Raw genomic sequence first — 136,628 nt, 5'->3', positions numbered from 1 at the left:
CCACCTCTGAAATGATGACAAAAACCCTCAACCACTGCTTTTATAGACATCGATTTAATTTCCCCTTCCCAAGCCAGCTACCACCCAGCAATTGTAACCAAACGCCTGCCTGGGGCTACAGCAAGGCCTGAAAGCTCACTGAAGGCCAGTGATGGCTTTCTCAAGAGGAGCCCCTGCACTGAGGGACAGGCAGTGTCCCTCACGTCGCTGCAAGAAACCTTACCCTGTGGACGGGCAGCAGGGTTGGCACTCAGAGCCTAGACATGGAGCTTGGCCTGGGGACTTCAAGAAGGACAGGGTCACAGAGCCCCATGGAAATCCTTTGCTTCTAAAAATCCCAGAGCTAGCAGGGAGCATTGGGGGATGATCTCGTCACACACACATGCTGTTCTCAAACTCTTCTCCTAGGCGGCTGCTGCTGGCCTCTGTCAGGGATGAGATACTGGCCTAGGTGGACTTTGACAGAAACACCAGTCCCTGGATTTCCAGGTTTCTACAGCAGGATACAGGGCAGCTTCTGGCTGCTCTGATTTGCAGCTCCAGCCCAACCTGTGCCTGCAAGGCTTTAGAGTCCACAAAACACCTCAGGGCCAGCTACACCCCATTGCATGGGAAAAAAGCAAGAGCCAGCCATGACCCGAGTGTCTGAAGAGCTCCATGAAGCTCTGAAGCTCCAGTGCTTCAGAGCTCCAGACTAGGTGCTGCTCCTGGTACCCAGACTCACTCTCTGGCTACATGCAACATCTCCTGAGCCATGTATAAGCTTACCAACCCCCACCACTGCCCCAAAGATGCAAGGGCTGTACTAATCCTCCCTCATTAATCTGCAGCAGCTTCTGTGGCTCTCTCGTCTCCACTGTGTGGAAAGCTGAATATCAGCGCATCTGCACAGCAGCAGATTTTACAGCCAGCTCCTGCCTCCGTTATTCCTTGCTCACTGCCGTGAGTTGCACAGGCCCCGGCTGCTCAGCCCCACGCCTGACCCCTCTCTGCACAGCAGAAGTCTGCACTGGTATTGCTGCCCAGACACTTCTGCGGGCACAGAGGCAGAGATGGTATTTGCAGTTACACCCACTTATGTCTTTGTGCTGTGTGAAAAACTAGCACTCCCTGCTCATCTAGTTTTTGGCTAAAAAGATCTTGAATTTGATTACATCCTAAGACACATCTGGTTTTAGCAGTGCAGACTGGATACTTGAAAAACCACAAAGAAAAGGTGTTTGGGTTAAGAATGCTCTTGTGATTAAAAAAATATTGAAAGTCCTCAAGTGTTTGTTTAAAGAAAATTATTTTCATTTAAATGCTGGCACAACTTCAACAATTTGATTTTAATTTTGAAGTGTTGAAAATGCCCTCAGATAATTTCTGTAGCATTCCAGAACCCAAAAGCTATCGTACAAAGCAAGTCACTTAAGAAATCAAGTTAACTGCAGAGCTAAAATTCATTTCCTGTTTTCTAAGAAAACAAAAAAAGGGCCCAATGCTCTTAAGTCTTTCTGAGAAAGATCTTCTCACGATCAGTTTTCAACCAGGCAAGCACGGTTTGCCTTTTTCCCCCCAAACAAAACAAGTTTGCCCTTTGAGAAAGCTTCCAAGAACCTCACAAGCCATACTAATACAAATAATTTACTAGACTTTGGTACCAAGTACACTGCTTTAAGCACCTGAAAGCAGTCTAAAATAATTTGATTATTATGATTATAAAGATGCTCAATGATGCATATTTTACAGTATTTGTGTTCTGAGTTTCATCAAAGCAGTGGTCTGATCATTTTATATTAGGATTTGATCTTGCCTTTAGGATTTAGGTGAGACTTACGCACCAGCACTGAGTTTCTGTGTCATCACTGTCTCTGACGTCCTGGCTTAACTGAAACCTCAAGAGATGTTCAAAATCAGAAAGCTTTGCTGGTTTGGGTCGAAGTTTTACTTAGTTTTCGCTGAAACCAACCTATTGGCCCAAATTCTCTCAAATTCAGGCCTAGGTTTACTGAAGCTTCAGTTCATTTAACTTGGCTCGAGTATGCACAGTTTGTTCTTCAAAGAATCCAAGGGAAATTGGGTCTTTAGCTCACCTCAGATGAGTTAACAACCCCCAGCTAGACAAGTCTCAGTAGGTTTCCTTCGCAGAGGTTTTGCTAGCAGCACCACTTGTAACATGATGTGCCTCGATCTAGCAAGATGAGATGTTGCAACTAGCTGCAATCACTGCTGTTGCCTCATATTGGTTTCAAGGGAGCAGATTCTGTAAAACATTTTGCTAGGAAAGCTGGTTTCCATTTAAAAAGGAGGGGAAAAAAAAGACAAAAAAAAAAAGACAAATATGCCTCTGAGCAGGCTTTTGAATGCTCTCCTTTGTTAACTAACACAGTTAACAGGCCTGAATATGACAACGAGCTTCACATCAATAGCCTGCCTCAAAGGGAAAACACAAGTAAAGCAGCTCGTGATACATCAGCTCAAACAATGATGTGAGTATACCCGACAGAGCACAAGCCGCTGTCGAGTTGGTTTACGGAAAGGAAGAAAGTAATAAGAAGGCAAGTATTAAGAGTGTTCCCCTCTGCCACGACATCCCTTCCCTTGTGATCGCTTAGCTTTATTTGACCTTTGTGTTCACAGAGCACTGGGGCACGATGTGTTTCACCACTTTGCCTTTTCTAAAGCCTATGGTGATCTCGGAGGAAAGTATATCCCAGCACCCGGCTAGCACTGTCACTGAGAACGCAAACTGTCTGTCTACAAAGAGAGGCTTCATCCCAATGTCTTTGAACTCAGTGGCAACCACCGACTCACAAAATCCCCAAATCCTGTGCGATGCTGGTAGCAGCCACTTTGACATGGCACATGGGTACTGCCTGAACCAGCCAGCAGCTCTACGCTTGGTACACGCAGCTAAGCACAGCCGTGAGAGCGGCCAGTGGGGATTTTGCACAAACTACATCTTGGAAACCATCACAGATGATGCAGCAGGTCACGATTTCCACCATGGTCTGAACCATGCTGTGGTGGAGGCTCTGCCCACACCTGTCCTAGAGGACAGAGAGAGACCTCCTCCTACCAAGGACATGGCCAAGACACCGGGTGTCCAATACGCACTGAATGAGTTACAAACTCCAATATGAATAGGTAAACTTTTGTAGAATTAAAATAAACCCAGTTATGGGTATGGACTCAGGCATTTCCTAGGTGTGCTTGAGGGTACAGGAGGTGGGTGCCACAAACACCCCATAGTACCAAATCAGTGTTTCTCTGCTGAGGTCCATCTGACTCATGGTCACAGCTCAACCTCTGCATTATTTCTTCGCATTTGAGGAGGAAAACATGGAGCTAACTTTAGTATAAATACCAATGAAAATAATTTAGCCTTCTGCTATTGTCAAGGCTGAACAACCTCCAAGAAAGCAAACTTTGGTAGAACTTTTCTATCTCAAAGAGCTCTACAAACCTCACAGTAACAGTCTGGTGGTTTTTTTTTTTTCCCAAGTGACCAGCAATTGCATGCCTCAGCTGCTTGATGCTTACCCTGAGACAACATAAGGTGGCCTTATTTTGTGGAAGAGAGTTCATCCCTTGACAAATAAGGCCATTTTAGGTATTGGTAAAAGGCACATAAAAATGATACCCACAAAATCCCTATTTAGAAAATGCAGTCAACAATTTTTATCTTTTAATCTCACTATCATTCTCCAGATTTAGCATCTATCCCAATTTTCATTTGTCCACAGTTGCTTTCATTGGGTTTATCATAATCTTCACATTATTAACCTACACTCACTCTTCACTGGCATATCTGCTTGGAAGCAGCTGAGAAATTAGCTATAAGTTAATTCATTGTTGAATCTGGTCTGGGGAAGGGGTAGAGAGGGCTGTTTTGTTGGTTTTGGTAGTTTTTCCTCTTCTGTGCCTAGCACATGTGGTAAGGCAACAGCAATAAATCAGAACAAAGGAAATAAAGTACTAAGGCTTTAGGGAACATGTGTTTTAGAAGAAAAACTTGGCTCTCCACTAAAAGCAGTATTGCCTTATAACGGATGTTTAAAAATTCAGATGTAGAAAGAAACAGACAAAATTATATAAATACAGTGACTTACAGGTCTGTGCAACTTTCAAACAGTCCTGCAAGCCAGTCCATTTTCCCAGCTCTTCCTGGACCTGGCCAGACAGACCCCGGGCTCCAAAACAGCAAGAGCAAAGCAGCAGTGGCACATGTCATCTCTAAGTAATGCTGCAACACATTAAGTTGCAGACAAAGGATTAAAGAATTAAAACCAACCCAGGCAATTGACATATTGTTTTCCAGGATCAGGGCTCTCCAGCTGCTGTTGACAGCCCTATTGCAAATCAATGTCAGCTAGAAACATGCTGCTGGAGGAGTTAATTTGTCTTCCCTGGAATCTGTACACCCCTCTTACTGTAGTGGTATGGCAGCAGTTTCACACAGCAAGAAGGGACTCTACTGAGATTCCGTTCCCAGCCTTGGGCTGGCAGAAATTGCTCAACAGAAATAATAATTACTTTGGAGCAGATTTTCCAAGATATTTAGGAGCCTAGACATGAAGAGAGGTGCCTGGTGAGGTTTTCCAAGGTCTCGAAGTGGGTCAGGCTCTTCAGACTCAATCCCTGAGATGGGACTTACTCAGTGCCTCTCTGCACCTTCAGGCACCTAAATACCTCTGCAGAGACTTTTAGATTTCATGTCACTTCCCCTCCTCTCATGGGCTGCTCATGGGACTCCCAGCCAGGCTGGTGGCCAAAGGTCACCACTGGACTGACCAGTGCTAAGGGCAAGAAAGCAATCCCGGCTGCTGGCAGGACCAAGAAGTCCCAAGAGGATGAAAGGGTTCTTGTTTGTCTGTCCTGTGCCTTTTAACTTTTTAGGGTAAATGGTCTCTATTTCATTTAATGCAATAACTTTGCTGCCAGTCATCTGCCCATACACTTTAGGCCAAGTAGTCTAACATTAGTTAGTCTAACATTAGTTAGATACTTAGCCTGGAGAAGAGGAGGCTGAGGGGAGACCTTATTGCTCTCCACAACTACCTAAAAGGAGGTTGTAGCAAGGTGGGTGTCGGTCTCTCTTCCCAAGTAAAAAGTGATAGAACGATAGGAAATGGCCTCAAGTTGCACCAGGGGAGGTTTAGATTGGATATTAGGAAAAATTTCTTCACTAGGTTATCAAGCATTGGAACAGGCTGCCCAGGGAAGTGGTTGAGTCACCATCCCTACAGTATTTAAAAGATGTGTAAACATGGCACTTAGGCACATGGTTTAGTGGTGGACTTGGCTACAGTTGGGCTCGATGATCTTAAAGGTCTTTTCCAACCTAAATGATTCTATGATTAAATGTGCCCTACATACACTTTGCTTGTGATGTTGGTCTGCCTTTCTGGAGGAGCGACAAATGTTCCTTAGCTGCCTCCCAAGATAAGGACCAGAAGACCAACCACCTCAAGTGTATGTGTACTAATGCACACAGACTGGGCAACAAGCAGGAGGAACTGGAGCTCCGCACCCAGTCAGAAAGTTATGATGTCATAGGAATAACTGAAACATGGTGGGACAACTCACATGACTGGAGGATCGTGATGGATGGCTATAGGCTGTTTCATAAAGACAGGCAGGGAAGAAGAGGAGGAGTCGCCACGCTCTATGTTAAGGAGAACCTTGAATGTATAGAAGTCAACTGGAAGCCCTATCGAATGCCTCTGGGTCAGGATCAGAGGGGTCATCTCCAAGGGGGATCTTACATTAGGCATCTGCTACCGACCTCCAAACCAAGACGATAAGGCCAACGAAGCAATATTTGGGTCACTTAAGCAAGCTTCGGGTCAACAGAATCTGGTTCTTATGAGTAACTTCAACTACTCAGACATTTGTTGGAAGAAAAATACAGCAGCTCACATGTCATCCATCAAGTTCCTGGAATGCCTAGAGGACTGCTTCCTCATACAAATGTTAGATGTGCCAACCAGGAATGAGGCACCGCTGGACTTGCTACTCACAAACCAAGAAAACCTGCTTCGTCATATCTCAGTTAGTGATTGCCTTTGGCTGCCGTGATCACAATATTGTGGAGTTTGGGATCCTGCTGAGCATGCTGAAGGTTAGTACTAAGACAAAGTGTTTAGATTTTAGAAGAGCAAACTTCAGCTCGCTCAGAGCTCAGTTGGGAGGGATTGCATGGGAATTTTCCATGGAGGATAAAGGAGATAGTGAGTGCTGGGAGTTTTTCAAGAACACTCTCCTGGAAGCACAAAAACAGTTCATGCCCTTTAAAGGTAAGGGAAGTAGGTGGAGCAAGAGACCCCCTTGGCTTAAATGCAAGCTTCTGAGTCTGCTCAAAACCAAAAGAGAAGCGTACCACAGATGGAAAAGCAGACAAATACCCATTGAGAACTACAAGGGCATTGCCAGGGCGTGCAGAGATGCAGTTAGACAAGCAAAAGCTCAGCTCGAATTGAAATTGGCCAGAGATATCAAAAACTACAAGAAAGGGTTCTTCAGGTACGTAAACAACAAGTAGAAACAGAAGGAAAATATTAGCCCACTGTTAAACAGGAAAGGTGAATTAGTCACCAACAACGCTGAAAAGGCAGAGGTTCTCAACACTTTCTTCACCTCTGTCTTTACCAGCACTGTTGGGCCCCAGGCCTTGGGAACAAAAATCCAGGTTGATGCAAACACAGACCCACTGTCAGTGAAGGAAGAGAAGCTATTACAGAAGCTTGACCCCTACAAATCCATGGGCCCTGAAAATATCCCCTCAAGGGTGTTAAGAGAGCTGGCTGACGTTGTTGTGAGGCCACTCTCCATAATCTTTGAGAAGTTGTGGTGATCGGGGGACATCCCAGAAGACTGGAAGAAGGTTAGTGTCACCCCCATCTACAAGAAGGGCTTAAAGGAGGATCCAGGAAATTATAGGCCCATCAGTTTTACTTCAATCCCTGGGAAAGTTATGGAACGAATCCTCCTTGGGGGCTATCACAAGTCAAATGAAGTATGTGATTGGGAAAAGCCAGCACGGATTCACCAAGGGCAAATTGTGCTTGACAAACCTGATCGCCTTCTACGATAAATTAACCTGCTCGGTTGATGTGGGGCGAGTGGTGTACATTGTCTACCTGGATTTCTTCAAGGCTTTTGATACAGTTTCCCACAGCCTCCTCCTAGAGAAACGGATGCATTACGGTCTAGACAAGTGGTCTGTGTGGTGGGTGGGGAACGGGCTGACTGGCCGCACCCAGAGGGTGGTCGTAAATAGCTCCTTTTCAAACTGGCAACCTGTCACAAGTAGGGTCCACCTGGGATCGATATTGGGCCCAACGCTGTTTAATATCTTCATAAGTGATCTGGATGATGGGATCAAGTGTACCCTGAAGTTTGCCAATGATACCAAATTGAGTGGGGAAGTGGACACTTCAGAAGGGAGAGCCACCCTGCAGGAAGACCTGGATAGGCTGGAAGCGTGGGCTAACATGAACCTTATGAAGTTCAACAAAAACAAATGTAAGGTCTTGCACCTGGGAAAACATAATCCAAGAGTGCAGCACAGGCTGGTATCTACCTGGCTGGGGACCAGCTCTGTGGAAAGGGACCTGGGGGTCCTGGTGGATTACAAGCTCAACATGAGCGAACAGTGTGCTGCTGCGGCAAAGAAAGCCAATAGGATGCTGGGTTGCATCAACAAGGGCATCACCAGCAGAGATAAAGTCGTCATTATCCCACTCTACTCACTGCTTGTCAGGCCACACCTGGAATACTGTGTTCAGTTTTGGTCCCCGCAAAATAGATGTGGACAGGCTGGAGAGGGTCCAGAGAAGGGCCACAAAGATGATCAAAGGACTGGGAAGCCTGCCATATGAGGAAAGGCTGAGAGAACTGGGTTTGCTCAGCCTTGAGAAAAAGCGGCTTAGGGGAGATATCACCATGTTCCAGTGTTTAAAAGATGGCTACAAAGAAGATGGAGACTCCCTTTTTACAAGGAGTCACATGGAAAAGACAAGGGGTAATGGGCACAAGTTACTCCCAGGATGGTTCTGATTGGACACAAGAGGAAAATTTTTCACAATGAGAACAATCAGCCATTAGAATAATCTCCCCAGGGAAGTGGTGGATTCCCCAACATTGGACACTTTTAAGATTCAGCTGGAAAGGGTGCTGGGCCATCTTGCCTAGACAGTGCTTTTGCCAAGAAAGGTTGGACCAGATAATCCTTGAGGTCCCTTCCAACCTGGTATTCTACGATTTCCAAATTTTCCCCTTTTCTCATGCTTTATCAGTTCCAAGCTTAAATAAAAACAAAACCCAGATGCCAAGAACTGAGTAGTGACTAAGGTGGGGCCTGTGAAAAGGAATAGAGAGAGAAGACACTAGAAATGGAATCAAGGAAGTGTGGCTTGGGGGTGATTAATGAGCTTACATCTATGATGAGTCCTTACTATAAACAGCAGGTAGAGAAGCAGAGCCAGAAGCAGAAGGCGCTCAGGAGCAAAGAAGGTGGAGCCGTGCCTCCGGCATCAGCGGCAGCCTGGCTGGCTGATGGATGCTGATGGGAAAAAGAGGTCCAGGGTTAGCACCGTCCCTCCTAAGAGAGGCTTTGATTGGGGTGCACAGCAGGATGCATGAAATGGGTAGGAAACAGCATACATCCTTGCAGGAATCTGGGAAACGAGAGGGAGCAAAAATACTATTCCCTTTGCTAGCAGCAAAACAGAAGAATCCTGGCAAAAGGGTCTTAAGGTGCAGCAAGAAAGTACCTGTGCTTTTACTCTCCTTCCCTGGGATTTTTCTCTATCAGCAGAGACGCTTGGCACCCACACTGTGGTTTGTAGCCACCTGGCGCGCAGGGTAGCCCCAGTGGAAGAGGTATCGCGGCACGTGCAGGCAGGTCACAGGCTCAGCCCATGGCGAGAGGGTGCTCCTCAGGGCAGGCTGCCCCTCTCTGCAGGATGACAAGGGAAGAAAGTCATTTCAGTCACAGCACTTCTCCCCATCTGCCACTTTGGAAAACCTACAAGGAAACACCGGGAGCATGCAGTGCTGGCTGCTCAAAGCTGAGGAGCGCCGTTACTGCCAGGTTGTAAAGTTAAAATGGGACACACGGAAAAGGGAGCCCGCAGACACCAGCACTCTGAAATCATACCAACCTCCCACGGCCGAAGCCGCCCCTGGCTGTGGCATCAGGCAGTCTCTCACAATCCTGGAGATCTCTGGTGCCAAAGGGGAGCCTGAGGCTTGCTCCCTCTGAGAGATCAGGTGGGCAATCAGGCAGCAGTACCAAGCGCAAGCTGCTGGGAAGTCCTGCCAGCAGGACAAGGAGATTCACTACCACCAGCAGACCTCAAACCAGGCTGGTATTTTACCAAACGTGGCCATTTATCACCCAGTTTTGGAAGGGCACATCAGGGAAACTTATTCACATCCTGCAGCGATCAACTCCAGGAGCAGACAGGATGGATACCTATCTTGTGGAAAATGCCTGTGAAAGGCATGCATCCTGCAAGCTGCGGGCTCCACCGGGTCACATAAGCAAACTCAAAGGGAGCTTCCCCACAGAGATGAGCTCTCCAGGCTTCAGTAAATGAAATCAAAGAAAAATTGGATCGGGGTAGAAAGAGAAGGACCTTGGGCAGGTTGAGGGACCAATGATCACAGAAAACGCAGAGCAGTTTGGAGCACCTGTCCTGCAGTATTCAATAGGATCCCAGCATTGCCCATTTGTAAGAATAAATGTGTGAGTGAGGCCTCTGAAATCCTGTTGCTAGTTTAAAAAACCAGAAGAACCCAAGCAAACAGAAAACTCAATGAATTTTGGGTTCTTTATTCATTGCTTTCCGGTACCTGAGCCTGTGGAGTATATTCAGCTCACATTTTCAATCTTTTCTTCATCATTACAAAAGAAAAAAGTATGCTTTTTAATATTACATTGGAATGAAAACTGAAATGTCCTCCTTGGTCTCTATTTCAGGATCCATGCCTCTGAGGAAAGCTCAGAGTACTGTCAATTTGTGAGAAAACAGAGAATAGGCAAAACTGGAATTCCAGAGGTGGATAATCACGGGTAAACTCAATGCAGACTTTTTTTTTTTTTAAAATAAACTAGTCAAGACTGAATTATTGTTAAAACAAGATGTCAATTTCAAACAGTGAAAAAAAGCTGTATAAACCAATCTACTCAGAATCTTTAAAGAAAAAGGCTGGGTTACTCAAACGCAGCACGCTCTATGAATAGCTCCAGCCCACTCCAGTTTAATTTTCTCCCTTTAAATGCAGAAAAAGTTTCCACTGCTCGTAGCAGCCCGCACTAAGTTAGACATCAGGATGGCCCTCCAATACAGCAAATGTCCGTACTTGCTGCTGAAAGGAAAACACGCCCCAGGAAACATTTACAGGAGATCGCTTCATGACAGAAATGTGTGTGGTTGTACCCAGGCTCTGTCACCGGGAAGACTGCAGCTGGAATACCCCTGCTGCTGTGCTTGCTCTAGATCGCTATCTAGCAACAAAACACTCTTTGAAGTTTGCATCAAGAAACATACACACGAGAAAGCTGTAAAAGCTGTGCTTCGTGTAACACATGCATTTCTCATATGGCAATGACACGTGTATCCAGAAAACAGTCAAGCCATAGTTTTGGCTGCTGCCAAGCACCAAAGCCCCATTGTGAGTGCAGCCAGGGACCACCTCACCCTTGAGGGGCTAATGGGGGGATACCCACAACGCCACCCAACACATACCCAAATATATGAGCATCACAACAAATTCTCTTCCTTGTGCCATACTCCAGCCACAGTGCCCAGTCTCCTGCACCACATCTGACAAACTGGGTCAGGGTAATCTCCAGCAATCCAGCTAAGCTAACTTTCTGCCTGCTCTGCATTTTTTTGCAGCAGTGCAGAGCAGATGCAATGGGGGTCAGGATCTGGCCCCCCACATGCATCATTTTAAAGATTATCATTCAGCAGAAACTATTGTAAGGAAGAAAAAATGCTAAGCCCAGAGCCTGAGTTATTTCTCTGACCCTGAATGCTTTAAAACATAATATTTTATTTGGCTGGTTATAGAAAACATGTGGCAGAGCCTTCATTTTTTTGGAAGGTTTGTCCTGCAACACAAAAAGAAAAGAGAAATAACTGAACTTTTATTCTGCCTCTCTCTGCTATGCACATCCCTGCACCCACACAAGCTGCTCTCACTTGAATTTTAAGTTCTGAATACATTTGATAACTCTGGTTACTCTGCAGAAATACCAACAAGGTCCCAATCAAAGATTAACACCATAATTTACAGGGTGGGGGCAAACAGGAACGTGCCTCCATGAAAAGTTTATACTCCAAGAAAAATGGGAAGGTTCAAGATCATAGAATCATAGAATCATACAGGTTGGAAAAGACCTCTAAGATCATCGTGTCCAACCGTCAACCCAACACACCATGCCCACTACACCATGTCCCTAAGGGCCTCATCTACACGTCTTTTAAATACCTCCAGGGATGGTGACTCCACCACTTTCCTGGGCAGCCTGTTCCAAGGCCTGACCACTCTTTCAGTAAAGAAATTTCTCCTAATGTTCAATCTAAACCTCCCTTGGCGCAACTTGAGGCCATTTCCTCTTGTCCTATCGCTTGTTACTTGGCAGAAGAGACCAACCCCCACCTCACTACAACCTCCTTTCAGGTAGTTGTAGAGCGCGATGAGGTCTCCCCTCAGCCTCCTCTTCTCCAGACTAAACAACCCCAGTTCCCTCAGCCGCTCCTCATAAGGCTTGTGCTCCAGGCCCTTCACCAGCTTCGTTGCCCTCCTCTGGACACGCTCCAGCACCTCCATGTCCTTCTTGTAGTGAGGGGCCCAAAACTGAACACAGTATTCGAGGTGCGGCCTCACCAGTGCCCAGTACAGGGGCACGATCACCTCCCTACTCCTGCTGGCCACACTATTTCTGATACAGGCTAGGATGCCGTTGGCCTTCTTGGCCACCTGAGCACACTGCTGGCTCAGGTTCAGCCGGCTGTCAATCAGCACCCCCAGGTCCTTTTCCTCTGGGCAGCTTTCCAGCCACTCTTCCCCAAGCCTGTAGCGTTGCCTGGGGTTGTTGTGGCCGAAGTGCAGGACCCGGCACTTGGCCTTGTTGAACCTCATACAGTTGGCCTCGGCCCATCGATCCAGCCTGTCCAGGTCCCTCTGCAGAGCCTCCCTACCCTCGAGCAGATCAACACTCCCACCCAGCTTGGTGTTGTCTGCAAACTTACTGAGGGAGCACTCGATCCCCTCGTCCAGATCATTGATAAAGATATTGAACAAGACCGGCCCCAGTACTGAGCCCTGGGGAACACCGCTCGTGACCGGCCACCAACTGGATTTAACTCCGTTGACCACAACTCTCTGGGCTCGGCCGTCCAGCCAGTTTTTTACCCAGCGAAGCGTGCACCTGTCTAGGCCTTCTCTAGGAGAATGCTGTGGGAGACAGTGTCAAAGGCTTTACTGAAGTCCAGGTAGACCACATCCACTGCCTTTCCCTCATCCACGAGGCGGGTCACCTGGTCATAGAAGGAGATCAGGTTGGTCAAGCAGGACCTGCCTTCCATGAACCCGTGCTGGCTAGGCCTGATCCCCTGGTTGTCCCAGACATGGCTCGTGAGCACCCTCAAAACAACCGCTCCATGATCTTCCCTGGCACCGAGGTCAGGCTGACCGGCCTGTAGTTCCCCGGATCCTCCTTCCGGCCCTTCTTATAGATCAGCGTCACATTGGCGAGCCTCCAGTCGTCCGGGACCTCCCCAGTTAACCAGGACTGCTGGTAAATGATGGAGAGTGGCTCAGCAAGCTCCTCCGCCAGCTCCCTCAGTACCCTTGGGTGGATCCCATCCGGCCCCATAGACTTGTAAACGTCCAGGTGGCGTAGCAGGTCATTAACTTCATCCTCTTGAATTATGGGGGGTTTATCCTGCTCGTCGTCCTTGTCTTCCAGCTCAGGGGGCTGAGTACCCTGAGGATAACCGCTCTGACTACTAAAGACTGAGGCAAAGAAGGCGTTGAGTACCTCAGCCTTTTCCTCGTCCTTGGTGGCAACGTTCCCCCCCGCATCCAATAGAGGATGGAGATTCTCCTTGGCTCTCCTTTTGTCATTAACATACTTATAAAAGCATTTTTTGTTGTCTCTCACGACAGTGGCCAGGTTGAGTTCTAGCCGGGCTTTTGCCTTTCCAATTTCCTCTCTGCACGACCTAACGCAATCCCTGTACTCTTCCTGAGTTGCCTGCCCCTTCTTCCAAAGGTGATAAACTCTCCTTTTTATCCTGAGTCCCAGCCAGAGCTCCCCATTCAGCCAGGCCGGTCGCCTTCCCCGCCCGTTCTTCTTGCGGCACATGGGGACAGCCCGCTCCTGCGCCTTTAAGACCTCCTTCTTGAAGAACGTCCAGCCTTCCTGGACCCCTTTGCCCTTCAGGACTGTCTCCCAAGGGACCCTCTCGACCAGTGTCCTGAGCAGGCCAAAGTCTGCCCTCCTGAAGTCCATGGTAGCGGTTTTGCTGGCCCCCCTCCTTACTTCACCAAGTATCGAGAATTCTACCATTTCATGGTCGCTAAGCCCAAGTCGGCCTCCGACCACCACATCTCCCACCAGTCCTTCTCTGTTCGTGAACAGCAGGTCAAGCGAGGCATCTCCCCTGGTGGGCTCGCTTACCAGCTACGTCAGGAAGTTATCCTCCACACACTCCAGGAACCTCCTCGACTGTTTCCTCTCTGCCGTGTGGTATTTCCAGCAGACGTCCGGAAAGTTGAAGTCCCCCACGAGAACAAGGGCTAGCAACTGGGAGACTTCTGCCAGCCTCTGGTAGAATATTTCGTCTGCCTCCTCATCCTGGCTAGGTGGTCTATAACAGAGTCCCAGCAGGATATCTGCCTTGTTGGTCTTCCCCCTCATCCTTACCCACAAGCACTCGACCTCGTCATCACTACCATCAAGCTCTAGACAGTCGAAGCACTCCCTAACATACAGGGCTACTCCACCGCCTCTCCTTCCTCGCTTGTCCCTTCTGAAGAGCTTATAGCCATCCATTGCAGCACTCCAATCGTGCGATGATCAGTTATTAAAAAGGAGATGAAAAGCAGCAAGTTCAGAACAGACTTGAACAGCAAAAAACATTCACCTGAGTCCAACTGTATTTAGCAGCAGCAAGAAAATTTGTTCAGTGCTCAACAGTCTTAGACACCTTACCTGAGTACAAGACTGAGAAACTAGCTTACAGCACCACTTTGGGGGGGAAAAGCTTTGTCTCCCAGAAACTCTGCACATGCTAATGAGCTCAAGCAGCATTTACAGGAGAGTTGAAAGGTGAGAGACATTATATCACAGAGGAGGAGCACAGCATCAGGGTTGCTGGCAAACCTGTCAGCTGTTATGGCTGCATCCAACCCTCTCCTAAACCTTTCTTAAGGACATAGTACAAAATGAAGGGTTCTCCTCCAAGTACAGCTAGAAGAGCTTCAAGCTGGCTTCAAGACAGCAGGGCAAGTGCAAGGCCACTGCAGCAACATGATGGGAGGCTCAGACACTGGTCCTTCCGTGCAGAAAGGCTGATGCTGTGCCACTGCAGACAAAGGGTGCACACACATTACACCCTATTGGCTCATCTCCAGCTGAGGGATTGCATCAAGCAGCTGTAAGAGGTAACCTTTCCATCTGTTCCTGTAGACAAAATGACATAGTAAAGGTATTTCTTGACATCTCAAAGCAGGCAGATGGTCATGATGGTTGAGACAGCGACAGCTATTGCCCTACTTCCTTCTCCAGGGGTAAATCCCACAACTATTCCCTAAGGCATCTCTTCAACTGAGCCACCACAGGACTCACCTCCTCCTTTTCCCCTATTGACTGACCAGCTGGCCCAACCTCCCTTTGCCTATAAGTAAGGGGCAAGCCCACTGTTTAAGGCACCTGTGCTCTGTAGTCAGCAAATCAGTTGCCATTCTTAGTGGTTTTGCTAATCAGGCAATCAGTAACGCCCCCCAAGCTCGGTGCCTGTGACCCAGCTGCGGGCCCACTGCCGTTCAGCAGCTGGCACTTGGCACAGCAGCTGTGTGTGACTCAGGCTAGCAGGAGCCTTTGGAGATGCCTTCCCCTGATTTATATCTGCAAGCGATTCTTTGTGTTCGGACCGTATTGTTGGCGTGCCAGCTACACTGTAAAAATCTGGAGTTAATAAACTCCACTTTCAGATCACGGCAGCTCTTTCCAGGGCGCAGCTCTGTAGCGCTGGCAATGCTTGCTCCTGCCCCATCAGCTAGCACAGCTGCTGATGCATTTCACATTGGAAAAACCCTGTGATAGTGTACCCGAACAACCCCAGGGAAAGCCCAGGTTCCTGGTGTCTAATAGCCTGCCTCCCTCTTGCTCCACATCCTTCTCCCTTTCGGCGTGGAGTTCAGAGCCTGTGGTCCTGCAGCCCTACCCCTAACAGTGAGAAAAGCATCCTGGCACCTGCAAGTTGAGCTCCCCTGAAAAAAGAGGAGATTTCAAAAAAGAAAAAAAAGAAAGACAAAAAAAGACAAAAGATGGATGTGGCCAGATGTCAAAACCCCTCGAATCCAAGGGAATCTGAAAAATGTACCTTAACTCTAGTAAGGGAAATGTTACTGTCCTGAGCAACATCTTCCTGCAGCAAAGCAGGCCCCTCTGGGAGAGCTGTTCAGCCACGCCAGCTCTGGCCCCAGCGAGGAAACCTGTCTTGGGGCATCTTTTTGCGTAGGCCTAAATCTGTTTCAGATCTGGCCTTTAACCTCTGTGTCTCACGTCTGCAGCTGCAAGATGGAGCAATTCTTCTTTTCCTCGACTTCCCTGCAAGAAAGCAAAAGGAAAGGTGAGCTTTGCCCTCTGGACACATTTTGCAAAGCCACAGAGGACAGAAAGGAAAGAGGCTTTAAGGAGATGGAGCTACATTGAGGGTAACTTCTTCCCCCTACCTGGCACTTACCTGTCTCCTTTCCAATGCACTGCCGTGCATTCGTGGCCCCACTGGTGACACCGTGCTGTCTTTCTTGCAGGGCTCACTCCTATGGCCCTTGGGGCAGCTGGGACTTTCCTTGCAACATCATGGGCTCACGGCAGCCCAGTCCTGCTTTGCTCCAGAGCGAGTTGCATTGGAAACTGCTCGAGGAAAGGCTGTTATTTTGCAAAGCACTGAGTTCATTGATGGAGCCATATAAATAACAGGACCATCTCTGCCACCTGGGCTACACTCTAGTAAACAGCTGCTGCATCTCTCTCCAGAACCAGTGACATTTTAAAGTGGGTAAAGTGACTCATGCATTATACTGCAGCCTTTCTTCCAGGCCAGATTTGTGGCTTGTTTGTGGATTATCAGCCAAAAAGGGTGGAAGCAACTTTCACTTCTCAGCATCCCCATGGGATAGGTACGCTTCAGAGCTGGCTACATTTCAGCAGAATGATTCATTTACTCTAAGCCATATTTTCGACTTGTATAAGCTGGATCGACATCAATGGAGCTACACCAGTTTACATCAGCCCAAGAACGTGGCTCTGTATTTTCATGGCACAGAGTTCAGTCCTGGAAGGTTTTGAGCAGCCTTTCAACGGTGCAGGCTGGATGCCCCTGTGGGCATTGAGCCCTGCCTGGGAGGAGTGGGATGTGGGGAGGCTGGTTTGCTTTGTGTTACTCTGGAGAAGAAACGGGGCAGTACTAGTTGCTGTGAATGACACGAGTACCAGAGGTAACGTCCAGCAAACAAACCAAAACACTTCAGGACTGAAACTGGGAGAGTTGGGGCTGGAGGAGAGCTGCAACAGGCCCAAGGGACCCCCCGATGTGGGCAGTCAGGAGAGCAGGATCGGACCTCATCACCTCCACGGGACAGACACAGGTTGTCAACAGCTTTTCATACCAAGAACTGAAAGGATTAAAGCACTTCCATTCAGACACCCAGTAGAAAATCAGCAAACACAGAATGACCGTGTGCTAGTACAACCAATACTCCAATGCCGGTTCTGCTCACAGTGCTGAGCAGTGGGTCCTGTGCGGTGCTGGATGCTCGAGGTGAAGGGATGTATGCAGCCCCCACCCTGTTCATGCCATACTAATTAAGGCTAATGAGGCCTTAGAGCCATCCTCTTTCCCCAGCCTTTCGCAGAGATTTACTCCTGGGCAAATCCCTATTCCAAAAACTCACTGACAAACATCTCAAACCCGAGGTACACGCATTAAGAAGCTTGGAAACCAGTGTGAGAATTAGGCAGAGCCACAGAGTGATGCTGTATGTTAAATATTGTGGTTGTCTACAGGAACATTCACCCAGAGATAGCAGCACTCTTTGCAAAACAGGGCTGAGCGTAAGTAACCCCATCTTACACAAGCAGAATGCAAGCCACAGAGATTAAAGGCTGCTGCTGTTAAAATAAAAACAAGACCTGCAAATACCATAGGCACCTTAAGCAAGATTTTGGCAGAATTTGGGCACCTTGGTTGAAAACTGCAATCTGGGAACTCTGTACTCCCGTTCAGCTGCTGCCTAGCCCTGGAGGTGCCTGAACTTGCCTGCTGCCTCCTGGTTCAGCTCTCAGCCTCCGTAGGTGGCTGTTAACCCACTCCCAAGCATGTCCAGAGCTGCTCTGGTCCAAACATCTCCACTCCAGCTCACACCTGACTGCCGCCAGGGTCTGGCATCGCTGCCCGGGACTGGCAGTGCCGTCCCCATCCCTGGCAGGGACCAGCCTGAGAGCTGCAGCAGGATGCAGGTGAAACACGGTGGTGAGCACTACCACCCCCCAAGAAATGCCTTTTGCTGCAGCAGCCAAAGGGGTGAAGCTCTCAGTGGAGTACCCAACCCCACATCCTGCCCTATGCAGCTCCTATCCCGTCCACTACCTGCCCCATGGGGCATGGAAAGCTCCCCGACAGGCCCCCCCACCCCCCGTGCCTGGCCACCCTGCAGGGAGCAAGACACAGCGAGCCCCAGGGCAGGGCGAGAGGGAGAGGGAACAGAGCCTGCACTGGTGGGGAAGGCACCCAGCAGGGGATTGGCTGCCCCCAGGCAGTTCCCACGCAGCAAGCCGGGCCTTGCCCTTCACCCCGGGCGCATGGCTCGGCTCACGCGCCGCAGCAGCCTTGGCGCCTGGCGGGGGACGCCAGGCGTTCAGCGGCTACGAGGCCTTTCTTGGATCGAGGCCGAAGCATTCTGCAGCAGACCACACAGCATGGCAGAGCCTTCAGTTACCACAAAGCCATCCACAGCTGTGAGTATATACAGCAAGAGCCATGTTTCCCTCCTTCGCAGAGGCTTTGCAGTGTCACAGTGTCCTGGACGATGGTAGCAGCCATTGTCCAGCCACCTCCATATCCCAGGAGGATGCCAGGGCAACATAGGCTGGGCTCGGCTGTGTCTTTTGCCACTTTTTCAGCATAACCAAGGCTTGAGGCAGAGCTTTGTTTCAGAAATTGTACCCCTATTTCTCCTCCTCTCCTCCTGTTGTAGGAACAGGGTGGTTTCAGACAAGTAACAAAACATAGTAAGTGCCTGTGGTAAATAAGTGCTGAACCCCAGCTCCCCCCCCCTAGTAATCCTCTGCAGTTTTCTCAAACACAATCAACAGCCTGGCCTACGGCTTATTTACCCACTTCCAGTCTGACAACTAACGATGCATTAATCACTGTCAGACCGTGATCTTTTGTTTCTGCTCCTCTGCAGGCATCTGTCAGAATCACAAACGATTAATTATCACACCAGCCTGGATGCAGAAACATCAACCCTCTCCGCAGACGCACTTTTTGTCAGATGCTTTGTGGCCCCTTCAGCAACCGCTGCCATGTGCAGAAAAATTCACCCGTTCTTCTACTCTTTCGTTCATCCCTCCTATATTTATAGCTCTGGGTCTGGATATCTGCTCCCTCTTGCCCAAGCATCGGTCCTTTTTCAGCCTCACAAGCAGCACTAAAAGAGAGGACCACCAAAATCCTTCCCTGCAGCATTGGCCCATTGCAGGCACCCTGGTTCCCTCTTTGTTAACCATGTTGAGAAGGTGCCTCCTCTCTCCTTCAAATACACTTTTCTATGGTTCAGTTCTAACCTTCCTGGCACACAGCACTCTAGAGCATGCAGTATTTAGAAGTATGAAACATCCTGGACAAAATTAAGCCGTCCTCCATCCAAAGCCTGTGGGATGATGAACAAACCCAGGAGCAGTCTCTGGGAGGCATCTAAGCTCCACCACGGCAGATGAAGCAGCTGCATCGCTTCTTCAAAAGAGCCTGCTTTTTGTTTGCATCCTGGAGCCTGGACCCTGGACCCAGCTGTCCACAGGGAACTGACACTGCCAGAAGATGGAGGGATACCGAGGGTTCATCTGCACGTGGTAGCTGTAAGTGTTTATGCACACTGGTGCAGCACGAAATGCCTCTGGAGCTGACGCAGTTTGTGCCACAGTAAAGCTGTGTTCCCCACAACACAGGCACAGCTGTTTCCAAAGGTGAAAGGAAATAAGCTGTCTCTATCTAAAACATTTAAAGTAAGAATAAATAAAAAATAGATCGTTTTTACTCAAATGCAGACTACTTCCATGAACAGGGGTACTGGACCTGCATGCAATGCCCAGAGCATTCTCTGCAGCAACAGCCAGGAAAGTCTGTTTGACCACCCTTTACTGCTGAGCACTGCCTGAGGAATTCTCTTTTCTTCCTCCCATGAGCGTTTCTGTGCGTGATTCAGCAGCTGTCTACAAAAAGCAATTGGGAAGATGAATGAGTTCACTAGGACAGAGGGAAGAACCAGGAGAGAGCATCTTTCTGGGTGAGTGGGGACATTTCAGTAGATGCTTGGATTACACAAGTCTTCTCTCCATTTAACATGTCCCAGGTGCTGGAGTTGCTTCAGTTCTTGTTCCCCTCTCTATAGTAAAGGCCTGAGAAGCAGGAATAGACAAAACCAAGCAGTAAACAAAATCAAGTATTTGTATATGGCACAGCAGTTTCATTCTAATAGCCTGTCACTGATACAACTTATGTTGAAAATGTAACTTGATATAAGAATATCTTTTCCTATTGGGAGATTTAGCTTATATCTCCTTCCCAGAAACAAATCTAAAGCAGGAAGAGTTCTTGCTCCCAAAACTGGAATTCTCTGAGTGTTACACTGCCAGAGATTTAAATATTCAATTTATATTAAGAAATTGCCTCCTGTAAAGAAACTCCAGAATTTCCTATAATCCCAGCATTGCAATAGATCTCCACATCTGCTGGTCTTCAAACACTTCTCCAGCCAGAGCTTCCCAGCTTGCTGTGCTGCTCATAAACCTCCGAGAAACTGGCTGAGTCTTCTTAGAGCTTTACCTCTCATATATTTCTGAATTTGAATTGATTTGACTGGTTCCAGCTGCTGGCTGACACAGCGGAAAGGACAAATCTAGACCAACCCACACTTCTCCCTCCCCTGGCAAATCTATTTGTGGCCCTGCGCAGTGCTGGAAATAAATTGCTTTTCTTGGAGAGACCCACTGGCAAGCGTTGGGCTCTCTACAGAGGGCACAGCAGCCTCAAAGAGAGTAATTTTAACTTGGATTTCAAAGTCCTCACCAAGGGGTTTTAGAGAGCTCCTGGGAGTGGTGGTGAGGGGGGAAGAAAAGGGAGGTAAAAAATAAGATTTGTCTCCCCTCCTCAGGCTTGGAAAGCAGTCCTTCAGGGTCTGCCTGCTCCCTTTCATCACATTTCTTCTCGTAGCTGGAAGATTGCAGCCTCACTCGTGTAGCACTGAGAATATTTTTAAATGACTCATTAATGTTTGCATACATATGCCAGATGCTTTCTTTCTTAATAAACAAACAAACAGAAACCTCAAACACACTCTGAGAGACGGAACATTTTTCCTACAGTGAAGGCCAGAGTGGTTGCTTGTGCAGGACAGTGGAAGAAGGTTCCCCCCACTCCCCAAAATCCCACTTTATGAACATTTCTCCTCCCTTCCCCTGCCACACAGGTCATCTGGACTTTGGGGAAGGGTGGAGGTGCTGAGAAACATCACAGTTGCTTATTTCCTCCTGCAGCACCTAAGAGGAGGGGATTTTGGAGGGCAACAGCTGAACATAGCTGATGGGACCCTGCATTAATACAGCTTTTGATGAGTGTTCATCAGAGCATCTGCCTGTGCAGGAACCCCCCAGCTGAAAGAGGCAGTGCCTGAGGTCACCACAGAGAGTTTTTCAATAATTTATGGCTGAGGCTTCCTAAGCTACTTAGGTGCTTATGTTCATTTTGTCCCAAACACTTTTTCTTCCAATATTTCACTTAACTCACTGGGAAATTAAGCACTATGATTTCCCAATCCTGGCACTCTTCAACTTTGCTATGCAGTTCCCATGTTCTTTACATCATGAAAATGGCAGTGTTACACAAGGGATGCATGAGATAAATGGTAGGTGCGCACAAATGGGTCATAAGAGAGTCGGGAGTCAAAAAGTTCATATCCAAAATTGCAGGGAAGGTGATACCAATGAGAAGTGGTCTCTGTGTTTGCTCCGCAAACTTTACTCCCATGCAGCAGCTCTCACATGCGAAGGAAATGCCCACTGCTCCATGTACACACATCATCTTTCTTGTGGAGAACTGTTCATACACGCTGAACTGATTCCACATCAGCAATCACCATACAATTTTAAATAAAAAAAGTGAAGTGTATATTCCTTTTATGTCTTGTGCAAAGGCATCAGCTACTGAAAGCAAGCGGGATTCAGGCGAAGGCTCCGTGAGATGTGACTAGAATATGTTTCTTCTGAAGTCCTCTAATCAGAAGCAGTAATGTATTCCCTCTTGTCCCCTAAGACTTGGAAATCACATTTTAGCGCCTGCCACAGGACTGTCAGGATCAGCATTTCAAGTAGCAATTCAGCCTTTATCAACATTCAACAGCATTGTAAGTCAGGAATAATTAATGTAATATTAACATAGAGTTATCAAGAAAGGTAAGACTGTAAGTGTTCAACATCAGATTCATGTAGTATTTGCTGTAATAATGCAATCAGCATGAAGTCATTTAACATAAATGTCAGCTTCAGCGGGATGTCTCAGGGCAGTCAAGGCAGTTCAGAGGTGTGCCCCACTCTGTACGTACCACCCTCAAGTTCTCCAGAGGTCTTTAGTGGGCTCCTTAGAGGGTCATCTTGGAAAGTCGCTTCATGTATCCGTGTCAAAACGAAAGCCAAAGAAATATTTCTGTAAAACCCCCAAACACTTTGCCATGATATATACCAGATGTATATATCACCGCTCACAAGCTACACGGTACAGATAGATAGATCATACATACAGGACATATAGAACTGACAGATGAGAGCCTGTAGGAATGATAGATAAGTGTCTACAGAGCCATATTTTTGTATTTATACACACATACATATGTGAAAGAACACATAAAATCAAATTCATACATGCATTCAATAAAACAGGGCAATATATTGTGGCTTTTACAGAAACTCTTTTTTGACTTTCAGTGGACATATCAGACAGTGTAATGTGTACTGTGCTTAGCTACAGCAATATACATATATATAAAAAAATACATAAATTGATATAAATTCAGTCCAACGTTTTGCCTAACAGAGGAAGACAGCTAAGCTACGTTTCTTAACATCTGGAAAGGATTTACTGTCTTTCAGGACAACCAGGTATCAGGTCAGCAGTTTTGGGGCCCGATTGCTGCATTTCTGTTCCCTCTATCTCCAGTGCTACTCCAGTAGCACAGCTGAAAGGAAAAGGAGCCTGGCTGAGGGGTTTGGCTGAGCAGGGTTGCAGGAAATGTCTAGGGGGATTTTCAAACACGCCAAGGTTGCTACCTTACACTGCCATTAGCAGGAGTGAGGTGCCCAGACATGCTGGAAAATCCCTGTAGCTACTTAAGTCTCACTTGTAACAGTATGGCACATGCAACAGAGTGCCTGGAGCCAGGATCCCACTGAATTTCAGTGGAACTGGGACACCTGAATCCAGTAAGTTTCAGCAAAATCTTGCACCAGCGAGCACTCGCAGTGCTGCAGGACTGGAGCATATGCCCTGGGTTGTATCCATGTCGCAGCCCGGTTGCTCCCATTGAGCTCACTTTTCCTCTAGCTGCCACAATTTCTCTGAAACTGGGGTACAAAGAACAGGGAACAATGAACGTGCACATAGAAGCAACAAACCTTTGCTCAGCAAGATAAGCCCCAAAGGCCAGATTCTGCACCATCCATCACAGAGCTGACGTAAGCAGCGTGCAGGGGAGCAGGTGAAGGATCACGACTGACTCAGGAGAGAAGACACCTCTAACACTATCCTAACAGCCTGAAGCAGTGGTGACAGCATCTACTATAATCTCCTTGCTACGTATGGGGCTTTAACTGTGTCAAACATTGAATGAACATCACATCTGTCTTTAAAACAAAGAAGAGCTTTTCCTACAAGTAAAATAATGTTAACAATCCACTGCTTGGAATTATGTCTAGATATGCAGTTCCAACATACTGCTTTCTTCTGGGGCACCTGCAAAAAAGTTTCATTACAACGGAGACACTTCTGCGTGAGAAGGTCCCTCACTGCAGGGATGGGAGCAGGCAAGCCAGCCTGCTACAGCTTAAGACTGCACGCTCCCGCTGAATCCAAGTCCCACCACTTCTTAGTGAGTGCCATGCTTGTTTGACTGTGTACAGACCAAGTGCTATAGAAAAATGTAAATATTTTTACGGCCTGGCTTGCTTAAAAGCCTAGGAAGATGGCTGGCTAAGTGGAAAGGAATGCTGTGCACACACAGCAGAACAAATTTAATGAAAGACAGAACCCAGAGGTATTCTTTAACCCAGAGACAGAGTGCTGTGCATTGTTAAACAACAGTTGTTTAGTACACCACAAAGACAGCATTAAAGTCTAGATTACACAATTAATAATGAACTCTCCAATACAAAGTACTATCACCATCAGCATGACTTCACCCTCCTCATGCACAGAATACAGGCTGGCTTTACAGAGCTATTCACTCGTCTTGTCTTGCTTTTGAGAAACCGGCCAAGTGCCCAGTTCACTCCATACTGGTGGAGGGTTATGGTGGAAACAGAGCTAGGCTCCTCTCGGAGGCGTGCAGGGGAAGGACAAGGGGCAAATATGCACAAGATGGAAGATGGGAAAATCCACTTAGATATTAGAAGTATTTTCACCATGAGAGTGGTCAAACATTGGAGTGGGGTGCAGAGAAGTGGTGGGACCCCTGTTCTTGGAGATATTCAAACATCAACTAAACACTGCCCTGAGCAATTTGATCCAGTTGGACCTGTGTTGAGCAGGGGTTGGAGTAGGGACATGCAGAGATTCCTACCAGCCTCTGTTATCCTGTCATTCTTTGGTTAACCCAACAGGGCACTTTTGAACAAGATATTTGTTACTATTTCTTTTCTTGCCTGCCTCCTGTATCAGTATATCCACATCGACTGGGTGTCGCAGATACTAGATCTGCTGTACTGGCTGACCGAGTCTCCAGCCGAGTGACACCTAGGAAATACATGACTAGATCTAGGAATTGGCTTGAACTGGGGTACAAGTCACTCTAAAGACCAGCTTCATCTTGCCAAATCTAGAAGACCACAAAATAGACAGCAATTTGGTGCTTACAAAGCAAAGACCAGGAGACAGTGACAGTTCAGATCCCTGGCACAGAAGCTGGTGGGCTACAGAAAAGGAAGCTCCTCTGCGGCCACTGTTAGGGTTGCTTTTGCCAGCACCGAGCCAAGGGAGTCACACCAACTCTGATGGATCACTTCTGCTTGCCCTGCACACCCTTTCCAGACAAGATACCCCTCCTGCATGCCTCTAACAGCTGAGTCCTGAAGGGGACATGGGAGGAAATATGGTGGGTTTAGCAGCAAGAAGTCAGCTTTCTGCCTACCCTCCCAGCCCCAGGCAGCTGCATACATTGAAGAGCAGCAGTTTGATGTCAGGGTGTAAAACAGCTCAGCAGCGCTGCCCAGAAATCACCAGTTACGGCCCAATGTGCCCAGCCTGGTCATGCAGGGTGCTCCTGCTAACCTCCACTCACCTGGGGAACATGAGGGCTTGAATACTTATTTAACAACCAAAAAACCATCCTTCACAAGACAAAGTCAATGAAAATCCTGAGCTGACGTCCCCAAGCTGTCACCACTGAGAGTCTCCAGTAACTGCAGGTTACACGTCTCAAAGTCGCCTCTCTCAGCACAACTCTTAATAAAGACCCTCCCTGGTGAGAAGTGTAGCCCCCAGCTGCAGTGAGCAGAAGAATCATTGCTTGCCAACAACACACTTCAGCAGCAAGATCACAGGCAGCCAGCACCACCATCAGATGACAAAAAAATCAAAGGCAGCCTTACCCTGCTCTGTCTTTCAACACGATGTTCAAATCAGCTCTGAAAGTCGTAACTTACGTTTATATTATACCTCCTTGTCTTTTCAGATGTTACTGCCCCAGCTAGGCACAGCCTCTGGCATGGGGATCACCCGTTCAACTCCCGTGGCTACATCTGAGAGCACTGTACACTGGGATGCAGCTTTAGTGAGGCCAAGAAAGCTATGTGAGGTATAAAAACTTTTGGAAGAGAGCCTAGATGCAACACCGAAGAAGAGGTAAGAGAGGTAAGCCCCGCACAAAGCTTGGCAGTATCCTAATACATTTAATGTCTTCAGATACGTTTATTTAATTGTATCTTTTCACATCATCAGTGCTTAAGAAGTTCAAGTTTAACCTGGGGGAAAAAAGACTCATGTGGATAGATAAAAGCCCATCTAAAATATTAGAGCAATTTTTACAGCTAAACATTAAAACTATTTCAAGTTGTTTCTTCAAATATAGATACTATAATTATGTTAAATGTAAGATTATTTCTCACCATTTAATAAGTCCCTGGTCTTGTCTGCATGCTTGAAAAAAAAGCAAGTAGACAAGGTTTAGCTGAGCCAGGATGAAAGCACAAACATCTTGAGGCCCGTGCCAGCTTAATTTAAATTGCAGGGTACAAGGTCTCCAGCCACAGGGGGACAGCAGCCCAGCTGCTTGCCTTGACACCTGCAGCCGCTGGGAAACCCATCCCCAGGCTTTAAGTACAAAACTGTGCTGCTGGAGCGAGTCCTCAGGACATTTTCCCCTTGACTCTGGGGCTCATGTTGATTTGTTGCTCCCTGACAAACAGCCCCATCCTTCAAACCTGGGAGACAGCCCATCTTAACCCTCAAGGTGCCCTGCTGTCTTTTCCCCTTGCTCCTCCAGCAGCCCCTTCTCCCCTGCACCTGAAACCTTCCCTGCCCTGGCACCAGGGGAAGCTGATCCTTTTCCCTTTGTTACCATCAGCAGTCTCTTTGCTCGCTGACTAGGGATTTGCATTTGTCTGGCTCCTAGGTGCTTTTTGGGCATCTGTACATGTGTCTGAATTAAAAGAGGCTTCTGAAAGCTGAATGCTGCTGCAGCAACCAGCCAGCGACCTGTGAAGGGGCCCATGGTCGTGTAGTTGCACGACTGGGGACCGTTTCCCTTGGACTTTTTACGTGGCCTCACTCCCCTTTTCCTGCTGTTTCTGGCTTCTGTTACAGTGGTACGTGAACAATGCACCCTGTGTGCATGTTTCCCATTTAGCGCACAGGCTTGTAAAACATTTTTAGTATGTGATTTACAAGGGTTCTGGCTTGGACTGAAATCGTTCCCCTCAGAAGCTGAGCAAGGGTGGACTGGCTGTTTATGGAGGGCAAGGTGGGAGCTGACAGGCAGGACGAAGGCTCTCGGGTCACTGGCAGACCCAGCATCCACCACTGCAACCTATGAGAAGTGATAAGGAAACGGCACCATTCCTCCCTCAGCCGGCATTAGCCCCAGAAAAGCATCCCCATTTCCAGAAGTGACATCTTTTGGAGATAAGCAATATCAAAAGCAACCAAAAGCCACTGTAGTATTTGAGCCAAATCTGTTTGTGACCTTTTCTTCCCCCAGAAAATTGCAAAAAAGACTAGAAATATAGAAGTGGAAAAAACAATGGCATTTTAGTTAAGTAGTTGGGAAAAAAACCTGCCTGATGATTTTATAATAGGAATATATTTTAAAAGAGAATTGTCGTGAAAAGCAACATTTAATTTAGAAGCATCAGGCAGTCCAGTTTGTTATCATTCAAGGTCCCTAAGTGATCTTTCCAAATGCTCAAGTTAACATTAGACACAATATCCTATTCAAATTCCAAATTCTTACTCAACTCCAATAAAGTTTCAATTGGAAAAGATAATATAAACTTCCTGCCCTAAAAAACTGCTACCACATGCAATTAAAGCAGTAGGGGAACGAGGCAGCACTGTACTATGCATCTGATCAGCAGATGCAACGTTCAAGTCTCCCTCACGGTGATATGCATTATGAAATGGAAGACTGCTATGACTTGATTTTATATACATATATTACAAGATGATCTAATCTCCACTTCAAGTGCTGACAAAACGTACTTAATCACATCTTTGAGGATTCTTTACAGATTTGTTGCTACAGCGTAAGTGCAGAGAAATGTTTCGGAGCTCTCTAGAAAGCCTAGCTAAGATGATTTCTTCGCAGGTTGAAGCACACAAGACAAGTGCAGAAATCTGAAAGGCTCCCCAGATACTGCTTTGTAAAGGGTCATTGGGGGAGGCGTCTTAAAATAATATAAATGTATAGGGTTTTTTCCCCTTCAGAAACACCTTGTCCCTGCTAGCAGCAGCTCAAGGATCCTGAGTTTGATCCCTGTTTTGAACCACTTTATACCCAAATTCCACCAGCGGCTAAAGTAAGTCAGCACTAAGTGATGCTTAAACGGCATTTAGGCAGCACCTGACAGCACAGGTCTCGTGGCACCCGGTGGGATGCACCTGCTGGGCTCTCCCCCAGGAGACACACATGATCATGGCCATGGGATTGTGGTTCCTGCCTGCTTCCCTGCTCCCAGTCACGCTGGGACCAGAGCGATGACTTGCATTGACTTTGCCAGCATTAACGGAGGGAGGCGGTTGCTCTGCACAAGCAGCAGCAGTGCCGGGGCCAAATCCTGCCCTGCTCCCAGGAGCAGGGGAAGCCCTAGGCAGGAGACAAGCTGCTGAGCCTGCTCTGAGGTCTCAAATCACCTCTTAGGGCCATTTCTTTCATTAGGACAGTTTAGTGACTATAATCCCTCCATGCATGAAGCCTACACCTCCCTCTGCTACCCAGAAATGTTGCATTTCTCGGCTGCACCTATCTGCGGTGACTAAACTCATGGAAGGCTCCTCAAGACACTTAGGAAAGAAAAAAGGTCATCCAGCTGTTACCTGAATTCTTTGAGCTCTGAAGGTAGAAAGGATTTGGGTGGAAGCTGTGGGACTGCATGATTCTGAGCTTGAAGTCGCATCAGACAGGACATTCTCAGCACTGCAAATGTGCTTTGGCACACCAAAGGTGTACAGAGAGATACCAGAAATAGCTTGGAGGTCTCACTTTGCATTTTTTTTGCATAAAGGTTTTCCTTTAGTTCAGCCATTTCATGTCTCTCATGTCAATTTGCTGAAGCAGCTTTTTCTTTTTTTTTTATTTCCCAATACCAATTCCTGGGAACCACAAAGGGTGAGGCAGCCCACAGCTTTCAAAAGAATGACATTTCTCTTGGCATATTGATTACCAATACTGCCACTGCGCTCCACATGCAAAAACAGATTTCGGAGAATGCCAGGACTCTTAAATAAAACACTATAGCTCAGTAGACTTATATTTTCTAGCTACACTTGAAAAAATCCATGCAAAAGTTCTTCCTTATTCCCCTCCTGCTTTTCTCTTCTCCAGAGCCAAATGTCAACATTAGAATTTAAAACCTCCATAAAACATGTTACCATGTGTTTTGCTGCTCTCTTAAATGAGCGTTTCAACCATATACTGGCAGTAGCCTAAATATTCAGTGATGGCTTTATAAAAGGATAGGGAAAAAGCCTTCTTTCTCTCATCTCTACGTAAATATTTTTGCTTAGAACCAGCCAACACCTTGAACAAGAGATGATGGCACATAAAGTGATGTAAATAAGTGTAGCTCATATCAATTAACCATAGGAGCAGAGAGAAGAAATGAGAGAGCATGTGTGTGTGTGTATGTGCACAGGTAATAATACAGTAAAAAATTTCATTGCAGAAGTGAAGTCTAGTAACCTAGCATCCAGAGGTGTCTGAAGTGAGGTCGCCTGTACAAACATTATTTGCCCTCCCTGCACATTTATCTTATGCCTTGCATTTCACAATCACATGCCGCTTTTTTCCATCCCAGATAATTCAATGTTTTGCAGAGGTGGCACTACCTGAAAGTTATTCAACATTTGATCCTCATCACTCAGTTTGCTGGCTCGTGCCTTACATACTGTACATGGTTCCAGCACTTCTCTGAACACAGAACTATTCATTTTCCATATAGCCCTCAGTCAGTTGCCTATCCTATGGATCCTGACTGCTTGCCAGCTTTAATGACTGTAACCATGCAACTCCTTGGTGAAACAAAGGAATGGTACTACTTCTTATTTAGGAGATGTGGAAGTGGCCATAGAGACGGACAGAAGTGTCCTTTTATTTCAGTGCCTAATTTGGGATTTTTAGGGACTGACTCTTCAGAGGCAACTGCATCCAGTAATGCTACCTCCCCAGCATCTTCCTGCCCGTTACCACAGCATACGGAGGAGCTGCAGGGACAGCAGATTGCACTTGCATTCCAGGCTCTGCCTTGCCTGTCAGTTCATTAATGGATGAAATTCAAAATGCTAATCCCAATCCACAAAGCCACCACTGCACTGGGGTCAATTAACTCTGCAGCTGCTTTGCCACTGTGACACGCTTGGAAAATATTTGCCAGTCCCTGCCACAGATTTCCTGGGAGCAGGAGAATAAGCTCCTTTGCCTTCAGACTTGACTTCAGCTGAACCGGATTGCCTTTAGAAAGCCCTGGAAGAGCTGGCTCATCTCCAAATGCTACTGAAATCAGGAGTCCCATTTTTTTCCCCATGAATTTTGAGTCATGCCCCAACATGGCTCTACATTTTCCCTTTGCCATAAAGTCAAATTTCTTACTAAGGCATTTTAGGTAGGAGTTCAGTTAGGAGGGAGCAGGCTGTGCTGTTCCCGAGTTGGCAGGAAACAACAGTCCCTAGACATTAACATGATGGACATGTCGACACGGAGAAACGTATGGTACCAATTAAGACAGTATCAACAATTATGCAGAACACAGTTGAGTGGATTAATTTGTTGCCTAGAGTAAAGGCTGCCAGTACGAAGCTGGCTGTCAAGAGACACACTTTCATCTTGTGTGCTGCCTTGTGCCAAATACAATGAAGCCCATGTGCACTAAGGATGATCGCTGGGTTTTCTTTTTCCACTAGCAATCTTGAAGCAGGGAAGGAGCAACCAATTAATGTCTCTACATGCTGCCTCCTTTCTTCTCTGTAAAAAAAACCAACCAACCTAAAAACACACTTGAAAAATCCCCAAACGACCATTATTCCCAAAACACTAAAGTAAGAACTACAAAGTAACTGGGAAAGGATAGCTCTTTTCTTGCTCAGAAAGGTTTTTTTTTTGCTGAGGAGCTGATGTGATAACTCATTTGTCAAACACACTTTTTCCCAGTTCTCTAAGCAGAGAGAAGAAAAATGGTTAAGTCATGTGTGTGACTTTTTTTCAACTTGCTATTTTTACGCTGACCAGAAGGATACTTACACACTCTCCATCTCTTGCTTCCCACCCGTTCTTTGCCAAGGAAGATGCAGGATTACCTCTGGCAAATTGTGGCTAAGTTCTCCTGCCTTGCCAAGTACCTTCCAGAGGCTTGGTAAAATACCTTAACTGTAGAGGGGCTGTAAGAACAAGCAGCTGATTGTCTCTAAAAACCATATGTTTGCAAAATGCTACATACGTCTATGGCTGTCAGAGTATTAAACAGCAAAGAAAACACTAGGACTTGTAAATGATCACTTGCTGCATTAATAAGCAGCAGCATTTGAATTCCTGCTAAAGCTTTGTACCAGCTGTGCTTTGTCCCAAAATCCAATTAAAAAAAAAATCTGCTTATGCTTGTTCCTACAATATGAAGAATATTGAACTACCCTTCATAAACTCTGCTGTTGCTTACAGAGCATATGGTCCCACATCAGGCTCTCATTTCTCCATATTTAGCCTTGTAAACAACAGCATGCCTACCTGAGATATAAATTACCTTGAGGCTTGGAGTAATGCCATCCTGAGTAAGGAAACTATTCATAACACTGCACTCCTTAATTTAATGCAGGCAAAAGTCCCCTGCCCACTTACAACACAGCACACGCTGATCACAGTTGTTGATGGAGAAATCCAGTTTTAATCCAACATTCCCAGTAAACACATTGTTCTCTGAGCAGCAGAGCCATGAAATCTGGTTTATGTCCTATATGCCTTACTCCCCCAGCCATTACATTTGTAGAATATTTGCAGTTTGGCAATATTCCCATCACAAAACCTTCCAGCTCCTTCCTACTATCTTTATTCCTACTAAAAGTAGGTAGGTAAAGAAGCTAGAAGCTGCAGGGTCCCAGAAACTATCTCCTTCTCAGACCAGACATAGGGCTGCCCTTCCTTAGGGACCACACTCCTATGGGCCTCTCCTATATGACACTGATTTTCAAGAAAAAATATTTTTCAGACCTTTCCCCCTTGGCCAAATGTGATCAAAACTGGTCAACTCTTACCAAAGCTTTTTAGGGTAAAGAACAGATAGACAGTATAAGAGATCAAACTAACACAAATTATATCTGCCACGTGTAAGTGCAATTCATATCTGTGCTCTTATCTACTACGTTTAAGTGCAAAGGGGCATCCAGCAAACTGTTCACCAGGTACCGAGTATGAAGTCTGAGAGTGTTTCTGTCTAATTAGCAATTATTTGCTGATATTGCACACATAACACAGGATGAAGCATTTCATGCTTCCCACCAGTGTCTCAACCACTGCACTAAAGAATGGGAAGGAATCTTTGAAGCTACTTCCAACACCTCCACCGAACTCTAACATATTTCTGGGCCCAAGTGCTTTGCCCTATTTTTCTAACTTAGGGCTCATTTTTCTTCATTTCAAGAGCCCTGTGCCCAGGATTGTTTTCTTCCCTGTGCTCAGGGATTTGCATAGACCCAACATTCTCCAAACGAAAAGATAAAATCTCAACAGGCACTTCCTGGAAAGTTATTTCTGCAGCCATAATCCTCTGCCCACTGCCAGGCACACCATCTTCCTGGTAAATACCAGCTGGATCTGTGCTGGATAGGTGACTTTCCCACTGTGTGGAGAGGAGAGAGGCAGTTCTCAAAGCACATAGGCGCAGACTCCCCCTTTGATGGCTTCCCCCTGGAAAGGAGCTCCTCGGAGCGCACAGCAGCTCCTCGTGTCCATATAGTTCCCCCAAAGCACACAGATGCCTCCTGCTCTCTGGCCCATGGCCACAGCTCCCAAGCTGTACTGCCCCAAGGCTCCTTCTTATCTGCTATTTCCAGATGCCTCTGACACAGCCTAAGGGGCAGAGGGGACTAGCAGTAATGCCAGGGAGAACTGAGGAAGGTCAAAACAGGGCAGGAAAAATTGTATCCATTCAGATGTGCCCAAATACGATTTTTTTTTTTTCAATTAAACTTCAAAACATCTACATCATTAAGAATTTTGATGAGGAAAAAAAATGTATTTTCTTTTTCCTCCTGCTGGCAACTGCAATAAAAACATTTGCTCCTAAACATCTTGTCACTACCACCTTTTTTCCTTTTCTACTATTTTCTTTCTCTTTTACTATTTTGGAGCTTTCCCAATGTGAAATGTCTTCAGAAATGACAAGATAATAAAAACATCCACAAAACAATAAAAAAGATGAGATAGGAAAAATAACTGCAAGACTTCATTTAGCCTTTTAGACTTAGTAGCACAAGAAAAGGAGGAGAAAAATAGTAAACTTAAAATTCTGAAATACGTACATTATCACCTCCCTTAAAAAACCTCTCGAGTTTTTCTTTGAAAAAGTATTTCTGAATACATGGAGATGGGCACTTTCTGAAAGAAGAGTCAGGTTTTGGTGAAGCCTTATTTTTCTGCAGGAAACATTTCACTGGAGAAAAAAAAAAGCCAGCTCATTGTAATGAAAGTTTAGTCATCACCATCGCATGATCGGTGATTAAGAGGAGCATGATGCCATGTAGACTGCCTCCCTACCAATTTAGGGTAGACAAAAGCTTCAGGAGGCCTTGGGTGATGGGAGAAGATACAGGACAGTGTGTGATGTCACAGCAAGGACAGTTATTCTTCAGCACTGCTGGAACGGGCATAAGCTTCCCACCCTCCCACAAGGAAGAGGAGGGTAGAGCCCACGTGGAGCCTATGCCATTTGGGGGAGTGGGAATATGAGACAGCAAAACAATCCAGCTCCAGCCTGCTCTTAAAGAAATGACTTAGCCATACAAATATACTAAAATATTAAACATTGTTTAGGTATTGAAAAAGTACTTGAAAATTAAATGTTTTCTTCACAAGGACTAGAGAGTGTACGCTCAAAAGCAATGGCAATCCTCCTGCAAAGCTGACTCAAGGGCACCTCCCGAGATGTTTCACCCTAGTCTGCTCTGAGAATTTCCTTAAGATGGGAGACTGCTGGACAGGCCCCTCATGATACCCTCTCTCGGCTACTACGTTCAAGATGACGTGACAGAAGGTTTGCACAGAAGGCTGGGAAGATCTGCTGGTTCTCCTCTACTAGCAATGAGACTAACAGGATTTCCTCCTGACAGCAAAACCACCTTTTCTTCCCCAAAGACACGGAGCTCACTGGAGGAAATGCAAAGCTACGTTGCATCCGCAGCTACACATATCAAGAGGGAAACCACCTCTCCGTACAGAAGTCTTTCCGTATGGCAAACAGCAGCAAGCCCAGGCTGGGTCCTGAGAACAGTTATCTCCCATGTCCTCCCCTCAGGGAGCACTCGCATCCTCAGACTGTTTCCCAAGTCAAAATCTGCAAATACATGGCGCTCTCTAGTGTCTTTGCTCTGCTCGGGAGAAACACAAGTATCCCAAGGCGCTGACATCATTCCAGACAGCATGGTATAAACATCCAGGAGGAGGGATGCCCAAGGCCTGCTATTAATTAGGATGAGTTTGCCAGCGTATCTGTTTGATTGAACCTTCTGGTGGAAGCCACTCCAACTATCTCGCTGTGGCCCCCACCAGCAGCGCAATGCCTCCCAGAACAGTCATTTAAACGAAAACAGGTTTTTAAGCCACACTCCTGATGGAGAGAACTATTCCAGGAAAGTTTCTGATCCTGAATTAGGTCCCTGCAGAATGTGAGTGTGTTCCTGTCAGCTCCCAAATTGGCCGTCAGCGATGTGTAACATAGGTTGTAGTTTCAGGGTGCAAGCTCAGAGGAGAAATCCTCATGGAGAAGCTGGGTCAGAGATGGCACCAGGGAGGGCTTGGCAAGCCACAGCACGAGTGGTATAAGGGCAGGCACAGGGCAGGCTGAGGATTCCTTCGGGACCCGCAGGTACCATTAGCTGTGCAGAACAGCTTAACTCCTGCCAAGCAGCACGGATGGGAGCAGCCCCGATAGAAACACCAGTTTTTCCCTTATGTCTTGCCTCTTCCCATCACTGCTTCACTGGGGGAGGAGGCAAGGGCAGAGCACATTTCTAGCTGTCGAAGGCTAGCACAATCCAAAATGGCAACTGTTTCGATTTGCTCTTAAAATGGCTTGCTGGTCCCTTTATTACTACATTTTCTACTCTGTTACGGTGCCTCTCTTTCTCCTGTGCTTCTCTGAGGCTGACAATTCATGACAGAAATACAGCACATCCCACAGACTCATAGCCTCAGGTCCAACTGTGTGTGCCTAAATGACAAGATCGATGTGGCAATCTGCTGCAGAACATACGAGATTCCCCCTCTCTCCCTCTTTCTCTCTCTCTCTCTCTCTCTCCCCCCTTTAATATACATTTCACATTAAATAAGCATCTAAAGGGAGGAGGCTCCTCTAGTGCCTAGGAGAACATATTTTCTTCAAGCTTGCAATGCTGGTTGGTGACGGGGGGAAATACGCTTGTACCGTGTAATTGATTTGATGTATGCCATGTTTCGGCGGGATAAACACCACCCCCTGGACTCCCTGCATTCCAGCATCTCCAGCCTAAGCTCCTTGTTAAAGCGTGTTGGGAGTCCAAAGACACTGAGTAGTTTTGACGTGAAGATAAATGCTCTTATCTTCAGCTTCCAATGTTGCTTCTCTGAATAAGCACTCTTGACAGTTTTCCCTGTTTAAACTGCTTCTCAGCTGGGGGTGGGAATAGGGGGAAACTGTTTTAACCCACCTTATTTCAGCAAACTTCTCTGCTGGCAGAATAAGCCAGGCTTGTCACCAAACCAGATGACTTCCATTGGGACACATCACCACAATTCACAGGGAATAAGTTAAGGCCCCATGTAGGCAACACACTTAAGCACCTGAATAAACCTGCAGCTTAAGCTTATCTGTTGCTTTATGGGCTTAGCATGTCCCAGATGGACATGCATCTCCAGAACCTCAAATACAATTGCAACACACCAGCAAAACTACGCATCCAAATAGTACCATGCTGTTGAGGAACTTTATTATTTTACAGCCAGGCAAATGCTAAAACATAAATAAGTATCTTCCAGGAGGCCAGTGCAAGAACCAGGAAGAAAACTTGGTCCTCCAAGTCCTCCACCTCTTGCTGTAGCAAGCTGTCCCTCGGCTCGGCCTCTCATCCCAGAATATGGGAGTGAAAATCCTGCTTTGCGCTTTCTACCTCCCCTCACTGGAAGGCCGACTACAGACCACAAACCTGACCATTAAGGCACAGCTCAGCTGGAGCCCAGGCAAAGCCCCACTGATTTGAATGAATCTAGGATTTCACTTCCTGCTTCTCTATGCGGGGATTAAATAAATATTCTCCTGCTAGGAAAACGCCACACATGCCTGCCTGAGTTCAATGGGATCTTTAAAGTAAAGATACAGAAAAGTTGCAATAATTTCCAGTGGTATGGCAGGGGGTGAGTTTCAGGGCCAAAACAGTATTTCAGGCACTATAAATCCAGTTCATGTGTCTTTAATACAATGGAACAGACTTTGACAGGAAAAATGAAAAAGATATATCAAAGAAAAAAATCCAGGAGAATAAATTGCCAGAAGAAATAATATAAAATGCCTTAAGTATATCAGGAGTGAGATGCCTAGAGAAACAGTAGGTCTCTGACAGACCCAGCAAGTAGAGGTAGCAATCAAATAGGGAGGTTGCAACCAAGCCAAACAGTGTCTTTGCAATCAGTATTCACACTGGAGTATGACTGGGGTTAGAAAAAAGCAGAAGAAACAGCTATTCTGGAGGTCACTGTCTATGCTGAGACACTACGCAACATACAGGAATAAAGTAAATAAATAAGAGGAGCACTGGAAAAACTCAAGATATCCCATTGAAATGAATCAGCTGGACTGACAGCAGCTTTCTAAATGCACTGGCCAACAAAATAACCGAGCTCCTGAAAGAATATGGAATTCATCTTCACACAGCTGTCACTGCAAAGGGACCCAAATTATATCTGCCCTTTAGAAGAGGGCCAAGATCATTGTGGGATGAGCCCAACAACTATAAAATGCCCAACTTAAGAAAACAGCTGAGAAAAATCATGTAGCCTGAAGTGAAAACCCCTCAGGCAAAATGCAGCAGCAGATTTTTTAAGTCAGTGAAGTTACTCTGAATTTCTAGTGGAGGAATCCAGTTTTGATACTTGCCAGAGCATTCTGTAAGAGCCTTTGATCTCTGGCAATGAAATATTCAGCTGCAAAAATCAACAAGCCTACATCTAAACCCAGTTCCCAGAGTGGTAAGAGCGAAGAATCACAGGATTGTCTAAAACAAACAATATTTTTGAATAATTTCTGCTAAAAGTATCAGACAGGAAATAAACTGCTTTATTGGACTGAGTTGAAAAGCCACCTAGACTATGTATGTGCTGGTATTTCAGGATGAAGTTTTCAACTTCCTATAAATGCAATCTCATCCCCTCTTCACCCCACAAAATGCTAATCACAAAACAGCCCAAATTTAATCCCATGTGTGGAAGACAGTATGCTTCTTGTCCTGCACACTAACCCCTAAACTACATTGCCACAAGAGTGAACACCCTTTAGATCCGCTGGTTACATTGACTATTAGTGATGCAGAATAGACAGAAATAGTAACCGCAGCTGGTGACCAAAGGCTCATTCAGGCTCCAACTGTATAAATTACAACCTCTTACTGAGGAAGCTCAGGGATATACTCAAAAAACAAACTGTGAAGCATGCTGTAGATAACAGTTGAAAGAAACCAGACAAAAATCTGGCTCCCACCAACCAAACTTCTCTTGCTCTCAGCAGGATAAGAATTTTACATTAGAACAAACAGTTGCTCCTACTTTGGCTTGGTGTATGACAGATATAAAATAAAGCACCTCCTGAAAGATACCTGGAAAAAAAGACAAGACTTAGATGTCTTACAGATGTTATATATATCAGTCTTGAGTTTTAGAGACATCCTAATATGTCAGAAACTGTCAACTCTACATACTATTTGAGAAACTATATTTCTATCAATTTAATAGCTGCAGAGATGAGAACTCTTCATACTTCAGTCTCATCCTATTTGCACAAATCAAAGAAGCGGAGTCTTACTGGATCCTCACTACAATCTACAACAAGGACAATAAAGTACATCAGAATTAGAAGTTACAGATATACCCACCTCCATGCTGGCATCATTCCTTTACAATCCAGGACACTGTGCCAATCTGCATAGCTGACTATCTGGAAAACACTGTATTTCTATGGCACTTACAATTTTGCTGTCCTCTGTTTGGAGAGATTGTCAAGTCAAACTGTAAGATCAAATGGGGAGAGAGTGTGAATTTCCTATGCAACCTTTGTATAGGATTGTGTTTAGCTGCTGAAAAGAGCGATGCTCCAAATGACCATGTATAGAAGCATTTGGGGATCACAAGCAATGGAGACATGCACCTTAATAGAAGTTGGTAACCTGCCAAATTTACTAGCTTTCTCTCAAGACTGTAGACATTTCAGCCTGTCTATAGATATGGTGGAAACACTAAGCAGAACGCTGTTTTTCTGGTTTCAAGCTTAGAAAAACAAGTGTTGAGTAATTTCTGCATTAAACTGTTTAATAGTCAACTTTTATTTCCCTCTCTTTTCTTACAAGTTACATAACCAGAGAGAAAAATTTACCAACTTTCTCAGGGAGCAAAATCTTAAGCAACTGCTTTGTCTCTTGTGTTTTAACCACCACGTTGCTCAGACTTCATGTTCAGGCCACCGACACATAACATTTACCAGAAAATTTCCCTGGGGCTACAAAGAATTATCCAGTGAGAACAAACTCCATCCAAAAAGCAAAAATAAAACCACTGATTTTGATTCCTGGCTTCTCACCACAAGCTTGAGGAAGTCCTCACCACTTGCACAAAGAACAGAATAAGTACCCTTTGAAAGTGGCTTGGCAATGTTGGTATGGAGACACTGCTATGAGGTGGGTTTTTTCAAGTCCACACCCAAACAAACAGGCAGACTGAAGTGAAAAGAATTGCTTGAGTTACCCATGGGTTTTTTTGCTGACATCTAGTCTAAATTATTTCTATGTGTATGTCTCAGAGTGCTCTCTATTATCAGCATCCATAAGTACCACAGCTGGATCAGGACTGTGCATCTACAACACCCCCTGGCATGGCATAAAGAGGGAAAGCTTGGGGATTGATTTGACATGACGTGCTACAGTCTAGGACTTTTTATCTACATAACATTTACCAGTGATGTGGCTTGTATTCAGTTGCAGGTCACAGGCATGCCTGAGCAGCGCACTAATTGCTGGAGGATGTTGCACTCACAACACAAGCCGGTTACTATTGGGAGCACTCCTGCATGACTTCAACCTTGGTCCACCAGGAAGGAAACCACTCTGAGCCCCCTGGTAGTGTGCGTAAGGGATTACTGTAAAAGCACAAAGATTGATGCCAGGTAAGGAATGCCTCCAGCATACATTAACACAGAGGCATACCATGTACAGCACTGCCAGCTGTGCCATGCTGAGCACCACGTACTTGTGCTGTCTCAGGTGTCTTCTGCAAGCAAGTATCAAGCTGCAACTGCATGGCATATTAGTTCCTTTATTCCAGCACTACTTGACTGTAACCCATTCCCATAACTAAAATGAATAATACTGGGAGGACAACATGGAACTGTGTTTGTGATCAATGAGCTTTCTAAAGTCAGCAGTGATTTTAAAGGCCTCAGTGCCTTGGTAAAACCCAAGAATAACTTCTATTTCAGAAGGTGGAGGCACTCTGAAAACCAACTCTTTTTAATGCATCTCTACTTGGGAGCCCCCAAAGCATTTTCCATATGCTGGGCAAATATTTGCTTGTGCAACAGTGTATTAGAGTCTCCAGAAAGCAGTATGTGAAATTAATCAGCCCAAAAGCCTAAATATCAGCCAGCACTTACGAACCGAATAGCACTTAAATTTGATGAAAGTTCTGACTGAAAATTCAGGTGTAGTTAGCAAAGGATTTTTAAATTACAATTTCTCTGAAGTGTCCTGGACTAGAAAGGCACTTACATATAGGCAAAAAGGGCCAGGGGTGGGGGAAAGGGGCAAAACCCAAGTAAATAAATCTCTTTGATGAAAAATTCTACTTCAACTAAAGTCTACATCTTGACTAATGTCAAAGCGAGAGGAGTTGAGGCTCAAAGGGAGCAGGCTGAAGCCTCTGCTGCTACCCAGACTCTTGCGGTCACTATCCCTTCATGCAGCATTCCTACATGAAAAGTGTTTCTCAGCCTAGACTCAGCAGAGCTCTTAAGCACATGCTGAACCCAGTCAAATCAAGACTGGACAAGAAACAAGCTCTCATTCTATTAGGAGTTATAAAGCTCACTGCAGAAGTGCCTAGTGATGTTATATGGCTTGTTTCATGTGAAAGGTTAAAGCTCTTCCTTACGTGAAAAAAAAAACCACGTCTTCAATCCACTTCAGTAGGGTGCCTAGTGCTGTCAGGACCCTGATCGCACACAGGACTTAAAGTATGGCTGCACTAGTTGTCTACTCTTAGCAAAAATAAGCCAGCCCCAAAGAATTACAGCTTTTTACCCATTGCACTGGAAACTCTAGTTAATGAGCTTTCTCCCCCAAATAATGTGACATTCTGAAGTTTAGTTTAACTTGGCACTTCTCGTTTTTGCTTTGAAAGGCATACAGCAAAAAGCTGCTCTAAAATAGTTGTCCAGCAGAAGCTCACTCTTGCAGAGTAAAGAAACATCGAGAACTGAATGGAAATAACAGAAGGACAAGTTACTCAGTTGATTGACTCCACCCTTCACCAGGATGAGATTTTGGGACATAATGGCTGAAATAAAGTACTGTCAGTCCAGGCTCTGGGGCTGAAATTCTCCCTCCTGGCACTGCAGTATGCACCCTTTGCATGAGGCAGCCTTAAGGCAGCTTTGTGTACCTCTAATCTACAGCTGCCAGATCCTAGGCCCAGTCACCCATGCAAGCTGGGGAAATCTGTAAGCTCTTCTATGCTATGTCTGCTGGCAACAGACGCTCCTGCAAGCAAGGGTCAGCAGGATTCAGGAATAATCTCAACACATCACCTTCTGCCAGGACAGACTGCTGAGAAGGGACTGTCTAGCAATCTTTTTTCCAGTCGCTCTTAAACTAGGATTCCTTGAGGCAAGGCTGAATGTCAAGTTGGAGGTACGGACAGTTTTAACACTAATTTGCAAACTCAACATCAGATCTGGGTTAGCTGCTTAAATGCCCTCCACATCTGATAAACAGACTTTTATAATAAACAATCTTTATGAGGACTGCTTGCATTCACCTCCAGGGTTCTTTGGTCTTACACCTTTGTAGAAAACTCATCTCCTTTATACTATAACACACTCAGAAATCCACTTTCAGCACAGGAGCAAATACTGACTTATACTCCCTCTGTCTCAAGTAGCTGCTTGCCTTTTTATAAACAAATTCACCTGCAGTGACTATAAAGCAGTAACAAGTCTCCTAGGGAATGTTACGTTATGTATGCACATGATACATGCTAGTGTGTTTTAGGAAAGTGATACGGGGTTTGGAGATTAGGGGATAATAAAATGAAGAGAAATAACTTCTCATCTAATTCTTCAAAGGAAAAGACCACTCAGAAGAAAATGTGGCTAGATTCCATCCTTATAGGAATTTCCTTCCATTCTGCATTTGGCATCAAATTCTTTCTGATTTCTCTACTCAGGCATATTTTCCTTCGGGGAAAATACATTACAGTTAGAACACTGCCCATGATTTCATAATATGTATTTATGAAGTTAATCATACTCGTGTATCTGGGCTGGTAAATTCCTAATTATCCTTGCAGGGCAGCAATATCAATCCTGAGCCCCAGTACAGTGGGTTGCCATGTTTAATGTTCAAGAAAATAACATGTTCTTTAGGCATGATCAATGAGGGCTGTCTGGTACCGCAGTGGGCAACTTGCAATGTACACCAAAACTCTTCTAGTGCATTCATCTCCCAAATCTTTTCCCCTCTCTGCCTGTTAGATTTCCTCTCAAGGAAATCAGGGGAGACATACTGTGATAAACATCCAGCATAAACAGACACTGATCCGTTCAGTTAGATTTGTTTTACTTACAGAAGAGCGTATGAGGGAACATACAATACAGAAATGAAAAGGTAGCTGCGGAAAGCAGCAGTTAAGTAGCTGCACGTCCATGGCAGGTAGGATGAGAAGTAAATGACTAACTGAAGAAAGCGTGACTTAGGCTAGATATTAGGACTGCATTTCATAATGATACAGACAGGATAGGTCTGCCCAGGCACGCCGAGTAGTCTCTGTCATTGGAGAGGTGTGGTTTGGACATGGTTCGCCTGGCTTTGGGACAGGAGGATGAAGTCCCTCTTCAGGGCCTCGTTGATTTACATGGAGGATTTTAGAGAAGTCACAGATGTGCCAGGTTACATCAGACAAGACCTAATGGATATTCATGATTTTTTTTAAAAGCAAAAGCGACCAGCTGAGTAGAAATCGACTAGCCAAGTAGAAACTGACTTTGTTCATTTCTACCTTCCGTTTTAATCACTTCTTACTGATCATGATGGCAAAGTACATAATTTGTCACACTGTAGCACAAAGCCTACAGCACCTCAGCACAGGTCTTCCCTCCCAACTAAATCGCTGCAACTCAGGGATGCTACAGAGGCAAAAAATCTGGCCCAAGCTAAATTCAAATTAAAGAAGAAAGAAATTACAACACAGTGGCACTTCACAGCAGACTCTAGCTTTTCTCACTGATACCTCTGGTTGTCCTTTAAACATGTATAAACACAGTATTTGCCTCTTGATGCGGATGCTGCAGTTTAAAACCAATGCTTCACCTGCAGAGTCCAGCACTCGGTGCATTTCTAGTCAGAGCTGCTGCAGCAGCTTCTAATGTTTTAAAATACTGTTGTAATAAACAACAATATTTCAATTCAATATTTCATAATTCAATGAAATTCAATATTTCATAAAGGCAAGCAAGACATTGTAGACAGAGTCTGAGGGGAAAATTTGCTCTTGAGTCCTGTAATAAAGCATTTCAGGGAGAGAGAGGACAAGCAAATAAGCTGGATTTGATCCTTCAATCCTGCCTCCTCCACCATGAATGGGAACAGTGTAGCATGCAGGAAAGGAATTCCTTGATTTTAAGCAACATCTTTATAGTAAAAATCCCTTTAGACTTTCTCCAATCTTAAGCACCACTTCATAGATTCTGGTTACATGAAAAACCCCATCCTCAAATGACAAATAGAAATTTTACATTTCAAAGACAGCAGACTAGAGAGTTCAAAATGATCATTCATACTACGACAGCTACTAGTATCACAGCTGAGACTGAGGTATGATGGCACAAGTAGCCAACATGTACCCACAAATAAGAAGGCCTTGCCTTAAATAATTGAAAATGTAATAAAGAAAGAATTAAGCACTCTTTGGAACTTCAGAGAGTCACTACACTCTTTCTTCTTTCTACTTGATGAGAGCTTGAGCCAAGTTTGCTTTGTCTGGAAACACAGCAAAGAGCCTAAAGCTAACAGCATATGGAACAAAAACAAATATGGAGCCAAATCTGCATCCCAACAGAGAGATACTGTAGATTGCAGTAGTGTTGCACTAACATCCCCAAAAGCATAACCCATGATGTTTGAAGCTAAAGGCCCTGAACCAGACGTCTGCTTCTACGCCTTAATCTTACGTAGTGAGACTTGTGGGATTTGCAGTCATTCTCACAATCCTTTACCCTCACAAGGAGGAAGCGTCAGCCTGGACATGAGGAACGGATAAAGGAAACAGAGATGCTGACCTGACAACACAACATGTACCTTTACATTCTGCAAAGCTTCAAAGCAGAGGGAGAGTTTGCTCTTGTTTACAAATCCAAATTTAGGCACCCAAATGTACATCAGAGAATCCAAATATCTGACCTCAATTTAGGGCGCTGCTGCCGCTCCCACTTAAGTTGCATTGACGTTTTGACATACTCACACTTTCAAAATTAGGCATTTATGTAACTGTCCAAATAGGAATTTGGAAACTAAAAATAAAAAACCTAACCATGTGATTAGTTTCTTAACTAAACAACAGTCCTCTCTGCCTTATGGCTTTTTTTTTTTTCCCTAAATGATCAAATTACTAATGTTATCCTCCATCATTCAGTCAGGGTTTGGGCTTGAACTAATCGCAAAGGATGTACAAAACAGCTATTACAGGGAACTGTCAGCAGCATGCAATAGCAAAATAAATCCTGCCTTTGCATGGGTTTATGATCACGCTGATGCATGCCACCTTGGAGTGGATATTTTTAAATACTGTGCCATCTTTGGCTTCTGCAATAAAAGGAGAGTGCACTGGCACTGTCAGGGCCCACATCCCAGGAAGCATTTTGCAAGAGTTATACAGACTGCAGGTAAAGCATCTGGTGTGATGTCCAGGAAACACAAACAGCCCGACCATCTGGGGGAGCTCAGATCCATAAAACAAACTCTGGGAGAGCTTAGATCTCTGTAAAGTGTTCAGTTTTCAAACTGGGCACCTTGATTTAGCAAAACAACTAGACTCCACCAGTGGTCAGTAGAGAAGGACAGACATGCAGCAAGTGCATTACTTCTTCCCATGAACAGCCTTCTGGGGGAACCCATCATAGAGGTGAAGCCTCTCTAACTAGTTTGGATTGTACAAGTAATATTTAGACAGTTAAAATTACCACAGGAAAGATCATCTCACCTACCCATGCAAGCAAAGATGAGACCAAGGCTGAAGCCATCAGATCCTCTGCCATAAAGATCCTCCCACAGACTTCCCTGCAAGCTGCAAAGGTCTGCAAAGCAACTCAGAGCCAAAGCAGGATTCTCAGTGTGCACTTCTGCACAAAGAGAACCCTGCAGCTATTCCAACCACATACCAGACAAAACATGATTTGCTGAGAATTACTGAGAGCCCTCACCACGTCCCTGAGTATTTCCCGAAAGAACAAGTCTCCAGTCCTGCCTAGACTCACAGGTGTGACTGGGGCAGAATTTAGCCTCAACAAGGTCCAGAAGCAAAGGAAGAACATCACTTTGCTGACAAAGCTTGTCATCAGACAAGCAAAAAAAGTACCCAGTCTGCGTGTAGTAGTATCACAGAATCATAGAATGGTTTGGGTTGGAAGGAACCTTTGAAGGTCATCTAGTCCAACCCCCCTGCAAGGAGCAGGGACATCTTCAACTAGATGAGGTTGCTCAAAGCCCCATCCAGCCTGACCTTGAATGTTTCCAGGGATGGGGCATCTACCACCTCTCTGGGCAACCTGTTCCAGTGTTTCACCACCCTGTTACAACACGGTGTTCAATAGCTATTTGAAAGCCACCTTTTGAAAGTAGGGGGCCTCTCTGCACTGGCCAGGTCATGCAGAGTCTCCTTTAAGGGCATGTCAAGGATCTTCACAGAAGTGAGAATCTGGCTCGAAATCCATCCATTCAACAGTAACCTCCTTGTGTAGCACAAAAATCTTGAGTACTTTTGCAACACAAATGGTAAAACGTGTTTCATAGACATAGTAGCTTTGAGAGTTTTCCAACATGCTTGACAAAACTACAAATCAAAGTAAAACAAGCTAGGGAGCGGTTCTACTAAATGCCAAGTACAGCAAGAAGAAAATCAATCCACAGGAGCAAGTAATAGCCTTTTTTTTTTTGTTGCTCTCTTTATGCGTAAGACTAAAATAGCCAAGATATATTTAATGCATGGAATGACTGCAGCGATATGTAATCCTTGAAACAGGGGCCTGGGATAAGTCTCATCAGCAACAATAATTGTTTACCAGACACAAATATCCTGTAGGTGTTAAATGAACACCAGGGACTAGTGTACAAGTGACACAGAAAAAAGATTGTCCTGGGGTATTGCAAGCCAGGAGCACAGCTGTGAAATTGTTCTGGCAGACACTGTTACAGCTAATAACATGATCCTTTCAAACACACACATTAGAGTCTTCATGGCATTTGTAATTTGTTAAAACTCCCAATCCGTCACTTCATTCTGAGGACATGAGGTGAAAGTGAGCCTGTACTCCGCTTGCCTGCACACACCTTTGCTCACCAGCACTTTTTACATGTTTTACAGCGCTTCTGCTAAAACACTGGGCAAGTATTAAAGGGCAAGCAAAAAGAAGAGTGATTTCTGTTGCTTGCACTTATGGCTACATACGGGACAGCAGCACAGACATGCCAGGGAAAATAGCATTTGTAAGATTCCACACCAGCACATTCAGAAATACAGCAATTGCAATTCAGGTGCAAAGATAAACCACTGGCACCATTTAAATGAACTCTGTGTTTCTGAAATGCCAACTGTAAAAAACTGCTGATATTTAATTTCGTTAGATATACTGCATCTGGTGTTTATGGCTTAGTGCTGCTGCCAGAGAGCCCCAGGAGCTTTGGTCTGGGAGCCAAGCCAGTGTCTACCAACTTAGTTGGACTACTGTGGATACACAAAGATCCAATATTCCTCTGATTTAAAGCTTTCAGGCAGATTTTCAGAGACTTTTGTTTTATTTATAGCTAGCATGTGTGGAGAGAAATAAAACAGTCATTTAATATGCTGCGCAATTATGGGCTTATTTCTTCCAGTTTCACATTTCAGTAGCTTATTTTGAAGCACAGAAAATTGAAAATCTGCTTATTTCTACCTTAACCATTCATGCGTGGATAGATATAAAGAAATTCAGTAATGGAATGCCTTTCCATTAAAAAAGGAAGAGACCAAATACAGTTTCATCACAAAAGCTGGACACTTACACTATTTATACAGATGGTCATCGTAACTGTTACAGTCACGTAACAGTTAAATGTTTTTCCTTCTTCCACTCCTTATGGCACAGATTTATATCCTTCTGTTACAGGAAACTGACTTGTCAATGAAGATGCCCTGGTGTTCTGATCCTTGAAGTTTTAAGATTCTCTTCTGCTTGAAACTGGAGTAGGTGCTCTCCAATCCTCCCTACAGAAAATTAGAAGAATTCTGTTCATTAAATTGACAAAAAAAATGCATGCCTCAGTCTAAAGAAAACTAAACAGAACTAGTAAAACCAAAGAGTATACATTCCATCTTCAGAGAATATTTTAAGCATCTGCGTAGACAAAAACATTAAGCAAAAGTGTGCACAATTTTATTTCACAGGGACGTGTAAGATGCTTGGCCATCTGCTGAAAATGTAAGGCTGCCAAATATCACAGATTCACACCTTGAGTCTGGAAATTGAGTTCACATGGCAAATCCGTGCATTTCTTGCGGTGTCTGCATTCCACCAGCCTTTCCTTTACCTGCTACTCAGTTTTACACTTCACTGACTGCTAAGCTGGATTGCTTCACCGTTTTTGAATGAGCAGAGCCCAATTTTGCAAAGTCCCACTGACTGCCACAGAGCTGCTGGCAGGATACCTGACTGTATGCTTGACAGGTTTTCAGAATTGGGGAACATAAGAAAATCAGAGTATTTGGGAGATCAGGGCCCTCGCTCAAAGCCACAGGCATCAGGAAAAGGAATAACATTGTGCAGTTCAGGGAAAATTCTTCCATTCTGAAAAAGTAATCAAAAGGAAAATCCTTAAAGGCTGAACTTTTACAGGCCACTAGCTTATACTATGAAAAAAACTGAGACTTCCATGAATATCTGACTTAATCAAAACCCTGCCATACTTTTAATTCATATAAACCTGTTCCTTGTGTCTAATTAGCTGAGAATATGAGACTAGCATTCTCCTAATTTCAAGGGTGTTAACCTGATCAGGACAGAGACAACAACAGTAAAACAAGGTTTCAGACAATCTTTTTGGACATCTTGCACAGATTCATCATCTTGCCACTGTCTATAGCGGAGAACTTTATGGCGAGATACACGAGATAGTGCAAAAGTCACCATTATAGTTGCTGAGCCTGGCAGGAAATAAATTTCTAGCACCTACTAGCAATTGGCAAGATGACAAATATAGATTGCACTTTTTAAAATTCAGAAACCTATCTAACATTAATGCTGTTTTTCATAGGGTTTCCTCAAATATAAAAGTGATCTTTAAACTCTTCTATTATTTATTAGTTAGTTAGCCAATTAGCAGGCATCTACTCACAGATTTTTATCATTGAAACTGTGGTATACCTCTAGTGCCTTCACAGCTCAGAGCTTTGGGGTCCACGTTAACACAACGTGTATGTCTATGACTGCAGCTTGTACTGCTTTACCCCCAAACAGGCTACCTAGCACAGGCATCACAGTCACTATGCTGATTGTGAGGGAAGCCTCACAGTGAGATAGAGTCAGCTCAAAAAAGCTGCAAAATACTCTGACTTTTTACCTTTACTAAATCATTTGCTTGTAGAGCTGTCTCGCCAGCAAGCCCGAGTTACCTAGTTCGAAGGCAAACCAGGTAGCATCGCTGAACTGTGGTCACTGCTGTACAGACACATCATGTATGACAAAAGCTACATTACCTCTTTTTTCTTTTACCTTATGTTTTGATACTTTGTAAGGAGTATTTTTCACTGGATAACTTACCTGCTCATGTCCAGGATGTGCTGAATTACGTGCCTTTTTCTGTAGGTTTCAACACACACTGCAAACAGCATTTCACAAGATTCAACTTTTCTTGTTCTGTCTTTATCTATAACATAGGGATAACCCTCACCTGTGTTGAAAACTTCATTTTCTAGGAGCACTTACACAGCAAAGCCTGCTGCCCTGCCTGCCTCTAAGGGGACAAGCACAGCATCCCTTGAAATTCTGGGATATCTTTAATTCCTTCTCCCTTCCCATCTGCTGCCATTATTTAAAAACCATTTCCTCTTCGTTTCTTCTGAAGGTCCTGAAGGTTTTTTTGTTAATGCAGATTGCTGCTGACATACCCATGTTCGGAGAAGTTCTTTGAAAAGTATCTGTTGTCAATACCACACCATTCATCAGCTCAAAAGTCAAATGGATTTCTCAGAACTCCTGCTTGTTTAGCCATCTTTCTCTGTAGCTCTCCCAGTGGGACAGAATGAAATTAAATTTAAACTAGGCTTTAAATTATTTAGTCAGAGATAATTGCTTTTGGAAAGTCATACTAGAGAATGATCACCCAGGGAAGTAGCTAAATATGATTGGGGGAGGGGGGGGGAGGGGACGACAGAAGAAGGGAATCCACTTGTCATATTAGGTACAGTAAAATCACAAACGTTATCAGTTCCCATAAACGGCACAAGCTGCTCTTTCATTCTGGTTGCGCAGAAAATAATTTCCTGCGCACTTAAGAATGGCATCCTTTCTACTCTGAAGGAATCAGGCCCTAAGGGGGCTGAAAAACCTGGTGAACAGATTACCTCATTTTTAGGGGGACGACATTTTCCAAATAAAAAAAAAACAAGCAGAACTTGTTTTTACATTATTAACTTTTCATAATGACATGAGGGCCTCTTAAAAGGGACAAAAGCTAACTACCATAAAAAGGCTGCGTTGATCTCACTGTTGCTTTTAACTCAACAGTGACACAGACAGGTTTCCTTGAGGAAAAGAGATTCACATATAGCTAAACTAGAAAATATATCATAAGACAAGGATCATTCATATTCACCTTAAGTAATAAAATAGCTCTGTCAATATCCATCCTTACTTTACTCCCCCCTCTCTCTAGCCATCATCAAGCACCATCATTCTCCTGGATTTATCCTGATAGAAGCAGAGCAGTCCTGCAATTGCTTTCCTTGGACCAGTATTTCATAATTACCTTTTCAGAAAAACCCAAACCCTCCCCTAACAGACTAGAAAAAAATCCACTCCGACTGATTGGAAAGGAACCAAAATGATGTAGGAGCTGAGGTAAGATGCTCAAGGCTGGCACACACCAGCACCTCTGAGGCAAAAGGATGCTGTTTTGGGCAACTCTTGAACGCTGGGCTTACTGCTGACTGTGCCGTGAATGGCTCAGGGTGACCATCATGCTGGGCACTGCTTTTTTAGTTTTCCAGGGATTACGAACAGTCCTGATCAGGAAGGAAAGGACCATGATTGCAGTGACCATGACAAGCAAAAATGTTCTCCTCCATGCACGCACATATACGTGACAGAAGTAAGCGGGAACGCACCTCTATGTGTGTGTAAGCACAGACCGAGGCAGCAGTGACCGCTCTCACACGAACAGCGCAAATAAACATGCTTTTACATCACACCAGCAATCATAAATTTCTGGGCTTCGTATCTCTCCCAGAAAGCTCCATTATAACACCGAAGCACCGCTCTCCTCTCCCCAGCGCCGGGAGAGGCCTCATCCCGCACCTCGCCCCGGCCCCCCTGAGGCAGCCAACGGCTTGGCCCGCGGCTGGCGGGAAACCGGGGGCGGCGGCGCCCCCGCCCCCCTACCGCGCCTGCGCTCCCCCGCCACGTCGCCACAGCAACGGCGGGCCGCGGCGCCGCAGCATGTCGCTGCCCGAGCCCCTGAGGAGGCGGCTGGGCTCCTTCAGCCGCACTGTCTTCACCGACGGTCACCGCACCGGCCCGCAGTACCCGGGCGACCGCGCAGGTAAGGCGCAGCGGCTCGCCGGGCGGCGTGCCAGCAACAAAAATGGCGGCGGTGGCGGCTGGGGCGGGGGGAGCTTCCCGAGCATGAAGATGGCGGCGCCGCCAACCGTCACCTGGCCGCCGTTGGGGCGGGGCCTCGCGCTGGCGGTCGTGTCCGCCCGCCCCGGGGAAGGGCCGTGTCCCCTCCCCAGCGGGGCGTCCTCGGCTGGCTCCCCGCTCCCACCCCCCCGCCATCCGCGGCAGGAAGGCTGAGGTGCCCCGCTAGACCGCCGTCGCTCTCCCCCGGCTCAAGGGGAAGAACCCGGGAGAACGCCTCAGAGTAGCCCAGGCGACACGGGTGCCAGGCCAGCGCTGAAAAGCAGAAATGCCTTTTAGATGAGGTCTGGTTTCGCTGTCAGTCATGCTGCTGCTCTGTCGCCCTACACCTCACATGCTGCAGTGTTGCAGGCCTAAGGCAGGCCTCCTTTGCGCTTAAAAGGTTAAGCGGGGAACAGTCTGATTTAAAAGCGGGTATGGAGAACACTCTCTAGCTGCCTTTACAACTTAGTAAGCAAGTTTGCATAAGATATTGCAGGTAAAATTCGTTACTCTGCCTGTGCCAAAATAAAAAAGTATAAATCATTTATGGAGAACACAGGACAAATAAAAGAACTGAGCTGTTGTTTTAAGCTCACTAGTCCCGCACAGTTAGGGCACCAGATGCTTAAAGCATGAAAAGGTGTACCAAGCTAGAGTTAGGCAGCAAAAACTCAAACTTGCCATATACCAGCTTTCTCTTACTTCTTCCAAGTCTATCTTAAGGACTGATAACTGTTCCTTCATCATGTTACCAGCGAAACCTGCAGGCTAACATGCCCTTTTCTCATACCTTTGGAGTGACAGTAGCCATGAAAATAAACAGTCTGTCTACATGGAAAGGTTATATTGATAGAAGTTAGCATGTGAATTTCAACTTATAAATCCGTTCCAAGCTGATAAAATTAATCAAAAAGTCATTCATATTTCAAGATAGGAGTTCTCATTTTCTTTGTGTAGTTATGCCAGTGTAGTTACACTGCTAACACTTACTAATTCCTCATTTCATTTATCAAACAACACTGAAATATTTTCTTAACTCCAGGAATAGCTTCTATTTTTAGCAATTTCTTTTCCATTTCCCATCATGAAAACTCTTATGTGAATATCCAACTCATTGAAACCAATTGCAAATGTACCATTAACTCTTTGGAGATCAGGATTTCAAAAATTAAGTTTACACTTAATCTATACATCTATATCTCAGTGAGTTGCCCTAGCATCAAAGAATTGGCCATTGCAATACTGCCTGGCATTTCCATGAATTTTAGCAATCCCAGAAAATACATATTAGCTCAATTTAGAGATAGAAAGATGAATTAGAATTGGCTTATATTGCTAAACATTCATCCAAAACACAGTTTTAAACCTTGAACACTAGTATTTGTAACTTCTGCTATGTTAATGAAACCTTTAACATATCTAAAACATTCTGATCATCACAATGGGAATTAGAGCTGTTGGCTTCTCTGTTTTAAGTAATACGGCCATGAACCATTAAATTTTCATCCAATACATGTAGGGCAGAAAGATAGTTACTTGTACTTGCATGGTCGTGGGTTTTTTGAAAGATAAAACAGTGGTTTAGAATTGTATCTTGGTGCCCTCTAAAGTCCTCCTGGTATTTAAGAGCTTCATTCGTTAGGACAGCTGGGACAATTTTAGGTAGATAGTGAAACTGTTCTTGAGGTGCCTATAGATTTTCATTCCTTTACAGATGTAAGAAAGTGTTGATACTTAAAAATGAGATTATTTAAAAAAAAAAAAATTGGTTGTCTTGCACTTCTATTTCAGTATAACAGATCCCTGACCCTCATACCCTACCCTTAAGGTCTGTCCCAGTTTTGTTCCCAAATCCTCCTCCCTTCCCACCTAGTCTAGTAGTTACCGTGAATACTCCTGCAACTGGCATAGAGACTTCTGGAACAGACTGTACCAGGCTGCATGTGGCTGGACTGGAAACAGAGATGCCAGACTGAGATGGAACAGAGACAGGTATGAGAATGGTTGGAAGATATGGAAAGAGAAGGCAATGTCAGAAGAGGTGCTTCTGAGGCTGGAAGTGAGACAATGTGACTGTTTAGACTAATTTTCAATCGAATGTCACCATGGTGACAGACAGGGGCACAGTTCTTGAATACAAATTGGCAGGTCACAATGAATACTTTCTAAACTCGCTTAGGTAGTACCAAGTGAAGATGTGCCTGCAAGCTTCAGCTGGGGAAACCATAAGAAAGGAGACTGTTGGTAATTGAAGTAAAATGGATGCAATATCACTTAATTAGAATATGGCAATAAAACTTCACCCATCAAAAAAGAATGATTCCTTTAGAATGCCCTTTTAAATTTTTCCTTATTTTAAGTCTAATCTTGTGAAATCTATTATTAAATCCTAAATATAGAATTTACAGCCTGCATGTTAGAGTTCAATACTTGCTTTCCTCTATATTGTATGAACACATTTTGTTCTCTCCAGACTGTTTTATTTTGACACATATTTGAAATTGTTAGCTCTTAAGAACTAGAAGAATTACTGGCTTCTTGCAACATTGCTTCCATCCAAATGTATGTTTAAATAAAGATTGAAAATGAAGAGTGGGCAGTGCAAACCTGCTCTCTAGCAGCAAGTACTTACCCAGGATCATCTACAAAATAACGATAATCCAATATGTACTCATTTAAGCTTTGGCCATTCTCTTAGGAACTGCAATGAAATAACCACTAAGTCTTTCTGCAATATCAGTATACAGCACTACTTGAGCTAAGCCTATCAGATTGTGGAGTAAGCCATAAGCCACCAGGTAATCAATCAGACACAACTTGAATATATGACTAAGCAATACAATCCTGTGAACTGAAAGTTGCATTAAATTCCAGGAAATGGTTTAACTCAGGATAGGGTAGAGGTTTTCCTCTGGATATATAAGCATATTTTTCTTAACATTTAATTTGACTGGGAAGAGTGTTAATGCCCTGCTTGAAGCTAAGATGGAGCAGTATCTTTCTGTCATTTATGGAAGGGACGTATGGAATAAACTGGGAGTGATAAAGATTTCTCTCTATCTACAGATAATGAAATAGTTTCCAGTTTACCACTGCAGATGTCCCTCTATTTCAACGTTTATTTTTTCCCATTTTGGTGGCTCAGCACAGTGGTCATGCTCCATCTGAAGGTGAGTCCTGAAGGAAAGTGATGGTTTACAAATGTAATATGTTTCTCATCAAACACCTCCTAGTACTTCTGATCAAACACCACCTGAGATAACCTCTAACTCCAGTGAGCTCTATTAGGTTTATTTAGGAATTTCTTGAAACTGGAGGTTCAAGAGTATTTGAAAACCAATGCAATTCTGTCAACTTACAGTAGCATACAGTGTCTTCATTTAATCACAAACAGCATGTTATGAAACAGCACAGCAGAAACTTTGACTCTCTTCTTCCCTCTAGTATCCAGTCTTGTCAGATTACTACAAGTTCATCCTGGTCACAATCATGATCCTAGCCTCTCTAATAGAGGTCATTCGACTCTACCTGGGATACATGGGCAATCTGCAGGAGAAGGTGTGTTATTGCATGTACATGTTAATTTGTGCATGAGAGCTTTTTGGAGTTGGACATAAATAAAATAATCTACTCATCTAAGAGATTTAAGTTGAGGAGATGGTTATTCCTCTAAGTTACAGTCTGCATCTTCTATTCCCTTGGCATCAGCTTCCACTTACTTTTGTTCATTGCAAGGTTTTCCCTCAGAAGAGAGGCCTCTCGCTCCCCAAAACTTTTGTCAGAAAAAGTAAGTACGGTTAAAAACACAGTATATGGAAACATTACCTCGCTTTTGCCATTTTACATTATGCGGTGGCTTTTGGAAGTTAAAAAAAAAAAAGTGTTTTTCTCCACAAAGTTTTGTATTTTTTCATCTCCAACTGCCAGTTAATAGGTGATGTCTCCCTGTTACAGGTCCCTGAGCTGGCTGGATTTTGGCTCCTGAGTCTCCTCCTGCAGTTGCCTATAATTCTTTTCCTGCTATTTAATGAAGGTCTGAAAATTCAGCCCCTGGAGCGAGCAGTCCATATTGTCTTTGCCCTCTTCCTCACCTTCCAAGTCATTGCAGCCTTTGTCACCCTGAAAAGAATGGTAAACAAACTGGCAACTCACTTCCGCCTTAATGAATTTGACCAGCTGGAGGAACATCCTGTGCCTGATTTTTACAGTGTGGGTAAAGGAGAAGGTAGGGGTCCTTGCTGAGGAGGTTCACCCAACAAGTGCTGGCTAGGGATCACACACTGAGGGCCTGAGAAGCTAACAGAGGTTGCTACAGCTCTGTTTCCATTTTGTTGGGCCATTCTTTACCTTCCTACATCAGAGATATTAAGAATAGGTCTTGTTTAAGAGCCAACAAACTTCAGAGATTTGAGCTCCACTCTGCAAGAAAAATGGAAGCCAATTACATAAGTGGCTTGAGTGGACTATTTGTGGACTGTTACTGCGTAGAGTACCAACAGAGTAGGTTTGGTGGGTTTTACAAAGTCACATGGAGTTTTTAAAAAAAACAGAAGTCTTTTTTCATCACTGTTTGCACAGAATTGTTTTCTTTACAATAAATGTTTTATACACATTTTTATTTGTGTTAATACGAGTTTTCTTTCTATCCTTCCAGATATGTTGCACGTATTTAATGTCTGGTACCTCAGTTAAGCCAAAAAAAAAAGAAAAACAACAACAACAAACACCAACCAACAAAAAACCCAAACCAACCAAAACCAGCAAAGAACCCCAAGAAATCTTGAGGCCCAGAAAGAACAATGATAAGATAGCAAACAAAGACTACAGTTTCAGAGATGGTCTTCCAGATAATTCCAGCAGTAGGAATTCCTTACTAATAAACTAGGGATGGAATTTTAAAAGTATTCCTTCCTCAAAACTCCTACGCTCATCTTCTTTGGCTTAGCTAGAGCTTTAACTATTAAGCCATTCAAACAGGGTGGTGCAATTTTCTCAGATGGAGGATTCAATAAGTCAGCAGTAACAAAATTATACCCATTAAAAAAATTGGTTTATGTCACTAAAGGGCAGAGCCTGTTTCTCACAAGCCAGGGCATGTACCAAGGTTCTCTCATTCCTGTTATTTGTATTAATGTGTGGACTATCTTCGCCAGTTTCAGTAATGGCTAAAAGTTCAGTTTTTCTGTCAAGGAGGGATGGGGATCAAAAGTTAAATTTTTCATCTGAATCCTTTGAGTCTTCAGCAGGGCCAGAGTTGTCAGTTTTGAGAGCTGGCACAAACATCCAAACTGCACAAAGGAACGTAAAGAAGATAGGTCCAATGTGAAAAAGGCACAGTATGCTTAAAGCTGCTGCATATTGAAAGTTTATAGAACCTCTGGCGAAAAGAAGGCATTAGCTTTGTTTTATACTAAAACTGTTCTTTTTCTTTTTAATCCATGAGTGAATGGTACAATTAATTCTACTAAATTTCCTTCTTCATTTTGTTATTATAAAGCATATATTATCAGAGCACGTACCCCTTTGCTTTTAAACAAACTGCTGGCTTGGATTGGCTATTGTGCAGAAAAAGAAGATTTCTGTGAGAGGATCTCTAAGAGTGTCTTTAATAGTTAATATATAACAATTAGACCCCCATATTCAGAGCCTGCAAGAGATAGTGAGGTTTAAGCAGAAGTTACATAATTTCAAAAACACTCTTACAGATTTAGAAACTCCTTGTAAAACCATTCTTAACAGATGCAATGGGAACATGGCACATATTTTTGTGTCAACCACAATTATGCTACTGGAGAATGCCAAGGTCAGGGCTGATGAGCTACAGGAGAAGCTTGGTAGGATCCATTCCAATAACAGATAACAGCAGAAAGGGTTCCGACAGGCCAAACAGAAACATCAAATACCTTGGAGCCTGTTTTCTCCAGTGATTGTGAACTCTAAGTGCCTCGGTAGCCATACAGAGCTGCCTCTTCCAGCCCAAATACGATGGGGCTAACACCAAAGGCTGCCCTTCCTGGCCAAGGATGTAGGGTAGACCCTCACATCTACCACTAAGAAAACCTGGGTGTTAGAGAAATACAAGCTAACGATGCAGCATGGAAGTTGGACACTGCTAGTTTTCAATGCCTTCCAATAATTTGTCTAAGAGAACATACAAGTTAAGGGAAAGCAATATCTTTTCCATAGGCACACCGGCTCTCTGAGTCTGCCCTTGATATCATTGACAGGACAAGCACTGGGACAGCTTAGAAGAGACACTAGGGCAGTTGCCATCCCTTCTGCTCTGCGTGTAGCTTGCCTGTTCCTCTTATTAAAAGCCCACTATGGGAGACTAGTAAGGAGGTACACTGAGATGGCACAGTAAGCCAAGTTCTGAGGAGATAGAGCGATTACCTGTAGTAATCCAAGTAGAAGAAGGCATATCCTTTGGTTTTCTTTCCTGTAGCACCTTAAAAAGTTTAAAACTTAAACTCTTTCATAAGATTAAGAGTGTAATGAGTGGGAAGATTTTTGACACCAAATACATCAAATACAACATGATAAGGCTGAAGAAAAAAGTCAACCATATACCAATGCTGGCAACAAGGAACTGGCCTCCAGGCTTAGGGCCCTGACACACGATTCAAAACCCTTGCTTTTAGTGAAAGGAAGCTTGGAAGATCAAATTGCCACGCAAGACGATTATCAGGAGCCGAAGATATAGGGACACACGCCTCTTTGCTGGAGAGAGAGAACATCAATGAGGCGATACAGAAAATAGGATTCAGAGAAACACTGTTAGAAAAGGAGTTGCCTGGAAATGCTGAAGGTAGAAGCCTGTGATGTAAAGCTTCAGCAGCATATTTGATAAACACAAGATCTCTGCATTTGCTCTGCTCAGGCTTCCTAACAGACCTGCTAGTCTATTTTTAATTTCATCATTACCAGCTTAAACATTTAATTATGAAGAAAGCCTGCAAGCACCTAGAACTCACATTCAGTGCCTACAGCTGCATTTTTTTCCATAAGTTTCCTATTCCTCATGTACCCAGAGACAGGAGAAGAAAATTACAGTAGCGCTCAGGAAGACAGAACAACAAATGGAGAATCACACTGAAACTTTTCTTCAGTTTCCAAATTTCACAAGAACCAGTGAGATGTCAAACAAGCAGAAAATATACTAGTCACGTGTAACAGTCAAATTTCAGACACCTAAAAGTAAACTTCATAACAGAAACTTTCGATAAGCATGTGGGGGGGGTGGGGAAGAGAATCAAGTGAAATATATGAGGAGAAGAAAACGGGCAAAACCACTACAGAAGGTACTTGCACAATAAGTATAAATCAGAAAATAAACGGAAGAACTTTTTAGCATCAAGAGCAAAGCAGCAATAATGGCATTAATGTTCTAAAGGAAAACATAAGAAAGCTTGGTTTGTTTCTAATGAAGAAGTTCAGGAATAATTGCCAGAACCAACTGGAAGCAGTGAAAAGTCCGTGAGAACTTCAAATGGTCTCAGCAGGAAAGCTAACAATTCTTCATAAATCCTCTTCCTCCTGTAATTCAGATAGCTGTGAGCAGGTATGTTGTCCCGTAACAGGAAGAATATACTCATCTTGCAGTGCAAAGTATTCACAAGTAGAACATGAGAATTTAATATTTAGCAAAGCAGGTGTCTGGGGAGTGAGGGGGTTTGGTGTTCCCCCCCGCCCCCTACAGAACAGATGGAAACAAAGGTGAAAGGAGGGAACTCAAGAACATTGGAAACTAGTGGAAGTTCACTGAGCAGCATCTACACAGTTTTGAACACAAGCTGTAGAATAGCAGCTTTTTGCCACACTAGGGTTTGTCAGAGAACTACAAAACATGTTTTTTGATGATCTGGATAGCTACCAATAGCTCCCCCTTCACGAGCAAGATCTTTGAATGGCAGAAGTCTAGGTACTGAACTCATTTTATTTCACCAAGTTTACTGTTAGGAAAGGCCAACAGCCAATTTTAAAGGAAATTTGTACCAACATATTTCCTTTAACTGAAAAAAAGAAATGAGGAATGGGCATATTATCTTAAAATGCTCTTTTTAGGTTACTGATCAATTTGAAGATAAGGAGTATTTTGTATTCAAGGGCATAGCTGCCGAGTTGTTAACACCTGAACTCAGCATGTGTTCCTTGTCTAAAATAGACTTTCTAAAAGGATTTTTTTTTTTTAATTAGTTGCAGGACTTCCAAGAAGGGGAAATTAAATTTGGAAGAAGCTTCAATTATGTACCTTACTTCGGCAGATCAGATAAAGCAAACATGAGATAAGGCACAGATTTGATAAAAAACAGACAATTGATAAAAAAGGGGGTACAGCATTAACCTTTCTATACCAACAATTCACTCTTTCAGATTGCTGGAAGAATTGCACCCAGAGGAGTGAGATCATACATTTCACTCTTGCCTTTGTCTCTTACAAACTAGACTAGACTTAGCGTTAATCTTTAGATAGATAATGAAGCAGGTAAAATTGACATCATTACACGGTCTGATAAGACAGTCAATAGTAATATTTGATAGCTGGGTAAGGCTGCAGAGATCATTTATTTTGAAAAACAAATTTTGTTTCTCCAGGACAAAGATCAGATGGCAGCAATTAAAAAGGACTTTGTTCAGTGCTTTGAATAAGGCAAAGATAATAAAGAGGTCTTCTATAGTAGTCAGGCAAAGTAGTATATAAGGGTCAGCTGATAAGACCAAGCAGAATTTAAACTATAACAGAACAAATAGGTTCAAGAAGTGTAACACTGAGGGAAAATGAGTATGTTGGTGATTGATGCCACTGAAGGAGCCCCTGGGTACATGAAGCAGGGGTTTTATTAAGCGGAAATAAATGTGCTAAGTTACTAACTTGAAATCTTATAGGGATTCAGAGGAAACCTTATTCCACCACCTAAGCAGCAGCCTACAGGACACAGTTCCACATTTATTAAATACATGCAGCTTTTGCAGCTTGTTATGAAAAAAACACTTTCTTCTTCAAACGATCCAAGGTTTGAAAGTAGTAAAAATACAGTCCCTGGAAAGCACATACTAGCCAAGAGACATGAGCACAACAGAGAAACCGTAGAGAGAAATGGAACAAATCTGGCAGACAGCTGCAAGCACAACTATGCCCTGGCTTCCCTGGTGAATTTAGGACTTCTTTGAACATCCAGCGTTAGGGAAGGGGTTCCTGCAGTCTATGAAAGAAGCTACTGTTGTTCTTTCAGGGATAGAAAGGACCCTTCTTTATTCACATCGGTAGACCCACACTGTTCCCAAGTCAAAAATTCAAGCAAAAATGCTTGAACACTCCTAAATTACCATGTTCGCAATTTATTGAAACCATGCCATAAGCTGAATTCATTCAGGTGAGAAGAATATCAGATATACCTATTCCTAATGACTCATACCGCTAATGGTAGGGGAGATTTATTTCTTATTACTTTACACAGAGAAAGCTTAGGGCAGGCTAGAGCTTTGAACAGAACCTCTCGTTCCATGCAACTACTGGTCCCCAGTTGCTTAAAGAGGAACCTACTGCTTGTGTCAATCCAGGATGATTCATATTAGTCAATGTGTTTGATCTCTTGTTTGAATTACAGAAAGGATTTTAGCATGAACATCTGTTCTCTCTTTGTTTTGCCCTTGACGACATGGCCTTTTGTACAGGAAATATAGAATTTATCACAGGATTAAAACTTGCAAGAGCACATCAGAAGATACCTAAGTATGCTTATGACTGCAGGATATTAATGCAAAAGTCAACAATTAAGATATATAGCTAAAGGATTCTGTATTTGATTTTTTGTTTGTTTGTTTTTAAAACATCTCAGTTTGAAGCAAAATCTTACCACAGTCAGAAATGCTAGAAATCCTCCCTTTGTAAAGCAGCTGGGAGGAGTTGGACAACAAGTCTTTGAACAATGCCTTGACTTTGAAAATCCTGGAGAAACCTAAAGCTCACTCTTTTTTTTTTTTTTCAAATGATTCAGCATGGTTAGAAGAGCATGTATAAAAACATGGGGTGGGGCGGGGGAGCGTTTTGCCAAGAGTTTTCCAATAGTCACACAAACTATTCTAGCAGCCTATGGGGAAATATGAGAATTGATGGGAGTAGAAAATCCTCAGCATATAGCAGAGGCTTTCTGCAGGCATCCCCAAAAACCTCAAGTGCCACAAATGCAACGACAGTTGCTGTGATGATGGAAAAACTTCAAGGTTATCATGCTGTTAGAAACATACCTCCAAAGTTATCGGTGCCTTTTAGCCAAGGCAAAGCTATGGTCCTAGGAAAGAATAACTGGTTGATTGTTGCTTACCTTAGGTGTCACCTGAAAGACCACCACCCTGAGAAGTTACCTCTAGAAGAGCATACTTTACTGCAGAGGGGAAAAGAATTAAATAACCTCAGGCTGCACCCCAGCTGGGAACAACTTCAGGAGTATCTCACAGCCGTGATTGAAAGAACTCAAAAATCAGAATTAATGGGTTGAATGGGGACAGCTGTTTGAGACACCTGGGTGTAACTTTGGCCGATTAGCAGATGTCTCTTCATGGCCAAGAGATAAAAGAGCACTTGGTGAGGAGCAGCAACAGCAGGCAATGTGGGACTGTCCTGGTGAACTGCTCAGGTATGCCACATTGAAGAGCATGTGATGAGAGCAAGCGTGCTCAGCTGATGTGTCCCACCAAAAAGAAACACCACTCAGTTTTGACGTTTGGCAATGATTTTCTTTCCCTTTTTCTTTTTTTTTTTTTTTTAAACCAATCACACCAAAAGAAATAATGGTTAGTCTCATGCTGGTAGGCACTAAAATATAAGTGGGCCTAAAAACATATATGTGTATAATCCCCAAATAGAAAAACAGTCCCCTCTACTTCTACGCAATATCTACAGTCCTGTGCTAAGAGTAACAAGCAAGCAAATGAGCACTGCCCGCTACATACACACATGAACTTTTAGCCAATGAGAGGGATTATTAAATATTCATTTATTCAAAACTGAAAGTGTTCTTATCTGCCAAAAAAAAAAAAATCACATCTTGTCCAGTTATTTGATGGAACTGCTTTGATTGATAGATAGCAGAAACAACATGCTTCTCCTGCCATGAAGTCGCTTGCTCCCATGGGATAGCACCCTCGACGCAGAGCATCAGCATGGTGCAATCTGGATTTCTCTAAACAAAGAGACAATGTCCTTTTACAATCGCCTTGACCCCCCCTCCTGAGTGCGTGGTGGGGCTTGAGAATTGAAAACTATTTTTTTATGCCGTTTTACTTAGGAACAAGAAGCAGCTGCAACCTGTGCCCTAGGAAAGGTAGGGTCTTGCCACTGGGGCTTGCATGCCGTGTTGAGCAGGCATTGGCAAGTAAATGCCACTTAAATCATGGAGGTTAGCATTCTGCGTATGTACAAATGCAGGTGCTGATCTGTACCCTGCGCGCAGGGAGATTGGATCTTATAGTGGTTCTCTGCTCTTTCACCACTCCCATCAGGAATGGAAATCTTTCCATGTTGTCAGCTTTGGAGAATATTGAATTTTTCCTCTTTCCCAGCTGGAGAAAATGTGATGGCAGCTGCCAAAATCAGGCTGCCGATATTAACTACCTGCTTGCTTACCAGACTGAGCAATCACAGAGGGCAGCCGCAAATTTCATGGAATTGGGGGGTAGGGGGAACAAGAAAAAGCCCTAAAAGCTGTGAAAGTAGAATGGACAAACAATGAATTACAAAAAATACTGATGAGGCAGCAGCAAAAGGATTAGCCAGGCTGGTTGCAGTCAGCGATGGTGAAATGTGACACAATAAAAACTCAGTTATTGAGTTAGGACAGCCCTAGGATACAAAAGACTGAAATGAAGGAAAGCTGTGGATTGCTTTGTTCTTGAATATTGAATTTTTTTTCCAGAAGCGTGAAGCATGAAATATTACAGTGATAAGGAGATTGGAAAAGAAAAAAAAAAACCAAACAACCAAGGAAACGTCTTTAAGGGTTTATTTAGGAAGTGGTTCAGTCCTAAACATCACCTGCAACAAAGCGGCCCAACAGCTATGGGTAGGATGGGACACGTGTGTCCGTGTTCACATTTCTCAGTACAGCTTTCAGTTATAAAAGGGAAAGGTCCCTTATTAGCTAAGGGTCTGGTGCTGGTCCGGGAAGGCAAGGGAGCAGCAGTACAGCTCCCCGTGCTCCCTGGCCAGCACGTTCCCACCCGGCGTGCCGAGGGGTCCTTCCTCCCACAGCAAAGCCAGTCCCTGGGCGCGGGGCAGCTTTGGGACCCTCCTGGGTGGGGGATGCGCCAGCACCACAGAAATGCAAATGGCGATGCCGCTGCCCTGAAATCTGGCCCCTGCCAATGGGGATTTTAACTCAGAAAAAGATGAACCGTCAGTGGGGATCCAAGGAAGAGTTTGTTTGTGTTTTTCATTTCACCATATGGCCAGCTGCCATTGTTTTAGGCTGTATTGCTGTAGTTAATCAGGCAGCCAGCGGCTTGAATTTTTAGTGCTGGCTGACAGCCAGTTGCTAATATTCCAACCCGGCGTGGTCACCAGTTGTGACAGGAGCTTGAGCATGACCTCTGTGTCCAGCCTGTCTTCATGGTACAGCTACGTTCATCTGAATGCAAAACCACAGTAGGCATGCAGGCTTTAAAAGTGCCGCTGAGGATGTACATCATCCCACTTGAGTGAGAAATCAGTTGTATTCCCCCCACCCCAGCACCTTGGGTAAATACAATCCATTTCTCATGAGGCCTGCAGAAAACTTCTAACAATGTCAACTGCTCTCTTTTCATCCTCAAAAGGTGTCTGCACTGTTTTGGTCTTTTTCAGAGGACCTCAAAAATTGATATTGCCCTATTTCAAGCACAAAAAATTAAAGAATTAAAGCTAAAACCTTGGGGGGAACATCATCTCTTTTGGGTAAGAGCTCTGCCCATCACCCCGCTGAACAAATGGTTTGAGTTTGTAAAAATAAATAAATAATTTCTTATTCTTCTTCATGCTTGGAGGGTCAGGATGTTTAGAGAAATTGCACAGTGCTTTGAGCCATTTTACTGCCGGTGAACAAGTGATATTCTGAAGGCTGATGGACCCTTCTCCCCCAAAGCTGAAAGACTTTAGCCAGTCCTGCTTGCCACATACGTAATACAGTATTGCCCATTTTATACCATCAGATCATCATCCCGTATGAAGGATATTCAGAACACAGCTCTTCCCATACTTTTATGGGAATTAGGTACTTTTCCAGGCACATGCGATTCAGCCCTGCAGAAATCCTGGTGCTGTTTGTCTGCAGAACAGGCACATACAGCTGGTTCAGTGCTTCAGCAGCCTTGCACTGACAGCCCTGTTATTTGGCACCCATTTACTATACATCATTAATACCCTGCAGGCTTTCTAACATGTAGCTTGTTCCTGCTCTCACTTCGGTATGGTTTTGATGGGTGAGACATGTGAAGGGTGCTTTTCAGGGCTATGTTCAGAGCAATACTTACAGACGTGTTTGCTCTGCTGCTGCATCAGTGTGATTTGGAAACTAATAAAAACGGAGGCATCAGCTTCACTGTCAGCAGCATGAACTTACATGGATGCTGTTGCCTGGAACCTTTTAGGGGAAAAAAATTATTGGAAATATCTTCTATGCTGTTTTCAGCAGAGGGGCAGGGCAGCTTTTTCTCCTGCTAGCAATGTAAGAAATCCTCGTTGTAATATCTAGAGCTTATTACCCTTGTTGGTAGCTTCCTGCTCCCTTGCACCATATGAAGAAGCTGTGGCAGGAGAGCAAGCACAGAGTTGCAGTGGAATCGCTGCTGAAACCTTCTCAAGTCCTCTAAACCCTCTCTCTCCGGTGCCTTCATTCTCCTTAAAATGAAAAAAACAAAAAAAAAAAGCAGCCTGCACCAGAACCTGTCAATGGGGAGATGCAGTAGATGCTGTGTAATCGGCAGGGGCACAGGGCGAGGCAGTGTGGGTGGGTGCAGCGTAGCTTATCGCCCGCAGGTTACGATAGAAAAGGGGTTATTTTCCTCCTCCTCTACGGCTGGGAGAAATCAAGAGCAAACAGACCCAGGTTTTAAAGTGGTGCATTGTGAAGCAAATTGAACTAGCAACAAAAAGTGCTTTGCAAAAGTTTCTGGTGTGCCACACCACCAGTGGGAGGACGGCCTCTCCGCTGAGATGCAGCACGCGGCTCCTTCTGCAGGATGTACTACTTCAGCTGTCCGCTTTAAGAGATTTAAATTCTACAAAATGCCCAGCATCCCCTTCAAAAAAATAAAAACTGATGGCTTTAAATGCTCCCAGATTGTACCTTTGAAACCCTGTCAGGTCTTTTCCATAATCTATCTCCAGAGCGGAGAGGAGGAAAGCGTGGCAAGGTCTGAGTGACATACAGAGGAACATGGAAATCAGAATAAAATTGCCCATCGTCACTGTGACTGTGTAGTTTAATTGTAGAAGCTAAGACCAAAATCTTACTACAGTCAACATTATCAAGCACATCTTTACTGCAATATATCTTTCACATGTGCAGCCCGCCCTTAAGAGAGGCACATTGGCTCAATATGTTAGAAAACCTCTTAAATAAGTTTAAGCTGTTGCACTTACTCAGCCACGTGCAGATGTTTTTCTGCTGCACTCTCCATCCCTATTTCCCCTTCCACCTCTGAGCAAGCCCAGACCACTGCATGTCCCCAAAAAACAGCTGAAAACACCCAAACCCACAATTACACAGTCCCACAGCCAATTACCACAAGTCAGACCAACAAGAACTAGGGGGCAAAATTAAAGTTCAAATGCCCAAAACAAGTCAAGCCACAGCTAAGCTGAATAATTTCAAGGGCAGGTCTAAAACGCACGTACCAGCACAAATATTTTGATGATCTCAGTTAAGAGACTCCACCTCTCCCTCTTCAGGGCCATAAACAAAGTTAGGTCACTGGAATAACATTTTGAACTGAACTACCCCAGCAGGAGAATGCAGTCTTCCTCCGAGTTTTAACTATTAAAGCCTCATAAAGCAAAAACATTTATAAACAAAATTGGGATAAAATCAGTATGTTTAGTAGGATTTTTTTCATGTTGTTTTTTAGAGCTAACTACGGAGAGCTTAACGTTATCCTCAGGGTGCTTTTAAGCCTGACGCTGAGGCTGAAACACAGGCGATGCACAACTGGGCATGGCTTTTTTGCCTTCTGTAGGTTGAATCCCGGTGTCTGCTGGAAAGCCAAAAGCAAACTTGCAGGTGGGGACAAGGTGGCCGGTGGTGCACGGTGGCACTGCCTGCGCAGTGCCCTGGACCAAGTGCCCATGCCATGGCTGGCAGCTGCACAAGAATTTGGGGGGGGGAAGAGCTATAATTACATTTCTGTGACAGTAATTATGTGTATTTCACACAGCTTAGCAGATGTCATGTGGTACAATAGGTGCTGTGAAGAATACTCATTTATTAAGTAATTTATAGCATAATAATTAACAGCTAATCACTTGCGAGTTAAGATGCTCTGGGAACAGACCCAATTCGCAGTATGTGCTGCCTCCTTCCAGGAAATCTCGCTCTTTAGACAGCGCTCCTCACCCCCACAAAGCCAGCTTCTCCGCTCCACCCCCCCAGAGCCCGTGCTTGCACACACGCATCTGCAGGTAATAACTGTGTACGTGGCAGCAGCTCAAACGAAGAAATCAAACTCTCATGTGATATCCACACGGTGGGTGGGGATCCTCAGCTGCTGCCTCTGAAGACGTAGGAAATAGGAGAACAGGCTTTTAGATCAGGCTAGAAGAAAAACACCATCTTTTTACAACAGAGCAGGCTTCATTTCTCTGCTTTGCCTGGTTAATTTGAAGCTGACGCAGATATATCTACACTTAATACATCCACCACACCTCCCATTTCCAGTTTCTAACTGGAAACTGCTTCAGCCTCCCCACGTTGTCACTGTCCATCCACAAATCTGCATCATGGGATGGCTTTATTTAAAGCTTTCAGCCCAAAAGCTGCTCAGATGGAAAGCCGCAAGCTTTCCAAGCCTGCCCTTGCTGTGGTCACCCCTTCCCAGCAATGCCCATTTGCTGCCTTGCTGCACGCCAGCTTGCGTGGCCAGACCTGCACCTTCTCCAGCAGCCCAGCTCTGACTGGTGTTGAGGGATCTGGGGTAATTCAAAGCCTCCGTACATCTGGGATGGTCATCCCATGGTCTAAATGCCAGCATTCGGGCTTTCAAACTGCCGTCGCTGGTTCTCGAAGGGCTGCCCGGGGAAGTTCAGTGGGAAATCATTGCTCAGAAGCAGCCTGAGCTTTCCAGGAGATGGGGCTTTCCCCAACATCCCCAACTAATTTCTTAGCCATATTTACTGCATTTTTCAACATCGCAATCACTCACTTGGGTGGGTATCACCCAGTCAGTCAACAAAATACTGCTAAAAGTTTCTGCACTTGAGCTGGTATGGTAAAAAAGACTTTTTCCAGGAGCGATTGTCCTCAGTTTGTGATTATATTACAGCCTCACCAACCTAGTCCCATTCAAACCTCAGTGCCAGGGGAGATTATGGAGCAGTTCGTCTTGAGGGCGCTCACAAGCCATGTGCGGGACAACCAGGGGATCAGGCCCAGCCAGCACCGGTTCGTGGAAGGCAGGTCCTGCTTGACCAACCTGATCTCCTTCTATGACCAGGTGACCCGCCTCGTGGATGAGGGAAAGGCTGTGGATGTGGTCTACCTGGACTTCAGTAAAGCCTTTGACACTGATTCCCACAGCATTCTCCTAGAGAAGCTGGCGGCTCACGGCTTAGACAGGTGCACGCTTCGCTGGGTAAAAAACTGGCTGGATGGCCGGGCCCAGAGAGTTGTGGTGAACGGAGTTAAATCCAGTTGGCGGCCGGTCACGAGTGGTGTTCCCCAGGGCTCAGTACTGGGGCCGGTCTTGTTCAATATCTTTATCAACGATCTGGACGAGGGGATCGAGTGCTCCCTCGGTAAGTTTGCAGACGACACCAAGCTGGGTGGGAGTGTTGATCTGCTGGAGGGTAGGAAGGCTCTGCAGAGGGACCTGGACAGGCTGGATCGATGGGCCGAGGCCAACTGTATGAGGTTCAACAAGGCCAAGTGCCGGGTCCTGCACTTGGGCCACAACAACCCCAGGCAACGCTACAGGCTTGGGGAAGAGTGGCTGGAAAGCTGCCCGGAGGAAAAGGACCTGGGGGTGCTGGCTGACAGCCGGCTGAACATGAGCCGGCAGTGTGCTCAGGTGGCCAAGAAGGCCAATGGCATCCTGGCCTGTATCAGAAATAGTGTGGCCAGCAGGAGCAGGGAGGTGATCGTGCCCCTGTACTGGGCACTGGTGAGGCCGCACCTCGAATCCTGTGTTCAGTTTTGGGCCCCTCACTACAAGAAGGACATGGAGGTGCTGGAGCGTGTCCAGAGAAGGACAACGAAGCTGGTGAAGGGCCTGGAGCACAAGTCTTATGAGGAGCGGCTGAGGGAACTGGGGTTGTTTAGTCTGGAGAAGAGGAGGCTGAGGGGAGACCTCATCGCGCTCTACAACTACCTGAAGGGAGGTTGTAGCGAGGTGGGTGTTGGTCTCTTCTCCCAAGTAACAAGCGATAGGATGAGAGGAAATGGCCTCAGGTTGCGCCGAGGGAGGTTTAGATTGGACGTTAGGAAAAATTTCTTTACTGAAAGAGTGGTCAGGCCTTGGAACAGGCTGCCCAGGGAAGTGGTTAAGTCACCATCCCTGGAGGTATTTAAAAGGTCTGTAGATGAGGCCCTTAGGGACATGGTGTAGTGGGTATGGTGGTGTTGAGTTGATGGTTGGACTCGATGATCTTCTCTAAGATCTAAGGTCTTTTCCAACCTTAATGATTCTATGATTTTGTAAACCACAGCATTAAAGCCACATTTCCACTTTTCCCTGTGTGCAGCAAAGCCCCAGAAGTGCATGCCAGTGCTCAGTGGGGAGCCATTTCCACTGAGCATCACGCCAGCCCTCACAGGGAGGCGTGTTTTTGCCAGGGCACTGATCAGAGGAAGGTCCTTGTCCTCGGCTGGCGTGACCCTACACAGCTCAGACCCGGCAGTAGTTACCAGAACATCAGCCCCATGTGGTTTAGTCTGCTGTGCAAACCTGCTCCCACCAGTTATGGCCTGAAGCAGGAGACTTTCAACCTCTTCATCATATATTTTCACTTAGCTGTGGGTTGTCCTCAGTCCTTGCCCCCATACCTAACTTCCGTTTGGGCACTGCAGAACTTGCTCTCAGCTGTATCTGCTGTCTGTGAACTCCACTGCCCCATTTCACATGATAAAAAAAAAAAAAAAAATTTCCTTTATGAGTTTAAAGTTTGCCTTTGCAAATTGCTTTCAGGGAGCGTCCCCTCATTCCTGTACCATGAGACAAGCCGGTTAGGATATATATCACTACCACAGCCTCTTATTTCTTTCCCCTTTAAACTAAGCTGCAGCAATCCCTAAGCTTTTCATCCAGGGGCCCCTCCAAACTGTAATCATTTTCATCACCCACCCAGTCCCACAACTGCATTTTTGAACAGCAGCAATAAGCTGAAGCCATTTTGCTGTTTCTCTTGGGCTTCAGCCTTTGGTTTTGTTTCAGTCATCTGCAACGCAAGCAGAGGCAACTCGCTATGAGCCTTCCCTGCCTGCGGGAGGGCTTATTCCTGCCCTCCTGTGGGGTCGTGGGGCTCGCTGGAGTCCCCACACCCTCCTTCGCTGCAAGGGATTGCTTAGGAAATCTCATATATACATTGCATGTAAAGGTCATGGCCAGGAAAGGTTCAGTTTGGTGGAGAGTGCCTCGTACAACGGCAGTGCTGCAATGCATAGCCACATGGCTGGCCAATTCAGTGAAGCACAAAGCTTAATACAGGGCCAGTAGTATTTTTTATCTGCTGTCTGGTTAGAGCAAGCACAGTGATGCATTCAAATTGCTCTGAGGAGATGGAGAAAAGAGAGTTGAGCAGAGTTTACGCATCTCTGGACATGGCTAATTTCATCCTGCCAAAGTCAGTGCATCAATGGCACTCAAAAGCATCTATAGGAAGAAGGAAGCTTTTATTCCCCCCACTGCTCCTTTTTAGATGTGTTGCATACAATTACACTCTCAGGTATTTTTCCAAGACTCTTTCCCTGCGAAAGTCTCCCTGGAGACCCCTTGGTAACCCCTGCCCTGTGGAGCACAGGCTGCACGATCATCCGCGTGCTATCGGAAATTTACTACCTGTATTACTCAGTAACTACAAGGAGAAGCAAGCTAACATCTCCGATGATGAATATTTCCATAGACATTTGTCTCGAGGTTTGTTACCTCCTTGCTTGGTCCTCTGCAAGGATCCTTGTTTCAGCAGGGGAGAAGCAGCGGAGCATGCCCCAGCCCTGCTGCCGCCCGGCTGTGCAGCTCGGGTTCCTGTGGGGCGTGGGGTTTGTCCCAGGGGGAAAGGACCCCATGGATGCTCTGAATGCCTGGGTTCCACCTGCCCTTTCCACTGCCACTGCAACACAGAGCAATCGCAGCAAAGGCTGAAGTGTCCTTCTGGTCTCCGATCTCATCCCCACTCCTATAAACATCTCTTTATTATCTGTCCAGGAAAATGCCCTCTTTGCTCACTTATGGCTTATTGATTACTCTACCATCTAGCACCTTAAATGAGGCCTTAGATGAGCCTGAGGTTCCTCCCCAGTGTGCAGACGCAATGGAGAAGAAGGGTGAGAGGAGGAGTTTGGCAGAAAGCAAGAGGAGGTGTCCTCCTAAACCTGCCAGGGCACATGGGGACATTGAGCCTCTGGAGATCTCCCTTGGCATGACAATAACCTCAGCAATACCCCAGCTTCTACCAACTGGCAGATGTTCACAGCAGAAGACACACAAGTGGTGTCCCAGCAGGCTGTGAGCACCCACATTCCTTTCCCCATCTCTCTCCTGGTTGTGGAAAGGAAACCAAACTCCTTTCCAGCATCTCCCTTCGCAGCGATTCTCCCCACACATTATTTTTTGCTTTCACTACCCAGGCTGAGGCACCAGCCATGGCCAACACATGTTGAATGAGGTGTCTCCCGTTCTTCATGGCTTTTCTGATGAGGCAGATGCAAATGGATAGGGTGAGGGGTCTCCCACAAGGAACTGCCTCCACATCTTCTCCCCCAGCTTGACGATTCATGTCCAAGGACAGTGCTCTGTGGCTAGACGAGGCTTGCCCTGCCTGCTTCAAAACTCAGCGAAAAAACAATCCGATGAACTTGAAGCATTTTGGAAGAATGAGTTGAACCAGGGCTCAGTAAATGTCTTTTAAAAAAAAAAATATCTGCTGACATTCAAATACTGTTCCTCTCCCGCAGCTCCTAGGACATCTCCCAGCCTCCAAGTTAATCACAGACTCTCTGAAACCTCTGCACATACCACAGTCACTCAGCGATAATGCATGAGAGAACAGTTCCCGCTGCAAAAAAAATCGTACCTGGTGGCCCATAAATCAACAGTGTGTGTCATTTTGTACGGCCAAGGGCTGTGAGCGAGCAGAGCGCTGCAGAGCGAGGTGACAAATGCATTTTGGATGTCAGAAGCAGCAGAGCTCCCAGTCAATCTCGGACTGCAGTGCCCAAATTCTGATTTACAGATCCAGCAGATTCGTCTCGTTTTATTGTTTATTACTTCACTCCACCGCAGATGAGAGAGAAGAGCAGATGCCAATATCCTGACCGGCAGCAGAGGGAAGAAATTCAGCCCCTCTCTATTCGACTGGGGAGAGCAGGAAAAGAGGGATGAGCTGTTCCTAAAGCCAGACTGGCGTTCATGAGGCAAAGCAGGACTGCGTGCAACTCCTTCAGCCTCAGTGAAAAATAAAAAGCACCATTATTCAGGACTGAAACAGCGGATATTTGTAACAGGGAAACCGTAACACCTATTGCTTATGATGGGATTGATGTCTGGATCTAAGTCCTACTGTGTTTCGCACACAGATTACACATGCACCTTAGATGCTTCCAATAAAAGCCTGACATTTCTCCAAAGCGCAGCAATGAAGGGCAGCTGCTGTCACTTCACACCCCATAAAGAGAGAGGCAGCGTGCCAGCTCCTCCTCCTGCTTTCACACCAAGCACGGATTGACCTGCTGCTGTAATGGGTTTGGCTGCAGCAAGCCCTGCCTGGGCACATCGCTGTGCTGGGCATTCCGCCCTCCCCGTGGGCCAGCACATGAGTGTCAGCGGGACGGTTTGTCTGGATGAAGGATGGCAGGGAAAGATGGTCCAGTGGGAGCCTCGTGCCTGCGATACAGTGCAAAATGCAAGTGATAGAAACAAAAAAAATCACAAGATGAAGCCAGCTCCCATCGTTGCCTTGGACCACCAAGCCCAAGTAGCCAGGTCCTCCCCAGGCAGTTGGCTGTGATGCAGTGGAAGTAGCAGGATTTCCCTCAGTGGTTTACAGCGTAAATTTAAGAAATCATAGAATCATAGAATGGTTTGGGTTGGAAGGGACCTTAAAGATCATCCAGTTCCAACCCGCCTGCCATGGGCAGGGACACCTTCCACTAGACCAGGTTGCTCAAAGCCCCATCCAACCTGGCCTTGAACACTTCCCGGGATGGGGCATCCACAACTTCTCTGGGTAACCTCTTCCAGCACCTCACCACCCTCAGAGTGAAGCGTTTCTTCCTTATGTCTCATGCAAATCTACCCTCTTTTGGTTTAGAGCCATCTAAAGCCAAACTATAAAACTGTCTTGACCTGAACCCACAACTTTTCTCCCTTTTACCCTTCCGATTCTGCCCTGGCATCCCACTGCGGAGGAGCGAGCGAGCGGCTGTGTGGTGCTGAGCTGCCAGCCAGGGTTAAACCACAACAGCCTGTGAGCAAAATAGTTACCCACCGATGGTGAGAGGGCTCCTTCCTCCTCCTCCGTCACGGTGCGGGCCTCCCCTCTATCACAGCGGCACGCACGAAAGCCTCAGCAGTCCGGCTGCTGTTGGAGCCGCTTCAAAAGCTTTTTGGCTGAGCTGACGCATTTAGACCGCCCAGCGTGGAAGTGAATCTCTACCAGTGCCATGGGTTAGGGGGTTCTGGGGAAACTGCCCGACAATCAGTGTGCAAGGAGGGTGGCTGCAGGGGACAGCAGGCTGGAGGGGACGGTGGCTGCATAAGGACCTTTAGCCCTTCCCGGCCACCGGGCCCTGCCCACGTCTTCCCCTCGCTCTGACCTCATGGCGCTGCTCCTAGGAGAGAGCCAAAACTCACCAGGACGTGGTCCTGGGCAACCTGCTCGAGGTGAGCCTGCTTGAGCAGATGTTGGACCGGATGACCTCCACAGGTCCCTTCCAGCCTCCAGCCTCCTGTGGGACTCTGTGCTTGGCTTTCACTCCTAAAGCACCTCAACTCAGCCCTGATGCCCGCTGGAAAGGATGCTGGGACAAGGGACAATCCCAAACTCCTCCCCGAGGATTCACCACAAAACAAGAGCTCCCCACTCCACAATATCCTAATGCGGACCCAGTCAGAAGAGAGAAAAGATCATTTTATTGTGGTCGTCAACAGCGGGGGCCCGGGAGTCACAGCCGTTCATCTGGTGAAAAGGAATCAGCACCTGCAAGGACAGAGTCAGAAAGCTCTGAGCAATCCATCAGGGCAGGAAGAGGCAGGATTTTGTTGCCCTCTCTTTGGGGAACGCCGTTTACGAGGAAGTGTTCCTCGCCCCAAAGAGAGAGCTGTTGCTGGCATTGGCTACGGGCTGGCTCTGGCGCCTTATCCCCATGGGTAATGCCCTTGGAGACCTGGGCCTGTGCAGAGCCGCCCAGTGCCCCTGTGCCACGCAGCAGGGCTCCTTCGGGAGCCCCTGGGGAGCTGCCCTGGAGTTCTTTCCAAAGCCAGCGCAGCACCGTGCCTCGCCGTCCCTTGCCAGTGAGTTGGGCTGACTTAGAGCCCTTTGAGCTGCTGGGTGCTGGGCATGTGCATTTGCTGGGTGCTGTGCGCTGGGGGTGCTGTGTGGTGGTCTCTGGGGGTGCTGCCTGCTGGGCATGTGCAGGTGCTGGGTACTGCGTAGTGGTGCTGGTGTGCGCTGGAGTTGCTGGGTGCTGGGCATGTCCTGGTGCTGGCTCTTGGGCGGTGGGTGTTTAGGGTGCTGGGCTGTGCGGGTGCTGGGTGCTGGGCCTTGGGCGAGCTGGGTGCTGGGCATGTTTGGGTGCAGGATTTTGGCTTATGCGGGTGCTGGATGCTGGGCAGTGTGGGTGGTGGGTGCTGGGCCATGGGGCTGCTGGGTGCTGGGCATGTGTGGGTGCAGGATTTTGGCTTGTGCGGGTGCTGGTTGCTGGGCAGTGTGGGTGGTGGGTGCTGGGCCGTGGGGCTGCTGAGTGCTGGGCATGTGTGGGTGCTGGCTATGTCCGAGTGTTGGTTGTTGGGCACTGGGTGTGCTGGGTGCTGGGTGCTGGAGGTGCTGGATGGTTGGCACGTCTGGGTTCTGGTGCTGGGTGCTGGGTGCTGGGCAGTGGGGGTGCTGTCTGGTGGTATGTCCGGGTGCTGGGCATGTCCGGGTGCTGGATGCATGCGCTGGGGTGCTGGTGCTGGGCACTGGGGGTGCTGCCTTGTTGGCATGTCCAGGTGTTGGGTGCTGGGTGGTGGGGGAGCTGTGTGCTGGACCCTTAGGTGCTGAGGGCTGGGCATGTCCGGGTGCTGGGTATGTGCTGGTGCTGGGTGCTGGGTGCTGGGCGCTGGGGGTGCTGCGTGTTGGGTATGTCTGGCTGCTCGACATGTCCGTCTGCTGGATGCTGGCACCGGCAGGGCTTGGTGCTGGCAATGTGCAGGTGATGGGCATGTCTGGGTGTCCACTCTGTCTGTCGAGAGTTGAGAAAGATGGGCAGCAGAGCCTGGTACACACCTGGGCTTCCTGACCTTCTGCACCTTCCTGCATCTCTTCCCTGGCCCATCCCCAACAGCTTCTTCTCTCTTCCTCCTCTTCTCTTCTACGCTGCTTTCACTCTCCTCTCCGCGGGCCTCTTTTCTCTTTCGCCGCCTTCTCCTTTCCTTGGCCCGGGGGGAGCCTGCAAACCTTTCCATCCCCCAGTGGCATTAGTTAGGGAAAGCCCCCATCCACTGGAGCCAGTGCTGATGGCAGCCAAAGCCAGCTCATTTTACCTCCTGTCCTCTGCAAGGCTCGCCGGTTCTTCGGGGCGCCCCAGGGAGCCTGCCGCGCTCTCGGGAGTGCTTGGAGGCAAATCTGGAGGGGCCTACAACAGAAATGTCGGAGTTGGCAGGTGGCCAGAGACGACCTGGAGCGATAAGCGGCTCTTTGCCAAATTGCTCCCTTAGCTCTCCAGAGGAGATTCCTTTGGCTGCTTTGCCCTCCTCCACCAGACGCTCTGTCACAGTGCTTGGGGACCTGACATACCTCTCCCGTTTCAGACTCCAGCAGCCTATCTCCCCCAGCTTCTTTGAGGACACCGAGCAGAGAGGGGGGTGCGTGTGGCGAGGCTTCTGTCCGATGCTGGGTGCCTGCTGTGCCTGCAGGGACACTTTGCTCTTCCAAACGCGGGTCTAGAAAGAAAAGGCACGTGCAGCAAAGTGACTTCTGCGAAGTAAAACGCAGCTCAAGCAAAACCCACCCCGAGCCCTGCACCACTTCTGTCTGCAGCCCTCTGATGGCCTGTTTGCAGGCTTCAGCTCATCTTGCAGAGCAAAGCCATCATGCGCCAAGAGGCAGTTGGCAAACAGAGGCCATGGGACCAGCGGGGCTGGGAGGACAACACTCGATGCCCAGCCCAACCAGAAATGATGCTGAGGTTTCTGGCGTGCCAGGCCCCATCCTGTGACAACCCTCAGTCCCCCCTCTTACCTCTGGATGTCTCCGTGGGGGCTGGCAACTCCTCGGCTGCTGGGCAGGACTCGTCACTTGCCTCCTCCGCAAAGAGTTCCCTCCAGTTCTCCATGAGGAACTCCACCAGCACCTTCACCTGCACACAGGAAACCCTTGGTGTCAAGCCAGCTGCCTGAAAAGGGACCAAGCAGCCTTTCCCACTGCCCAGCCTTGCCTCTGCGCAGAAGGCTCTGGCTGTGGGGCTGCTCTGCCAGGCAGCCACCCCACCACCAGTTGCTCAAGGCAGGAGGCAGCCAGGGACCTCTGAGCGGCCAAGCTCTGATGGTTGGGGAAGGCTGCAGCCGGCCGCTCAACAGAGCCTACCTTCTCCGTGACCGCCAGCATGGCCTCCAGCGGGAGCAGCTCCTCGTTGGGTGGGCTGAGCAGGTTAGGCCCCACGCAGATGGCCAGGTTGCTGCAGGTCATCCTGCTGGTGGCTGCGTTGTGGCCGATGTGCTGGAGGAGGGCCAGCAGGCGCTTCAGGAGGAGGAGGTTGGCTCCAGGCATCTTCTCGGCCACCCTGAGGGAACAGGAACACAGGGTTAAGAGAGCAGATGCTGCCCAGAGCCCTCCCCCAGGCTTGCCCGAGGCGGGTGGGAGCCAGCGGCTGCGTTGCGCAGCTTTCCAGGTGCTCTCAGGCAGCGGTCAGGGCTCTGCTCAAGAGGCTCAACAGGGCTCTGCTGCCCACACTTACGCTTTCAGCTCTTCCACCTTCTCCTCCTTGCTGCTCTTCCGCATCGCTGCCATCCAGTCCTCGTAGAGGTTGTTCACGAGGAGCTTGGAGGGGATGCTTCGGAGGAAGTCCTGCAAGGCCGAGGGCTCCAGCTGAGCCTTGCAACGCTGCAGGCCAGGCAGGAGCTCCTCCCGCTGCAGGTCAGAAGCGCTCACCTTCAAGAGGACGGCCAGCAGCAGGGGAGGCTGGCTTCCCAGCTCGACGTCTGCGCCGTGGTCCAGGGCCTCCCGCAGCTCCCGAAGCGCTGTCCCGCTGGCGGCTCTGCGGAATATCCCGTCCGTCGCTGGCCCTTGCTGCTGCAGGACAGCCAGCAGCTCCTGCAGGAGAGGCAGGAGGAGAGTGGCTTGGCTGAGGAGCTGCCTTCCGAGAGCGTTGGCCAGAGCATGGCCCCAGAGCTGGCTCCTTGCTGGGAGCCGCACCTGGGGACTTGCCGGGAGCTCCTGGGGACCCCCACCGCCGGTGCGGAGCATGTGGAGGGAGGGCTGGGGACCCCATGTCCCGGCTGGCTTACCTGGATGGGCTGGGGCAGCGTGCCGTCCTCGCCGCAGAGGGCTGCCAGGGGCTGGCCGAAGAGCGTCCTGCTGCAGGCGGAGCCCGCCTGCCCCGGCGCCTGGGCAGCGGCCGGGCTCCGCCGCAGAGCAAAGGGCCAGGGCAGCCCCCTCCTCCTGCTGCTGCTGCTCCCTCCTGCTGCAAAGGAAAAGAGAGCAAGAGCCCCTCAATGGAGACCGCCAGGCCAGCGCTCCCGCAGCCTGCCCTGCCCTGCCCTGGCCTGCCAGCAGCGCGGTGCTGAGCGGTGCGGCAGGACGGGCAGGGAGCCGGCACCTGGAACCGCGGTTCCAGCTCAGCGGCTCCGGCTGGGAGGCTCCTGAGAGCCAGCGTGCCACCGGGACAACCCGGCCCAGCCCTCGCCCTGCCCTCCTCCAAGCTGTGGGCAGCAGCAGAGGCTGCGTGTCGCCGCAGAACCACGTCCGGCGGCCGCTGCCCCGCGGGTGGCCTTGCTCCTCCAGGTGACATCTTCCCTCGGGCTGCCCAACCTGCATGGCGACACTCAAGGGACAAGTGAGCACAGTTCAGGCGGTCGTAGGAGCTTGCCTTTCTTTCCAAAACTCACCTGGTGAGCGGCAACGTCCCCCTCCGTTGCCTGATGGGACCGTCGGAGGCCGTCGCTTGGGATCAGCCTGCAAGAACCAGGCTGCGCTTAGAGAGCAGCCCCGCAGCAGAAAGGGCCACCGGCGAGCTGCCCCCCGGCACCAGCAGCCTGAGCGCGGCAGAGCTGGGACCCTCGGCCCTGCCGGGCTCTCTGTCCTGCGTGGCAGGTTTCCTCCCAGCGTCGCCAGAGAGGACGTGCCAGCGTTGCCGGTGGCTCCCCAACCCTCTCCGCTCCCCGAGTGGCACCGCGGGACCCTCCCTCCCTCCCTCCCGCACAAGCTCACCCCACTCGCCGCACATCCCTGGCACCCCGGCACAGCCAGGGGCGCGTGGAAGGCAGCCATCCTCACCTCTGCCTGGCCCTCCATCAGCCTGTCCAGGCTCCTGGCGCTCAACGTCCTCCACTGGGCAAGAGAGAAGGAGTGGAAGAAGGGGAGCAGCCATGCCTCTGCTGCTCGGCTGGAGGAGCAGTGCTCGGGGCCATAGCCCGGAGCAGAGAGACACTCACGGCATGGCGGCGGCTCAGCTCCTTCTGCAGGACTTTGAGCGAGGGCAGACGGGTCACCCGGGCTCTCTTGTCTCCTTCGGGTGTCCTGTGGAGCGGGAAGGGCCAGGGAGAGAGCTGGGTGAGCCCCAGGCCGCCTCTTGTCTCTTGTCAGGCAGCTCTGCCCGAGAGCTGCCCGCAGCGGCGGGGGCACCTCTCCCCAGGTGGGGAGCTGGGTTCCCCCGTCCGGCTGCGCCTGGAGCATCCCCCCGGCTTACCCCAGCAGAGTGCCCAGCCACAGCTCCTTCAGCGCCCGGGAGCTGCAGAAAGAGAGGAGGAAGAGCGTCAGGCCCCGCTGCCCCCCAGCCCGTGGGCAGAGGCGGGCGCCTGCACAGCCCTGCCCCGTGGGGAAGGAGACAGGGGCAGGACGAAGCCCCGTGGGGCAGCACTCACCCAAAAGTGGCAAGGCAGGAGCCGGTGGGCCAGCTGAAGATGAGGGAGGTGCTGTCCTCCTCGCTGCCTTCCTCCTCTTCTTCTTCCTGCCCCGGTGCCTCCTTCCCGCAGCTCAGCACCCACAGCTGGTTCAGGGCCAGGCGAAGCTGTGGGCGCAGGGTGGTGCCCCGTCTGCAGAGAGGAGAGGCAGGCAGGGAGCTGGAGGTGGCCTCCTTGGGGTCCCCGCGAGCAGAGCCCTGTCCCCCACCTGCCCTCGGGACGGAGAGCGGTGCATGCAGCACCAAGGTGCGGGGGCCTGCGTCTGGTGCCAGGGTGTCCCTGCCCTGGTGCCAGGGCCGGGGCTGGGGCAAAGGCAGCTGGGCTGTGAGGCTCTTACTGCAACTTGGCGACCACCAGTTCCTCCTGGAGGAGGAGAAGGCACCTCTCGCTCCTCTTGCGGCCCCGGCTCAGCCGCACGTCCGCGCTCAGCACCGGCTCGGTGTCGGTGAGAGCCTCCCTGCAGAGCAGAGAGCGGCGGGCATGAGAAAGGCCGCTGCTGGGGGCCCGGGGGTGCCCGCGTGTCCCCAGGCCGCGGGGGGAGCCCACCTGGAGCCACAGCAGCAGCAGCTGGCCTGGCCCATGCTGCCCGGGACAGGAGGACCCTCGGCGGACACCAAGGACGCGGGCCAGGCGTGGACAGCGAGGACGGGAAGCGGGGTGCTGGTGCCGGTGCCGGGGCAGCGCTGCTCGGCCAGAGCCTGCCTCCTCCCAGCGCTGCTGCATGCCAGCACAGCTCCGTCCTGCTGTCTCTGGTGGCTGTTGGCTCCAACGGACCGAGATTCCGAGGCCAACGGAAAGTGGGAGGGGCCCTGGGGGGGCCCTGGCCTGGGGGTTCTCCCCAGGGTGGCCACGTCTCTCTTGCACTGGGGAGCCCAGAGCAGGACACGGCAGAGGGGAAGGACCACCTCCCTCCACCTGCGGGCAGTGCCCCTTGCCTTGGGCTTCACCGCTGGCTCCTGGCCTCCAAGTAGACCTGGTGCCACTGGTCCCCACCCTCGGGGCACGGCCGCGCAGCCAGTTCTCCGTCCACTGCACTGCTCATCAGCCCAGGTGGTGGTTGCTTGCTTCCAGTCCTCAGGCACAGCTCCCTTTTGGCGTGGCCTCGCAAGCCCATCTGCCAGCTCCCTCAGCGCTCGAGGCTGCACCCCGTGGGGGCCCGTCGGGGACTTGTCCATCTCCACATTGCTTCAGTGTTCTCTAATCTCCCCCTCTGCCACCTGATGACCTAACTGGATCCTCTTGCACCAAGAGGACCTCTTCTTTGCTCCAGCCTTTCCCCCAGGTCTCCAGGGCCTGGCATGTCTCACGGCTGCTCTTGCTAGGACCGTCGTGCCCCAGGAGGACTGGCAGAACCTAGGGCAGCCTGAAGTGCTGCCATGGCCTAGTGAAGGCCAGGAGAGATTCAAGACAGAGGAAAAGAATTCCCTAAAAATGTGACCCTATGATGAGCTTAATCATCCCATTTCTTCGTAGGCGCTTGCTTGGGGCTGTTTTGCATCTGTGCTGAACAGAGCCTCGCTAACCCAGGGATGTGTTAGTTATCGCTGGGCAGTGCTTGCACAGCGCCAAGGGCTTTTCTGCTCCTCAGACTGTGCCACCAGCGAGCAGGCTGGGGGTGCACGAGACACTGGGAGGGGACACAGCGGGGACATCTCACCCCCACTGACCAAAGGGACACCATAGGGTGCCGTGCTCAGCAAGAAAAGTGGGGGGTGGAGGCTTGGCAGGGGCTGCCCTTGCTCGGGGCCTGGCTGGGCATGGGTCAGTTGGTGGTGAGCAATTGCTTTCTTCTGCATCACTTGTTTTTCTTGGGCTTTATTTTCCTCTCTCTTTCTTCTTTGTTGACTTTCTTTTTCTTACCATGTTTTTTTAAATTGTCATGAAGTCATAGACTGGTTTGTGTTGGAAGGGCCACCTTCCACTAGACCAGGTTGCTCAAAGCCCCATCCAACCTGGCCTTGAACACTTCCCGGGATGGAGCATCCACAACTTCTCTGGGTAACCTCTTCCAGCGCCTGACCACCCTCAGAGTGAAGCGTTTCTTCCTTATGTCTCATGCAAATCTACCCTCTTTTGGTTTAGAGCCATTTAAAGCCAAACTATGAAACTGTCTTGACCTGAACCCACAACTTTTCTCCCTTTTACCCTTCCGATTCTGCCCTGGCATCCCACTGCGGAGGAGCGAGCGAGCGGCTGTGTGGTGCTGAGCTGCCAGCCAGGGTTAAACAGCAACAGCCTGTGAGCAAAATATAGTTACCCACCGACGGTGAGAGGGCTCCTCCTTCCTCCTCCTCCGTCACGGTGCGGGCCTCCCCTCTATCACAGCGGCACGCACGAAAGCCTCAGCAGTCCGGCTGCTGTTGGAGCCGCTTCAAAAGCTTTTTGGCTGAGCTGACGCATTTAGACCGCCCAGCGTGGAAGTGAATCCTTACCAGTGCCATGGGTTAGGGGGTTCTGGGGAAACTGCCCGACAATCAGTGTGCAAGGAGGGTGGCTGCAGGGGACAGCAGGCTGGAGGGGACGGTGGCTGCATAAGGACCTTTAGCCCTTCCCGGCCACCGGGCCCTGCCCACGTCTTCCCCTCGCTCTGACCTCATGGCGCTGCTCCTAGGAGAGAGCCAAAACTCACCAGGACGTGGTCCTGGGCAACCTGCTCGAGGTGAGCCTGCTTGAGCAGATGTTGGACCGGATGACCTCCACAGGTCCCTTCCAGCCTCCAGCCTCCTGTGTGACTCTGTGCTTGGCTTTCACTCCTAAAGCACCTCAACTCAGCCCTGATGCCCGCTGGAAAGGATGCTGGGACAAGGGACAATCCCAAACTCCTCCCCGAGGATTCACCACAAAACAAGAGCTCCCCACTCCACAATATCCTAATGCGGACCCAGTCAGAAGAGAGAAAAGATCATTTTATTGTGGTCGTCAACAGCGGGGGCCCGGGAGTCACAGCCGTTCATCTGGTGAAAAGGAATCAGCACCTGCAAGGACAGAGTCAGAAAGCTCTGAGCAATCCATCAGGGCAGGAAGAGGCAGGATTTTGTTGCCCTCTCTTTGGGGAACGCCGTTTACGAGGAAGTGTTCCTCGCCCCAAAGAGAGAGCTGTTGCTGGCATTGGCTACGGGCTGGCTCTGGCACCTTATCCCCATGGGTAATGCCCTTGGAGACCTGGGCCTGTGCAGAGCTGCCCAGTGCCCCTGTGCCACGCAGCAGGGCTCCATGGGGAGCCCCTGGGGAGCTGCCCTGGAGTTCTTTCCAAAGCCAGCGCAGCACCATGCCTCGCCGTCCCTTGCCAGTGAGTTGGGCTGACTTAGAGCCCTTTGAGCTGCTGGGTGCTGGGCATGTGCATTTGCTGGGTGCTGTGCGCTGGGGGTGCTGTGTGGTGGTCTCTGGGGGTGCTGCTTGCTGGGCATGTGCAGGTGCTGGGTACTGCGTAGTGGTGCTGGTGTGCGCTGGAGTTGCTGGGTGCTGGGCGTGTCCTGATGCTGGCTCTTGGGCGGTGGTTGTTTAGGGTGCTGGGCTGTGCGGGTGCTGGGTGCTGGGCCTTGGGCGAGCTGGGTGCTGGGCACGTTTGGGTGCAGGATTTTGGCTTATGCGGGTGCTGGATGCTGGGCAGTGTGGGTGGTGGGTGCTGGGCCGTGGGGCTGCTGAGTGCTGGGCATGTGTGGGTGCTGGCTATGTCCGAGTGTTGGTTGTTGGGCACTGGGTGTGCTGGGTGCTGGGTGCTGGAGGTGCTGGATGGTTGGCACGTCTGGGTTCTGGTGCTGGGTGCTGGGTGCTGGGCACTGGGGGTCCTAGCTGATGGGCACGTCCATATGCTGGGCATGTGTGGGTGCTGGGTACTGGGCACTGGCGGTGCTGGGCGCTGGGCGCTGGAGCTGGGTGCTGGGCATGTCTGTGTGCTGCGTGTTGGGCACTGGGTGCTGGGCAGTGGGGGTGCTGTCTGGTGGTATGTCCGGGTGCTGGGCATGTCCGGGTGCTGGATGCATGCGCTGGGGTGCTGGTGCTGGGCACTGGGGGTGCTGCCTTGTTGGCATGTCCAGGTGTTGGGAGCTGGGCAGTGGGGGAGCTGTGTGCTGGACCCTTAGGTGCTGAGGGCTGGGCATGTCCGGGTGCTGGGTATGTGCCGGTGCTGGGTGCTGGGTGCTGGGCGCTGGGGGTGCTGCATGTTGGGTATGTCTGGCTGCTCGACATGTCCGTCTGCTGGATGCTGGCACCGGCAGGGCTTGGTGCTGGCAATGTGCAGGTGATGGGCATGTCTGGGTGTCTACTCTGTCTGTCGAGAGTTGAGAAAGATGGGCAGCAGAGCCTGGTACACACCTGGGCTTCCTGACCTTCTGCACCTTCCTGCATCTCTTCCCTGGCCCATCCCCAACAGCTTCTTCTCTCTTCCTCCTCTTCTCTTCTACGCTGCTTTCACTCTCCTCTCCGCGGGCCTCTTTTCTCTTTCGCCGCCTTCTCCTTTCCTTGGCCCGGGGGGAGCCTGCAAACCTTTCCATCCCCCAGTGGCATTAGTTAGGGAAAGCCCCCATCCACTGGAGCCAGTGCTGATGGCAGCCAAAGCCAGCTCATTTTACCTCCTGTCCTCTGCAAGGCTCGCCGGTTCTTCGGGGCGCCCCAGGGAGCCTGCCGCGCTCTCGGGGGTGCTTGGAGGCAAAGCTGGAGGGGCCTACAACAGAAATGTTGGAGTTGGCAGGTGGCCAGAGACGACCTGGAGCGATAAGCGGCTCTTTGCCAAATTGCTCCCTTAGCTCTCCAGAGGAGATTCCTTTGGCTGCTTTGGCCTCCTCCACCAGACGCCCTGTCACAGTGCTTGGGGACCTGACATACCTCTCCCGTTTCAGACTCCAGCAGCCTATCTCCCCCAGCTTCTTTGAGGCCACCGAGCAGAGAGGGGGGTGCGTGCGGCGAGGCTTCTGCCTGATGCTCGGTGCCTGCTGTGCCTGCAGGGACACTTTGCTCTTCCAAACGCGGGTCTAGAAAGAAAAGGCACGTGCAGCAAAGTGACTTCTATGAAGTAAAACGCAGCTCAAGCAAAACCCACCCCGAGCCCTGCACCACTTCTGTCTGCAGCCCTCTGATGGCCTGTCTGCAGGCTTCAGCTCATCTTGCAGAGCAAAGCCATCACGCGCCAAGAGGCAGTTGGCAAACAGAGGCCATGGGACCAGCAGGGCTGGGAGGACGACACTCGATGCCCAGCCCAACCAGAAATGATGCTGAGGTTTCTGGCGTGCCAGGCCCCATCCTGTGACAACCCTCAGTCCCCGCTCTTACCTCTGGATGTCTCCGTGGGGGCTGGCGACTCCTCGGCTGCTGGGCAGGACTCGTCACTTGCCTCCTCCGCAAAGAGTTCCCTCCAGTTCTCCATGAGGAACTCCACCAGCACCTTCACCTGCACACAGGAAACCCTTGGTGTCAAGCCAGCTGCCTGAAAAGGGACCAAGCAGCCTTTCCCACTGCCCAGCCTTGCCTCTGCGCAGAAGGCTCTGGCTGTGGGGCTGCTCTGCCAGGCAGCCACCCCACCACCAGTTGCTCAAGGCAGGAGGCAGCCAGGGACCTCTGAGCGGCCAAGCTCTGATGGTTGGGGAAGGCTGCAGCCGGCCGCTCAACAGAGCGTACCTTCTCCGTGACCGCCAGCATGGCCTCCAGCGGGAGCAGCTCCTCGTTGGGTGGGCTGAGCAGGTTAGGCCCCACGCAGATGGCCAGGTTGCTGCAGGTCATCCTGCTGGTGGCTGCGTCGTGGCCGATGTGCTGGAGGAGGGCCAGCAGGCGCTTCAGGAGGAGGAGGTTGGCTCCAGGCATCTTCTCGGCCACCCTGAGGGAACAGGAACACAGGGTTAAGAGAGCAGATGCTGCCCAGAGCCCTCCCCCAGGCTTGCCCGAGGCGGGTGGGAGCCAGCGGCTGCGTTGCGCAGCTTTCCAGGTGCTCTCAGGCAGCGGTCAGGGCTCTGCTCAAGAGGCTCAACAGGGCTCTGCTGCCCACACTTACGCTTTCAGCTCTTCCACCTTCTCCTCCTTGCTGCTCTTCCGCATCGCTGCCATCCAGTCCTCGTAGAGGTTGTTCACGAGGAGCTTGGAGGGGATGCTTCGGAGGAAGTCCTGCAAGGCCGAGGGCTCCAGCTGAGCCTTGCAACGCTGCAGGCCAGGCAGGAGCTCCTCCCGCTGCAGGTCAGAAGCGCTCACCTTCAAGAGGACGGCCAGCAGCAGGGGAGGCTGGCTTCCCAGCTCGACGTCTGCGCCGTGGTCCAGGGCCTCCCGCAGCTCCCGAAGCGCTGTCCCGCTGGCGGCTCTGCGGAATATCCCGTCCGTCGCTGGCCCTTGCTGCTGCAGAACAGCCAGCAGCTCCTGCAGGAGAGGCAGGAGGAGAGTGGCTTGGCTGAGGAGCTGCCTTCCGAGAGCGTTGGCCAGAGCATGGCCCCAGAGCTGGCTCCTTGCTGGGAGCCGCACCTGGGGACTTGCCGGGAGCTCCTGGGGACCCCCAGCGCCGGTGCGGAGCATGTGGAGGGAGGGCTGGGGACCCCGTGTCCCGGCTGGCTTACCTGGATGGGCTGGGGCAGCGTGCCGTCCTCGCCGCAGAGGGCTGCCAGGGGCTGGCCGAAGAGCGTCCTGCTGCAGGCGGAGCCCGCCTGCCCCGGCGCCTGGGCAGCGGCCGGGCTCCGCCGCAGAGCAAAGGGCCAGGGCAGCCCCCTCCTCCTGCTGCTGCTGCTCCCTCCTGCTGCAAAGGAAAAGAGAGCAAGAGCCCCTCAATGGAGACCGCCAGGCCAGCGCTCCCGCAGCCTGCCCTGCCCTGCCCTGCCCTGGCCTGCCGGCAGCGCGGTGCTGAGCGGTGCGGCAGGACGGGCAGGGAGCCGGCACCTGGAACCGCGGTTCCAGCTCAGCGGCTCCGGCTGGGAGGCTCCTGAGAGCCAGCGTGCCACCGGGACAACCCGGCCCAGCCCTCGCCCTGCCCTCCTCCAAGCTGTGGGCAGCAGCAGAGGCTGCGTGTCGCCGCAGAACCACGTCCGGCGGCCGCTGCCCCGCGGGTGGCCTTGCTCCTCCAGGTGACATCTTCCCTCGGGCTGCCCAACCTGCATGGCGACACTCAAGGGACAAGTGAGCACAGTTCAGGCGGTCGTAGGAGCTTGCCTTTCTTTCCAAAACTCACCTGGTGAGCGGCAACGTCCCCCTCCGTTGCCTGATGGGACCGTCGGAGGCCGTCGCTTGGGATCAGCCTGCAAGAACCAGGCTGCGCTTAGAGAGCAGCCCCGCAGCAGAAAGGGCCACCGGCGAGCTGCCCCCCGGCACCAGCAGCCTGAGCGCGGCAGAGCTGGGACCCTCGGCCCTGCCGGGCTCTCTGTCCTGCGTGGCAGGTTTCCTCCCAGCGTCGCCAGAGAGGACGTGCCGGCGTTGCCGGTGGCTCCCCAACCCTCTCCGCTCCCCGAGTGGCACCGCGGGACCCTCCCTCCCTCCCTCCCGCACAAGCTCACCCCACTCGCCGCACATCCCTGGCACCCCGGCACAGCCAGGGGCGCGTGGAAGGCAGCCATCCTCACCTCTGCCTGGCCCTCCATCAGCCTGTCCAGGCTCCTGGCGCTCAACGTCCTCCACTGGGCAAGAGAGAAGGAGTGGAAGAAGGGGAGCAGCCATGCCTCTGCTGCTCGGCTGGAGGAGCAGTGCTCGGGGCCATAGCCCGGAGCAGAGAGACACTCACGGCATGGCGGCGGCTCAGCTCCTTCTGCAGGACTTTGAGCGAGGGCAGACGGGTCACCCGGGCTCTCTTGTCTCCTTCGGGTGTCCTGTGGAGCGGGAAGGGCCAGGGAGAGAGCTGGGTGAGCCCCAGGCCGCCTCTTGTCTCTTGTCAGGCAGCTCTGCCCGAGAGCTGCCCGCAGCGGCGGGGGCACCTCTCCCCAGGTGGGGAGCTGTGTTCCCCCGTCCGGCTGCGCCTGGAGCATCCCCCCGGCTTACCCCAGCAGAGTGCCCAGCCACAGCTCCTTCAGCGCCCGGGAGCTGCAGAAAGAGAGGAGGAAGAGCGTCAGGCCCCGCTGCCCCCAGCCCGTGGGCAGAGGCGGGCGCCTGCACAGCCCTGCCCCGTGGGGAAGGAGACAGGGGCAGGACGAAGCCCCGTGGGGCAGCACTCACCCAAAAGTGGCAAGGCAGGAGCCGGTGGGCCAGCTGAAGATGAGGGAGGTGCTGTCCTCCTCGCTGCCTTCCTCCTCTTCTTCTTCCTGCCCCGGTGCCTCCTTCCCGCCGCTCAGCACCCACAGCTGGTTCAGGTCCAGGCGAAGCTGTGGGCGCAGGGTGGTGCCCCGTCTGCAGAGAGGAGAGGCAGGCAGGGAGCTGGAGGTGGCCTCCTTGGGGTCCCCGCGAGCAGAGCCCTGTCCCCCACCTGCCCTCGGGACGGAGAGCGGTGCATGCAGCACCAAGGTGCGGGGGCCTGCGTCTGGTGCCAGGGTGTCCCTGCCCTGGTGCCAGGGCCGGGGCTGGGGCAAAGGCAGCTGGGCTGTGAGGCTCTTACTGCAACTTGGCGACCACCAGTTCCTCCTGGAGGAGGAGAAGGCGCCTCTCGCTCCTCTTGCGGCCCCGGCTCAGCCGCACGTCCGCGCTCAGCACCGGCTCGGTGTCGGTGAGAGCCTCCCTGCAGAGCAGAGAGCGGCGGGCATGAGAAAGGCCGCTGCTGGGGGCCCGGGGGTGCCCGCGTGTCCCCAGGCCGTGGGGGGAGCCCACCTGGAGCCACAGCAGCAGCAGCTGGCCTGGCCCATGCTGCCCGGGACAGGAGGACCCTCGGCGGACACCAAGGACGCGGGCCAGGCGTGGACAGCGAGGACGGGAAGCGGGGTGCTGGTGCCGGTGCCGGGGCAGCGCTGCTCGGCCAGAGCCTGCCTCCTCCCAGCGCTGCTGCGTGCCAGCACAGCTCCGTCCTGCTGTCTCTGGTGGCTGTTGGCTCCAACGGACCGAGATTCCGAGGCCAACGGAAAGTGGGAGGGGCCCTGGGGGGGCCCTGGCCTGGGGGTTCTCCCCAGGGTGGCCACGTCTCTCTTGCACTGGGGAGCCCAGAGCAGGACACGGCAGAGGGGAAGGACCACCTCCCTCCACCTGCGGGCAGTGCCCCTTGCCTTGGGCTTCACCGCTGGCTCCTGGCCTCCAAGTAGACCTGGTGCCACTGGTCCCCACCCTCGGGGCACGGCCGCGCAGCCAGTTCTCCGTCCACTGCACTGCTCATCAGCCCAGGTGGTGGTTGCTTGCTTCCAGTCCTCAGGCACAGCTCCCTTTTGGCGTGGCCTCGCAAGCCCATCTGCCAGCTCCCTCAGCGCTCGAGGCTGCACCCCATGGGGGCCCGTCGGGGACTTGTCCATCTCCACATTGCTTCAGTGTTCTCTAATCTCCCCCTCTGCCACCTGATGACCTAACTGGATCCTCTTGCACCAAGAGGACCTCTTCTTTGCTCCAGCCTTTCCCCCAGGTCTCCAGGGCCTGGCATGTCTCATGGCTGCTCTTGCTAGGACCGTCGTGCCCCAGGAGGACTGGCAGAACCTAGAGCAGCCTGAAGTGCTGCCATGGCCTAGTGAAGGCCAGGAGAGATTCAAGACAGAGGAAAAGAATTCCCTAAAAATGTGACCCTATGATGAGCTTAATCATCCCATTTCTTCGTAGGCGCTTGCTTGGGGCTGTTTTGCATCTGTGCTGAACAGAGCCTCGCTAACCCAGGGATGTGTTAGTTATCGCTGGGCAGTGCTTGCACAGCGCCAAGGGCTTTTCTGCTCCTCAGACTGTGCCACCAGCGAGCAGGCTGGGGGTGCACGAGACACTGGGAGGGGACACAGCGGGGACATCTCACCCCCACTGACCAAAGGGACACCATAGGGTGCCGTGCTCAGCAAGAAAAGTGGGGGGTGGAGGCTTGGCAGGGGCTGCCCTTGCTCGGGGCCTGGCTGGGCATGGGTCAGTTGGTGGTGAGCAATTGCTTTCTTCTGCATCACTTGTTTTTCTTGGGCTTTATTTTCCTCTCTCTTTCTTCTTTGTTGACTTTCTTTTTCTTACCATGTTTTTTTAAATTGTCATGAAGTCATAGACTGGTTTGTGTTGGAAGGGCCACCTTCCACTAGACCAGGTTGCTCAAAGCCCCATCCAACCTGGCCTTGAACACTTCCCGGGATGGAGCATCCACAACTTCTCTGGGTAACCTCTTCCAGCGCCTGACCACCCTCAGAGTGAAGCATTTCTTCCTTATGTCTCATGCAAATCTACCCTCTTTTGGTTTAGAGCCATTTAAAGCCAAACTATAAAACTGTCTTGACCTGAACCCACAACTTTTCTCCCTTTTACCCTTCCGATTCTGCCCTGGCATCCCACTGCGGAGGAGCGAGCGAGCGGCTGTGTGGTGCTGAGCTGCCAGCCAGGGTTAAACAGCAACAGCCTGTGAGCAAAATATAGTTACCCACCGATGGTGAGAGGGCTCCTCCTTCCTCCTCCTCCGTCACGGTGCGGGCCTCCCCTCTATCACAGCGGCACGCACGAAAGCCTCAGCAGTCCGGCTGCTGTTGGAGCCGCTTCAAAAGCTTTTTGGCTGAGCTGACGCATTTAGACCGCCCAGCGTGGAAGTGAATCCTTACCAGTGCCATGGGTTAGGGGGTTCTGGGGAAACTGCCCGACAATCAGTGTGCAAGGAGGGTGGCTGCAGGGGACAGCAGGCTGGAGGGGACGGTGGCTGCATAAGGACCTTTAGCCCTTCCCGGCCACCGGGCCCTGCCCACGTCTTCCCCTCGCTCTGACCTCATGGCGCTGCTCCTAGGAGAGAGCCAAAACTCACCAGGACGTGGTCCTGGGCAACCTGCTCGAGGTGAGCCTGCTTGAGCAGATGTTGGACCGGATGACCTCCACAGGTCCCTTCCAGCCTCCAGCCTCCTGTGTGACTCTGTGCTTGGCTTTCACTCCTAAAGCACCTCAACTCAGCCCTGATGCCCGCTGGAAAGGATGCTGGGACAAGGGACAATCCCAAACTCCTCCCCGAGGATTCACCACAAAACAAGAGCTCCCCACTCCACAATATCCTAATGCGGACCCAGTCAGAAGAGAGAAAAGATCATTTTATTGTGGTCGTCAACAGCGGGGGCCCGGGAGTCACAGCCGTTCATCTGGTGAAAAGGAATCAGCACCTGCAAGGACAGAGTCAGAAAGCTCTGAGCAATCCATCAGGGCAGGAAGAGGCAGGATTTTGTTGCCCTCTCTTTGGGGAACGCCGTTTACAAGGAAGTGTTCCTCGCCCCAAAGAGAGAGCTGTTGCTGGCATTGGCTACGGGCTGGCTCTGGCGCCTTATCCCCATGGGTAATGCCCTTGGAGACCTGGGCCTGTGCAGAGCTGCCCAGTACCCCTGTGCCACACAGCAGGGCTCCATGGGGAGCCCCTGGGGAGCTGCCCTGGAGTTCTTTCCAAAGCCAGCGCAGCACCGTGCCTCGCCGTCCCTTGCCAGTGAGTTGGGCTGACTTAGAGCCCTTTGAGCTGCTGGGTGCTGGGCATGTGCATTTGCTGGGTGCTGTGCGCTGGGGGTGCTGTGTGGTGGTCTCTGGGGGTGCTGCTTGCTGGGCATGTGCAGGTGCTGGGTACTGCGTAGTGGTGCTGGTGTGCGCTGGAGTTGCTGGGTGCTGGGCGTGTCCTGATGCTGTCTCTTGGGCGGTGGTTGTTTAGGGTGCTGGGCTGTGCGGGTGCTGGGTGCTGGGCCTTGGGCGAGCTGGGTGCTGGGCACGTTTGGGTGCAGGATTTTGGCTTATGCCGGTGCTGGATGCTGGGCAGTGTGGGTGATGGGTGCTGAGCCGTGGGGCTGCTGGGTGCTGGGCATGTGTGGGTCCAGGATTTTGGCTTATGCGGGTGCTGGTTGCTGGGCAGTGTGGGTGGTGGGTGCTGGGCCGTGGGGCTGCTGAGTGCTGGGCATGTGTGGGTGCTGGCTATGTCCGAGTGTTGGTTGTTGGGCACTGGGTGTGCTGGGTGCTGGGTGCTGGAGGTGCTGGATGGTTGGCACGTCTGGGTTCTGGTGCTGGGTGCTGGGTGCTGGGCACTGGGGGTCCTAGCTGATGGGCACGTCCATATGCTGGGCATGTGTGGGTGCTGGGTACTGGGCACTGGCGGTGCTGGGCGCTGGGCGCTGGAGCTGGGTGCTGGGCATGTCTGTGTGCTGCGTGTTGGGCACTGGGTGCTGGGCAGTGGGGGTGCTGTCTGGTGGTATGTCCGGGTGCTGGGCATGTCCGGGTGCTGGATGCATGCGCTGGGGTGCTGGTGCTGGGCACTGGGGGTGCTGCCTTCTTGGCATGTCCAGGTGTTGGGAGCTGGGCAGTGGGGGAGCTGTGTGCTGGACCCTTAGGTGCTGAGGGCTGGGCATGTCCGGGTGCTGGGTATGTGCCGGTGCTGGGTGCTGGGTGCTGGGCGCTGGGGGTGCTGCATGTTGGGTATGTCTGGCTGCTCGACATGTCCGTCTGCTGGATGCTGGCACCGGCAGGGCTTGGTGCTGGCAATGTGCAGGTGATGGGCATGTCTGGGTGTCCACTCTGTCTGTCGAGAGTTGAGAAAGATGGGCAGCAGAGCCTGGTACACACCTGGGCTTCCTGACCTTCTGCACCTTCCTGCATCTCTTCCCTGGCCCATCCCCAACAGCTTCTTCTCTCTTCCTCCTCTTCTCTTCTACGCTGCTTTCACTCTCCTCTCCGCGGGCCTCTTTTCTCTTTCGCCGCCTTCTCCTTTCCTTGGCCCGGGGGGAGCCTGCAAACCTTTCCATCCCCCAGTGGCATTAGTTAGGGAAAGCCCCCATCCACTGGAGCCAGTGCTGATGGCAGCCAAAGCCAGCTCATTTTACCTCCTGTCCTCTGCAAGGCTCGCCGGTTCTTCGGGGCGCCCCAGGGAGCCTGCCGCGCTCTCGGGGGTGCTTGGAGGCAAAGCTGGAGGGGCCTACAACAGAAATGTTGGAGTTGGCAGGTGGCCAGAGACGACCTGGAGCGATAGGCGGCTCTTTGCTCCCTTAGCTCTCCAGAGGAGATTCCTTTGGCTGCTTTGGCCTCCTCCACCAGACGCCCTGTCACAGTGCTTGGGGACCTGACATACCTCTCCCGTTTCAGACTCCAGCAGCCTATCTCCCCCAGCTTCTTTGAGGCCACCGAGCAGAGAGGGGGGTGCGTGTGGCGAGGCTTCTGCCTGATGCTCGGTGCCTGCTGTGCCTGCAGGGACACTTTGCTCTTCCAAACGCGGGTCTAGAAAGAAAAGGCACGTGCAGCAAAGTGACTTCTATGAAGTAAAAAGCAGCTCAAGCAAAACCCACCCCGAGCCCTGCACCACTTCTGTCTGCAGCCCTCTGATGGCCTGTCTGCAGGCTTCAGCTCATCTTGCAGAGCAAAGCCATCACGCGCCAAGAGGCAGTTGGCAAACAGAGGCCATGGGACCAGCGGGGCTGGGAGGACGACACTCGATGCCCAGCCCAACCAGAAATGATGCTGAGGTTTCTGGCGTGCCAGGCCCCATCCTGTGACAACCCTCAGTCCCCCCTCTTACCTCTGGATGTCTCCGTGGGGGCTGGCGACTCCTCGGCTGCTGGGCAGGACTCGTCACTTGCCTCCTCCGCAAAGAGTTCCCTCCAGTTCTCCATGAGGAACTCCACCAGCACCTTCACCTGCACACAGGAAACCCTTGGTGTCAAGCCAGCTGCCTGAAAAGGGACCAAGCAGCCTTTCCCACTGCCCAGCCTTGCCTCTGCGCAGAAGGCTCTGGCTGTGGGGCTGCTCTGCCAGGCAGCCACCCCACCACCAGTTGCTCAAGGCAGGAGGCAGCCAGGGACCTCTGAGCGGCCAAGCTCTGATGGTTGGGGAAGGCTGCAGCCGGCCGCTCAACAGAGCGTACCTTCTCCGTGACCGCCAGCATGGCCTCCAGCGGGAGCAGCTCCTCGTTGGGTGGGCTGAGCAGGTTAGGCCCCACGCAGATGGCCAGGTTGCTGCAGGTCATCCTGCTGGTGGCTGCGTCGTGGCCGATGTGCTGGAGGAGGGCCAGCAGGCGCTTCAGGAGGAGGAGGTTGGCTCCAGGCATCTTCTCGGCCACCCTGAGGGAACAGGAACACAGGGTTAAGAGAGCAGATGCTGCCCAGAGCCCTCCCCCAGGCTTGCCCGAGGCGGGTGGGAGCCAGCGGCTGCGTTGCGCAGCTTTCCAGGTGCTCTCAGGCAGCGGTCAGGGCTCTGCTCAAGAGGCTCAACAGGGCTCTGCTGCCCACACTTACGCTTTCAGCCCTTCCACCTTCTCCTCCTTGCTGCTCTTCCGCATCGCTGCCATCCAGTCCTCGTAGAGGTTGTTCACGAGGAGCTTGGAGGGGATGCTTCGGAGGAAGTCCTGCAAGGCCGAGGGCTCCAGCTGAGCCTTGCAACGCTGCAGGCCAGGCAGGAGCTCCTCCCGCTGCAGGTCAGAAGCGCTCACCTTCAAGAGGACGGCCAGCAGCAGTGGAGGCTGGCTTCCCAGCTCGACGTCTGCGCCGTGGTCCAGGGCCTCCCGCAGCTCCCGAAGCGCTGTCCCGCTGGCGGCTCTGCGGAATATCCCGTCCGTCGCTGGCCCTTGCTGCTGCAGAACAGCCAGCAGCTCCTGCAGGAGAGGCAGGAGGAGAGTGGCTTGGCTGAGGAGCTGCCTTCCGAGAGCGTTGGCCAGAGCATGGCCCCAGAGCTGGCTCCTTGCTGGGAGCCGCACCTGGGGACTTGCCGGGAGCTCCTGGGGACCCCCACCGCCGGTGCGGAGCATGTGGAGGGAGGGCTGGGGACCCCGTGTCCCGGCTGGCTTACCTGGATGGGCTGGGGCAGCGTGCCGTCCTCGCCGCAGAGGGCTGCCAGGGGCTGGCCGAAGAGCGTCCTGCTGCAGGCGGAGCCCGCCTGCCCCGGCGCCTGGGCAGCGGCCGGGCTCCGCCGCAGAGCAAAGGGCCAGGGCAGCCCCCTCCTCCTGCTGCTGCTGCTCCCTCCTGCTGCAAAGGAAAAGAGAGCAAGAGCCCCTCAATGGAGACCGCCAGGCCAGCGCTCCCGCAGCCTGCCCTGCCGTGCCCTGCCCTGCCCTGCCCTGCTGGCAGCGCGGTGCTGAGCGGTGCGGCAGGACGGGCAGGGAGCCGGCACCTGGAACCGCGGTTCCAACTCAGGGGCTCTGGCTGGGAGGCTCCTGAGAGCCAGCGTGCCACTGGGACAACCCGGCCCAGCCCTCGCCCTGCCCTCCTCCAAGCTGTGGGCAGCAGCAGAGGCTGCGTGTCGCCGCAGAACCACGTCCGGCGGCCGCTGCCCCGCGGGTGGCCTTGCTCCTCCAGGTGACATCTTCCCTCGGGCTGCCCAACCTGCATGGCGACACTCAAGGGACAAGTGAGCACAGTTCAGGCGGTCGCAGGAGCTTGCCTTTCTTTCCAAAACTCACCTGGTGAGCGGCAACGTCCCCCTCCGTTGCCTGATGGGACCGTCGGAGGCCCTCGCTTGGGATCAGCCTGCAAGAACCAGGCTGCGCTTAGAGAGCAGCCCCGCAGCAGAAAGGGCCACCGGCGAGCTGCCCCCCGGCACCAGCAGCCTGAGCGCGGCAGAGCTGGGACCCTCGGCCCTGCCGGGCTCTCTGGCCTGCGTGGCAGGTTTCCTCCCAGCGTCGCCAGAGAGGACGTGCCGGCGTTGCCGGTGGCTCCCCAACCCTCTCTGCTCCCCGAGTGGCACCGCGGGACCCTCCCTCCCTCCCTCCTGCACAAGCTCACCCCACTCGCCGCACATCCCTGGCACCCCGGCACAGCCAGGGGCGTGTGGAAGGCAGCCATCCTCACCTCTGCCTGGCCCTCCATCAGCCTGTCCAGGCTCCTGGCGCTCAACGTCCTCCACTGGGCAAGAGAGAAGGAGTGGAAGAAGGGGAGCAGCCATGCCTCTGCTGCTCGGCTGGAGGAGCAGTGCTCGGGGCCAGAGCCCGGAGCAGAGAGACACTCACGGCATGGCGGTGGCTCAGCTCCTTCTGCAGGACTTTGAGCGAGGGCAGACGGGTCACCCGGGCTCTCTTGTCTCCTTCGGGTGTCCTGTGGAGCGGGAAGGGCCAGGGAGAGAGCTGGGTGAGCCCCAGGCCGCCTCTTGTCTCTTGTCAGGCAGCTCTGCCCGAGAGCTGCCCGCAGCGGCGGGGGCACCTCTCCCCAGGTGGGGAGCTGTGTTCCCCCGTCCGGCTGCGCCTGGAGCATCCCCCCGGCTTACCCCAGCAGAGTGCCCAGCCACAGCTCCTTCAGCGCCCGGGAGCTGCAGAAAGAGAGGAGGAAGAGCGTCAGGCCCCGCTGCCCCCCAGCCTGTGGGCAGAGGCGGGCGCCTGCACAGCCCTGCCCCGTGGGGAAGGAGACAGGGGCAGGACGAAGCCCCGTGGGGCAGCACTCACCCAAAAGTGGCAAGGCAGGAGCCGGTGGGCCAGCTGAAGATGAGGGAGGTGCTGTCCTCCTCGCTGCCTTCCTCCTCTTCTTCTTCCTGCCCCGGTGCCTCCTTCCCGCCGCTCAGCACCCACAGCTGGTTCAGGTCCAGGCGAAGCTGTGGGCGCAGGGTGGTGCCCCGTCTGCAGAGAGGAGAGGCAGGCAGTGAGCTGGAGGTGGCCTCCTTGGGGTCCCCGCGAGCAGAGCCCTGTCCCCCACCTGCCCTCGGGACGGAGAGCGGTGCATGCAGCACCAAGGTGCGGGGGCCTGCGTCTGGTGCCAGGGTGTCCCTGCCCTGGTGCCAGGGCCGGGGCTGGGGCAAAGGCAGCTGGGCTGTGAGGCTCTTACTGCAACTTGGCGACCACCAGTTCCTCCTGGAGGAGGAGAAGGCGCCTCTCGCTCCTCTTGCGGCCCCGGCTCAGCCGCACGTCCGCGCTCAGCACCGGCTCGGTGTCGGTGAGAGCCTCCCTGCAGAGCAGAGAGCGGCGGGCATGAGAAAGGCCGCTGCTGGGGGCCCGGGGGTGCCCGTGTGTCCCCAGGCCGCGGGGGGAGCCCACCTGGAGCCACAGCAGCAGCAGCTGGCCTGGCCCATGCTGCCCGGGACAGGAGGACCCTCGGCGGACACCAAGGACGCGGGCCAGGCGTCGACAGCGAGGACGGGAAGCGGGGTGCTGGTGCCGGTGCTGGGGCAGCGCTGCTCGGCCAGAGCCTGCCTCCTCCCAGCGCTGCTGCGTGTCAGCACAGCTCCGTCCTGCTGTCTCTGGTGGCTGTTGGCTCCAACGGACCGAGATTCCGAGGCCAACGGAAAGTGGGAGGGGCCGTGGGGGGGCCCTGGCCTGGGGGTTCTCCCCAGGGTGGCCATGTCTGTCTTGCACTGGGGAGCCCAGAGTAGGACACGGCAGAGGGGAAGGACCACCTCCCTCCACCTGCGGGCAGTGCCCCTTGCCTTGGGCTTCACCGCTGGCTCCTGGCCTCCAAGTAGACCTGGTGCCACTGGTCCCCACCCTCGGGGCACGGCCGCGCAGCCAGTTCTCCGTCCACTGCACTGCTCATCAGCCCAGGTGGTGGTTGCTTGCTTCCAGTCCTCAGGCACAGCTCCCTTTTGGCGTGGCCTCGCAAGCCCATCTGCCAGCTCCCTCAGCGCTCGAGGCTGCACCCCGTGGGGGCCCGTCGGGGACTTGTCCATCTCCACATTGCTTCAGTGTTCTCTAATCTCCCCCTCTGCCACCTGATGACCTAACTGGATCCTCTTGCACCAAGAGGACCTCTTCTTTGCTCCAGCCTTTCCCCCAGGTCTCCAGGGCCTGGCATGTCTCATGGCTGCTCTTGCTAGGACCGTCGTGCCCCAGGAGGACTGGCAGAACCTAGGGCAGCCTGAAGTGCTGCCATGGCCTAGTGAAGGCCAGGAGAGATTCAAGACAGAGGAAAAGAATTCCCTAAAAATGTGACCCTGTGATGAGCTTAATCATCCCATTTCTTCGTAGGCGCTTGCTTGGGGCTGTTTTGCATCTGTGCTGAACAGAGCCTCGCTAACCCAGGGATGTGTTAGTTATCGCTGGGCAGTGCTTGCACAGCGCCAAGGGCTTTTCTGCTCCTCAGACTGTGCCACCAGCGAGCAGGCTGGGGGTGCACGAGACACTGGGAGGGGACACAGCGGGGACATCTCACCCCCACTGACCAAAGGGACACCATAGGACGCCGTGCTCAGCAAGAAAAGTGGGGTTGGAGGCTTGGCAGGGGCTGCCCTTGCTCGGGGCCTGGCTGGGCATGGGTCAGTTGGTGGTGAGCAATTGCTTTCTTCTGCATCACTTGTTTTTCTTGGGCTTTATTTTCCTCTCTCTTTCTTCTTTGTTGACTTTCTTTTTCTTACCATGTTTTTTTAAATTGTCATGAAGTCATAGACTGGTTTGTGTTGGAAGGGCCACCTTCCACTAGACCAGGTTGCTCAAAGCCCCATCCAACCTGGCCTTGAACACTTCCCGGGATGGAGCATCCACAACTTCTCTGGGTAACCTCTTCCAGCGCCTGACCACCCTCAGAGTGAAGCATTTCTTCCTTATGTCTCATGCAAATCTACCCTCTTTTGGTTTAGAGCCATTTAAAGCCAAACTATAAAACTGTCTTGACCTGAACCCACAACTTTTCTCCCTTTTACCCTTCCGATTCTGCCCTGGCATCCCACTGCGGAGGAGCGAGCGAGCGGCTGTGTGGTGCTGAGCTGCCAGCCAGGGTTAAACAGCAACAGCCTGTGAGCAAAATATAGTTACCCACCGATGGTGAGAGGGCTCCTCCTTCCTCCTCCTCCGTCACGGTGCGGGCCTCCCCTCTATCACAGCGGCACGCACGAAAGCCTCAGCAGTCCGGCTGCTGTTGGAGCCGCTTCAAAAGCTTTTTGGCTGAGCTGACGCATTTAGACCGCCCAGCGTGGAAGTGAATCCTTACCAGTGCCATGGGTTAGGGGGGTCTGGGGAAACTGCCCGACAATCAGTGTGCAAGGAGGGTGGCTGCAGGGGACAGCAGGCTGGAGGGGACGGTGGCTGCATAAGGACCTTTAGCCCTTCCCGGCCACCGGGCCCTGCCCACGTCTTCCCCTCGCTCTGACCTCATGGCGCTGCTCCTAGGAGAGAGCCAAAACTCACCAGGACGTGGTCCTGGGCAACCTGCTCGAGGTGAGCCTGCTTGAGCAGACGTTGGACCGGATGACCTCCACAGGTCCCTTCCAGCCTCCAGCCTCCTGTGGGACTCTGTGCTTGGCTTTCACTCCTAAAGCACCTCAACTCAGCCCTGATGCCCGCTGGAAAGGATGCTGGGACAAGGGACAATCCCAAACTCCTCCCCGAGGATTCACCACAAAACAAGAGCTCCCCACTCCACAATATCCTAATGCGGACCCAGTCAGAAGAGAGAAAAGATCATTTTATTGTGGTCGTCAACAGCGGGGGCCCGGGAGTCACAGCCGTTCATCTGGTGAAAAGGAATCAGCACCTGCAAGGACAGAGCCAGAAAGCTCTGAGCAATCCATCAGGGCAGGAAGAGGCAGGATTTTGTTGCCCTCTCTTTGGGGAACGCCGTTTACGAGGAAGTGTTCCTCGCCCCAAAGAGAGAGCTGTTGCTGGCATTGGCTACGGGCTGGCTCTGGCGCCTTATCCCCATGGGTCATGCCCTTGGAGACCTGGGCCTGTGCAGAGCTGCCCAGTGCCCCTGTGCCACGCAGCAGGGCTCCATGGGGAGCCCCTGGGGAGCTGCCCTGGAGTTCTTTCCAAAGCCAGCGCAGCACCGTGCCTCGCCGTCCCTTGCCAGTGAGTTGGGCTGACTTAGAGCCCTTTGAGCTGCTGGGTGCTGGGCATGTGCATTTGCTGGGTGCTGTGCGCTGGGGGTGCTGTGTGGTGGTCTCTGGGGGTGCTGCCTACTGGTCATGTGCGGGTGCTGGGTACTGCGTAGTGGTGCTGGTGTGCGCTGGAGTTGCTGGGTGCTGGGCGTGTCCTGATGCTGTCTCTTGGGCGGTGGTTGTTTAGGGTGCTGGGCTGTGCGGGTGCTGGGTGCTGGGCCTTGGGCGAGCTGGGTGCTGGGCACGTTTGGGTGCAGGATTTTGGCTTATGCCGGTGCTGGATGCTGGGCAGTGTGGGTGGTGGGTGCTGAGCCGTGGGGCTGCTGGGTGCTGGGCATGTGTGGTTCCAGGATTTTGGCTTGTGCGGGTGCTGGTTGCTGGGCAGTGTGGGTGGTGGGTGCTGGGCCGTGGGGCTGCTGAGTGCTGGGCATGTGTGGGTGCTGGCTATGTCCGAGTGTTGGTTGTTGGGCACTGGGTGTGCTGGGTGCTGGGTGCTGGAGGTGCTGGATGGTTGGCACGTCTGGGTTCTGGTGCTGGGTGCTGGGTGCTGGGCACTGGGGGTCCTAGCTGATGGGCACGTCCATATGCTGGGCATGTGTGGGTGCTGGGTACTGGGCACTGGCGGTGCTGGGCGCTGGGCGCTGGAGCTGGGTGCTGGGCATGTCTGTGTGCTGCGTGTTGGGCACTGGGTGCTGGGCAGTGGGGGTGCTGTCTGGTGGTATGTCCGGGTGCTGGGCATGTCCGGGTGCTGGATGCATGCGCTGGGGTGCTGGTGCTGGGCACTGGGGGTGCTGCCTTCTTGGCATGTCCAGGTGTTGGGAGCTGGGCAGTGGGGGAGCTGTGTGCTGGACCCTTAGGTGCTGAGGGCTGGGCATGTCCGGGTGCTGGGTATGTGCCGGTGCTGGGTGCTGGGTGCTGGGCGCTGGGGGTGCTGCGTGTTGGGTATGTCTGGCTGCTCGACATGTCCGTCTGCTGGATGCTGGCACCGGCAGGGCTTGGTGCTGGCTATGTGCAGGTGATGGGCATGTCTGGGTGTCTACTCTGTCTGTCGAGAGTTGAGAAAGATGGGCAGCAGAGCCTGGTACACACCTGGGCTTCCTGACCTTCTGCACCTTCCTGCATCTCTTCCCTGGCCCATCCCCAACAGCTTCTTCTCTCTTCCTCCTCTTCTCTTCTACGCTGCTTTCACTCTCCTCTCCGCGGGCCTCTTTTCTCTTTCGCCGCCTTCTCCTTTCCTTGGCCCGGGGGGAGCCTGCAAACCTTTCCATCCCCCAGTGGCATTAGTTAGGGAAAGCCCCCATCCACTGGAGCCAGTGCTGATGGCAGCCAAAGCCAGCTCATTTTACCTCCTGTCCTCTGCAAGGCTCGCCGGTTCTTCGGGGCGCCCCAGGGAGCCTGCCGCGCTCTCGGGGGTGCTTGGAGGCAAATCTGGAGGGGCCTACAACAGAAATGTCGGAGTTGGCAGGTGGCCAGAGACGACCTGGAGCGATAAGCGGCTCTTTGCCAAATTGCTCCCTTAGCTCTCCAGAGGAGATTCCTTTGGCTGCTTTGGCCTCCTCCACCAGACGCCCTGTCACAGTGCTTGGGGACCTGACATACCTCTCCCGTTTCAGACTCCAGCAGCCTATCTCCCCCAGCTTCTTTGAGGCCACCGAGCAGAGAGGGGGGTGCGTGCGGCGAGGCTTCTGCCCGATGCTGGGTGCCTGCTGTGCCTGCAGGGACACTTTGCTCTTCCAAACGCGGGTCTAGAAAGAAAAGGCACGTGCAGCAAAGTGACTTCTATGAAGTAAAACGCAGCTCAAGCAAAACCCACCCCGAGCCCTGCACCACTTCTGTCTGCAGCCCTCCAATGGCCTGTCTGCAGGCTTCAGCTCATCTTGCAGAGCAAAGCCATCACGCGCCAAGAGGCAGTTGGCAAACAGAGGCCATGGGACCAGCAGGGCTGGGAGGACGACACTCGATGCCCAGCCCAACCAGAAACAATGCTGAGGTTTCTGGCGTGCCAGGCCCCATCCTGTGACAACCCTCAGTCCCCGCTCTTACCTCTGGATGTCTCCGTGGGGGCTGGCGACTCCTCGGCTGCTGGGCAGGACTCGTCACTTGCCTCCTCCGCAAAGAGTTCCCTCCAGTTCTCCATGAGGAACTCCACCAGCACCTTCACCTGCACACAGGAAACCCTTGGTGTCAAGCCAGCTGCCTGAAAAGGGACCAAGCAGCCTTTCCCACTGCCCAGCCTTGCCTCTGCGCAGAAGGCTCTGGCTGTGGGGCTGCTCTGCCAGGCAGCCACCCCACCACCATTTGCTCAAGGCAGGAGGCAGCCAGGGACCTCTGAGCGGCCAAGCTCTGATGGTTGGGGAAGGCTGCAGCCGGCCGCTCAACAGAGCGTACCTTCTCCGTGACCGCCAGCATGGCCTCCAGCGCGAGCAGCTCCTCGTTGGGTGGGCTGAGCAGGTTAGGCCCCACGCAGATGGCCAGGTTGCTGCAGGTCATCCTGCTGGTGGCTGCGTCGTGGCCGATGTGCTGGAGGAGGGCCAGCAGGCGCTTCAGGAGGAGGAGGTTGGCTCCAGGCATCTTCTCGGCCACCCTGAGGGAACAGGAACACAGGGTTAAGAGAGCAGATGCTGCCCAGAGCCCTCCCCCAGGCTTGCCCGAGGCGGGTGGGAGCCAGCGGCTGCGTTGCGCAGCTTTCCAGGTGCTCTCAGGCAGCGGTCAGGGCTCTGCTCAAGAGGCTCAACAGGGCTCTGCTGCCCACACTTACGCTTTCAGCCCTTCCACCTTCTCCTCCTTGCTGCTCTTCCGCATCGCTGCCATCCAGTCCTCGTAGAGGTTGTTCACGAGGAGCTTGGAGGGGATGCTTCGGAGGAAGTCCTGCAAGGCCGAGGGCTCCAGCTGAGCCTTGCAACGCTGCAGGCCAGGCAGGAGCTCCTCCCGCTGCAGGTCAGAAGCGCCCACCTTCAAGAGGACGGCCAGCAGCAGTGGAGGCTGGCTTCCCAGCTCGACGTCTGCGCCGTGGTCCAGGGCCTCCCGCAGCTCCCGAAGCGCTGTCCCGCTGGCGGCTCTGCGGAATATCCCGTCCGTCGCTGGCCCTTGCTGCTGCAGGACAGCCAGCAGCTCCTGCAGGAGAGGCAGGAGGAGAGTGGCTTGGCTGAGGAGCTGCCTTCCGAGAGCGTTGGCCAGAGCATGGCCCCAGAGCTGGCTCCTTGCTGGGAGCCGCACCTGGGGACTTGCCGGGAGCTCCTGGGGACCCCCACCGCCGGTGCGGAGCATGTGGAGGGAGGGCTGGGGACCCCGTGTCCCGGCTGGCTTACCTGGATGGGCTGGGGCAGCGTGCCGTCCTCGCCGCAGAGGGCTGCCAGGGGCTGGCCGAAGAGCGGCCTGCTGCAGGCGGAGCCCGCCTGCCCCGGCGCCTGGGCAGCGGCCGGGCTCCGCCGCAGAGCAAAGGGCCAGGGCAGCCCCCTCCTCCTGCTGCTGCTGCTCCCTCCTGCTGCAAAGGAAAAGAGAGCAAGAGCCCCTCAATGGAGACCGCCAGGCCAGCGCTCCCGCAGCCTGCCCTGCCCTGCCCTGGCCTGCCGGCAGCGCGGTGCTGAGCGGTGCGGCAGGACGGGCAGGGAGCCGGCACCTGGAACCGCGGTTCCAGCTCAGCGGCTCCGGCTGGGAGGCTCCTGAGAGCCAGCGTGCCACCGGGACAACCCGGCCCAGCCCTCGCCCTGCCCTCCTCCAAGCTGTGGGCAGCAGCAGAGGCTGCGTGTCGCCGCAGAACCACGTCCGGCGGCCGCTGCCCCGCGGGTGGCCTTGCTCCTCCAGGTGACATCTTCCCTCGGGCTGCCCAACCTGCATGGCGACACTCAAGGGACAAGTGAGCACAGTTCAGGCGGTCGCAGGAGCTTGCCTTTCTTTCCAAAACTCACCTGGTGAGCGGCAACGTCCCCCTCCGTTGCCTGATGGGACCGTCGGAGGCCCTCGCTTGGGATCAGCCTGCAAGAACCAGGCTGCGCTTAGAGAGCAGCCCCGCAGCAGAAAGGGCCACCGGCGAGCTGCCCCCCGGCACCAGCAGCCTGAGCGCGGCAGAGCTGGGACCCTCGGCCCTGCCGGGCTCTCTGTCCTGCGTGGCAGGTTTCCTCCCAGCGTCGCCAGAGAGGACGTGCCGGCGTTGCCGGTGGCTCCCCAACCCTCTCCGCTCCCCGAGTGGCACCGCGGGACCCTCCCTCCCTCCCTCCCGCACAAGCTCACCCCACTCGCCGCACATCCCTGGCACCCCGGCACAGCCAGGGGCGCGTGGAAGGCAGCCATCCTCACCTCTGCCTGGCCCTCCATCAGCCTGTCCAGGCTCCTGGCGCTCAACGTCCTCCACTGGGCAAGAGAGAAGGAGTGGAAGAAGGGGAGCAGCCATGCCTCTGCTGCTCGGCTGGAGGAGCAGTGCTCGGGGCCAGAGCCCGGAGCAGAGAGACACTCACGGCATGGCGGCGGCTCAGCTCCTTCTGCAGGACTTTGAGCGAGGGCAGACGGGTCACCCGGGCTCTCTTGTCTCCTTCGGGTGTCCTGTGGAGCGGGAAGGGCCAGGGAGAGAGCTGGGTGAGCCCCAGGCCGCCTCTTGTCTCTTGTCAGGCAGCTCTGCCCGAGAGCTGCCCGCAGCGGCGGGGGCACCTCTCCCCAGGTGGGGAGCTGTGTTCCCCCGTCCGGCTGCGCCTGGAGCATCCCCCCGGCTTACCCCAGCAGAGTGCCCAGCCACAGCTCCTTCAGCGCCCGGGAGCTGCAGAAAGAGAGGAGGAAGAGCGTCAGGCCCCGCTGCCCCCCAGCCCGTGGGCAGAGGCGGGCGCCTGCACAGCCCTGCCCCGTGGGGAAGGAGACAGGGGCAGGACGAAGCCCCGTGGGGCAGCACTCACCCAAAAGTGGCAAGGCAGGAGCCGGTGGGCCAGCTGAAGATGAGGGAGGTGCTGTCCTCCTCGCTGCCTTCCTCCTCTTCTTCTTCCTGCCCCGGTGCCTCCTTCCCGCCGCTCAGCACCCACAGCTGGTGCAGGGCCAGGCGGAGCTGTGGGCACAGGGTGGTGCCCCGTCTGCAGAGAGGAGAGGCAGGCAGGGAGCTGGAGGTGGCCTCCTTGGGGTCCCCGCGAGCAGAGCCCTGTCCCCCACCTGCCCTCGGGACGGAGAGCGGTGCATGCAGCACCAAGGTGCGGGGGCCTGCGTCTGGTGCCAGGGTGTCCCTGCCCTGGTGCCAGGGCCGGGGCTGGGGCAAAGGCAGCTGGGCCGTGAGGCTCTTACTGCAACTTGGCGACCACCAGTTCCTCCTGGAGGAGGAGAAGGCGCCTCTCGCTCCTCTTGCGGCCCCGGCTCAGCCGCACATCCGCGCTCAGCACCGGCTCGGTGTCGGTGAGAGCCTCCCTGCAGAGCAGAGAGCGGCGGGCATGAGAAAGGCCGCTGCTGGGGGCCCGGGGGTGCCCGCGTGTCCCCAGGCCGCGGGGGGAGCCCACCTGGAGCCACAGCAGCAGCAGCTGGCCTGGCCCATGCTGCCCGGGACAGGAGGACCCTCGGCGGACACCAAGGACGCGGGCCAGGCGTCGACAGCGAGGACGGGAAGCGGGGTGCTGGTGCCGGTGCCGGGGCAGCGCTGCTTGGCCAGAGCCTGCCTCCTCCCAGCGCTGCTGCGTGCCAGCACAGCTCCGTCCTGCTGTCTCTGGTGGCTGTTGGCTCCAACGGACCGAGATTCCGAGGCCAACGGAAAGTGGGAGGGGCCGTGGGGGGGCCCTGGCCTGGGGGTTCTCTCCAGGGTGGCCACGTCTCTCTTGCACTGGGGAGCCCAGAGCAGGACACGGCAGAGGGGAAGGACCACCTCCCTCCACCTGCGGGCAGTGCCCCTTGCCTTGGGCTTCACCGCTGGCTCCTGGCCTCCAAGTAGACCTGGTGCCACTGGTCCCCACCCTCGGGGCACGGCCGCGCAGCCAGTTCTCCGTCCACTGCACTGCTCATCAGCCCAGGTGGTGGTTGCTTGCTTCCAGTCCTCAGGCACAGCTCCCTTTTGGCGTGGCCTCGCAAGCCCATCTGCCAGCTCCCTCAGCGCTCGAGGCTGCACCCCGTGGGGGCCCGTCGGGGACTTGTCCATCTCCACATTGCTTCAGTGTTCTCTAATCTGCCTCTCTGCCACCTGATGACCTAACTGGATCCTCTTGCACTAAGGGGACCTCTTCTTTGCTCCAGCCTTTCCCCCAGGTCTCCAGGGCCTGGCATGTCTCACGGCTGCTCTTGCTAGGACCGTCATGCCCCAGGAGGACTGGCAGAACCTAGAGCAGCCTGAAGTGCTGCCATGGCCTAGTGAAGGCCAGGAGAGATTCAAGACAGAGGAAAAGAATTCCCTAAAAATGTGACCCTGTGATGAGCTTAATCATCCCATTTCTTCGTAGGCGCTTGCATGGGGCTGTTTTGCATCTGTGCTGAACAGAGCCTCGCTAACCCAGGGATGTGTTAGTTATCGCTGGGCAGTGCTTGCACAGCGCCAAGGGCTTTTCTGCTCCTCAGACTGTGCCACCAGCGAGCAGGCTGGGGGTGCACGAGACACTGGGAGGGGACACAGCGGGGACACCTCACCCCCACTGACCAAAGGGACACCATAGGACACCGTGCTCAGCAAGAAAAGTGGGGGGTGGAGGCTTGGCAGGGGCTGGCCTTGCTCGGGGCCTGGCTGGGCATGGGTCAGTTGGTGGTGAGCAATTGCTTTCTTCTGCATCACTTGTTTTTCTTGAGCTTTATTTTCCTCTCCCTTTCTTCTTTGTAGTTTTTCTTACTTTTTTTTTTTAAATTATCATGAAATCATAGACTGGTTTGTGTTGGAAGGGCCACCTTCCACTAGACCAGGTTGCTCAAAGCCCCATCCAACCTGGCCTGAAACACTTCCCGGGATGGGGCATCCACAACTTCTCTGGGTAACCTCTTCCAGCGCCTGACCACCCTCAGAGTGAAGCGTTTCTTCCTTATGTCTCATGCAAATCTACCCTCTTTTGGTTTAGAGCCATTTAAAGCCAAACTATAAAACTGTCTTGACCTGAACCCACGACTTTTCTCCCTTTTACCCTTCTGATTCTGCCTTGGCATCCCACTGCGGAGGAGCGAGCGAGCGGCTGTGTGGTGCTGAGCTGCCAGCCAGGGTTAAACCACAACAGCCTGCGAGCAAAATATAGTTACCCACCGACGGTGAGAGGGCTCCTCCTTCCTCCTCCTCCGTCACGGTGCGGGCCTCCCCTCTATCACAGCGGCACGCACGAAAGCCTCAGCAGTCCGGCTGCTGTTGGAGCCGCTTCTAAAGCTTTTTGGCTGAGCTGACGCATTTAGACCGCCCAGCGTGGGAGTGAATCTCTACCAGTGCCATGGGTTAGGGGGGTCTGAGGAAACTGCCCGACAATCAGTGTGCAAGGAGGGTGGCTGCAGGGGACAGCAGGCTGGAGGGGACGGTGGCTGCATAAGGACCTTTAGCCCTTCCCGGCCACCGGGCCCTGCCCACGTCTTCCCCTCGCTCTGACCTCATGGCGCTGCTCCGAGGAGAGAGCCAAAACTCACCAGGACGTGGTCCTGGGCAACCTGCTCGAGGTGAGCCTGCCTGAGCAGACGTTGGACCGGATGACCTCCACAAGTCCCTTCCAGCCTCCAGCCTCCTGTGGGACTCTGTGCTTGCCTTTCACTCCTAAAGCACCTCAACTCAGCCCTGATGCCCGCTGGAAAGGATGCTGGGACAAGGGACAATCCCAAACTCCTCCCCGAGGATTCACCACAAAACAAGAGCTCCCCACTCCACAATATCCTAATGCGGACCCAGTCAGAAGAGAGAAAAGATCATTTTATTGTGGTCGTCAACAGCGGGGGCCCGGGAGTCACAGCCGTTCATCTGGTGAAAAGGAATCAGCACCTGCAAGGACAGAGCCAGAAAGCTCTGAGCAATCCATCAAGGCAGGAAGAGGCAGGATTTTGTTGCCCTCTCTTTGGGGAACGCCGTTTACGAGGAAGTGTTCCTTGCCCCAAAGAGAGAGCTGTTGCTGGCATTGGCTACGGGCTGGCTCTGGCGCCTTATCCCCATGGGTAATGCCCTTGGAGACCTGGGCCTGTGCAGAGCTGCCCAGTGCCCCTGTGCCACGCAGCAGGGCTCCATGGGGAGCCCCTGGGGAGCTGCCCTGGAGTTCTTTCCAAAGCCAGCGCAGCACCGTGCCTCGCCGTCCCTTGCCAGTGAGTTGGGCTGACTTAGAGCCCTTTGAGCTGCTGGGTGCTGGGCATGTGCATTTGCTGGGTGCTGTGCGCTGGGGGTGCTGTGTGGTGGTCTCTGGGGGTGCTGCCTGCTGGGCATGTGCAGGTGCTGGGTACTGCGTAGTGGTGCTGGTGTGCGCTGGAGTTGCTGGGTGCTGGGCATGTCCTGATGCTGTCTCTTGGGCGGTGGTTGTTTAGGGTGCTGGGCTGTGCGGGTGCTGGGTGCTGGGCCTTGGGCGAGCTGGGTGCTGGGCATGTTTGGGTGCAGGGTTTTGGCTTATGCGGGTGCTGGATGCTGGGCAGTGTGGGTGGTGGGTGCTGGGCCGTGGGGCTGCTGGGTGCTGGGCATGTGTGGGTGCAGGATTTTGGCTTGTGCGGGTGCTGGTTGCTGGGCAGTGTGGGTGGTGGGCGCTGGGCCCTGGGGCTGCTGGGTGCTAGGCATGTGTGGGTGCTGGCTATGTCCGAGTGTTGGTTGTTGGGCACTGGGTGTGCTGGGTGCTGGGTGCTGGAGGTGCTGGATGGTTGGCACATCTGGGTTCTGGTGCTGGGTGCTGGGTGCTGGGCACTGGGGGTCCTAGCTGATGGGCATGTCCATATGCTGGGCATGTGTGGGTGCTGGGTACTGGGCACTGGCGGTGCTGGGCGCTGGGCGCTGGAGCTGGGTGCTGGGCATGTCTGTGTGCTGCGTGTTGGGCGCTGGGTGCTGGGCAGTGGGGGTGCTGTCTGGTGGTATGTCCGGGTGCTGGGCATGTGCGGGTGCTGGATGCATGCGCTGGGGTGCTGGTGCTGGGCACTGGGGGTGCTGCCTTCTTGGCATGTCCAGGTGTTGGGAGCTGGGCAGTGGGGGAGCTGTGTGCTGGACCCTTAGGTGCTGAGGGCTGGGCATGTCCGGGTGCTGGGTATGTGCCGGTGCTGGGTGCTGGGTGCTGGGCGCTGGGGGTGCTGCATGTTGGGTATGTCTGGCTGCTCGACATGTCTGTCTGCTGGGTGCTGGCACCGGCAGGGCTTGGTGCTGGCAATGTGCAGGTGATGGGCATGTCTGGGTGTCCACTCTGTCTGTCGAGAGTTGAGAAAGATGGGCAGCAGAGCCTGGTACACACCTGGGCTTCCTGACCTTCTGCACCTTCCTGCATCTCTTCCCTGGCCCATCCCCAACAGCTTCTTCTCTCTTCCTCCTCTTCTCTTCTACGCTGCTTTCACTCTCCTCTCCGCGGGCCTCTTTTCTCTTTCGCCGCCTTCTCCTTTCCTTGGCCCGGGGGGAGCCTGCAAACCTTTCCATCCCCCAGTGGCATTAGTTAGGGAAAGCCCCCATCCACTGGAGCCGGTGCTGATGGCAGCCAAAGCCAGCTCATTTTACCTCCTGTCCTCTGCAAGGCTCGCCGGTTCTTCGGGGCGCCCCAGGGAGCCTGCCGCGCTCTCGGGGGTGCTTGGAGGCAAAGCCGGAGGGGCCTACAACAGAAATGTCGGAGTTGGCAGGTGGCCAGAGACGACCTGGAGTGGTAAGCAGCTCTTTGCCAAATTGCTCCCTTAGCTCTCCAGAGGAGATTCCTTTGGCTGCTTTGCCCTCCTCCACCAGACGCCCTGTCACAGTGCTTGGGGACCTGACATACCTCTCCCGTTTCAGACTCCAGCAGCCTATCTCCCCCAGCTTCTTTGAGGCCACCGAGCAGAGAGGGGGGTGCATGCGGCGAGGCTTCTGCCTGATGCTCGGTGCCTGCTGTGCCTGCAGGGACACTTTGCTCTTCCAAACGCGGGTCTAGAAAGAAAAGGCACGTGCAGCAAAGTGACTTCTGCGAAGTAAAAAGCAGCTCAAGCAAAACCCACCCCGAGCCCTGCACCACTTCTGTCTGCAGCCCTCTGATGGCCTGTCTGCAGGCTTCAGCTCATCTTGCAGAGCAAAGCCATCATGCGCCAAGAGGCAGTTGGCAAACAGAGGCCATGGGACCAGCAGGGCTGGGAGGACAACACTCGATGCCCAGCCCCACCAGAAACGACGCTGAGGTTTCTGGCGCGCCAGGCCCCATCCTGTGACAACCCTCAGTCCCCCCTCTTACCTCTGGATGTCCCCTCGGCTGCTGGGCAGGACTCGTCACTTGCCTCCTCCGCAAAGAGTTCCCTCCAGTTCTCCATGAGGAACTCCACCAGCACCTTCACCTGCACACAGGAAACCCTTGGTGTCAAGCCAGCTGCCTGAAAAGGGACCAAGCAGCCTTTCCCACTGCCCAGCCTTGCCTCTGCGCAGAAGGCTCTGGCTGTGGGGCTGCTCTGCCAGGCAGCCACCCCACCACCAGTTGCTCAAGGCAGGAGGCAGCCAGGGACCTCTGAGCGGCCAAGCTCTGATGGTTGGGGAAGGCTGCAGCCGGCCGCTCAACAGAGCGTACCTTCTCCGTGACCGCCAGCATGGCCTCCAGCGGGAGCAGCTCCTCGTTGGGTGGGCTGAGCAGGTTAGGCCCCACGCAGATGGCCAGGTTGCTGCAGGTCATCCTGCTGGTGGCTGCGTTGTGGCCGATGTGCTGGAGGAGGGCCAGCAGGCGCTTCAGGAGGAGGAGGTTGGCTCCAGGCATCTTCTCGGCCACCCTGAGGGAACAGGAACACAGGGTTAAGAGAGCAGATGCTGCCCAGAGCCCTCCCCCAGGCTTGCCCGAGGCGGGTGGGAGCCAGCGGCTGCGTTGCGCAGCTTTCCAGGTGCTCTCAGGCAGCGGTCAGGGCTCTGCTCAAGAGGCTCAACAGGGCTCTGCTGCCCACACTTACGCTTTCAGCTCTTCCACCTTCTCCTCCTTGCTGCTCTTCCGCATCGCTGCCATCCAGTCCTCGTAGAGGTTGTTCACGAGGAGCTTGGAGGGGATGCTTCGGAGGAAGTCCTGCAAGGCCAAGGGCTCCAGCTGAGCCTTGCAACGCTGCAGGCCAGGCAGGAGCTCCTCCCGCTGCAGGTCAGAAGCGCCCACCTTCAAGAGGACGGCCAGCAGCAGGGGAGGCTGGCTTCCCAGCTCGACGTCTGCGCCGTGGTCCAGGGCCTCCCGCAGCTCCCGAAGCGCTGTCCCGCTGGCGGCTCTGCGGAATATCCCGTCCGTCACTGGCCCTTGCTGCTGCAGAAGAGCCAGCAGCTCCTGCAGGAGAGGCAGGAGGAGAGTGGCTTGGCTGAGGAGCTGCCTTCCGAGAGCGTTGGCCAGAGCATGGCCCCAGAGCTGGCTCCTTGCTGGGAGCCGCACCTGGGGACTTGCCGGGAGCTCCTGGGGACCCCCAGCGCCGGTGCGGAGCATGTGGAGGGAGGGCTGGGGACCCCGTGTCCCGGCTGGCTTACCTGGATGGGCTGGGGCAGCGTGCCGTCCTCGCCGCAGAGGGCTGCCAGGGGCTGGCCGAAGAGCGTCCTGCTGCAGGCGGAGCCCGCCTGCCCCGGCGCCTGGGCAGCGGCCGGGCTCCGCCGCAGAGCAAAGGGCCAGGGCAGCCCCCTCCTCCTGCTGCTGCTGCTCCCTCCTGCTGCAAAGGAAAAGAGAGCAAGAGCCCCTCAATGGAGACCGCCAGGCCAGCGCTCCCGCAGCCTGCCCTGCCCTGCCCTGGCCTGCCGGCAGCGCGGTGCTGAGCGGTGCGGCAGGACGGGCAGGGAGCCGGCACCTGGAACCGCGGTTCCAGCTCAGCGGCTCCGGCTGGGAGGCTCCTGAGAGCCAGCGTGCCACCGGGACAACCCGGCCCAGCCCTCGCCCTGCCCTCCTCCAAGCTGTGGGCAGCAGCAGAGGCTGCGTGTCGCCGCAGAACCACGTCCGGCGGCCGCTGCCCCGCGGGTGGCCTTGCTCCTCCAGGTGACATCTTCCCTCGGGCTGCCCAACCTGCATGGCGACACTCAAGGGACAAGTGAGCACAGTTCAGGCGGTCGTAGGAGCTTGCCTTTCTTTCCAAAACTCACCTGGTGAGCGGCAACGTCCCCCTCCGTTGCCTGATGGGACCGTCGGAGGCCCTCGCTTGGGATCAGCCTGCAAGAACCAGGCTGTGCTTAGAGAGCAGCCCCGCAGCAGAAAGGGCCACCGGCGAGCTGCCCCCCGGCACCAGCAGCCTGAGCGCGGCAGAGCTGGGACCCTCGGCCCTGCCGGGCTCTCTGGCCTGCGTGGCAGGTTTCCTCCCAGCGTCGCCAGAGAGGACGTGCCGGCGTTGCCGGTGGCTCCCCAACCCTCTCCGCTCCCCGAGTGGCACCGCGGGACCCTCCCTCCCTCCCTCCCGCACAAGCTCACCCCACTCGCCGCACATCCCTGGCACCCCGGCACAGCCAGGGGCGTGTGGAAGGCAGCCATCCTCACCTCTGCCTGGCCCTCCATCAGCCTGTCCAGGCTCCTGGCGCTCAACGTCCTCCACTGGGCAAGAGAGAAGGAGTGGAAGAAGGGGAGCAGCCATGCCTCTGCTGCTCGGCTGGAGGAGCAGTGCTCGGGGCCAGAGCCCGGAGCAGAGAGACACTCACGGCATGGCGGTGGCTCAGCTCCTTCTGCAGGACTTTGAGCGAGGGCAGACGGGTCACCCGGGCTCTCTTGTCTCCTTCGGGTGTCCTGTGGAGCGGGAAGGGCCAGGGAGAGAGCTGGGTGAGCCCCAGGCCGCCTCTTGTCTCTTGTCAGGCAGCTCTGCCCGAGAGCTGCCCGCAGCGGCGGGGACACCTCTCCCCAGGTGGGGAGCTGTGTTCCCCCGTCCGGCTGCGCCTGGAGCATCCCCCCGGCTTACCCCAGCAGAGTGCCCAGCCACAGCTCCTTCAGCGCCCGGGAGCTGCAGAAAGGGAGGAGGAAGAGCGTCAGGCCCCGCTGCCCCCCAGCCCGTGGGCAGAGGCGGGCGCCTGCACAGCCCTGCCCCGTGGGGAAGGAGACAGGGGCAGGACGAAGCCCCGTGGGGCAGCACTCACCCAAAAGTGGCAAGGCAGGAGCCGGTGGGCCAGCTGAAGATGAGGGAGGTGCTGTCCTCCTCGCTGCCTTCCTCCTCTTCTTCTTCCTGCCCCGGTGCCTCCTTCCCGCCGCTCAGCACCCACAGCTGGTTCAGGTCCAGGCGAAGCTGTGGGCGCAGGGTGGTGCCCCGTCTGCAGAGAGGAGAGGCAGGCAGGGAGCTGGAGGTGGCCTCCTTGGGGTCCCCGCGAGCAGAGCCCTGTCCCCCACCTGCCCTCGGGACGGAGAGCGGTGCATGCAGCACCAAGGTGCGGGGGCCTGCGTCTGGTGCCAGGGTGTCCCTGCCCTGGTGCCAGGGCCGGGGCTGGGGCAAAGGCAGCTGGGCTGTGAGGCTCTTACTGCAACTTGGCGACCACCAGTTCCTCCTGGAGGAGGAGAAGGCGCCTCTCGCTCCTCTTGCGGCCCCGGCTCAGCCGCACGTCCGCGCTCAGCACCGGCTCGGTGTCGGTGAGAGCCTCCCTGCAGAGCAGAGAGCGGCGGGCATGAGAAAGGCCGCTGCTGGGGGCCCGGGGGTGCCCGCGTGTCCCCAGGCCATGGGGGGAGCCCACCTGGAGCCACAGCAGCAGCAGCTGGCCTGGCCCATGCTGCCCGGGACAGGAGGACCCTCGGCGGACACCAAGGACGCGGGCCAGGCGTCGACAGCGAGGACGGGAAGCGGGGTGCTGGTGCCGGTGCCGGGGCAGCGCTGCTCGGCCAGAGCCTGCCTCCTCCCAGCGCTGCTGCGTGCCAGCACAGCTCCGTCCTGCTGTCTCTGGTGGCTGTTGGCTCCAACGGACCGAGATTCCGAGGCCAACGGAAAGTGGGAGGGGCCGTGGGGGGGCCATGGCCTGGGGGTTCTCCCCAGGGTGGCCACGTCTCTCTTGCACTGGGGAGCCCAGAGCAGGACACGGCAGAGGGGAAGGACCACCTCCCTCCACCTGCGGGCAGTGCCCCTTGCCTTGGGCTTCACCGCTGGCTCCTGGCCTCCAAGTAGACCTGGTGCCACTGGTCCCCACCCTCGGGGCACGGCCGCGCAGCCAGTTCTCCGTCCACTGCACTGCTCATCAGCCCAGGTGGTGGTTGCTTGCTTCCAGTCCTCAGGCACAGCTCCCTTTTGGCGTGGCCTCGCAAGCCCATCTGCCAGCTCCCTCAGCGCTCGAGGCTGCACCCATGGGGGCCCGTCGGGGACTTGTCCATCTCCACATTGCTTCAGTGTTCTCTAATCTCCTTCTCTGCCACCTGATGACCTAACTGGATCCTCTTGCACCAAGAGGACCTCTTCTTTGCTCCAGCCTTTCCCCCAGGTCTCCAGGGCCTGGCATGTCTCATGGCTGCTCTTGCTAGGACCGTCGTGCCCCAGGAGGACTCGCAGAACCTAGAGCAGCCTGAAGTGCTGCCATGGCCTAGTGAAGGCCAGGAGAGATTCAAGACAGAGGAAAAGAATTCCCTAAAAATGTGACCCTATGATGAGCTTAATCATCCCATTTCTTCGTAGGCGCTTGCTTGGGGCTGTTTTGCATCTGTGCTGAACAGAGCCTCGCTAACCCAGGGATGTGTTAGTTATCGCTGGGCAGTGCTTGCACAGCGCCAAGGGCTTTTCTGCTCCTCAGACTGTGCCACCAGCGAGCAGACTGGGGGTGCACGAGACACTGGGAGGGGACACAGCGGGGACATCTCACCCCCACTGACCAAAGGGACACCATAGGGTGCCGTGCTCAGCAAGAAAAGTGGGGGGTGGAGGCTTGGCAGGGGCTGCCCTTGCTCGGGGCCTGGCTGGGCATGGGTCAGTTGGTGGTGAGCAATTGCTTTCTTCTGCATCACTTGTTTTTCTTGGGCTTTATTTTCCTCTCTCTTTCTTCTTTGTTGACTTTCTTTTTCTTACCATGTTTTTTTAAATTGTCATGAAGTCATAGACTGGTTTGTGTTGGAAGGGCCACCTTCCACTAGACCAGGTTGCTCAAAGCCCCATCCAACCTGGCCTTGAACACTTCCCGGGATGGAGCATCCACAACTTCTCTGGGTAACCTCTTCCAGCGCCTGACCACCCTCAGAGTGAAGCGTTTCTTCCTTATGTCTCATGCAAATCTACCCTCTTTTGGTTTAGAGCCATTTAAAGCCAAACTATAAAACTGTCTTGACCTGAACCCACAACTTTTCTCCCTTTTACCCTTCCGATTCTGCCCTGGCATCCCACTGCGGAGGAGCGAGCGAGCGGCTGTGTGGTGCTGAGCTGCCAGCCAGGGTTAAACAGCAACAGCCTGTGAGCAAAATATAGTTACCCACCGACGGTGAGAGGGCTCCTCCTTCCTCCTCCTCCGTCACGGTGCGGGCCTCCCCTCTATCACAGCGGCACGCACGAAAGCCTCAGCAGTCCGGCTGCTGTTGGAGCCGCTTCAAAAGCTTTTTGGCTGAGCTGACGCATTTAGACCGCCCAGCGTGGAAGTGAATCCTTACCAGTGCCATGGGTTAGGGGGTTCTGGGGAAACTGCCCGACAATCAGTGTGCAAGGAGGGTGGCTGCAGGGGACAGCAGGCTGGAGGGGACGGTGGCTGCATAAGGACCTTTAGCCCTTCCCGGCCACCGGGCCCTGCCCACGTCTTCCCCTCGCTCTGACCTCATGGCGCTGCTCCTAGGAGAGAGCCAAAACTCACCAGGACGTGGTCCTGGGCAACCTGCTCGAGGTGAGCCTGCTTGAGCAGATGTTGGACCGGATGACCTCCACAGGTCCCTTCCAGCCTCCAGCCTCCTGTGGGACTCTGTGCTTGGCTTTCACTCCTAAAGCACCTCAACTCAGCCCTGATGCCCGCTGGAAAGGATGCTGGGACAAGGGACAATCCCAAACTCCTCCCCGAGGATTCACCACAAAACAAGAGCTCCCCACTCCACAATATCCTAATGCGGACCCAGTCAGAAGAGAGAAAAGATCATTTTATTGTGGTCGTCAACAGCGGGGGCCCGGGAGTCACAGCCGTTCATCTGGTGAAAAGGAATCAGCACCTGCAAGGACAGAGTCAGAAAGCTCTGAGCAATCCATCAGGGCAGGAAGAGGCAGGATTTTGTTGCCCTCTCTTTGGGGAACGCCGTTTACAAGGAAGTGTTCCTCGCCCCAAAGAGAGAGCTGTTGCTGGCATTGGCTACGGGCTGGCTCTGGCGCCTTATCCCCATGGGTAATGCCCTTGGAGACCTGGGCCTGTGCAGAGCTGCCCAGTGCCCCTGTGCCACGCAGCAGGGCTCCATGGGGAGCCCCTGGGGAGCTGCCCTGGAGTTCTTTCCAAAGCCAGCGCAGCACCATGCCTCGCCGTCCCTTGCCAGTGAGTTGGGCTGACTTAGAGCCCTTTGAGCTGCTGGGTGCTGGGCATGTGCATTTGCTGGGTGCTGTGCGCTGGGGGTGCTGTGTGGTGGTCTCTGGGGGTGCTGCTTGCTGGGCATGTGCAGGTGCTGGGTACTGCGTAGTGGTGCTGGTGTGCGCTGGAGTTGCTGGGTGCTGGGCGTGTCCTGATGCTGGCTCTTGGGCGGTGGGTGTTTAGGGTGCTGGGCTGTGCGGGTGCTGGGTGCTGGGCCTTGGGCGAGCTGGGTGCTGGGCACGTTTGGGTGCAGGATTTTGGCTTATGCCGGTGCTGGATGCTGGGCAGTGTGGGTGGTGGGTGCTGAGCCGTGGGGCTGCTGGGTGCTGGGCATGTGTGGTTCCAGGATTTTGGCTTGTGCGGGTGCTGGTTGCTGGGCAGTGTGGGTGGTGGGTGCTGGGCCCTGGGGCTGCTGAGTGCTGGGCATGTGTGGGTGCTGGCTATGTCCGAGTGTTGGTTGTTGGGCACTGGGTGTGCTGGGTGCTGGGTGCTGGAGGTGCTGGATGGTTGGCACGTCTGGGTTCTGGTGCTGGGTGCTGGGTGCTGGGCACTGGGGGTCCTAGCTGATGGGCACGTCCATATGCTGGGCATGTGTGGGTGCTGGGTACTGGGCACTGGCGGTGCTGGGCGCTGGGCGCTGGAGCTGGGTGCTGGGCATGTCTGTGTGCTGCGTGTTGGGCACTGGGTGCTGGGCAGTGGGGGTGCTGTCTGGTGGTATGTCCGGGTGCTGGGCATGTCCGGGTGCTGGATGCATGCGCTGGGGTGCTGGTGCTGGGCACTGAGGGTGCTGCCTTGTTGGCATGTCCAGGTGTTGGGAGCTGGGTGCTGGACCCTTAGGTGCTGAGGGCTGGGCATGTCCGGGTGCTGGGTATGTGCCGGTGCTGGGTGCTGGGTGCTGGGCGCTGGGGGTGCTGCACGTTGGGTACGTCTGGCTGCTCGACATGTCCGTCTGCTGGATGCTGGCACCGGCAGGGCTTGGTGCTGGCAATGTGCAGGTGATGGGCATGTCTGGGTGTCCACTCTGTCTGTCGAGAGTTGAGAAAGATGGGCAGCAGAGCCTGGTACACACCTGGGCTTCCTGACCTTCTGCACCTTCCTGCATCTCTTCCCTGGCCCATCCCCAACAGCTTCTTCTCTCTTCCTCCTCTTCTCTTCTACGCTGCTTTCACTCTCCTCTCCGCGGGCCTCTTTTCTCTTTCGCCGCCTTCTCCTTTCCTTGGCCCGGGGGGAGCCTGCAAACCTTTCCATCCCCCAGTGGCATTAGTTAGGGAAAGCCCCCATCCACTGGAGTCAGTGCTGATGGCAGCCAAAGCCAGCTCATTTTACCTCCTGTCCTCTGCAAGGCTCGCCGGTTCTTCGGGGCGCCCCAGGGAGCCTGCCGCGCTCTCGGGGGTGCTTGGAGGCAAAGCCGGAGGGGCCTACAACAGAAATGTCGGAGTTGGCAGGTGGCCAGAGACGACCTGGAGCGGTAAGCGGCTCTTTGCCAAATTGCTCCCTTAGCTCTCCAGAGGAGATTCCTTTGGCTGCTTTGGCCTCCTCCACCAGACGCCCTGTCACAGTGCTTGGGGACCTGACATACCTCTCCCGTTTCAGACTCCAGCAGCCTATCTCCCCCAGCTTCTTTGAGGCCACCGAGCAGAGAGGGGGGTGCGTGCGGCGAGGCTCCTGCCTGATGCTGGGTGCCTGCTGCGCCTGCAGGGACACTTTGCTCTTCCAAACGCGGGTCTAGAAAGAAAAGGCACGTGCAGCAAAGTGACTTCTATGAAGTAAAACCCAGCTCAAGCAAAACCCAGCCCAAGCCCTGCACCACTTCTGTCTGCAGCCCTCTGATGGCCTGTCTGCAGGCTTCAGCTCATCTTGCAGAGCGCCAAGAGGCAGTTGGCAAACAGAGGCCATGGGACCAGCGGGGCTGGGAGGACAAAACTCGATGCCCAGCCCAACCAGAAACGATGCTGAGGTTTCTGGCGTGCCAGGCCCCATCCTGTGACAACCCTCAGTCCCCCCTCTTACCTCTGGATGTCTCCGTGGGGGCTGGCGACTCCTCGGCTGCTGGGCAGGACTCGTCACTTGCCTCCTCCGCAAAGAGTTCCCTCCAGTTCTCCATGAGGAACTCCACCAGCACCTTCACCTGCACACAGGAAACCCTTGGTGTCAAGCCAGCTGCCTGAAAAGGGACCAAGCAGCCTTTCCCACTGCCCAGCCTTGCCTCTGCGCAGAAGGCTCTGGCTGTGGGGCTGCTCTGCCAGGCAGCCACCCCACCACCATTTGCTCAAGGCAGGAGGCAGCCAGGGACCTCTGAGCGGCCAAGCTCTGATGGTTGGGGAAGGCTGCAGCCGGCCGCTCAACAGAGCCTACCTTCTCCGTGACCGCCAGCATGGCCTCCAGCGGGAGCAGCTCCTCGTTGGGTGGGCTGAGCAGGTTAGGCCCCACGCAGATGGCCAGGTTGCTGCAGGTCATCCTGCTGGTGGCTGCGTCGTGGCCGATGTGCTGGAGGAGGGCCAGCAGGCGCTTCAGGAGGAGGAGGTTGGCTCCAGGCATCTTCTCGGCCACCCTGAGGGAACAGGAACACAGGGTTAAGAGAGCAGATGCTGCCCAGAGCCCTCCCCCAGGCTTGCCCGAGGCGGGTGGGAGCCAGCGGCTGCGTTGCGCAGCTTTCCAGGTGCTCTCAGGCAGCGGTCAGGGCTCTGCTCAAGAGGCTCAACAGGGCTCTGCTGCCCACACTTACGCTTTCAGCCCTTCCACCTTCTCCTCCTTGCTGCTCTTCCGCATCGCTGCCATCCAGTCCTCGTAGAGGTTGTTCACGAGGAGCTTGGAGGGGATGCTTCGGAGGAAGTCCTGCAAGGCCGAGGGCTCCAGCTGAGCCTTGCAACGCTGCAGGCCAGGCAGGAGCTCCTCCCGCTGCAGGTCAGAAGCGCTCACCTTCAAGAGGACGGCCAGCAGCAGGGGAGGCTGGCTTCCCAGCTCGACGTCTGCGCCGTGGTCCAGGGCCTCCCGCAGCTCCCGAAGCGCTGTCCCGCTGGCGGCTCTGCGGAATATCCCGTCCGTCGCTGGCCCTTGCTGCTGCAGAACAGCCAGCAGCTCCTGCAGGAGAGGCAGGAGGAGAGTGGCTTGGCTGAGGAGCTGCCTTCCGAGAGCGTTGGCCAGAGCATGGCCCCAGAGCTGGCTCCTTGCTGGGAGCCGCACCGGGGGACTTGCTGGGAGCTCCTGGGGACCCCCACCGCCGGTGCGGAGCATGTGGAGGGAGGGCTGGGGACCCCGTGTCCCGGCTGGCTTACCTGGATGGGCTGGGGCAGCGTGCCGTCCTCGCCGCAGAGGGCTGCCAGGGGCTGGCCGAAGAGCGGCCTGCTGCAGGCGGAGCCCGCCTGCCCCGGCGCCTGGGCAGCGGCCGGGCTCCGCCGCAGAGCAAAGGGCCAGGGCAGCCCCCTCCTCCTGCTGCTGCTGCTCCCTCCTGCTGCAAAGGAAAAGAGAGCAAGAGCCCCTCAATGGAGACCGCCAGGCCAGCGCTCCCGCAGCCTGCCCTGCCCTGCCCTGCCCTGGCCTGCCGGCAGCGCGGTGCTGAGCGGTGCGGCAGGACGGGCAGGGAGCCGGCACCTGGAACCGCGGTTCCAGCTCAGCGGCTCCGGCTGGGAGGCTCCTGAGAGCCAGCGTGCCACCGGGACAGCCCGGCCCAGCCCTCGCCCTGCCCTCCTCCAAGCTGTGGGCAGCAGCAGAGGCTGCGTGTCGCCGCAGAACCACGTCCGGCGGCCGCTGCCCCGCGGGTGGCCTTGCTCCTCCAGGTGACATCTTCCCTCGGGCTGCCCAACCTGCATGGCGACACTCAAGGGACAAGTGAGCACAGTTCAGGCGGTCGCAGGAGCTTGCCTTTCTTTCCAAAACTCACCTGGTGAGCGGCAACGTCCCCCTCCGTTGCCTGATGGGACCGTCGGAGGCCCTCGCTTGGGATCAGCCTGCAAGAACCAGGCTGTGCTTAGAGAGCAGCCCCGCAGCAGAAGGGGCCACCGGCGAGCTGCCACCCGGCACCAGCAGCCTGAGCGCGGCAGAGCTGGGACCCTCGGCCCTGCCGGGCTCTCTGGCCTGCGTGGCAGGTTTCCTCCCAGCGTCGCCAGAGAGGACGTGCCGGCGTTGCCGGTGGCTCCCCAACCCTCTCCGCTCCCCGAGTGGCACCGCGGGACCCTCCCTCCCTCACTCCCGCACAAGCTCACCCCACTCGCCGCACATCCCTGGCACCCCGGCACAGCCAGGGGCGCGTGGAAGGCAGCCATCCTCACCTCTGCCTGGCCCTCCATCAGCCTGTCCAGGCTCCTGGCGCTCAACGTCCTCCACTGGGCAAGAGAGAAGGAGTGGAAGAAGGGGAGCAGCCATGCCTCTGCTGCTCGGCTGGAGGAGCAGTGCTCGGGGCCAGAGCCCGGAGCAGAGAGACACTCACGGCATGGCGGCGGCTCAGCTCCTTCTGCAGGACTTTGAGCGAGGGCAGACGGGTCACCCGGGCTCTCTTGTCTCCTCCGGGTGTCCTGTGGAGCGGGAAGGGCCAGGGAGAGAGCTGGGTGAGCCCCAGGCCGCCTCTTGTCTCTTGTCAGGCAGCTCTGCCCGAGAGCTGCCCGCAGCGGCGGGGGCACCTCTCCCCAGGTGGGGAGCTGTGTTCCCCCGTCCGGCTGCGCCTGGAGCATCCCCCCGGCTTACCCCAGCAGAGTGCCCAGCCACAGCTCCTTCAGCGCCCGGGAGCTGCAGAAAGAGAGGAGGAAGAGCGTCAGGCCCCGCTGCCCCCCAGCCCGTGGGCAGAGGCGGGCGCCTGCACAGCCCTGCCCCGTGGGGAAGGAGACAGGGGCAGGACGAAGCCCCGTGGGGCAGCACTCACCCAAAAGTGGCAAGGCAGGAGCCGGTGGGCCAGCTGAAGATGAGGGAGGTGCTGTCCTCCTCGCTGCCTTCCTCCTCTTCTTCTTCCTGCCCCGGTGCCTCCTTCCCGCCGCTCAGCACCCACAGCTGGTGCAGGGCCAGGCGAAGCTGTGGGCGCAGGGTGGTGCCCCGTCTGCAGAGAGGAGAGGCAGGCAGGGAGCTGGAGGTGGCCTCCTTAGGGTCCGTGAGGCCAGAGCCCTGTCCCCCACCTGCCCTCGGGACAGAGAGCGGTGCATGCAGCACCAAGGTGTGGGGGCCTGGGTCTGGTGCCAGGGTGTCCCTGCCCTGGTGCCAGGGCCGGGGCTGGGGCAAAGGCAGCTGGGCTGTGAGGCTCTTACTGCAACTTGGCGACCACCAGTTCCTCCTGGAGGAGGAGAAGGCGCCTCTCGCTCCTCTTGCGGCCCCGGCTCAGCCGCACGTCCGCGCTCAGCACCGGCTCGGCGTCGGTGAGAGCCTCCCTGCAGAGCAGAGAGCGGCGGGCATGAGAAAGGCCGCTGCTGGGGGCCCGGGGGTGCCCGCGTGTCCCCAGGCCATGGGGGGAGCCCACCTGGAGCCACAGCAGCAGCAGCTGGCCTGGCCCATGCTGCCCGGGACAGGAGGACCCTCGGCGGACACCAAGGACGCGGGCCAGGCGTGGACAGCGAGGCTGGGAAGCGGGGTGCTGGTGCCGGTGCCGGGGCAGCGCTGCTCGGCCAGAGCCTGCCTCCTCCCAGCGCTGCTGCGTGCCAGCACAGCTCCGTCCTGCTGTCTCTGGTGGCTGTTGGCTCCAACGGACCGAGATTCCGAGGCCAACGGAAAGTGGGAGGGGCCGTGGGGGGGCCCTGGCCTGGGGGTTCTCCCCAGGGTGGCCACGTCTCTCTTGCACTGGGGAGCCCAGAGCAGGACACGGCAGAGGGGAAGGACCACCTCCCTCCACCTGCGGGCAGTGCCCCTTGCCTTGGGCTTCACCGCTGGCTCCTGGCCTCCAAGTAGACCTGGTGCCACTGGTCCCCACCCTCGGGGCACGGCCGCGCAGCCAGTTCTCCATCCACTGCACTGCTCATCAGCCCAGGTGGTGGTTGCTTGCTTCCAGTCCTCAGGCACAGCTCCCTTTTGGCGTGGCCTCGCAAGCCCATCTGCCAGCTCCCTCAGCGCTCGAGGCTGCACCCATGGGGGCCCGTCGGGGACTTGTCCATCTCCACATTGCTTCAGTGTTCTCTAATCTGCCTCTCTGCCACCTGATGACCTAACTGGATCCTCTTGCACCAAGGGGACCTCTTTGCTCCAGCCTTTCCCCCAGGTCTCCAGGGCCTGGCATGTCTCACGGCTGCTCTTGCTAGGACCGTCGTGCCCCAGGAGGACTGGCAGAACCTAGGGCAGCCTGAAGTGCTGCCATGGCCTAGTGAAGGCCAGGAGAGATTCAAGACAGAGGAAAAGAATTCCCTAAAAATGTGACCCTATGATGAGCTTAATCATCCCATTTCTTCGTAGCCGCTTGCTTGGGGCTGTTTTGCATCTGTGCTGAACAGAGCCTCGCTAACCCAGGGATGTGTTAGTTATCGCTGGGCAGTGCTTGCACAGCGCCAAGGGCTTTTCTGCTCCTCAGACTGTGCCACCAGCGAGCAGACTGGGGGTGCACGAGACACTGGGAGGGGACACAGCGGGGACATCTCACCCCCACTGACCAAAGGGACACCATAGGGTGCCGTGCTCAGCAAGAAAAGTGGGGGGTGGAGGTTTGGCGGGGGCTGGCCTTGCTCGGGGCCTGGCTGGGCATGGGTCAGTTGGTGGTGAGCAATTGCTTTCTTCTGCATCACTTGTTTTTCTTGGGCTTTATTTTCCTCTCTCTTTCTTCTTTGTTGTTTTTCTTTTTCTTACCTTTTTTTTTTTAAAATTCTCATAGAATTTTGGTTGGAAGGGACCTTAAACATCACCTAGTTCCAATCCCAAGGGACACCTTCCACTAGACCAGGGTTGCTCAAAGCCCCATCCAACCTGCCCTCAAACACTTCCAGGGAGGGGGGCATCCACAACTTCGCTGAGCAACCTTAGTGCATGGGAATAAGCTTGAGTATGTAAATTAAATGCTAGGGACTTTTCCCCACAGCGTTAGTTATTCCCCTCTCCTGGGTTTAACAGCAAGTTGCGTGCTGGGCAAAGAGGAGCCAGGAAGAGCTTTGCCCATTGTCCTCATTGCCCAAGAAACCACATCCTCTAGACCTCGAAGTTGCTTGCTAAGGGTGGTCTCCCCCTGGGAATCCAGCCCAAGCCTGGCTGAACAAGCATTTCCAAGATACCTGCTTTAGGAGCCAGTCACAAGATCACCCAGCTGTCCTCTTCTGGCTCTGCCGGCCCCAGAAACCACTCCAAGCACCTGAAGTCTCAGAGAAACCCACTGGCCTCTCTCAAAAGAGTAAGCTGTAAAAGCCACCACCATTTGTTTTACCTCAGGAAAAGTGTTGTCTGACTGTCACGCAGGAGGAGATAAATGGTTTGCAGTTCTGCAGCCCCTTGCACATAAGCATGGGAATGCACTTACGAGTAGGGCATCCCTTTGCATTAGGCAAGAATTACATCTCATTTCTACAAATGGGGGAAAGCCAGCAAAGATGCAGCTGGCTGGGGTCCTACCCGGGAACAGAAACTCTTCCAGTCTGCTCCCTCTGCTGCCACCGGTGCCTCACATATCCAGCCTGAAACCCATCCTCGATAAGTGACAGCTCAGCTGATGGTCTTTTTCGGGAATGACTTCATCTGTTTCCCTCTCATAGCATGCAGACAAAGCAAGCCATTTCCATCCTTGCATCTCCTCCTTTTCTCACCAAGCACTGATGGGGTTGTGCTAACCATGCACTGGTTTCGTAACTGGCCAGGGGATGGTGGCTCAAAATTTAAGTGACTCGCTCCTGAATGGCACCGTGGTCTTGGGGAGATACAACAGCTTTCACTAACCTGCTGAGTATTACAGGAGCTAGTTTCCCACACAGGAGCACAGTTTGGGGCTCACCTTGCTCCTGGAAAAGCTGGGAAGTCAGCAGAAGCATTGATCTGCTCATTAGTTGCTTGGCTTCGGGATGCAAACCTTACCTTACTGGGAGAGAGCGGAATTTGCAACCTGAAGAGCCCCTGAGCCCCCTTCATGGAGCCAAGGAGGGAAAAGGGGAGAGGGTGGCCGACCAAATCCAAGGCCAAGACAAGGACAGTATTATTTTAGCCCCAGCTGCTTTTCTTTGACCTCGGTGGGGAAACAAGCACATTCTGAACAAACCCATTAATGGTTTCCTTCTCTTTATGATGCAAAATTACACGCACTTATCTGTCTCTTAGGGAGACGTTTGCATTTAATTCTCTGCTGTTTGCAAAATACTTTGAAAACCACGCATAAAAAATGGTCGGTAAGATTGCTCCACATATATCAAAGGAAGCAACAATCAGGATGTCTTTGGGAGACCTATTTTTGCCTAACCTTATTGCTACCCAAACCTGGATGGCACTAAACAGTGATGAAGTGAGTTGCTGTTGGAGGAGTATGTGCAGGGAGGTGTTCATTGTGCTTTACATATCTCTGCAGGCAGGAAGGTCCCATCAGCATCAACTAATTTGGATGAGCCTGTTATTGGAGAGCAACACAGTCACCCCTCACCGGAGGGGCACCGCAGCTGCCACCCAGGCACTGGGGATGCTCACTTCTTTATTATATCACTGCAAGTAATGTGTTCTCGCCTGGTTTTGCACAATATTGGCATTTATAATGCCCCGATTTGTACTGCAGCCCCCTCCCTTGGCATATCCCCCTTGATGCTGCAAATGTTGCTTCTCCCGTGATTCAACAGCTGAGATATAGGAATTGCTTTTTGGGGGGAAGGATGGAAAAGAGTTACTCTAGGGAAATCTCTGAGGTCCCTTTTTCCTCCTTCACCAGCATCCTCGCCAATTCCCTGCAGAGAAACACAGAAGGGCCTTTTCCAGCCTCTTTTAAGCCCACCCCGGAGAGCAAACACTGAGCTGGGAACACATATATGCAAGCTACTTCATTCAACCCGCACCTCCACAGCACATCTTGGCCAAAGCTGGTCAACAAGTGCAAAGAGACCATCTGTGGTGGTGCATTTCCTCCCCCGCTCTCCTAGGCTGCTTGTTGATCTCAGAAATTTCCATGAAACCTCGGCCTTGGTGTACTCAGTCTGGCAGTTGAGCGCTCCTTGACCGTATCAGAAACTCTGCATAGCTGAGCTGGGAACGTACTCCTACTGCCTGGCCCAGGTGTCCGGTAGAACAACACTGAAACCTTGAGAATTTTTAGTAATTACCAACCTGGGACTGTGACCAGGATGGAAATTTATGGATTACTAAAACCAATCATCTTGCAAACCTATAAACGTTGGTCCAAAGTGAGACCCTTTGAGTCCTCCGGGACCGCAGCGGGCTGCGCCCAGCATCTCCCGCTGAGTGGGACGCCTCTCAGAGCTCACGACCTCTCAAGTCTGCGATATTCGGAGGACTGTCGCCGATGACGGGACCTGGGCTGAACCCCTTCACTCCTCGAAGCTCAACCCTTCACCCATTGAGGAAGAAATGCCTAGACGTTTGACGTGAATATTTCTTCACTGAAATCGAGGGGAATTTTTAACAGGTATACCTTCTGTATAAATTTATATATATATTTATGTATATTTCTGTCTGTCTGTATGTGTGGACTAATAGTAAGCATAATCTGTAATTAAGTCATGATTATAATAGACTCTACTAACACTTATTTTGTAAATATTACATTAGTCAATGATTAAGTGCTACTAAAGTTTGTTAATGATTAGTTGATGATTAAGTACTGCTAAACACATATAGTCCTAAGATATAAACCCTTAGATGATTTTCCTTTATATGTTTCATCCGTGTAATAAGTAATAGAGTGAACCTTGCCATCAAATTCTGTTAGGTCGCACCTTTATAAATCTCTGTTAAAATCACTTTCTGCTAATACCTTTGATGGTGATTCTTTAAGCGGCCTCTAAACCACTCATTCGCAACGCCATCCATGAGCTGCACTAACTGGTCCTGGTTCAGCCAGGGACCCCCAGATCCAGCTGTGCCCCACATCTGGCAGCCCCTGCCCAGGCCAGCACATGGACACAGCTCTGCAGCAGCAGCCCATGCTGGGTTTTTGGTGGCAGACAGTGCCCTCCAGTGGGACATTTGCCACAACACCATTCACACATCTTCCCAAAGGAAGGAAAAAAAAAATAAATGGTGATTTAAATTTCAAAAGCCCTATACTAAACAAATAGAGAAGTTACAAGCCTGCAGCTGGGGAGACAACTGTGCTGTACTGCCAGCCAGGAGGACTGTGGTGGTAATGCTTTTTGCAGCCAGCGTGTTAATAACAAACATTCATGCAAGCACCAAAAACGCTGTCCGCTTTGCTCAGTGACAGGGAATCCATGGGCCATAATCTGGCCTGGAGTCTCCTTAAAACCTTAAGTCAAGCCCTGGGGCTGTTTCTCAGCCAGGCTGGAAGAAGCACCACCACCCCCCCCACCCCCCCCGGATCCTCAGGACTTCCCATAGAGCTCTGCCTTTGGGGCAGGGGGAAGCAGACAGCACCAAGCACAGGGACAAGAATAATCTTTAATTTCTTAAATTAAGCACCAAAATACCTTATTTCCTTTTTTCCTTAAAAAAAAGCGTTTAATTTCCATGTGCAGCTCTCGAGCAGGGTAACTCAGGAGAAGACATATGGCAGCGCAAGCAAACACTTCACTCCCCAAGTTGAACAAGTATTAAAAAAAATTAAATGACAAGACGAGGAAGACTGTGGTGGGACATTCATGGTCCATAAAACACACCAGAAGGGTTTGCACAGCTGGTGGCTTGTGTCAGCTGGGGAAGGCAGGACAGGGGGTTTGGAGGAGCCCCGGGGCCCCCTCAGAGTGGGGGGGACTGCTCCAGGAAGACCCGGTATGCCTGGCCGGGGTGGGCCCGGGCTCCCCACAGCCACTCGGGGGGCCTGGCCCGCAGCTTCAGCTGGAAGGGGTCGAGGCGCAGGCACTCCCCCAGGTCATGCAGCTCCATTGCTGGCTCCTCCACAGCCCTCATCGGTGGCTCTTCGGGGCTTGGGTTCCTCCTGGGGTGCCGTCCCTGCCTGGCTGCCCTACACAGGGTGCCAGCAGCCACCAGCATCGCCAGGGCAGCCATGATGGCCGCCCCCACTAGGATGTCAGCATGGCGGCGGAAGAAGCCGATCCCTGCAAGAGAAGGGCCATGGCCTCGTCCTGCTTGCCCCAGTGGCCCCCACTGTGCTCACAGAGTCCCCCACATCATGACTGCAGTACTCGGGGGTGAGACCTGGAACTGTGGGAGGTCCTCCAGGAGGGTCAACAAATCCCTTGCTGCCCTCCAGAAGCCCTCATGACCACCTCCGGGGCAGAGCGTGTCTCCCAAACCTCCATCCCAAAGAAATATTTAGACCAAGAGCCAGCCTGCAGGAGCAGCACAGGGCTGGTGCTACCCCAGGAGAGCCTCAATAGAGCAAAGCCATTGCTAAACCCATGTGCAGTTACATGGAGGCTAGAAGACCTGCCACCATTCCCATCCAAACGTGAAGGGACTCTCTCCTTGACCCAAGAGATAAATATGCATTTATAAAATTATTTATATATGAATGTAACACCATATCCAGCTGATCTGGACGGGCTTAGACTGCATAACTGGTTAATGAATTTGGAACTGAGAGGATGGATGAGAAATGCAATTTGGCTGAAGCTCACATACAGGTTTAAGCCACTTCCAGTGTTGCAGGGATGAGAAGTGATTTTGGTAAAATAGCAGCAATATTTTGAATACTTATTGCAGAATATCGGTGTATTTCAGGCTAGGCAGCCCCATTACTCTGTGAGATTGGATTAGCCAGCTCCAATTATAGTCAAGCACCACATGCTACCTGCTGAGCCTTGTGTCAAATATGTCAGGGGAGCGCTAGGGTAAACGCCAGGAACATCAATGTCTTTCTCACCGAGATCTACACAGTGTGACAGGAGACCACAGGGCACTCTGAGGAGTGTCCAAGTTTGCAGATTACGTCAGTTACAGAGGTAACTCATAAATCACCCTTGGCCACACTTTGCTTATAGCAACAAGCTCCAAGCAGCCAAGACCAGAAGATGCAGAAGGTCTTGGGGAATAAAGGCTCACACATGCTAAGTTTTAACCCTAATGGAAGGAAAGTAGCAGACTGGGAAAAGAGAGGCTAAGCCTCATGAAGAGGTTATACTTGGAAGTGCCAACGCAGCCAGTGAGCAGAGCATAGCAGCAAACACCATGGACTGTTACCAGTATTTAATCACCTGTTAAATACTCCAGGTGCTGGTGGCTGCAATGACTTACCACTCCCAGTGAGCATGAGCTTTACCAAGAGTTTCCATCCACAGCCTCCCTCAGCAGGGAGGGGGAATCACAGAATTGATCACAGAGGGGTTGAGATGGGAAGGGACCTCTGGAGGTCATCTGGTCCAACCCACGTGTTCAAGCAGGGCCACCTAGACCCAGTTGTCCAGGACCATGTCCAGACAGTTTTTTAATATCTCCAAGGATGAAGACTCCACAACCTCCCTGGGCAGCCTGTGCTGGTGTTTGATCAACCTTCACAGCAGAAAATGTGTTTCCTGATGTTCAGAGGGAACCTCCTGTGTTTCACTTTGTGCCCACTGCCTCTGGTCCTGTCAGTGGGTACCACTGAGAAGAGCCTGGCTCTGTCTTCTTTCCACCCTCCCTTCAGGTATTTATATACATTGATAAGATCCCCCGAGACTTCTCTTCTCCAGGCTAAACAGTCCCAGCCTTCTCAGCCTTTCCTCATAGGAGAGATGCTCCTGTCCCTTCCTCATCCTTATGACCCTTCATTGGACTCTCTCCAGTACGTCCATGTCTTTCTTGTATTGCTGCTACTGTCAGAAGTAGCAGCACTCCCTGAAACATTCAGGCACCACTCAGGAGAGCCTTTGGGAGCACAGATGCCACACTGAATTACACCCAACGAGCAGCGATACTTTAACCTGACACGGTTAACTGATGCAGGTCACCCCTTGGATGCCTATCTAGGCTAACCTCTGAAAGCTGATGCCTTTGGAGTCTGAGAAAGACCATTTCTCCTTTGAGTATAGGCTCTCCTCCTAACTTAAATATCTGTGCTGCCTAAACCTCACTCTTCCTCCCTCCCTTCGGTTTCCAAGAGGATCACATTTGCCTCCAAGTCCACTTATATCTGAATACAACTCCCAAAGAAGAGCTCCTAAAGCCAAAGGAGGAAGCCTAAGGGGACAACCAGCTGGGAATTGCCTTGCAAAGATATTATATATCCTTCCCGCACCAGGCCCAGACATCCAAAGCCACCACGCCAGTAGCAGTGCCATTTTTAAGCATCACATGCAACACACGTTAGCAGAGGCATAGCTGGTAGGACCCAGTCAAGGAGAGAGCCCCTTACCCCGACGTGCTCACGCCAGGTTACACGTGGCAAGAGTGACGCTGCACAAATGACTCGCTCATGCACACAAGAAAAACACCCAGCTGCAGGAGAAAGCAGAGCCACTACTTTGTCCTCTACCTGATCGGGGAGCACGGATACAGAGGGTGCCGGACTTGGTGGGAGAATGATCTTCATAGTCCTTTTTGCAGCGGCAGAGGTACGTGCCCACACCGTTGAAGCACTCTGCCTCTTCCCCGCAGAGGCCAACCCCAGCGCTACACTCGTTCACGTCTGTAACGGGAGAATAGATGCTGTAAGTCGAGTCAGGCTTAGCATAAAAGGATTTATCCCAGAGAAAAGTAAAACACCCACCTTCAACGAACAGCGAAACTAGCTGCACCTTCTCCACTCCTACTGAGGTGCCAAGCAGCTCCTGCAGCTGGGAGCGCAGGAGCAGAGACACATTTCTCTCCTCCGGCTTCAGGTGCAGCCAGAAGGTGAGCAGCAGGTTGGGACCGCTCGTCCTGCGGGCAGGGGAGAGCCCAGGGTGAGGCGGGAGGAAAGCATCGCCACCAGCTTTGAAAGCCCATTTAGACCTCCCACACACTCGTATTAGATGGTGGTGCTGCAGGTTCTTGCAAAGATTATTTGTGACAAGAGGCAGCTTTGCGCTTGGACCAAGGGAAAAAGGAAAGCCCAGTAATGGCTCCTCACTTGGAGTTAGGCTGAAGTGACTAGATATTCACGTAAAGCAAATTGTAGTGGCAATTTACAGCCCCAGGTCAGCCTCAACCAAGTGTGGCAGGGACCTTGCTGACAGCTCACAGCTTTCTCCAGCAGACATCACTACTGTTTTCTCCAGAGTTTAAATCCGTCTTAGACCTATAAAGGCCCTAGCCAGCACTAAACATCCATTTTCACCATTTTTCTTCTGGAAAACAGATTTTTTTTTTTTTTTGTTCTACTTTCAGGACAAGTTACAGATCACAGGAGAGGAGCAAGGCTGGATCTCTGCCTGGGGAAGGAGAATGAGAACCCAAGCCACTGCTATCCAGGAAGTATTTCAGGTTATAGCAGAGTCGCCTGCCAAGCCAGCAGCACAACAGTAACCCTACCTTTTGATTTCCTTTAACTTTATTTCATTGACTTTGTTGGCAGAAAGTTTCAGGTTCTCCTGGATCTGCAAAGGAACAGAGTGACCAGTGCCCATTTGATGTTTGATACGCAGAAGTATGGCAGCAAACAGTTTCTTTTCTCAAGTCTACCTCCCCACCTTGCTCTTTCCCTTCACAAACCACTCAGGACACATTAGGTGTCCCATAGCCCAGCGCTCTGGGCCTTTTCTCTAGGAGACTACTAACTGCTCCCATCTTCTTAGTTTCAGCTCAGCTATCCCAAACACACAAGGTAATTTGGGAAGAGAAAGAGCAATAGTAGCCCCAGGTAAGTGTTTGGGTGCTAAACCATCGCAGAGCAGCAGTGGATGTGTGGTGGCTTTCTAGGCTAGGCAGCAGGCTGAATCCTGTACCTGCTCCAGTTTGCGTCCCAGAAAGGAAGTTTAGGTGCAGCCGTGAAAGCAGATGCTTATACGCTTGCCCCCTTTAGGCTCTGGCTTACAACCTGCCCCATTTCCAGAGGCAAGTTACAGCACTCAGTTGGTTGTATCCCTGTCTCTGCAGTGCTTTTCTACTGCCTTGTGATGGCACAGCGCTCTGAAGGGCTGCAGCAGCTAAATGCCAGCCGCTGCGGCCAGGCACCCTGCCAGGGCATCGGCCTCAGATGACAACCAGTACAAGCAACTCAGATGCTGGCTCATCATGTGGCTTTAACAGAAAATCCCTGGAATGAAGGGCACAACACGGTCTCTTCTAGTTGACTATTTGGGACATCACATTTGTTCTTCTCCCCCTCCCCATGCCCAGACTTACATGGTTCTTCATAGATTCAAGAAGACCCTTTTTGAGCTCACGTCCATCACGAGGAATCCAGTCCTTGGGTTTGATTTCAATAGTTACTTCAAACAGCACATCTACCAGAAGACATAATATCCTAGCATGTTTAAGTCCACATAACGCAAACGGGCTCCTTAAATAAGTTAGCTCTTAAACATCGACAATAGTAGAACAGCTACACGAGGACACGCTTGTGTGAGTCAGTGCCATGTGGGTATTTCCAGAGGTTGTGCATCAGATAGAACAAGTTGTTGAGTTACAGGTGAAAACAAACCTCAGCTAACGCTCAGTGCTGAATACAGGAATTGATCTTTCAGCAAAAAGTATAACAAAGCATTAATGTATATCTGATCGCACCCACATTTCTTTAGCTATTATCTTTCCTAAAGGTATCATCATGATGGAGTCTAAAAGCCCACTTCTCTCGCGCATCTCTGTTTGGCATCAGCTTAGATAAACTGCTGTGTTCTGGCTGAATCCAGGCTTGCACAGATTTGCCAGAGTCTGCTGTTTAAAGCCTATTTATTCAGCAATATTTCTCCTGTCCAAAGCTCAGGCTCCTTCTGTACTGACTCCTTTTCACAAGCTGTTTCTGTGGCTTGTTCTGCCATATAAGCCCAGTATTGTGCTGCTTAGTTGCTAATAATCCCATAAGGTTTTACTCCTCTCCCCAGTCTGAGGAGCAGGACTCCTGCGGGTTTCTCATCCAGGTAGTCATGAAACACCCACTGGAGTATATTTGAGGAAGTAAGGCTCATTCACCCTTATTCACCTTAGAAAAATCTTCTTTAAACAGCCAGCAAGTAATGCTTGAACTCAAACAAGCCAGCATTTATGTCAGGTTTAGCGTCTGAATTGAGGTTTCTCCAGGGTAAATGCAAAGTGGCCAAAGCACAACAGTGGGATTGCAGTGATATCTTAAAAATTAAAATCTCCAAAGTGGTTACTAATCAGAAGCACCCTTTACTGCTTTCTAAACTTAATGAACAGATGATGTCCATGCACAACTCCAATCAGCACACTGAACTTAGGGCAGTTGCTTTAAGACATGCTGAACTCTTTACATCGCTCACCTCCAGGATGGTGCTGGGATTGCAGTGCCGTGTCATTCTCCAGAGATGCCAGGGCAGAAGCCAGATCTGTCAGAGCAAGGGAAAGAATCAGGCTGCTAATCTCAGCGTACCGGTAAGGCAGGAAAAAGTACATTAGGTACGTGTCACTTTGCAAGAAGAGTGCCGTGTGCCAGCTCCTTTCAATATTGCTTGTACTGAAGTTAAATATCAAGCTCTAAATACAGTCTACTCTTCTCTACAGTGGGAAATGCTCTTTAGAAAGAAATAACCCTCATTCCCTTTTCTGGAAGTCGATGAAGTATTATCTCTGTGAAGCCACCAGAGCTCCTGCAACCAACAAAGCTGCCTTGGACCCCCAATGAAGAAAAGAAGCTTTGGCCTTGTGTATTAGATGCCAGCAACTGCAAAAGTTTACAGTGAAGGGGCAAGAACAGTTTGGAGGGGAAGAAAGACCAATTGAAAACATCTTCTCTTCCACCTTCAGGCAGAAACTAATACATATCAGTAGCTAAATATTTCTGTAAAAGAAATCTACCGTCAGCTCCTAAATTTTCTTAGGAGACGAGCCTTTTTTTCCCCCCTTCTTCCCTCTAACTTCTGGAGCTCAAACTCAGTTATCATGGCTAGGAGCATCATGCCAGGCTACAGCCATGGGAATCAATACAAGCCAGAGCTGTTTAACAGCAAGATGGGCATTCACAGTCTGCTTTGGGGATAAAGGCGGGGTCCTCCATGGATAATTCAGAGCGCTTAGATTAGAAACCGGCCTGTCCCTGTTAAGAGGAACATCAGCCCATAGATGCCCATGTTACAACAGATAACCCTATGTCTTCTCAAGTACCACCTCCCTTGAATACAGAAGGAGTCAAGAGTGCTACCACATGGACCAACTGAAGGTGACAGCCATGTCTACCAATAAAACTTCTTAGAGAGTGCTGCATTACTGGAAACGGATATTGCACAGTGTCAGGCATCAGTTCAGCCACAAATATCCCAAAAAACACCTTACCAAAGAACTCTTCATTCCTTTCTCCTGGAGACACCACATCTCCAGCAGTCACACCAGGAGAGGGGTAGAGAGGAGAAGGTTTTGTACTCGCATTTAGCGGTGGCTCTTCCAGCACTGGTGTCTGAGTGCGATGTGCGGCAGCGACCACTTCTTCTGACAGGCTATCACTGGCCTGATCCAGGCTAGATGATTTGGCAGAGATACCTACATTGCTGCTGGGCAGCTCTGAGGAAGGGACACCCGCTGAGCGACATGGAGCTATGGTGACCAGAGCAGACACCAGCTCTATATCCCCCTTTGCAATCTCCAAAGCAGACAGCTCAGCTTTATGCCCAGCTGGATACAGCTCCACCAACACATCATCTTTGGTTTCTCTGCCCTCTGTGCTGCCATCCTTAAGGCTCCTTTCCAGCTCTGTTTCATCCCGCAGCTGACCACACTCGTTCAGGTCAAGCTTGCTCAGGTTAGCACCAGACTGAGCATCTTCTGGGAGATCAGGAGGCTGTTGAGCCTCTTCATCTGGGCTCACAAGCTCAGGCTGGATCCTGCCACCAGTAGGTGCAGCCAGTGGGCCTGGAGAGGCTCTCAGCATGGGCAATAAACCTTTCGTTACCACCGTCCTCCAGCTCTCTTTTTTGGAGACCTCCTGAACAGGCTCTTGGGGAGCTATGGTATCATTCGAAGAGCCCACAGTTTCAGAGTCTCTGAATACATAATACCGCCCTTTAAAATGTCTGTATTCATGGCTTAGGGAACCACTCCCTGATAGAAACAATACATGGACCGCAGTAGCTTGTGTAGCAAAGATCAGAGTACCTCGGTTGTGACAGGCGTATGCCACTTTGGTTTCCACGCTTGACAAGACCCCCTGGAAGATTATCTTGTCCTGGTTCTTGCCGCAGCCATCACTCCCCTGGAACCCCTGGACATAGATGACAATGTGCTTCTGGGAGCCTGCCAATATGGTCCAGTTGCACCAGATGTTGGTTTTAATGTCATCATGCAGCGGCAGGTAAAACATCCCAGACCCACCCCGAAAGATGAGGTGGCAGCTGCTGGCAGGGAAGTACTCCATTGCCCAGGGCGGTCCTAGCTCTGACACATCGGAAAGGAAATGCATAGTCAATGGTTATTGTACGCACCAGGACATGGATGTCACGCTTCTGGAATGCTGCAAATTGCCACAGAAGAGGACCCATTTAAAACCCCCTCCTGCTGCAAGATTTCTATAGTTTCAGCCCCCAGAGCCAGATCTCAGCTCTGCAATCGGAGCTGAGCTTGGGCCCCAGCTACTCTGCCCTCTGCCAGAGGGGTCTGGCCCTTTGCAGCCCATCCAGCCTCCAGCAGCTTGAATTACATGTTTTTGCTTCCAACAGAGGTTTAGCCAACAAGACCACTTTGTTGGAAGTCTTCCCCTCCCCAGACAGCTGGGTTATGCTTGCTAGGCTGCGACTGCAGGTGATAGACACAGCCTTATCCTTGCCCCCACCAAGTCCTTCTACCTTCTAAAGATGGCTTACAGCAAGATATGAAGTATTGGGATACCTACCAGCATGTTTCTGTTGCTGTCCTCCTGGCATCTGGGTGTTTCTGGATACAGGATCATCAGAGGGCTCCTGAGACTTTTGGCCTCTCAACACTGTTTCTCCTCCCCAGACCACAGGAGGACCAGGGTGTGCAGGAGTGGCACTGTAGGAGGCATTTCTCCGCTCTCCTGCACCCGCTCGGAGACCTTCTGTGGTTTTCTGCATTTTAAATCCCCCAAGGATGGGGGCAGAATCCAGTTTGTCACTAGCAGTCATGCCCTGATGCTGCACAGGCACCACATGCTCCTCTCTCTTCACCCCCCAGGTGCCAGGCAGGGAGGCTGGTGCCACCCCAGAGCTCACATGGTCCTCAGGCCAAGGAAGCCCCACACCAGGCTTTGTGCCAGTGACAGAAGCTGGGGTGGGACCCCCAGCCGGCAAGCCCACAGGGGCTGAGGCTTCTCCTTGCTGGCCACCCACCTCCCCCAGCGCCAACTTTTGCATCCCAGGGCCAAGGCATCCGGGGGACTCATCTGTGCCCAGTTCAGAGGCTACAGATGGATGACAAGGTGTGGAAGGGGAGACCATCTCCTGTGCTCCTGGGCTAGCCAGTGAGATGCCTGCCCTTCGCCTGAGGCTGACGGGATCCAAATCCAAAGCTGCTGGTGGAGAGAAGACAATGCTGGACACAGGCTCCACTTCTGGAGGAAGAGATGCCTCAGGGGTGAAATCGCTAGAGCCGGAGTCTGCAGGGACAGGTTCTGTGCAGGAAACCACCAGTGCGGGGATTGTTTCTGTCCCTAGGATGGACATGGCTGTGGGCGCATGCTCCAGCCCTGTCGGCAAAGGGGGTACAGCCAGCCCTGGCTGCGCAGCTATGTCGCTTTGGTGGCAGCAGGTTTTTACACCCAAGGAAGATGCATGAACTTTCTCAGCAGCCGGACAGTCATGTGCTTGGGCATTTTGGGGAGGGCTCCCAGGGTCTGTGGGGGCTGAATGCAGGACATGAGTGCTCTGGCCATGCAAATGAGGACGTTCTTGGAGGGTGTCCCATGATGCTGTGGGATGCAACACTGTTTTCCCCTCAACAACTCCTCTAAAACATCCTGAGGAGTAAAGGATGCTTTGTATGAGCTTTGTATGTTGGAGGCCATTTGTTCCCAACTCAGGTTGAGTCACAGACAAATCCCCAAAACTGCTTTGGCATCTTTGGCTTCTCTTGGGTAGCAACTGTGAGCGATCCCCATTTACCACTTCATACAGGCTACTCAGGCTGGGCATCAGGCCATCTGCAAGGCCATCAGCATCGCTGCTCGCTGTGTCATCAGCTGGGACACTCGACTGGGGATGGCTTTCATGTTTCTCTAAACTGACTGTGCTGAACCCTTGGTACATGGTGGTATCTGTGCTCTCTTTGCTTTCTCTTCTGCCAGGGGACAAAGCCTGTGAGAGTGCAGCAAAGTCCAGGCAACTTGTGTGTGTTGGTTTAATAGTAAACTGTAGGTCTCCCAGATCTTTTGGCCTCAGGGTAGGGTGCAGGACAGACTGCTTGTTCTCCAGGCCCACGTCTGCCGGCTGCAAAAAAGGCTCCACTACCTGCAAGGCACCGAGCAAAGGAGTTTCCAAAAACACACTTGCAAGCCTGTGCATATAACCAAAACCCACAGTGATGTCCCCGCTCACGGAGAGACTCTGACTCCAGGTATCCTGCGCTGCAGTGGGGATTATGCCTCCAGGTGTTCCTCTGCCTTGAGCTTCCTTGCAGCATCTCAGACCTTCTCCCAGCACAGAAGGAGCTTTTGTTTCCAGGAACGCTGTTCTTGCACCTTCATATGGGACAAGCTCAGTAGGACTTCCCACAGCCGTAGTACCCAGTGTGCTCCCTCTTCCCTGCAGCAACCCACCACTCCACACTGTGGTCTTGCCAAGGCTCACAGTGCTACGTGTGGTTGCAAAGCTCAGCACATCTCTAAGGTCTTCAGCCCATCCAGACTGAAAAACACCAACTTGCTTTGGTAGTTTTGGAGCAGGCGTTTCAGAAATAACATCATCTTCGGAGGAAAATTCACCTTCCTGGTCTTGGAAGATGTAGTACTTCCCTTTAAATTGTGTCTCTCTGCAGTTTGGCAGGTACCTCTTCAGCAACACAACGTGGACAGCCTGAGCAAAGGTGGCAAAAACATGCATCTCCTTTTTCCAGCAAGCATAAACCACACTGTTTTCCACCAGTGAAGAAACTCCTTCAAATAGGATTTTGTCCTCATTTTTGCTGCAACTCTCCTTAGTGATAAAGCCCTGAATATAAATTATTATATGCTTTCTGGAGCCTGCCCAAATTGTCCAGTTGCACCAAAAGTTTATGGGGGAATCGCCACGGTACTCTGGAGGAGAAAACTCCCCGTACTTGTCCTTCAGGACTCTGTGGCAGCTTCTTATAGGCACATATGCCAATATCCAAGGAAAATCTGACCCTGGAAGACAAGAAGCAACAACCTCAAGTTTTCCTCCATCTCCACTTCCCATAAAGAGTTACTAGTCCTTATTTCCAGAAATTATTTTCAAGCTCCCTTATCTCCCCATTTTGCTACATCCCACTCCTGTTTGCCAAGCAACATGCAAATCCATCAGCAGGAGAACATGCAAGTAACCCTGTGTCAGGCCCTGGGGTCAAGGAGAGGAGGCCACCTGGGCATGCACCCACACACCAGCCTGGGGTGAGCCTCAAACTGTCATCCCTTCCAGCCCAAGTGACTGTTTCCACCCACACCTGCAACCTACCTCAAACCTCCTCCCCATCAGTGCTCACCCCACCAGTATGTGCCACTCCAGAGTACTCGCAGGGCTGGGGACAGCTGGAGAAGCCCTGGCCACCACCACTTCCTATCCCATGGAGAGCTGGGCTGTAGCCCCACTGCTACCACCCCAGAGCAGGACGCTCTCACACTTTGAGTCCCCCCGCCCCGACACGGCCATGCAGGAGCACAGAGGTCCCAGCACAGCCACGCAGTGGGTGGCACTTGTCCCAGGGAGGCAGGTTGCCAGCCACAGGGTCAGGTTATTTAGGGATCAAAATAAAAGGCTCAGGGAATTGCCACATCAGGACAAGTTACAAAAGCAACAAGCATGCTATTATGTTTGGTTCAGCTCGTGGGCAACTTTTATTGTTTATATACCTGCAGAGCTGGAAGATAATGCTCTCCTGAAGGCATTTTCAACCCCTTTGCTTTAAAGGGTTCAGCCAAGCAAGAAGTCCTCAGAGCCTCAGTAGGATGAGCAACATCAGTATAGCTCACCATAGCTAATTTAGCCCTCAAAGAGGGAAACACCTTCTCTCGGGCAGGAAGAAATAAGATATTTTCCAAAAACGCTATCTCAGAGCTAGAAGAGCCACGAGCCAGCGATAGGTTTACCCTACAGGAACACGATTAAAGTTTGGATTGAACTTTTGCTACTTGTTTTTATTGCTGCCCAACAGTGATTTGCTAGAGCGCATTGCTCCTGCCTCTGGGGTCCTGCTCTGCAGTAGGGGTTTGGCAGCTGTAAGATAGCAGCACAC

At 52.3% G+C, this 136,628-nt stretch overlaps 8 protein-coding genes and 4 long non-coding RNA genes across 13 annotated transcripts; 1 reads left to right on the top strand and 11 right to left on the bottom strand.

Annotated features, from left to right (window-relative positions):
* Positions 1-50,032: 50,032 nt before the first annotated feature.
* TMEM17 (transmembrane protein 17) lies at positions 50,033-54,906 on the top strand. Its single transcript, XM_075147588.1, has 4 exons — positions 50,033-50,213; positions 53,357-53,460; positions 53,735-53,848; positions 54,245-54,906. The coding sequence occupies exons 1-4, from the start codon at positions 50,111-50,113 to the stop codon at positions 54,530-54,532; spliced, it is 609 nt and encodes a 202-aa protein (XP_075003689.1). The 5' UTR covers positions 50,033-50,110; the 3' UTR covers positions 54,533-54,906.
* A 17,919-nt stretch (positions 54,907-72,825) lies between these two features.
* On the bottom strand, positions 72,826-74,499 carry LOC142081466 (uncharacterized). Its single transcript, XR_012673337.1, has 3 exons — positions 74,435-74,499; positions 74,178-74,348; positions 72,826-72,890 (listed from the first exon to the last, which is right to left on the bottom strand). It is a non-coding gene; the product is annotated as an uncharacterized LOC142081466 (long non-coding RNA).
* A 27-nt stretch (positions 74,500-74,526) lies between these two features.
* Positions 74,527-79,124, bottom strand: LOC142081261 (uncharacterized). The gene is made up of 11 exons (XM_075147949.1): positions 78,958-79,124; positions 77,972-78,142; positions 77,797-77,838; positions 77,543-77,627; positions 77,385-77,438; positions 76,041-76,202; positions 75,847-75,956; positions 75,477-75,672; positions 75,132-75,249; positions 74,688-74,833; positions 74,527-74,568 (listed from the first exon to the last, which is right to left on the bottom strand). The coding sequence occupies exons 1-11, from the start codon at positions 79,122-79,124 to the stop codon at positions 74,527-74,529; spliced, it is 1,293 nt and encodes a 430-aa protein (XP_075004050.1).
* Positions 79,125-80,922: 1,798 nt separating this feature from the next.
* LOC142081260 (uncharacterized) lies at positions 80,923-87,275 on the bottom strand. Its single transcript, XM_075147948.1, has 13 exons — positions 87,109-87,275; positions 86,123-86,293; positions 85,949-85,990; positions 85,695-85,779; positions 85,537-85,590; positions 84,188-84,349; positions 83,994-84,103; positions 83,624-83,819; positions 83,279-83,396; positions 82,835-82,980; positions 82,582-82,673; positions 82,325-82,495; positions 80,923-80,985 (listed from the first exon to the last, which is right to left on the bottom strand). The coding sequence occupies exons 1-13, from the start codon at positions 87,273-87,275 to the stop codon at positions 80,979-80,981; spliced, it is 1,521 nt and encodes a 506-aa protein (XP_075004049.1). The 3' UTR covers positions 80,923-80,978.
* A 1,796-nt stretch (positions 87,276-89,071) lies between these two features.
* LOC142081259 (T-cell activation Rho GTPase-activating protein-like) lies at positions 89,072-93,940 on the bottom strand. Its single transcript, XM_075147947.1, has 9 exons — positions 93,936-93,940; positions 93,390-93,456; positions 92,230-92,585; positions 91,860-92,055; positions 91,515-91,632; positions 91,071-91,216; positions 90,826-90,917; positions 90,569-90,739; positions 89,072-89,136 (listed from the first exon to the last, which is right to left on the bottom strand). Exons 1-9 carry the CDS (start codon positions 93,938-93,940, stop codon positions 89,130-89,132), a joined length of 1,158 nt encoding a protein of 385 aa, XP_075004048.1. The 3' UTR covers positions 89,072-89,129.
* A 12-nt stretch (positions 93,941-93,952) lies between these two features.
* On the bottom strand, positions 93,953-94,466 carry LOC142081465 (uncharacterized). Its single transcript, XR_012673336.1, has 3 exons — positions 94,365-94,466; positions 94,190-94,231; positions 93,953-94,020 (listed from the first exon to the last, which is right to left on the bottom strand). It is a non-coding gene; the product is annotated as an uncharacterized LOC142081465 (long non-coding RNA).
* Positions 94,467-97,290: 2,824 nt separating this feature from the next.
* On the bottom strand, positions 97,291-101,557 carry LOC142081258 (T-cell activation Rho GTPase-activating protein-like). The gene is made up of 8 exons (XM_075147946.1): positions 101,552-101,557; positions 100,479-100,813; positions 100,109-100,304; positions 99,764-99,881; positions 99,320-99,465; positions 99,067-99,158; positions 98,810-98,980; positions 97,291-97,377 (listed from the first exon to the last, which is right to left on the bottom strand). The coding sequence occupies exons 1-8, from the start codon at positions 101,555-101,557 to the stop codon at positions 97,371-97,373; spliced, it is 1,071 nt and encodes a 356-aa protein (XP_075004047.1). The 3' UTR covers positions 97,291-97,370.
* LOC142081257 (uncharacterized) lies at positions 101,436-103,756 on the bottom strand. The gene is made up of 7 exons (XM_075147945.1): positions 103,590-103,756; positions 102,980-103,099; positions 102,604-102,774; positions 102,429-102,470; positions 102,175-102,259; positions 102,017-102,070; positions 101,436-101,695 (listed from the first exon to the last, which is right to left on the bottom strand). The coding sequence occupies exons 1-7, from the start codon at positions 103,754-103,756 to the stop codon at positions 101,588-101,590; spliced, it is 747 nt and encodes a 248-aa protein (XP_075004046.1). The 3' UTR covers positions 101,436-101,587.
* A 1,790-nt stretch (positions 103,757-105,546) lies between these two features.
* On the bottom strand, positions 105,547-117,699 carry LOC142081464 (T-cell activation Rho GTPase-activating protein-like). 2 transcript variants are annotated; one of them, XM_075148187.1, is made up of 9 exons: positions 117,455-117,666; positions 117,099-117,260; positions 116,905-117,014; positions 116,535-116,730; positions 116,190-116,307; positions 107,554-107,699; positions 107,301-107,392; positions 107,044-107,214; positions 105,547-105,611 (listed from the first exon to the last, which is right to left on the bottom strand). In XM_075148187.1, exons 3-9 carry the CDS (start codon positions 116,955-116,957, stop codon positions 105,605-105,607), a joined length of 783 nt encoding a protein of 260 aa, XP_075004288.1. In that variant the 5' UTR covers positions 116,958-117,014; positions 117,099-117,260; positions 117,455-117,666; the 3' UTR covers positions 105,547-105,604. The 2 variants fall into 2 exon arrangements, with proteins under 2 accessions (XP_075004288.1, XP_075004289.1); XM_075148188.1 differs by lacking the exons at positions 105,547-105,611; positions 107,044-107,214; positions 107,301-107,392; positions 107,554-107,699 and adding exons at positions 113,768-113,832; positions 115,249-115,419; positions 115,506-115,597; positions 115,759-115,904 and having other exon boundaries at positions 117,455-117,699.
* Positions 107,981-110,395, bottom strand: LOC142079924 (T-cell activation Rho GTPase-activating protein-like). The gene is made up of 6 exons (XM_075144603.1): positions 110,391-110,395; positions 109,845-109,911; positions 108,889-109,050; positions 108,695-108,804; positions 108,325-108,520; positions 107,981-108,097 (listed from the first exon to the last, which is right to left on the bottom strand). Exons 1-6 carry the CDS (start codon positions 110,393-110,395, stop codon positions 107,981-107,983), a joined length of 657 nt encoding a protein of 218 aa, XP_075000704.1.
* LOC142081463 (uncharacterized) lies at positions 110,408-110,921 on the bottom strand. The gene is made up of 3 exons (XR_012673335.1): positions 110,820-110,921; positions 110,645-110,686; positions 110,408-110,475 (listed from the first exon to the last, which is right to left on the bottom strand). It is a non-coding gene; the product is annotated as an uncharacterized LOC142081463 (long non-coding RNA).
* Positions 117,700-117,754: 55 nt separating the features above from the next.
* On the bottom strand, positions 117,755-118,675 carry LOC142081462 (uncharacterized). The gene is made up of 3 exons (XR_012673334.1): positions 118,606-118,675; positions 118,448-118,501; positions 117,755-118,126 (listed from the first exon to the last, which is right to left on the bottom strand). It is a non-coding gene; the product is annotated as an uncharacterized LOC142081462 (long non-coding RNA).
* Positions 118,676-136,628: the final 17,953 nt, after the last annotated feature.

The sequence above is a fragment of the Calonectris borealis genome, chromosome 3 (assembly GCF_964195595.1).
Source record: "Calonectris borealis chromosome 3, bCalBor7.hap1.2, whole genome shotgun sequence".
NCBI classification, from domain to species: domain Eukaryota; kingdom Metazoa; phylum Chordata; class Aves; order Procellariiformes; family Procellariidae; genus Calonectris; species Calonectris borealis.
Note: the sequence above shows the minus strand (reverse complement) of the source record. Positions and strands in the feature narration are given on the sequence as shown.

Coding starts and splice junctions, on each gene's coding strand:
- TMEM17 (XM_075147588.1), top strand. CDS start 50,111: ATGTCGCTGCCCGAGCCCCTGAGGAGGCGGCTGGGCTCCTTCAGCCGC. Junction 53,461..53,734: donor TGGTCATGCTCCATCTGAAG/GTGAGTCCTGAA, acceptor TCTTCCCTCTAG/TATCCAGTCTTGTCAGATTA. Junction 53,849..54,244: donor TGGGCAATCTGCAGGAGAAG/GTGTGTTATTGC, acceptor TCCCTGTTACAG/GTCCCTGAGCTGGCTGGATT.
- LOC142081261 (XM_075147949.1), bottom strand. CDS start 79,124: ATGGGCTTGCGAGGCCACGCCAAAAGGGAGCTGTGCCTGAGGACTGGA. Junction 77,628..77,796: donor TGGCTGGGCACTCTGCTGGG/GTAAGCCGGGGG, acceptor CCCGCTCCACAG/GACACCCGAAGGAGACAAGA. Junction 74,834..75,131: donor CCCCACGGAGACATCCAGAG/GTAAGAGGGGGG, acceptor TTTTCTTTCTAG/ACCCGCGTTTGGAAGAGCAA.
- LOC142081260 (XM_075147948.1), bottom strand. CDS start 87,275: ATGGGCTTGCGAGGCCACGCCAAAAGGGAGCTGTGCCTGAGGACTGGA. Junction 84,350..85,536: donor TGATGGAGGGCCAGGCAGAG/GTGAGGATGGCT, acceptor CCTCTCCTGCAG/GAGCTGCTGGCTGTTCTGCA. Junction 84,104..84,187: donor TGCTGGCCGTCCTCTTGAAG/GTGAGCGCTTCT, acceptor TCGGCCTTGCAG/GACTTCCTCCGAAGCATCCC.
- LOC142081259 (XM_075147947.1), bottom strand. Junction 92,056..92,229: donor AAGGTGGAAGGGCTGAAAGC/GTAAGTGTGGGC, acceptor CTGTTCCCTCAG/GGTGGCCGAGAAGATGCCTG. Junction 90,740..90,825: donor AGCCTTGCAGAGGACAGGAG/GTAAAATGAGCT, acceptor GGGGATGGAAAG/GTTTGCAGGCTCCCCCCGGG.
- LOC142081258 (XM_075147946.1), bottom strand. Junction 99,882..100,108: donor TGCTGGCGGTCACGGAGAAG/GTACGCTCTGTT, acceptor TCCTGTGTGCAG/GTGAAGGTGCTGGTGGAGTT. Junction 99,466..99,763: donor CCCCACGGAGACATCCAGAG/GTAAGAGCGGGG, acceptor TTTTCTTTCTAG/ACCCGCGTTTGGAAGAGCAA.
- LOC142081257 (XM_075147945.1), bottom strand. CDS start 103,756: ATGGGCTTGCGAGGCCACGCCAAAAGGGAGCTGTGCCTGAGGACTGGA. Junction 103,100..103,589: donor TTGGAGGCCAGGAGCCAGCG/GTGAAGCCCAAG, acceptor TCTGCTCTGCAG/GGAGGCTCTCACCGACACCG. Junction 101,696..102,016: donor TGATGGAGGGCCAGGCAGAG/GTGAGGATGGCT, acceptor TGGTTCTTGCAG/GCTGATCCCAAGCGAGGGCC.
- LOC142079924 (XM_075144603.1), bottom strand. Junction 108,805..108,888: donor TGCTGGCCGTCCTCTTGAAG/GTGGGCGCTTCT, acceptor TTGGCCTTGCAG/GACTTCCTCCGAAGCATCCC. Junction 108,098..108,324: donor TGCTGGCGGTCACGGAGAAG/GTACGCTCTGTT, acceptor TCCTGTGTGCAG/GTGAAGGTGCTGGTGGAGTT.
- LOC142081464 (XM_075148188.1), bottom strand. CDS start 116,957: ATGGCAGCGATGCGGAAGAGCAGCAAGGAGGAGAAGGTGGAAGGGCTG. Junction 116,731..116,904: donor AAGGTGGAAGGGCTGAAAGC/GTAAGTGTGGGC, acceptor CTGTTCCCTCAG/GGTGGCCGAGAAGATGCCTG. Junction 116,308..116,534: donor TGCTGGCGGTCACGGAGAAG/GTAGGCTCTGTT, acceptor TCCTGTGTGCAG/GTGAAGGTGCTGGTGGAGTT.